The following is a 134,392-nucleotide window of genomic DNA, read 5'->3' as shown; positions in this document are numbered from 1 at the left end:
CCCGGGTGGGGGTGGAGGCAGTTCATGAACCCCCTACCAGGTGTGAAAGTGCTTTAAAGAGCGGGAGGGGAAGTCCCCAGGTTGAGTAGGACCCTGTGTGGTGTTGCAGGGGCCAAGGACATGCTGACTGCAGAGGCCGAGCTGTCAGGCCTGCCGGAGGCCGGGTTCTGCCCGCACAGCCTCCTCTCAGCCAACTTCTCCCAGCAAGGGAGAGGAAGGTGAGTGTAGGAAGCCCGCCTGAGGGAACCAGGGATGTGTCACCAAGGGCTGCTGAGCAAGACACAGGTCCCAGTTTTGTTCAGGAAATTCAGGGACTTCCCCAACAGCTGGGAACCCCAGCCCCAAATGGTCCCAAACTACCCTCAGCAGATAAAGGGATTCTTTCTGCCGCAGGCAAGAGCGCCAGGTAGAAGGTTTGTGAACCTACGGGACCTTTCTTCTCTGAGGAGCGTAGGTACTTTTCTGAGTAAATAGGGCTGTCCCTTAGGGGGCTTTTCCAGTCACCCTTGGCCACCGCTGGGTCCCAGGTGACAGGACTATCTACTACATACCGCCTGCCTTCGACTCGATCCCTGAACTTTGGTTCAGCTTTGGTTTAGGTGTCTCCTAAAGGTCCCTGTGTTGGACGCTCAGTGTGGCAGTGTGAAAGCTAACCAACCCTTTCGGAGGCAGGGCCTCCTGGGAGATCCTTAAGCTATTGGGGGCATGCCTCAGAGGGATCCTGGGACCCCAGTCTCCCTCTGGCTTCCTGTTCCCAGATGTGATGTCTCATCATTGTCATCTGCCATGAAGTGACACAGTCCAGGCTAGAGCCCCCACCAGACCCTGCACTGTTCTGTTTGGGTTTTCAGTCCCCAAAGCTACAAGCTAAATAAATCTCTTTTCTTTGTAAAGTTGGCCTGCCTCGGATATTTCATTATAGGACTAAACAGCAAACTAGGCTGTCCCCTCCCCCAGAGCTCCTGCTCACTCAAGGCCCAGAATGTTACCTGGATCTTATTGACTCAGCCCTGGCCCCTCAGAGGCTGGTGGTGAGAAGCACCTGCTGAAGGCCAGGGACAAGCTGTCAGCAGTCACCCCTTGAAGTTGGGGGCAAACATTCAGGGTTCCCAGTTGCCCACCAATGTACATCCCATTGATGTGGGTGGTCAATGTGCCGGTTGATGAGCAGAGTCCCCATCAACATACACCCAGCAGCAGGACTCCCAGGGACCAAGAAGCAGGCAAACCGTGCTGAGCCTGGTTGGAAACTAAGCACAGGGCACAGCCTTCCAGAACTGGGAGGAGGGCAGACTCCAGGCCCTTGGACCTGAACTTGGCTGCTCTCCACAGTAACACTGTTATTCATTGAGCACGTGCTGAGTATTGGGTCCTTGGTCAAATTTAGTCCTGGTACCAAGATTTCAAGTCAGTAGTGCTTGAAGAAACTGAGGCTCAGAGTCATTGAGTAACTTGTCTGAGGTTACACAGCTTGAGAGCGGCAGAGTCAGGACTCGGTTCCCACCTTTTAGAAGCCTTGGCTTCCCTGCTTCTCTCTTGGGACCTTCAGGCTCTTGCTTTCCAGGAAAAAGCCCTGGTCCAGGAGTCCTGGTGTGGCCATGTGGCAGGAGGCAAGTCATTTCTGCTCTCCGAGTGCATTATTTATCCACTGCCACGTTCCTCAAAATTTAGTGGCTTAAAACAAGGATAAGCCAGGCGTGATGGGGCACTTCCCAGCAACGGAGGAGGCTGAGGAAGGAGGCTCGAAAGTTGGAGCCAACCTGGACAGCGTAGGGAGACTCTGTCTCAAAATGAAAAATGAAAAGGGCGAGGGCACCTCGGAGAGGGAGTCCCGGAGTCCAATCCCCAGTTCCAACAAAGGAACGCACCAGGGTCAGCCTTCCGTGGCTCGCTTTCTGCGGGCCAGAGATCAGGACTTCCAGGAGGTTCTGGCTCAGGTCAGGGAGGTTGGTAGACCGTGGTCATCTGAAGCCTCATGGGGCTGGAGGACTTGCATCCAGAGGAGCCACCCCAGGGCTGAGTCTTCCTGCCCGCTGGAGCAGCCGGCTCCCCCAGAGCAAGCGACCCAAGCGCGCGAGACAGAAGCCACAGTGTCTGTTACGACCTGGCTTGGTCACAAATGTGGTCACACAAGCCGGCTGTGCCCAGTGACGGAGGGGGCGACACACCCTCGTGAATGCCAGGAGGCGGGGACCCCCGGAGCCTGTTCCCTCCTCTCCAGAAGTGGCGGAACTACCAGGCAGCCCTCCGACACTTGCAAAGGGCTCTCAGCAAAATGGCGGACGTGGTGAGCTTTCTGAAATGCAAGTGAAGAAGTATGAAGGCCCTGCTTCCCTTCGCCCCACTCCCCAGGTCCCCAGGCCCCGGCGATGGCCCCAGACCTCACGCTTCTGGGCCACAGCTGAGATGCTCATGGCCTGGGATTCCCCTTGCCTCCCTAGCATGGCCTCCCCACTTCCAGGCAAGGGGTGACTCCTGCAGGGCATCGGGCACTGGGGCAGGCCCATAGGAGGGCATCGTGGAGGCCAGGGCCTTCCCATCCCCTTGGGGTTGTCGAGTGAGTGGCCACGTGCTACCCCTCAGCTCGAGCCAGCCTGCTGTACAAGGTGGCAGTGTGGACACTGAAGCCAGGTTTGAGTTTCGCCTCAGCTCCAGCTTGACAGGTGGCGACTCCAAATGTGAGAAGACCAGAGGAGGAGTCAGGAGTCCAGAGCGGAACCCAGGTCAGCATCTAGCTCCATGACTTCCCCCTTCTGGGCCTCTGTACCCTCATCAGGACTCGGGCTAGGAATCAATGAAATCAAGGTCCCTTTATCGTGAGACCCTGGGAGAGTGAGGGACATAGGCCTGGGTCCTTGTCTGGGCCTGGGGGCTTCTGCCGGGCACTTTCAGCTCTGTTCCTAGACCCAAACAGTCCTGGTCAAATTCCAACTCTACCACTTATTAGCTGTGTGAGGCTCACCCTCTGAGCCTCAAAGTCTTCATTCCTAATATGAGAACACTGCTATCTACTGCCAGGGTCGTTCTGAGGATGAAACAGTTTAATTCGAATAGCATGATGGCTGGGGGTGGGGAGACTTTCCATCTGAACCCCAAGGGGCGTCATCCCCCAAGCCCTTTCCCCAGGACAGCCAGCCTTGGGGCTCAGGCAGCTATCTAATTCTAAGCTTCAGCACTGTGAACCCTTATGAGCTCCTGAGGCCAGTAACTGGGCTTTGTAATTTCCAATATTTCTTCCACCTCCAAGAAGGATAGAGGAGGAAGCTGAGACCAGAGAGGGAAAGAGAGGTGACCAACGCCCATAGCATGGCCACCATGACCCCCCTTAAGCTGAGACCGCATCAAGGAATCCCGGCTCCCCCAGACCTCCCTGCTCAGCAGGCCGTTGTGAATGGACATGAGTTATTTATACTCAGGAAACCAAGCTTGGTCCGGTATTAGTCATGGACTCAGGCACCAAGTGCAAGAAGGAAACAGAACCAACTGACTTTAGCAGAGCTTGATTGGAGGTGCAAGAGAGGAGAGGATTCCCAGGGGTATATCCTGTGTCCCCAGAGGGGGCGGTGCATGTAGCTCAGTGACAGAGCAGGTGCTTCACATGCAAGAGACCCTGCGTTCGATCCCCGCACCCCACACACAAGTGCAGAATGAATGAATCAGAGGTGCTTTTGCAAGGCGCCCGGAACAACAGCCTGCAGAGAGATTGCTTTTTAACACTCCATGGGGAGATGGGTGCTCAGACATGCAACTTACCCAACACCCAGTTAGTAAGTTCTAGAGCCACAATTCAAACCCAGGTCCATGGCTGCCCAGCCATCTGTAGGATGGGGGCTGCCCTTGCTGCAACTTTGGACCCCCAGATGCTGTTCTTGTGTAGGTTGAGGGGTGGCCCCCGCTCCTGGGTTGCCATGGAAGCTGCGCTCTGCTCTCCAGAGCCCTCTGATATAAAGGAATTTGCTGTAAAGGGATTGGCCTGTGTTTGCTGTTATCCACCCTCCCTCCCCAGGAGGGCCAAGTCTCTGACAATCCACAGAGGGGGCTCCAAGGACCAGCCCTGGAGGATTTGAGAGAACCAAAGGCACCCCTGCCCTCAAATCATGACCGACAACTCAGAAATCTCCAGAGGCCAGTGCCCCAGGTTTTCAAGGAGGTCGAATACATAGAAGCCTGAGGGAGGATGGATTGATCGGTCCTCTGCCAGACGCTTAGCCTTGAAGTGCTACCACTGCTGGCAGAAATTCTTGGGGCCAAGGAGCTGAAGGGCTCAGTTAAATATGAATCACTTCAGGGGAGCCACTTACTAAGGCAGTGGGGGCTTCACCGCCCGCAGGGCTGATTCCTCAGAAGAGCTTTGGTGGTGAACAGGCCAGAAGACTGGATGGTCAGGTGCGGTGGCTGCTCAGTCGCCCGTCCACGGCTGTCAACAAAGTGCTGATTCAGACCTGAGCTTGCCATGCCCGCCAAGAAGGCCTCCAGGAGGGGCCCTGACCTTGGTCCCACTCTGTCCCTGGAGACACCAAGCTCTTCCCTGTCACAGGAACTTTGCCCTTGCTGATCCCTCTCCCTGAAACCTTGTCCCCTTAGCTCTTCAGAAGCCCTCCAAGAACCCTCTCCCAGTGATGGAAAGGCCATTATCTGGTTGTGCTGATGGATATGGACATATGACCAAAATCGTAAAAGCGTGTACACTAAAAAGGTCAAGGGCACTGTAGACCAGTTCTAAGCCAAAGGAGCTAAAAAAAGGATCGTACAAATGCCGCCTCCTCTCGTCCCCAGAGACCCTTCCTGACCACCACTCCGTCTTCAAGGGACCCACCACCATCTGAAATGATTTGCCTGTAACCCATCTCTGCCCACGAGGACAGGGGCTCCTGGGGACGGGGTTTGCACCCGTCTCCTCCACTGACACATCAGGACTTGGTTCAAAGGGCATTTTGTGGAAGACCGATCCACCCAGGACGGGACCCTGGCAGGCCTGAGGGAGGTCAGGCTGCTTGGGCCCCCTCCAGGGTGCTGAGCCCAGGCCGTTTCCGAAAACGAAACCCGGAACCAAGCCCCACGGCCCTCCGGTGGGTGCCATATCCGTGCTGTCGCCACCGGCCAGAGGTAGGTCACACTCCTGGCCAGGAAGGACCCTGCCCATCCATGTGTGGGGTTCATTCAGAAAATCCCTCTGGGATTTCCCTGGTCAGTCCCTCTGAGCTGCTGGGTGAGGGTCAGCCCCACCCCCAGGACCCAGTCCCTCCGAATGGGAGGCCCAAGGCCACAAGGCCTGGTCTCTGGCCTGAGGCTCCCGAGTATGAAATCCCAGGAAACTGAGGCATGGCCCCCCTTCAGGCCTCGGCCAGATCTGAGACGCCGGGGATGCTGCTGGCCACTGGGACCCCGGTCTGGGCTGAGGAAACCCCAACAGTTGTCATCAGTGACCCATGGACTCATTATCACTTAGCAGTTTCTAGTTTGCACCAGAAGGTGGCCTGGAATGTGGGAGCTGGGGTGGGGGTGGGGGCTCCACCCAACAACCCCTCCCCACAACTGGCTCTGACCCCCATCAAGCAGGCGGTTAGTGCAGGGACTGCCACAAGCCCTGGGCCACCACAGCTGTCTTGTGCTTCTTTGCTGCTGCAGATCTTCTGCTGAGCATGTGCCAGGTCCTGGGATCCACCCCAGCACAAAAAGGACCAAGTACTCCATCAGAGGGTCAGGGAAGTTCTCCCCGAGAAAGTGGAGCAAAGACACCATGGAGGCACAAGAGCCAGGCAGACAGAACGTGGAGACCAAGGGCACAGCCAGTGTGACAGCCCAGAGAGGGACAGCCCCAGAGAGGACCGGAGCACTGGCCGCACTGAGAGAGGGAGGGAGCCTCAGGAGGCGGCGAGGGAGAAGATGCAGGCCCTGCGGACCGAATGGAGAGCAGCTGGTCCGCTGCGGGGTTTCCAGGGATCCGCTGGCCACTGCATTAGACTAGGTGGCCCAGGGAAGAGGGGCAGGATGGCAGCAGGGACAGCAGCTGGGCGGCTGGTGCTGCATCCGGGTCAGAGAGGAGGAAGCCGGACTGGGGGAGCGGTGGAGAGGCGAGGAGGGCAGACGCTGGGCGTGGTCGGGGGACTGGATGGAGAGAAGCAGGCCGTGAGCGTGGGCCTGGGAGCTGGAGGAGAGCGTTGCCCTGCGTAAGGTGCCGCGTGAGAAAAGGCAGCCTGCCAAAGTGGTGGGCCGGGTGGTCAGGGAGGGCTTCTCTAAGGAGGAGGCATCCAAACCAAGACCCCAAGCAGGGAGCGCCCTGGGGAGAAAGGACAAGAGCAGGCAGAGCGGGCTGCTGGGAAGACCTCGATGAGGGCAGCTGGGGGGACTTCCAGCAGCCCCAGGGGCCCCTAGCGTGCAGAAAGCAAGGGGAGAGAAGCTCCAGAGGGGCCAGCGGTGGGCAGGACCGGACCAGGCTGCTTACTCAGCACCGAGGAGGAAGGAGGCTCGGCCTTCGAGCAGCCCAATCAGACCGAGAAAAGGAGATGGGTAAGCAGTAGCGGCAGATGAGTCATCTCACGCCCCGACTCTGACTCTGCCTGCAGCCTGCCCAGCCTGCGCTCTTCCCAGGAGGGGCCCCGATCTCAGAATGACCAGGTCAGCCCCCAGGGCCCCTCACCGGGAGTGAGCCGAGCTCAGGCTGCAAAGACCAGGCAGGAGCTCCTCCCTGCAGCAGCAGCCGGGTGCCTGCCCCAGGGCTCAGATTAAGTAAGCAGCACTGAAAATCTTTTTCATGTGATTAATAATGATTAATAATGCTTCAAGGGCTGGGGTTGTGGCTCGGTGGTGGAGCACTTGTCTAGCATGTGTGAGGCATTGGGTTCGATTCTCAGCACCACATACAATAAAGGTTTATCAACAACTAAATATATATATAAAATAACGCTTAAAAAAAAAAAAAAAAAAAAGCTTGCACTACTGAAATGTAATTAGAGGTCTTCAGGGGTTGTTTTTCCAAGAAGGCATCGGAAAAGGCAGACTGAAGGCGCTCCCATCACGCCTCTGCCACAGCCACAGCTGAGGGACTTGGAGCAAGCCTGCTGGGGCTCGGTTTCCTCAGTCGTCAAATGCGGATGACAAGTGCACCCACTTCAGAGGGTTCTGTGCAGATGAAAGGGGCCCATGGGAAGCCTCCAGCGCCCGCCGCCCTACCACTACAAAGACAGGATCTATCCCGAACACGCGGCCACAAAGTCAGGGTCCAGGCAGAAGCACGGAGGAGGCAGCTGTTGTCCCGCAGGACCGCAGGTGTCCTGGGTCATGGATGCTGGAGTGTGGAATCGCATTGAACTTGCCTCTGGCTCACAGGGTTCCTGCAGTTTCAGGACCTCCTGCCAGAAAGGGCTCCTCCGTGAGGCAGGGAATTTGCCTAATTTCTCCAGTGCTTTATTTTCCTGGCTTGGCACCATAAATATTTGCTGAATCAGTGATAGAGTTATCCTGAGATGACGATGGTGATGGTAGCAAGATGCTCAAGCGGTGAGCTTGGCTTCCACAGACTCCGTGGCCAGGGAGTCCTGCCCCGGCCCATCTAAACATTCACTGCCCGCAGCGCTGTGGGCAGCGTGAGCTTTACGGTACGCTGGTCATCGGGCGCTGGGAGCCCGTACGACGGTGTGGAGCCTGCAGCTCAGGAGACCTCACAATCTCACAGGGAACTTCTGGCAAATCTATTCTATCTTTGCCCTGAGAAAACATTTTCTTTACTGCCTTGGAGTAACCATCCCCTGACAGAGAAGAGACCTTTCTGTGCTAAGAGCTACATACATCTGTTCCCTGACCCGGTGGGAGAGACTGTCTCTAGTTTTTAAAGTTAGTTGCTGGGCTAACGATAATTCTGACTGCCATTTATTGAGCAACTATGATTCGACTATGCACATGTGGCCATTGCAATACAGATCGAGCATTCCTAATCTGAATTATTTTTTAAAAATTTTTAGTTTTTGGCAGAACTGGGGATTGAACCCGGGGATGCGACTGTACCCCTGAACTATATCCCTGGCACTTTTTACTTTTTGTTTCCAGGCAGGATCTGGCTAAGTTATCCAGCCTGGTCTTGAACTTGCGATCTTCCTGCTTCAGCCTCCTGAGTATCTGGGATTGCAGGTGTGTTCCACTCTGCCAGGCCCTAATCTGAAAATTCAAAATCCCAAGTCCTACAAAATCTAGAACTTTTCCAGTGTCCAGTTAATGCCACAAGTGGAGAATCCCACACTTAACATCCAGTGACAGGTTGCAGTCACAAAATAGGCACACTAAAAATACATATAGATTTCCTTCAAGCTGTGTGTATAAGGTATAGATGAAACATACATGAATTTGGGGCTTCGATTTGAGTCTCATTCCCAAGATGTCTCAGTGTGTATATGCAAATATTCCAAAATCTGAAAAACTCTGAAATCTGAAACCAGAGGTCTCAAGAAAAGGGAAATTCAAACTATCATAGCCTTGTGTCAGCTGGTTAATGCTGTGTAACAAAAGACCACTCTGGAGACTGGAAGTCCCAGATCAAGGTGTGGGCAGGTGTGGTTTCTCCTGAGACCTCTCTCTAGTTTGGGGACAGCCACCTTCTTACCTGTCCACACACGGCCTTGCTGGTGTGCTGTCCTCTTAGAAGGACACCAGACCTATTGGATGAGGGCCTACCCTGAGGACTTCTTTCCACCTGTTACCTTTTCCAAGGCCCTCTCTCTAAATACAGTCTCACTGGGATCAGGGCACCAACGGACAAGTTTGGGGGACACTGTCAGCCTCTAACAGACCTTTCCACATGAGCTCACTCTTACCGCACATATTCCGTGAGGTGGACATTATAAAAGCCATCTTCTTTCACACTTGAATTTATTTTAAAAGAAATCTGTGAGTACAGTTATGGCTCTCGCCGGCCCCGCTCCAAGCCATTTTGTTAATAAGAAAATGAGTTGAGAGGTGGCTTGTCCAAAGTCACCAAAGTAGCTGGGAGTGAGTGTATGTCAGTGGGACAGCCTGGCACGCAACAAGAGAGAGGAGCAACAAGAGAGAGGAACACCGATTTCAGCTACTTCGTGAACAGCAGGGTTCCTGGGGCCCATCCCCCACCCCGGATAACCAGGCGGGGAAGTCGTGGGCCTGGGTCTGGAAGGTGTCCTGTGGGTAGGGGGAGCTGCTCCAGCCCAGGCTTTCTGGAACTAACTGATCCTGCAGGGCCAAGCCACCCTCTTCACACCAGGCCGCCCAGCACCTCAGTGAATCTCGCTGCCAGAGGCCGAGCTCAGTCCGGAGGACCCAGGCGGCAGCTGCGGGAAGCAGGTGTAAAGTCAGCTGGGAGACCCCCAAACCCGCCAGCAGGGAGGGTGACACATCTGGGGTGCCCAGCTCAGGAAGCTCTCTGATCAGCTGGCGACCCCACGCACCTGCAGGGGTTCCCAGCTCCTGCGTCAGAATTGCTCCCCAGGGCTGAGGGTTGAATGACACACGGTGTCTGTCCCCGCCCCTCCCTGTGACCTCACTCCTCATCTGCAAGCCTCCTTCCTCCCTGAGGGGGCGGGACGTGAGCAGGGAAGTCCTGGGCCTCTCCCGGCCTCCTGGGCAGGTGGCAGCCTGGGAGGCTCGGGGTTTGAGCCAGCGCCACCAGCACTGTGGAAACCCCGAGAGAGATCGAGAGAAAAAAGTCCTTCGCAGTCAGAACGAAAAGTGAGACTGAGAGAAACTGAGAGAGACTGAGAGAGGAGGCCGCAGCTGAGGGGCCAGCAGCTTCTGTGAAAGGAAGGGGGCCAGGGGTGTCGGTGACTAAGTGCTGGGGCCACAGTGACAGCGACGCCCCGCAGGCGGCACGTGTGTGTGTGTGTGTGTGTGTGTGTGTGTGTGTGTGTGTGTGTGTGTGTGTTTGCATGTGAGAGGGCTCAGCACCTGTGTCCATGCCAGTGGCCTGCAGGGCAAGGTCCAGACGGGTTCTCCCTCACTCCAAGCCCGGCTTGGAACTGCCCCCAAGGAAGGCAAGAGCCCACCCCCAAGCCAGCCCGGGAGGAAAGAAATACCAGGGAAGATGTCACTGGCCGGCACCGGGCATAGCTTAGAGGTATGGACTCTGGAGTTCGTGGTAGTCTGAGTCCAAATTCCAGTGTGGTCATTTGCTGGCTGTGTGGCCGTAAGCCAATCACCTAACCTCCTGCTTCCATCTCCCCATCCATAAAACGGCGATAATACTCTTAACTGTAGGGTAGTTTTTGTAACCAAAAGGTCCCACAATGCCAGTTCAATAACGAAGACACGGTTTTGAGAAAAAGGAAAAAGAAGTTTTATTGCTTTGCTAGCAAAGGAGAAACACAGGGGTCTCCTGTCCCAGAGGCTGTGATTCTGCCCCCAGGAGATGAAGCCAGGATTGGGGACAGGCAGTTAGTGTAGAAATAGGGAATCAGGTCAGATCAAGGAAATGGAGGCCATAAAGCCATCTGCCTCTGGAAGTTGGAGCTGCCCCTGGGAGAATGGAATGTCAAGGATCTCGGGAGCCCATTGATGACCAAATTTACCTGCCTTTATCAAGGACTGCAAGCAAGGGGCTGCTAATTGGTGCCCCCTGGGCCCTTATCTGCCTGAATCACCCTGGCCCTCCCCCTGCCCACGGCTTCTCAATGCAAAACCAGGCCTGTCACGCAGGCAGGAAGGAGAGAGATAAGGGGGAAAGAATGGGAGAATAAAACCCATAAAAAGGACAAGATTTGCTCATCCCATGATTCCGCCTTTGGGTCCCCTTCTTCCACCTGGGCTAAGTCTGCTCTTACTTTTCTTTAATAAAGCTGCATTATACTTCAACACCTGAGGAAGCAGGACCACATTCCCGGTGTGCCTGCCAGGGTGTCCCAGCCGCCCTGAGGGCCCGCGGGCATGTTAACGTTCACTTGTTAATTTGGGAGATTCTCTCTTCCCGGATCCCCTGGCCCGGAGGAAAACTCAGGGTCCCCTTAGTCCCCACCCCAGGTTAGGAGCAGGAGAGGGAGCAGAGGAACAGGAAGACAGGTCCGTTAAGAACAAGCCTCAGAGCTGCGTTCAAAGGGTGCGGAGGCCCACGGTCACACTGTGAGGACTCAGGAAGGCAGCGCCCTGGGAATGCAGCCCCTCCCAAAGGCTGCAGCCTCCGTTTGGCCCTCCCCCTGCCGTCTGCTGCTCACCTTTTTTGCTGTGACACTGGCAACTGCTGGGCCTAGTCACGTAGGCAGGAAGGAGAGATAAGGGGGCAGAGAACAGAGCGAAGGAGACCCTGATACCGCCGTTGACCCGTGAGGAGTCCTGCTCCCTCTAATGTTGAAGTCTGAACACTAGAGAAGCAGCCAAGGCAAGCAGATTAAGCAGGTTTTACTTAATGGTGATCATACAGACTTCTCCTGGGAGGGAGCGCACCCTACATCTTTTATAGGTTAAGGACTCTTTTGTGAAAAGTGAGAAGGGATGGGCAGGGGGAGGGCCAGAGTGCTTCAGCCAGGCAAGGGTCCGGGGGCATTCATTAGCAGCTCCCTGCCTGCAGTCCCTGACGAGCACCGGTAACCCATGGGCTCCGGAGATCCTTGACATTCCATTCTCCCAGGGCAGCTCCAACTTCCAGAGGCAGATGGCTTCATGGCTTCATTTCCTCAATTGGACCTGATGATCCCCTATTTCTACACTAACTGCCTGTCACCAATTCTGGCTTCAACCCAGGGTGCGCTCACTTGTGGGGACTCTAGAACATTCGCCACGGCCCCTCCTCCCTCCCTTTACCTTTAAATCAACCGGCTTGCGGCACCACTGTTTCCTCTGAGGGTCTGTGTGTGGCTTCCTGGTGGCTGCATCCCCTGTCCTCCCCGGGCGTCCCTCTGCTCAGTGCAGGTCCACTGCAGGCCCCCTTTCTTCAAGGACACCGGCCACGCTGCATCCCGAACTCAGCAGCACTCTGCGGCATGGGTCGGGAGGCCCCGTGTGAGGTCAGCGGCCCCTGCCCCGAGGTTCTGCCCTCCCACAGCCATTGGCCACGGGCCGCTGAGAAGCCGACTAGGGTCTGAGCAGGAGCTGGACAGCCATCAGCAGCTGCCGCCCACAGACATGGTGCCTACAGCGGCTGAATCCCATCCACTAGCAGCTTTGGGTGCCCGGAGTCCAAGGTCAAGGATCAGCCCCAGGCTCAGGTGCTTCGGACTCCTGGGGAGCTGGGCAGGTAAGGGTGCCAGTCCTGCTGCCTCCGCACATGCCTCCAGGTGTCTGTGCGCCTGCTCCTTTCCTGGGTCCTGGGAGGACACCACTGTTGGACTCGGGGCCTCCCTAACACAGGACGGCCTCTTCCTCCATGTCCACCTCAACGGCACCCACAAGATCCTTATTCCAAATGACGTCACATTCGGAGTTTCCCCGTGGACTCATGGTGGGGCCACCACTGAGCCCTCTTCACAGCCGGGGGCATGGAGCCCTGAGAGCTGGGCCCTTCAGGAGGCCACCCAGCAGAACTCGGAGACCCTTGAGCCCACCCGGCTGGTCGGGAGGCATGGGAGGGTGAGGCCAGTGAGGCCTGAGCTGGGGATGACACAGGACGCAGGGCAAGTGCTCTTAGGGCCTCGGCTCTCAGCTCTCGGCCCATCTGAGGAACCACCGGGTGCCAGCCTTGCCTCTCTCACCTGGCCTGCATGTCCCCAGCCTGGCTCCACTCATCTCCATTGTCATCGGCCAAAAGACCCCAGGGGTGCTCAGGAGCCTGAGGCAGGAGGAGGGTAAGTTCCAGGCCAGCCTGGGCAACTTAGTGAAGCCCTGTTTCAAGATAAAATGAACTTTGCTGGGGGTGCAGCTCAGTGGAGAGAACCCCTGGATCCAACCCCAGTGCAAAAACAAAACGAAAACCAAGATTCCAACCAGGTGCGGTGACGCACGCCTGTGACCCCAGCAGCTCAGGAGGCTGAGACAGGAGGATCCTGAGTTCAAAGCCAGGCTCAGCAAAAGGGTGGTGCTAAGCAACTCAGTGAGACCTTGTCTCTAAGTAAAATACAAAACAGGGCTAGGGATGTGGCTCAGGGGTTGAGTGTCCCTGTGTTCAATCCCTGGTGCCCCCAAGAAACAAAAAACAAACAAACAAAAAAACACAAGGTCTCAGGGTCAGGTATGAGTCCAGAGGAGATGGAGTGTACCGATGGCCAGACGGGGGGCAGGACTTGCCCTGGAGGAGAGGGCTTGTCCCCACATCCTGCTGTTCTACACTAAGCCACATGCCCGTCCTCTGTCCCAAGAGTTTCCAAACAAGGATTCCGGAAAGGACCTGAGTGGTCCCCAGACCTCACCCCCTGCCCACCCGCCCCTGGCCAGCCCTCCCTGGCACACAGTCCCAAGGGAGCCAGCTCCCACACAGACTCTGCGGCACAGCCCTCTCTTGGTTGTTTAATGGATATGTGACCTGGATCTTCCCCTCTCCCCTCAGTCCTTACTGTGTGCCAGTCCTGGCAGGGTGGACCGCCCCCAAAACGGGACACCCCAATCTTACAACATGCGCATGGGCCCTGTTTCAAAGAATACCTCACATTTATTAGGCACGTACCATGTGCCAGACACTGCGTTAGGCACTTTACCTACACCCCTGTCAGGTGGCCTGAGGTAGTGTGACAACCCCACTCTACAGAGGAGGAAACCATGCTCAGAGAGGCCCCCTGACTTGCCCAAGGGTGGGCGCGGGTGTTGGCCCACAGGCCAGAGCTCTGCCCCACACAGTGGGCGCTGGCACCGCGAGGCTTCCTCTCAGACAGGGGCTTCCCCAGGAGGGGTGGAGGCGGCCGTGGCCAGGAGTTGGTCAGAATTTGTTGGAAATGGGAAGGAGCGACAGCCAGGTCTCCGAGGCTGGGGTTCTCTGCCTTGCTTGCATGCACATCTAGGCCTGGAGATTCTCAAAGTCCCCCTCACTCCTGCCCCAGGCTGAGCCTCCTGGGGCCCCGTCCTGGCGGGCCAACACTGGCCTCTTGGCCTGGGGCAGTGTGGTTCTAGCTGTGGGGTCCTGGGAGGCAGAGCGGTTTCCATTGAGCCTCAGGCTGTGGGGGTTTGGACTTAGGAAGAAAAGCCTGCGTCCTCAGCCGCAGGGAGCAGGTCTCAGAACACCTGTGGTCAGAGGCTCGGGGGCTGCGGCGGAGGGCTGTCCCCAGTCCACCCAAGCCGTCAGCAGACACCGTCACTGAGGACCCAACCTCACACGCCACCTCACACAGAAGCCTGGGCTTCCCCTCGTGGCTCCCCGCACACCTCAGTGTCCACCCCCAGCCTCAGGTGATGGCCGAGGGGAAGGCCCAGTCACCATAGCCTCCTGCTCAGCCCAGCCGAGCCAGGAGGAAGGCTGCAGGCCGATCGCTGCCCTGTCCGTTTCCTAGCCCTCGCCTTCCCGGGACGGCGTGGACGGGAGTGAGTTCAGGGTGTCCCTCTGCTCCGGATGCCGGCCCAGGACAGGTGGACTGGGGAGAGTCGATGGCACCCTCCACACGCTCACACCAACACGAGGTCCCGGCTTAGGATGGCCGCGCCTTGCAGTGCGCAGCTAGACGGCAGTGCGAAAGCCGCTGGCCTGCGGGGGAGACGGCACTTTGAATGTGAACTTGGGTCTTCGCTCAGGCTGGCCTGTGCCACCCTATCCTGTGTCCTGGTCCTGGGCAGGGCAGCGAGGTTGGTGCCTGTCAGCCGTGACCCTGAAGGCCTGCGCGGCCAAGCTGGAGGGCACGCCCCAGGCTGCCGCATCCACTACTGAACAAATGCCAGATGCGGTTCTGGACTTGGCCCTGACATGACGCTGAGAGGCCATAGGCTTGGTCCCCGCCCTCAGGGACCTCAGAGTGAGCAGAGCAGAAGGGGCTGCAGAACTGGGGGGTCAGGGCAGGCCTCTGGGGAGCGGACAGGGAAGCCGAGGCCTGAGTAGGGGTTTGGGGGTCTGGAAAGCTTTGGGCAGAGGCATGAGGACGACAAAAGGGTCTGAGGATGAGGCGAGGTTCAGAGGTGGGTGCCCGCTGGCCCAGCTGGAACAGCCGGGATGTGAACTTGGTCCCCTGTGCCAGGGAGGGAGACAGTGGGGGGGAGAGGAGCACAGAAGAGCCTCACCTGGGAAGGGCGTGGGAGGGGCAGGACGGACAGGGAAGTGGCGCTCGCCACCATCGCCCGCAGTTTCCCTTTCCTGGTCGTTTTGGTCTGTCTCATCCCCTGGCACCGGAGCTCCCGGCCCGGCAGGCTGCTGTCCATGCTGGTGTGGCCTGTCTGCCGAGTCAGGCATGGTGCCCAACACGTAGATGGCAAAGGGATGAACGAGTGAATGAGCGGGAGAGAGGCAGAGGTGTCACCGTGCCAGGACCGCACTAGGCAGCACGCGCTGCATCCACGCGTCACCAACGTCTCTGCCTTTCACACATTGTCTCCAGCGTGGCCAGGGTACGAGAGGCTGAGCCGGGCCTCCCCTGCCCAGCAGGTCCATGTGTCCATCCTGTGGTCCACGCAATGCAGGACCTGAGTCTTTGTTCTTGTTTCTAAGTGGCTAGCGCCAGGCGTCAGTGATGGAAGAAGGAAAAGGTCTCTTTTTTTCCTTTAATGCTACACACTTAGAGGGACAAGAGGGGACAAACAACAAAAAAGAACAGGGGGAAGTACAGTAAGGCTCCCCATGCAGCTCGTGTCCAGAGAAAGGAAGGCCCCTGCCGGTCACCATGGAGGCCCATGAGAGGAGGCCGGGAAATGGCCAGATCCTGAAACATTCTGGCCACCCCTCGAGAAGCAGGTAATGAAAATGTTTCCAAGAAGAACAAAGATGGCGGCCCTACTCCTGTGGAGCCTCAGGTCTCAGGGGAGAGAGATGCCGAGTGCTCTGCCACCTACTGCTCTCAAAGGGCCCCAAGAGTGAAGGAGGTCCCTGGTGTAAGTCCGAGGCCTGCGGAGGCCAGGGAGACCTCTTGGAAGGAGAGACACCCCGCTGATGTGGATGGAGCCAAAGCGAGGGCAGAGTGTCCTGGTTATCCTCGAGCTACAGGAAGGGAGTTAGACAGGCCTTGCAAGCACGCGGGAGGGCAGCAGGGGACAGTCACCAAGGCAGAACAGAGTGTCGGGGCAAACTGGAAGGCACAAGTCTCTGTTAAGGGGCCTCTCTGCCTGTGACCTTCATTCTGGGAACCCCTTAGGCTTGAAGAATTCTGTGCCCTCAACCAAAGCATTCCTAAGAAGTGACTGGACCCAGATGCAGTGGTGCATGCCTGCAATTCCAGCAACTAGGGAGGCTGAGGCAGGAGGACCGCAAGTTTGAGGCCAACCTCAGCAACTCAGTGAGGTTAAAAAATTAACAAAAGGGCTGAAGATGTAGTAGCAGTGGGAGCGTGCCCCTGGGTTCAATCTCCAGTATCAAACAAACAAAACCTCTGGTTTGGGGGGCAGAGGGTTGAACCAGATGCAAGTGGGGCTCAGGGCCTTCTCCAGAGCTTCCCCAGGAGCTCCCGGCAGAACAGCAACACTGATTGGGTTACAGCCAAGGCCATGTTAAGGCTCTTGTCTCCCACCCCAGCCCATCGCTTCAGAGGGCCCCCAAAAGGCCACCACTAGGTGAGGGGACCTTGAAGGCCTGGGATAAGCAGAGCACTGAGGTCAGACATAGACTGGAATCCGCAGGCTTCAGTCGATGGTGTCTGAGGGGGACACGCTGCGTTCTCCTGGTGGCAACAAGGTAACTGTCTGGGGCCCCAGGTTTCTTGCCCCTGGGGCTGACTGGAAGTGAGTGGGCTGGGAGCCTTCTAAATTTTCAAAATAATTGTTTTTCCACAAAAACCACTTGCCTGATGATTAAATGGATCCACTGAAACACTCCAGCCCGGACTTTCATGGAAAGAAACCCTGCCTGGCCGTGGCTGCTGCTATTTGGAGTCTCTGTGATTCACGGCCGAACCTGTAACCTGATCTCAGAGGCTTTGTACATTTTGAGATTTTTGACAGAAAGACTTCTAAACAGAAAGACTTCTAGACCCGTTTCTCCCTTTGGCCAGAGAATTTCCAACTCCCCAGCTGGGTGTGGTGGCCCCCACCTGTAAACAGTAGTGACTTGGGAGGCTGAGATAAGAGGATTGCAAATTCAAGGCCAACCTCAGCAACTTAATGAGATCCAGTCTTAAAATAAAAATTTTTAAAAAGGGGGTAAAGCGTTGGGGATGTAGCTATATTCCCACTTTACTTTTAAATTTTGAGACTGGGTCTCTCTACATTGCCCAGGTTGGCCTTGAACTTGGATCCTCCTGCCTCAGCCTCTGGAGTGGTTGGGTTTACAGACACGGCACAAGTTCTTTGACTTAATTACATGTGGAACACCGAAAACACAAACCCAACTTAAAAATGGACGAAGGACTTGGATATTTCTCCAAAGATATACAACTGGCCAAATGAGCACATGTAAAAATGCCCAGCATCACTTATCGCTGGGGAAACGCAAGTCAAAATCACAGTGAACCTGCTTCACACCCACGAGGACGCCATCAGAAAGCACAGAGAGCAGGTGGTGGCAAGGATGCAGAAACCGTGTGCCTGTGCACAGCTGGCGGGCAAGCAGAAGCATTCAGTGTCCCTCCAAAAATAAGAAATAGCGAGCCTGTGACCCGGCAATTCTGCTTCTGCGTGTAGACCCGAAGAACTGAAAGCAGGGTCCCCAGGACACTCGGCACACCCACATCCCCAGCAGCACGACTCCTTATAGCCACAGGATGGAAGCAGCCCACGCCTCCATCAACAGGTGAAGCAAAACACCGCACAGCCGCGTCACTCAGAGAGAAGAGGCCGGGGACGGAGGCCTGGGGTTCGACTGAAGGAAAACCCAAAACAAAACCATCACGTCACTTAAGAGCTCAGGTAAGGACAGTACTGCAGGAATGCCCAGAGCTCCCTCACTGTCCTGATACCTGCCCTCAGGCGGGACCCAGGACTGCTTCTGGCCAATGAACCACAAGTAAAAAAGACCCCGTCTCCGCTGGGCTAAAGCTACTGGTGATGTGTCCCATGGCAGTCTCTGCTGGCCTGAGCCCCGTGTGACCTGTGCTGGACAGGCCCAGAGCAAGACTGCGAGGGCAGACCTCGTTTCTCCTGAGCCACTCAGACGTGGGGCACTGACTTGCCAGTGCAGCACAGCCTGGCTTACTCTAATACCCGGCTGTAAACCAAGGGGAAAATGGGAAAAGGGTTTTCACAGCTCCACAAGCAGAAGCACAGGACGGCACAGCCCAGTGCCACCCTGAGCTGAGGAGCCTGGAGTAAGAGCGTGTCTTCACCAGGCTTTGGTGACCCATTTCTATCCCACAAAATCAGGAATTTCATATTGTTCAACTTAATATATACAAGATGGGAAAAAGAATGGGCGCTCCCCACCCCACCCCCAGTACTGGGGTGGACCTAAGGATGAGCTACCACTGAGCTGCATCCCTAGCCCAGAGTCTCGCTAAGCTGCCGAGGCTGGCCTTGAACTCGTGATCCTCCTGCCTTGCCTCCTGAGTCATTGGGCTTACAGGTCTGTGTCACTGTGCCTGGTAGAGTCCTGCTTTTTTAAACATGGTGGGCACATCTGGATTCTCTGCCTACCCCCAGTTTCCCCACCTGTCCCTGCAAGGGCTCTGGACCACCAACACCTTCCAGGACTGGGTTAGAATGAGCATGCGGGAGCCACCTGGCAAAGGGCCCAAGGGACCCCATTTTGACAGAGTTTCAGTGGTTTCAGGGACCACTCACCCAACACACCCAGCCTCCACTGAGGTCCTTGCAGAGGTGGCTTTTTAACACTGACCTTGACCCCCACCCTGCCTGGTGGGCAACCTTGGGCATCAGGACAGATGGCACACGTGGATCAGAGCTGCAGCGAGCACTAAGCTTTATTTGCAAACTTGGAGAGAATCCCCTCACCTCCACCTGGTAGACCCTCCCCTCTGGACTCCAAGAAGGAAAGAGGCCTGGGCCCACCAGCTGCCCAAGCATGGCCTGAGCTGCTGAAGCCGACCTGGCAGGCCTTCTGCCCCCTGGGCACCACCTGCCGGGAGAGGCCAGAGGTGCTGGTGCAAGCGCCCTCCTCCTCCGGGTGGCCAGTCCTCAGGGCTTCTGCCGCAGGGCACGGGGCCAGGCGACCTGGGGTTCTAACCAGACAGGAGTAGGGGGTGGGACCCGCACTGGCAAGGCCTGGAGGGTGAACAGGAAAGTGTCAGGGGCAACCTGGGGGGCAGGTCGTCCCCACGACCAGCCTCAGGTCCTCCTGCATCTTAGAGGCAGGGTCGCCTTTCTGGGTAAAGTGGGGCAGGCGATGAGGAGTGGTGGAGTCGGAGAATGACCCTGTCAGGGCTGGGGGACAGGCCCGGGCACTCCCCAACCCTGCCCCCGGCCCGGCCTGGTCCAAGGCATCAGTCCCTCCCAGGACACCCCCGGCTCGGCCACAACCTGGACCATACCAGGTGGGAAGAGCTGGACGCTGACGGCTCCTGCTGCCGGGCCTCGGTGACTGAGGACCATAGGTCAAGACTCTTGGGAGCTGAACTCTTCTCGGACTTTGGAGGAAGGATGTCCCAGCCCAGCAGACAGTGCTGTGGACAGCAAAGGGTTAGAAGAGCGCAGCCTGGAGTCCCATCAGGTGGAACAGCCTCCAGCGGTCACGGCCCCCACAGGCAGGTGCGGTGTCTCACCCACTAAAGACCCTGGGATGCCCCTTTCCCATCCCTGCAGATTCAGCCATCAGGACCCTGAGGGCCGGGTGGGGAGGGCAGAGGGCATCTCATCCGAGCTCTGCCCTGAGCACCCAGCACCCGACCCTGGCACGTACGGCTTCACACACCCCAACTGCTCCCCTCACTCCAACACCGGAGGGTGGTCCCCCCCACCCCCCGCTGCAGAAGTCAACTGGCTCCCACCCCCACCCCTCCCCCACGCCTGCTGCCCCTCTGTATTGGGGGTGAATGGGTTGCCCGAGATGCCTGTCCTGGCTGGAAACAGGAAAGGGCAGGCTGAGGAAGCGCTCCGGAAGCCCAAGACCCAGGCTCACACCCAGCTCTTCCACCAAGGTGCCTGCCTTGCTGCCTCGGCCCCCGCAGGTGGAGGACCACACCACGCACAGGGCACACGAGAGCCCAGGAACAGGTCCGTTCATGTGGTGCAGGGCACAGGCAGACAGCCCTCCTGGAAGCCGGGGGTGACCGGGCACCCTCCTCCCCGGGGCACTGAGCACGGCGATGGAAGACGCCCTCACCCCCCAAGACTCGGTGCTCGCCCTCAAGGCCAGCCCTGCTCAGGCCTAGGTCCACGTGGCCCCATGTTCCCAGCAGCCCCCGGCGGCTCACCCGGGGCAGAGCGAGTGTGTCCGAAGCATCGAAGCTCTTCCGCCGGTGGACTTGGTACTGGTGTGGGGGGTCCAGGATGGACAGCGGGATGCTCACCCTGTTTGGAGGTGCAGTGAGGCCTGGCTGGCAGCAGGGCCTCAGCCCCTTCCTCGCTCCCCTCAAACCGGCAGAGGTCAGGCTCTGCTCCCTGGCAGCTGAGGCCCTGGGGCTCCAAGTGCAATGGCCACTCACCTGACCTGAGTGGGCTCTGCCAGGGTGTCAGGGCCCCGCTGGTCCCGTGGTGTCCCGCACAGGCGGCAGGGGACGCCAGGATCCAAGGGCACCAGAAACAGGCGCCGGTTGACCCGGTAACAGTACACACCTGTGAGGCCAGCAGAAGCCGCGGCCTCCGTGAGCCAGGGACTGTAGATGCCAGGGGCCCTGACGCCCCCCACCACACGGGCCGCCCACCCTCTGGAAAGAAGTTCTGGGCCCTCTCCCACCTGGTGCCCATGACTGCAGGGTGTGGTGGCCCCTCCCCGCGAGCCGGCAGGGCCTGGCCTGGCTGTGGGAGGGTGTCACGTGGGGCAGGCCTGGCCCCTCACCCTAGCAGGGCGGGGCCGGGGCCAGGAAAGGGCACTCACATTCGTGGTCCTCCTCCACGTCGCCGCTGTCACGCAGGCCTGGGGACTGGGGTCTGTGGGGGTGAGGGGTGAGCAGCCGCCCAGGGCAGTCCCAGCCCGCCCGCTGCCCTCACCCGCCCCTGCTCACTCGGGGGCGCTGTGAACGCACTCCTCCCTGTTGGCTTCCCGGAACTCCCGCAGCGTGGAGAAGAAGGCCTCGGGCTTGCTGGTGACTCGAGAGCTGCTGTCCAGAGACTCTGGTGTGGGCAGAGCACCAGGAGCTGCTGGGCAGCCCTGGCACCCACCACCGCCTTTCCTGCTGCGCCCCACACAGGCCAGGAGTCACCCACTGACCACTGCCTTTCCCGCTGCGCACCACACAGGCCAGGAGTCACCTACTGTGACTGTGCTCTGCTTCCGCTCTGTCTACCTACAGCATGGTGCCCTCGCCACGGGCCAGACACAGCTCTGTGCTGGCGAAAGCGCAGGACGCAGACAAAGTCCTGCCCTCGGAGGCCCAGGACAAACTAGTCACCAAAGAAATTGGTGAGGCAAACTGAATGGTGGCACCTGCCAGGAAGCAAGCGAGTGGGGTCAGGCCGCCAGGCATGGCAAGGCCTGGCAAGGCAGCAGTGCCGGGGAGGCCTCGGGGACGAGAGGGCACTTACGAAGACAGGGACATCAAGGAGGCACGGAGGCAGACAAACACAGGTGCAAAGGCTCCTGAGGGGCGGCCAGGGGACGAGGGACTGAGAGGGAGTGCGGGGGAGGTTGGGAGGGGTCAGGAAGCCCACAGTCCGCTGGCCACATGTCTACAGGCTACCCGCCCTGGCTGCCCCAAGGGGAGAGGAGGCCGGGGCGCCGGGTGGGAGGCTCGGGCAGCAGTCCAGGTGGAGGAGCTGGGCTCCAGGAACGCGTCGCAGGAAGCACGGGAGAATGTGCTCCTGAGCTGGCGAGCAACACGGCAAACAGGAGAAAACACGGTGGTGAACCACGAAGCTGTGGCCTGACCTGGGGATCCGAAGCTGCCATCGACGGAGACAGGGCAGGCTCAGGAGGGCAGGCAGGGAGGAATCGGGACCCCGAATTCAGATGTGAGGTAACAGGAGCCACTTAGTTGCTGTGGTTTGGATTTGATTTGCGTGTCCCTAAAGGCACACATGCTGGAAGGCCGGTGCCCAGTGTGGCAGTGCTGAGGTGGGGCTAGTGTGGCAGCCACGGGGAGTTCTGCCCTCGGAGGGGACTGATGTGTTTCCCACAGGACCCTGGTGAGTTCCCGTGACAGCAAGCTGTTAGAAGAGCAAGGCTGGCCCCTCCTTTCCTCTTGCTTCCTATCTGGCCCTCCCGCCTGTGCCCACCATGATGTGGTCTGCCAGGCTGTGAAGCAGCCCTGAGGCCCACTCCAGGCCAACTAGATGCGGGAGTCATGCTCGTGAACCTCCAGGACCGTGAGCTAATTAAAAATCTTATCACAAAGTACCTTATTATTATTATTATTGGTACCAGGGATTGACCCGGGGCTCTTAACCACTGAGCCACATCCCTAGCCCTTTTTTATTTTTTATTTTAAGTCAGGATCTCACTAGTTTGCTTACAGTCTAAGTTGCTGAGGCTGGCTTCGAACCTGTGAAGCTTTAAAGTATTTCAAAGCATCCAGTCATAGCATACCCAGTATTGTCATAGCAACAGAAAACACGCAGCACAGCAATGGAGATAAGACGGCCCAGTGTACAAGTCTGGGATTCAGAGGACAGATATGGGCTAGAGATGAAGAAGAGTGAGCAGGGGGAACATTGAAAGGCACAGCACTGCCAGGCACGGTGGTACACGCTAGTCATCCCAGCGGCTCGGGAGGCTGAGGCAGGAGGATTGCGAGTTCAGAGCCAGCCTCAGCACAAAGCAAGGCACTAAGCAACTCAGTGAGACCCGGTCTCTAAATATAATACAAAATAAGGCTGGGGAGGTGGCTCAGTGTTCCTAGGTTCCATCCCGGCTACCCAAAAAAGAGAAACAAGAAGAAAAACATGGTACTGGGAAGAGGTGGATCATAGAGGAGGAAGAAAGACGGGGATGGAGTCAGAAGGAGCCCTCAGATGCTGGCGTTTGGAGACTGGAACAGGTAAGAGGACCCAGCAGAGAAGGCTGGGAAGGAGCAGCCAGGAAGACAGGGGTGGGGTGGGATGGGGGTGTATGGCCAGAGTCAAGGAGAAAGAGTTTCAGGGAGGACGGAAGGAGGGAGTGTTGGTGGAACGTCAGGAGGTAAAGCTCAGTGTGAGAAAAGGTGATGGAGACAGGCAGACAGAGGACTTGGGAGGATGAGGTGGGAGGAGCGAGGCCGGCCTTGGCCACTTAGAGTTTAAAAAATGAAAATAGGATGCAGAGACTCCTCGTGAAGACACAGTAATGTGGGGGACAACGATGCAGTGACACAGTGCTGCATGAGCCCACCTCTGCAGTGGTGGAATTCAGAGACAGACAAGAGAAGGCAGTTACCAGGGGCTGGGGTGAGGGTGGGATGGGGAGTCAGTGTTCCTGGGCAGAGGGTTTCAGTTTACAAGATGAAAAAGTTCTGGGCACGGATGGTGGTAAAGGAGGTGCAGCAATGTTGGCGTCCTTAATGCTCCTGAACTGCACACTTAGATGTCACATTTACTGTAACATTCAACAATGAGGCAGAAAAGGCCAGGGGGAGGACTGGAGCTCAAACAAAGATCCAGGCAGAGCTGTGCAGGGGCCGGGCATGCAGTACATGCTCAAAAACAAGCAGCTCTGGCTCTGTTCACTCAGCAGGTGCACCACCTCTGTGCAGAGGTCAAGAACAGACAAGCCAGGACCCCACTGCCTGCTTCCAGGCAAGGTGTGTGCATGGGGCAGGCCTTACCTACAATCCAGTCATAGCCCAGGTATGGCCAGAGGCGCCAGCTGCTCTCAGGTATGGCAGGCTCCTGGCAGAAGGTCACTCTGGACTGAGGAGGGAGGCCACAGGGGCAAGGGTTAGCCTAGTGGGCCTGGCCCAAAGAGGCCCCACCGTGGGGGAAGACAGGGGATGTGTCTTGACTTCACCCTGCTTGGGCCCTGGGGCTCAGGGGAGAGCTCAAGAGCCTGAAGATAAGTTTGGCCCACTTTATGCATGGCTCTGAAGACGTCTGGGCTCCGAGCCTCAGTCTCCCCATCTACATAACGGGCTTATCATATTCTTCCTAAAGTGCTGTCTGAAACACTAGCAAGCACTTGGGCAGCACAGGTACAACTCGAGGTACCTTCTGAAAGCCTTCTGCTGAAGGATACTGCCCATAGCGCATTTGTCAGATAGAGAAACCAAGGCTCAAGGAAGTCTCATTGGCAGATGCCCAGCTCTCGTGTTACCTTGGACTGCTTGCTTTGTTCAGCCGGGATGGATCCTGGGGCCGGATCATGCAGCCCTGCTGAAGGTGCTGGCTTCTTGGAGTCTATGGAGGTCAGTGAGGGTGCTGAGTGGGACCTGGGTTGGCCCGAGGGCTCCAGGTGTTGGCACTTGACAGGTGGTTGAGACACTGCCCTTGAGCTGACCCTGTCAAGCCAGGCCACATCACAGGGGTCATCTCCATGAGCCTCCAGTGGGTCCCACATGTGGCGTCTGTCCTGTGAGCCAGAGGCTTGTGAAGAGACTGAGGAAGTTTTGGGGGACAATGGCATCTCTGGGTCGTAGCTGCCTCTGGAGTTCCGGCCTGACTGGAAAAGTTCATCCAGGTCACACAAGCCCAGTACCTTACCTCCCAAGGCCTCCCTCAGCTTTGCATTGAACAAAAAGACACTGGAGGCCTGGGTACTATCCTGAGGGTGAGGCAGCTCCTTCCTTGTCCCCTGGGAGATCCTGAGGAAAGCACCCACCTCTGAGGCTGCCTTGGCCACTGACCGCTGGACGGCATATTGCCCGACTTGTAGCTGCCTCAGGAGCTTCAGGCTGAGCAGCCGAAGCTGCAGGAGGTCCTCAGTCTCCGTCATTCCGGATGTATCCTCCAGCACCCCAGAATGTCAGGGTCACAAGAGGTCCTTTCTTCCCACCTGAAGTCAAGACAGCATGTCACAGGGCTGAGGAAAGTGCCTCGGTGCCAGAAGCCTGGATTCAACACCACTGGGATTCTCTTGAACTAGGCAGCCTCAGGCAAGTCATTTAACCTGGGTCTTCTTTTCTCATCGGACTAACATGGTATCTACCTTACTAGGTTGTTATCAGGCCAAAGGAGACGAATTCCCCTTGAACAGCCCTAAGAAATTAGACTAGTTTAATCTGCAGAAAGTAACTAATGTCAAGTCTGCAAACGTAAAGCTTTATAACTTGTGAATCCAACAAAAAAAATCAAGCTTCTGAAGGCACTTTTTTCTTTCCTGCCTTCCGTCTCCCCTCTATCTTTTCTTTCTTTCTTTCACTGTTTTGGTATGTGTGTTAGGCATTGAACCCAGGGCCTGGAGCATGCTAAGCGTGTGCTCTGCCACTAAACTACACCCACAACCTATTCCCTTTCTTTTGACATATAAAGAAACCAAAGTTCAGAGTTTTAGCGACATGCCTTAACTCACACAGCTAGTAAGGGGCAAATCCAGGACTGCAACTGAATCGGGATCCAGGCCCTGGTCAAGAAAGCCCTTCCCTGGCAGTGCGGGGAGGGGCCTGAGAAACCACCTCCTCCTCAGGCCCTCGGCCCGCAACCCCAGTGTCCCCGGCTCAGGGACACACTTGCCTGTCAGGGATTTCTGCAGGCTGCCTGTTTCCCACTTCTCTCAAACTCGGGCCCCGCCTTCACCTGGCCAGCGACGCTGGGCCTGCAGTGCGAGGGCCTGTTTTCGCACGGGGTTGAAGGGCCAGCGCTGCCCTCCTCCCGCAGCGGCGCAGGTGAGACCGGAAGGCGACGTTCAAATCTGACACGGGGACAGCAAAGCGTCAGTGGCAGAGCGGGGGACGCCCACGCGGGACCCCCAGGAACTGGAGTGAGCCCCGTCCTCTTCCATCGCGGGCCCCTGGTTCACTGCGCGGGCGCACGCGCTCCGGGCACCCCCTGCCCAACCCCGTCTGCCTCCGCCGCACTCACCGTCCAGAAGACCTAGACCCACAGCCCCCGAGTTCCGCCAGGTCTCGCTCTGCGCGTCCCCGGAGGGGGCGGGGCCTCCGCCGGTCGTCCTGATTGGCCAGAGGCGGGGCGGGGCCGAAATGCTCGCGAGCGTTTACTTCGCGTCCCACAGCGGCAGTTTCAATTTCGGGGCGGAGCTAATAGAGACTCATAGCCGATTGGTTAACTTCTGAGGCCGGGCCTCCGAGGTCAACTTCAGGAATAAGGCGGAGCCCCAGGGAACGGGCTCTGATTGGTCGGCGTGAGACCGGGTTACGCCCCATCGGCGGAGCCTAGAAGTTTGAGCCTCTGAAGCTCCGGAAGGCCGCAGTGTGCGGCTGCAGCGAGATGGGCGGGGCGGGCCAGGCGGCCCCGGGCAACCGTTCTTTCTTTCACTCACCGGAGCCTACTTTGTGCCTGCAGGCACTATACTAGAAGGGAGGCAGGAAGGAATTAAGAGGGGAAGGAGGTAGTGGGTAAAATAAGAACATAGACATCTAGAATCCGGTGTAAGATAAATTTATATAATTTGTATAAGTAAACTTATTTTGAGCACCTACTGTGTGCCAGGTATTTGGGCCCGTCTTTTCTATATGCCTTAAATATGCATGGAAGTATTTTCCCGTTTTCCAAAAAAAAAAAAAAAAAAAAAAGCCTCATGAGACTGAGATGAAGTGACTTACCGGAACATGTTTAAATCAACATAATTCACCATATTAACCGCGGGGAGGGAGGGTGTAGGAAAGGAAAACCATCTCAAAAGATGCAGAAAAAAGCAAAACAAAAACAAAAAACACCCACTCAGCACTGTCCCTTTTTCTTAGTTAGAAATAGGAGGTGCCACAATCTTTTACCTAGACATATTTTAGTATTGACCAAATCCAACATTCACTTCTGAGTTTTCAAAATTTTGCAGTGCTGAGATCAAGAAACCAGGACATTCACACAGTAAGCAAGCAAACAAGTCTCCCACTAAGCTATACTCCCAACCCCCATTTCTGATTTTTTAGAAAACTTCCAACCAACTGGAAATGGAAGGGAACTTTCTGATAAAAGGTATCTATGAAACACCTAGTTAACAGCATACTTTATAACAAAAGATTGGGTGCTTTCTCAAGATCAGATGTCTGCTCTCAACACTTCAACATTATACTACGATCTTAGTGCAATAAGGAAAGAAAAAGAAAAGAATAGACATCTAGGCAGGAGGATTGCAAGTTCAAGGCTAGCCTCAGCAATTTAGCAAGTCTCCAAGCAACTTAGAGAGACCCAGTCTGAAAAAAAATTAAAAGGGCTGGGGATGTATCTCAATGGTAAAGCGCTCCTGGGCTCAATCTCCAGGACCACCCCCCCCCCCCAAAAAAAAGAAAGAAAAGAAAAAAGAAAAAGGCACCTAGATTGGAAAGAAAACTATTTTTATCCACATACAATATAATTGAAAATCCCAGAGGATCTACAAAAATGTCACTGGATTTGTTAATTAGTTTTAGAAGGTTGCAAGATACAAGATCAATATACAGAAATAAACCGCATTTTGTATGTTATAAACAAACCATTAGAAGTTGATTTTTAAAACACCATTTAAACCAGGCACAGTGGCACACACTTGTAATCCCAGAAACTTGGGCAGCTGAGGCAGGAAGATCATAAGCTCAAGGCCAGCCTGGACAACTTAGTGAGGCCCTAATCAATTTAGCAAGACATTGTCTCCAAATAAAAAGGACTGGAGATGTGACTTGGTGTTCACACCCAAGTACCCCTGGGTTCAAACCATGGTACCAAAAAAAGAAAAGAAAAGAAAAGAGAAAGCCAGACACCAAAACCCAGGTGCTTTATGATCTCCATTGTTGGAAATGTCCTGAAAAGCAAGTCTATACACAAAGAGATGGTGGTTTGCAGGGTCCAGGATGGGAACCGGGAAGTTACCATCATTATGCAGAAGGGCATAAATGATGTTTCTGGGATGACAGGCAGGTTTTAAAATTGGATTGTAGCAACAGCTGCACAACTTTTGTCTACTTATTAAAATGGTGGAGCTGTACACTTAACAATTTATATGGTATGCAAATTATACCTCAATAAAGCTGGGGTTTTGTTTTTGTTTTGTTAGTTTTGTTACTAGAGATTGAACCCAGAGTCTCTTTACCACTGAGCTACATCCTTTTTTATTTCTTATTTGAGACAGCATCTCACTAAGTTGCTGAGGCTGGCCTTTAACTTGCAATCCTCCTGCCTCAACCTTCAAAGTCACTAGGGTTTCAGGCATGAGCCACCTGCCTGGCACTGTTCTTTTCTTTTTGTTTTAAAAGTTAAAACAGTCATTCTACTCCTAGGCATTTATCCAAGGGGGAAAGATTGTCTATACAAAGTCTTGCATAGGAATGTTCATAGTACTGCCGGAGAGAAGGGCTTTTCCACTATGTCATTCCCTGGAAAATTTAAGAGGCAGGTTGGCAGGGAAATTTATTCAAAGCGAGCTTTGTGGAAGATAGAGAACTTTTCTCCTCTCTCCATCTTCAGGGCACTCAGGGGTAGGAAAGCTTTTACAGATGAGATCCGTGGCACAAGACAGGAAATATCCATAGGCAGATTTAGTTAGCTAGGGAACCTATGGATCTCAGCTTCCTATGGCTCTGTCCTCTGAAGGAGGAAGGTTTTATTCTCACACTGAGGAAGTTCTGAAGTTAAAACAATTTGGAGCTCTAATTTCAAAAGGGGCTCTGATTGATTGATTTGGTATTGAGGATTGAATCCACGGGTGCTTAACTACTGAGCCACATCCCCAGCCCTTTTTATTTTTTATTTTGAGACAGGTTCTCTCTATGTTGCTTGGGGCCTGGCTAAATTGCTGAGGCAGTTCTTGAATCGGGATTACAGGCGTGTGCCACCAAACCTGCTCAGAAGGGCTTTGTTTTATATCCCGCAAGAAATAAGTTATCAGGAAGTTGCCCTTAATTTTAGAGGGAGTCTATTTCAACAGCAGCTTCGTCGTGAATCCCAATATCCATCAAGTAGTGTCTCAGAAGGTATCCGGAACCCCCTCTCTTCCACCTCCATCCCAATTGCCCTGGTCCAGGACACCATCTCGCTCTGCCTGGCTGGCTGCCTGCATCTGTCCTCTCTGCTGTCCACCTCTTCCCAGCGGTCCAGGACTCCACCAAGATGTGAGTTAGAGCTGGGTGCAGTGGCGCACGCCTGTAATCTCAGCAATTCAGGAGGCCAAGGCAGGAGGATTCCAAGTTCCAGGCCAGCCTCAGCAACTTGGCAAGACCCTGTCTCAAAAACAAAAGGGGGTGTAGCTCAGTGGTACAGCGCTTGCCAAACAGGCTCAAGGCCCTGGGTTTGAACCCCAGTACCACAAGCGAAACAAAACAAAAATCCCTAAGTGGGCTCACAACACTCAGCTCCAACACTGCGGCAGCAAATGCCTCACTCAGAAGAAAACGAAGACCCAAACCTGCCCAACTCCCTTCTGTGCCTTGTCTCCCACTCCTCTCCTGCCTCATTGGGCCCAGGCTCCCGCCTCTGGTCTCCGCCTGCTCAGTTCCTCTGCGGGAAGGCCCTGCCCAGATACGCGACCTCATTCCCCACTGTCCGTGGCTCCAGTGCCCGAGCGCACAGTAGGCTCATTCTGCCGAACTCACAGCCTCCTCATTTGTACGGGAAGGGAGAGCATCGGCTTTGATAGCGTGATGGCAAAAACCAAACCTGGTTGTAATATGAAATTCTAAAAGCGTGTGGTGAGACACCAGTGCCTGGGGAGAGGTGAGTTCTCCCTTCTGTCGCCTTTCTTCAGGAAGCCTGATTAACCCTGGTCCCCACCTTCTGGATTGAGTGACTGTCTCTAGGAGTCTGCCTACTCCCTTGTGAAACGTGAACACCGCTTGGCAAGGCTGGTAAGGCTGGAGATTTAACGAGCTGTGAAAAGAGCTGTTTCCTACCTGTTTCTGCAAGCATGCTTTATGGTAGAGATGTGCACAGGCCTTCAGTCACATAGATAGGATTTTTTTTTTTCTTGGTACCGGGGATTGAACGCAGGGGCATTTAACCACTGAGCACATCCCCAGTCCTTTAATAATTTTTTTTTTTTTTTTTTTAATTGAGACAGGATCTTGCTGAGTTGCTTAGGGCCTCACTAAGTTGGTGAGGCTGCCTTTGAACTCGTGATCCTCCTGCCTCAGTCTCCCGAACAACTGGGTTTACAGGCGTGCGACACCGCTCCCGGCAGGAAATTTTTTAAAAGAGAGAGAAAAAAAAAAAAAAACAATAATAGGACGAGTCTAAAATGACACCAAATAACCTATAAATGTGAGAAACTGTGGATCAGGGCTCAGAATTTAGAATTTGTGCTCTGGGCCTGCCTGCATAAAATAGTTTGAGGTTATCCTCTTAAGTGCTACTTGCTGCAACTGGTCTGTCCCCCAAACCCCAATAGCGTGTGTGGGGGGTAAGCTGCAGACATATGCTAAGCTCTTGGTCGGGAGCTGGCTCTTCTTATCTGAGTCCAACTCACCATAGACAGGAAGCCATGCCCCAGAGGGGCCTCAGCAGTTGGAACAGAGTCCTATATTCCTGGTCACATAGTACATGTGATTAAATGGGGATGCTGTCACCAGGAGACTAATATTCCCAGCCTCTCGATTCCCCAGAACTTCTAATGTACAGATGAGGTAGCCTGAGAAACCACAGGAATGAGTCCCGCCTTGACTGGGAATGTCTGATATTTACATGACCCAACGAGGAGCAGACTATTTTTTTTTTTTTTTTGTACTGAGGATTGAACCGAAGGTCACTCTATCACTGAGCTACTGAGCTACATCCCCAGACTTTCTATTTTTTTATTTTGAGACAGGGTCTTGCTAAGTCACTGAGGCTGGTCTTCAATTTGCAATCCTTCCATGAGAACAGCCTTTATCTATCTATCTATCTATCTATCTATCTATCTATCTATCTATCTATCTATCATCTATCTGTCATCTATCTATCTTGTGGTACTGGGTATCAAACCTAGGATCTCACATATGCTAGGCAAGCACTGTACTACTGAGTTACACCCCAACCAGAACAGCCTGTTCCAAACTGACTGGCATCCAGGAGTAGCTGAGAGCAACTGCGTTGGAAATAGCATCCTGTTAATGACAGAAACTAGTCTTGTATTGCAGGACAAGGATGATGATTAATTCCAAATATTTCCTTTCACCTATGCATGTGTAAATACTGGATCATGATATATTTACAATCGTGGGTCAAAGTAAAAAGTAAGTTTGAAAGCCCCTGAGCTTTGGGAAAATTTAGCTCAAATGCAGGCTCCCTCATCCCCCCTCTGCACCCCCTGCCCCCATGCTGGGATTTAAGCCGGTCCTCACTGCTCCAAGCCCGATCACAACGGAGCTGAGTGTGCTAAATAAGGAATATGAAGGACATGGAGAATAAGCATTTCCCCTGTCTGCAGCTGTTCCTTCACCCATCTCCCTCCCTGTGTGCAGGGAACCTTTGTGATAAATTGGAGCTGTTGTCATTTAGAAGCCCAGGGCTCAGCCAGAGGGAAGGCAGGCGGGGGAACACGTCACCTGACCCCACCTGACTGAATCCTAATTGACTGGTCCCAGGAACTCCCTCACCTGCCCCACCCCCAGTGAGCCCGCCAAAAGTAACTCCTCTGGTGACCTGGTTCTGCTATGGCCCTATACAAGCCAGACCCTCATGGTAGCCTGCCACCACCCACCCCCAAAGATGTGTCCCTCCAATGACTGACTGCTTGATTCCGTGCTTAATAAGAGGCATTGCTGACCCATCTGCGGTCTGTCCCCGTTGAGGTCGTTTTTGCTTTCACGGTACACGCGGAGTCCCGCAGGTTTCCAGGAACATTTGTGTGCCCCCCCTCCCCCCCTCCCCCCCTCCCCCCCAGCCAGAGGGATGATAAACGTGCACTGAGCCAGGATCACTCAGCTGTTCTCTGGAGCTCAGGTCTGCGCCAGGCACATGCCTAGATGCTTGGTAGATATCAATAAGCGAACCAGACCAAATCTCAGCTCCTTGCAGAGTGTGTTCTGGAGGCAGGGACAATAAAGCAAATGCTACTTCCTGCTAGGTGACAACTGTACAACTGTGGTTGGGACACTTGGAGCAGGGGGGGCGCAGATCCGCCATGGGACGTCTGGGTCGACCTCACCACAGGACAGTGTGGCAGACTGGGAGGTGGAGGTGTAAAGACAGAAAGAGCCCGCACCTGTGTAAACAAAAGCCTCTTCCCAAACTGCCTTCGACCCCTCATAAAAGCCGCGGCCTGTGTAAATACGAAGCTCTTCCCTAATTGCCCTCAACCCCTCATTACAGCTGCAAAGAATCTTCACCTCTTATCTGTAAAGGCCAGGTGGCTGACCTTGCCAGCATAAGAGCAAACTTAAAAGATAATGCTAACCCTCCTCTCGGAGACCCAGAACTTAAAATAACATTGTATACAAATTTATGTTAACCAATTAAAAAGAACACTGTAAAACTGTTTGCCTTTCATTATAAATAGGCCTGTTGAACAAAGGCTCGGGGCCTCTTAGCGTCACTGGTAACCGAGTGCGTGGAGGACCAGGCTCGAGCTTGCTAGTAAATGACTCTTCGTTGCTTGCATTGATCGTGGTCTCTGGTGGTCTTTGTGGGGTCTTGAGCCGCTGGGCATAACATATGGGGGCTTGCTCGGGATACCCCAGTCCCACCCAGACACCTGATCATAGAGTCATAAGCGACATCATTGGCCGGTGAGTAAGGCATTGCGTATTTCTGTCTGGATTGCCTGTAGGTTCTGGTTCTGGGCTGGCAATGTCCTGGCGGATGCGCTATAGGACTCCAGCAGGGTCTCGGGAGATGCATCTGGGCGACTCTGTCGCATCTGGGCTTTTGTTTTTGTCGACAAAATACCAACTAGCCAATTTTGATCTAGCGCGCTATATATCTGTCTGTTTGTGCATTTGTGTAATGTCCTGTATGGTCTTTACTCTTGCCTCCTATTAAATTCTTCGGTGTGTTAGTCCACTACTGTTCTGTTTCTCATTTTTAAACTTCTCATCTCCAATCTGGAGGAAGACGGGTCTATAAATCTCCTGACAGAGAGGAGAAATACTAACCAATGGCCAAATTTATTTCATCCTTTTGGAATTATACAGGAAACAGGTTTTCAACCGGATAGACAACCAGCGGAGGCTCTCTGCTGTAACGACATCTCCAACCCACGTCGGCGTTGTCTGGTCCAATTTCTTTTTTATCTAACCTTTACATTTCTCCTCCTCTCCATAGTGGGATATCTAGTTGCTGTAGAAATGGGCCAAACTCAGAGTACCCCTTTGGCCATAGTAGTCAGCCACTTTGGGGAGGCTCAAGCCAGAGCACGTAATTTGTCAGTTGAAATCAATAAAAAAAATTTGTAACCTTTTGCAGGTCGGATTGGCCCACCTTCCAAGTGGGATGGCCCCCAGAGGGAACCTTCAACCTTCCAACCATCCGAAAGGTCAAAGAGAAAATCTTCCAATCAGGGAAAATTGGCCACCCAGATCAAATTCCATATATTCTAACTTGGGGAAGCTCAGTAGACAGTGACCCTCCAACCTGGCTTTCTCCCTTCCGCCACGGCCCTGCCCCACAACTGAAATGCTTGCCCTAAAGAAGTTAGGCTCGTCAGAAAAGCCCACAGCTCCTCACCCCATTCTCCCGGAGGAAGATTCAGACCACCTTTTCTCTAACCCCCCTCCGTATATGCAAGCCCCTATTCCTCCTCAGGACCCAGGACAGGAGGCTGCAGAAGAAAGAGAAGCTGCCGCAGCCGGAAATAAGAAGAAAGACCTGGCTCGGGAGGGCCGGCAAGGAGAACGCGAGGCCAAGTTCAGCGGGCAGCCTGCCCCTCCCAACCAGAAGCTCCAGATTCTACGATCGCTCTGCCGCTCCGAGAAACTGGGCCGCCAGACGACGCTGGCAATCCCCGGCTTCAATGTTGGCCCTTCTCTACGAGCGATTTATATAATTGAAAAAATCAAAATGCTAAGTTTTCTGACAATCCTAAAGACTTGATTTCCCTTTTAGATAGCGTCATGTTTACTCACCAGCCTACATGGGATGACTGTCAGTAGTTACTCCGGATCCTGTTTACGACCGGGGAGCGTGAAAGAATCCAGATGGAGGCCAGAAAGTTGGTCCCAGGGGACGACGGACAGCCCACTGTAAACCCTGACTTAATTAATGCTTCTTTCCCCTTGTCCAGGCCGCCACAAGATGAATGGGACTACAATACGGCTGAAGGTAGGGAGAGGCTCCGGGTTTATCGCCAGACTCTAATGGGGGGTCTCGGGGTGCAGCTCGTAAGCCCACCAATTTGGCCAAGGTATACTCAGTAATGCAAGAAAGGCAGGAATCACCCTCAGCTTATTTAGAAAGATGAATGGAGGCATTTAGACAGTACACTCCTATGGATCCAGAGTCACCCGAGAATCAGGCAGCAGTAGTGATGAGTTTTGTTGACCAGGCTGCACCAGATATAAGGCGGCGTAAGTTACAGAGAATAGAGGACTTAGAAGGGAGAAGTATTCAAGACTTAATGAGAATAGCCCAGCGGGTATTCAACAACAGAGATGCACCAGAAGAAAAACAGCTTAGGGCTACTAGGGAAATGACTAAAGCAGTAGCAGTAGCAGTGCAGGGTGGGAGGACAGAGAAAGAAAGAAACAGACTCCCAAGCAATCGGCCACCACCTGGGGACTCCAGGGCACATGAGCTGGGTCAGAATCAGTGCGCCTACTGTAAGGAGGAAGGTCATTGGGCTAGAGAATGCCCTAAAAAAAGAAACCATAGATCTAGAGATGGTAAAGGAACGACTAGGAGACCATCGGTCCTGGTCACCCGAGATGAAATGCACGATTAGGGGCAACGGGGTTCGGAACCCCTCCCCGAACCTAGGGTAACTCTGAAAGTGGAGGGGACTCCAGTGCAATTTTTGGTAGAAACAGGAGCTCAATATTCAGCTTTGACTGACCCTCAAGGAAAGATTTCAACAAGCACCTCATGGGTGCAAGGAGCTACAGGGATTAAAAAGTGCCCCTGGACGACCAAAAGAACAGTAGACGTGGGAACGGGAAAAGTGTCCCACTCATTCTTAGTCATACCCGACAGCACCTATCCCTTGCTGGGAAGAGATTTATTAACCAAAATCGGGGCCCAAATTCATTTTCATCCCGAAGGCGCCCAGGTAACAGATGGACAAGGAAAGTTGTTACCTATGCTAACTCTTACTTTGGAGGATGAGTATCGGCTACACCAGCAGCCGCAATCCCCTGATAAAAACATTAAAGACTGGGTACAGCGGTTCCCAGACGCTTGGGCAGAGACTGGAGGAATTGGGCTAGCTAAACATCGGCCTGCCCTCTATATAGAGACAAAACCAGGAGCTAACCCCGTTAGGGTTAAACAATACCCCATGACCAGGGAGGCACGGACAGGAATAACCCCCCACCATCAGGCGACTGCTGAACCAAGGGATACTACGACCTTGCCGGTCGGCATGGAACACCCCCCTGCTTCCAATACGGAAGCCCAACTCAAACGAGTACCGCCCAGTACAGGACCTAAGAGAGGTAAACAAAAGGGTGGCGGACATACACCCTACTGTGCCTAATCCGTATACACGTCTGAGTGCGCTTCCTCCTTACAGACAATGGTATACGGTGCTGGATTTAAAAGATGCCTTTTTCAGCTTGTCTCTAGCTCCAAAAAGCCAAGAGCTATTTGCCTTTGAATGGACAACTCACCTGGACAAGATTGCCGCAGGGATTCAAAAATTCTCCCACCTTGTTTGATGAAGCTCTACATGAGGACTTGGGTGAGTTTAGGAAAAATCATCCCAACCTAACCTTGTTACAATATGTAGATGATCTCCTTGTAGCCGCTGAAAACTGGGATGAATGTATCCGTGGAACAGAAAATCTAACTCCAGACACTGGGCAACCTGGGATATCGGGCGTCAGCAAAGAAGGCCCAAATCTGCAGACCGGAGGTAACGTACTTGGGCTATCTCTTAAAGGGAGGAAAACGATGGTTAACTCAAGCCCGAAAAGAGACTGTTCTAAGAATCCCAAAGCCCCAGTCCCCACGCCAAGTAAGGGAATTCCTTGGGTCGGCTGGCTTCTGTCGACTATGGATTCCAGGGTTTGCAGAATTAGCCAAACCACTGTACGAGGCCACAAAAGACAAGCAGCCCTTTAATTGGACAATAGAAGCAGATACAGCATTTCAATAAATCAAGAATGCCCTCTTGTCAGCCCCGGCCCTGGGACTTCCCGATGTCGTTAAACCGTTCTTTCTCTATATAGATGAAAGTAAAGGGATAGCAAAAGGAGTCTTGACTCAATACCTAGGCCCCTGGAGGAGACCAGTAGCACACCTGTCAAAGAAACTGGACCCGGTGGCTGCAGGCTGGCCCCCACGCCTATGAATGATTGCTGCCACAGCCGTAATGGTAAAAGATGCTGATAAATCGACTATGGGACAAGAATTACATGTGATCGCTCCACATGCTATTGAGGGAATCCTGAGACAACCTCCAGATCGATGGCTCAGTAATGCTCGGCTCACACGTTATCAGAGCCTATTGCTTAACCCTCCCAGGATTATTTTTCAGGCACCCTCAGCTCTCAATCCTGCTACGCTGCTGCCTGACCCTGACCTGGACACACCCGTACATGACTGCTCAGAAGTCCTAGCCCAGGTTCATGGGCTTAGAGAAGACCTGCAAGATCATCCGCTGCTCGATGCAGATGCAGTGTGGTTCACGGATGGGAGCAGCTTTTTACATCAGGGTCAAAGGTATGCGGGCGCAGCAGTAGTAACTGAGACAGAGGTGATCTGGGCTGAGCCCCTACCAATAGGCACCTCTGCCCAGAAGGCAGAATTAATAGCCATGCCTAAGGCTCTCACGATGGGAGAAGGCAAAAAATTGACTGTATACACGGGCAGCCGTTATGCCTTTGCAACTGCCCATATTCATGGGGCTATTTATAGGGAAAGGGGAATGCTAACAGCAGAAGGGAAATCTATTAAAAACAAGGAAGAAATTGTGTCCCTGATAGATGCCCTTTGGTTACCCAAGAAATTGGCTATCATACACTGCCCTGGGCATCAAAAACCAACTGATCTAGTATCTAGGGGCAATTGTTTAGCGGATAAGAAGGCATGAGAGATAGCCCTTCAGAGAGACTTGATTACGGTTGCTCAACTCCCAGACTCTGGCCCACGAACCCTTCCAAAAGACCCAACATACACGGAAGAGGACTTACCATGGATTCGCCAGCAGCCACAAGCCCAATGCTTAGACGGATGGTGGAAAGACTCTGAAAGCCGGATAATACTTCCAGAACTGTTGGGACAGAAAGTGTTGTGCAGGCTCCATCAGACCACCCACATGGGGACAAGAAAATTACAGGACTTGATGCAGCAAGCAGGAATTAGAATTAAAGGTGTGCAGAATAAGATAGAACAGATTGTCAAAAGTTGCAGGGTTTGTAAGTTGACAAATGCAGGATATAGTAAGTGGGAATCAGGAAATAGATTAAGGGGAGATAGGCCAGGGGCATATTGGGAAGTTGATTTCACTGAAGTAAAACCTGGAAAATATGGGTATAAATATCTATTAGTCTTTGTAGATACTTTTTCAGGATGGGTCGAAGCCTTTCCCACCAAGCGAGAAACGGCGCAAATAGTGGCTAAAATGATTTTAGAAGACCTCCTGCCAAGGTATGGATTTCCTGTAATGATAGGGTCGGACAATGGGCCAGCATTTACTTCCCAGGTAAGTCAGGGGCTGGCTACAGTACTTGGGGCAAATTGGAAACTACATGGTGCTTATCGACCCCAAAGCTCAGGACAGGTAGAGAGAATGAACAGAACTTTAAAAGAGACATTAACTAAATTAACCATGGAGACTGGCGGTAACTGGGTAGCTCTCCTTCCCTATGCCCTGTATCGGGTGCGTAATTCTCCCTACAAGATGGGACACCCCTTATGAAATCATGTTTGGGACCCCACCTCCAATACTCCCTGATCTGACTGAGCGTCTCCTAAAAGAAAAAAATGTAGATGACTTTGAACTTTTATTTTCCCTCCAGGTCCTGCAGAGGGCCCACAGAGAAGTTTGGCCAAAGCTCAGAGGCCTGTACGAGTCAGGCCCGCCTCCTGTTCCTCACAACTTCCACCCGGGGGACTGGGTCCTAGTGAAGCGACACCGACAGAGTTACCTGGAGCCTCGCTGGAAGGGCCCCTACACGGTCATTTCGACTACACCCACCGCTCTCAAAGTCGACTCCTGGATTCATCACACCCATGTCAAGCCGTCTGAACCCCTTGCCGACATTGTGCTTCCTGCCCTAGACGACTCTACGTGGAGAGTGGACAGGTCCAAAGACAGCCCGCTAAAGATCAAGCTTTGCCGTCACTGACTGTGACTATGTTCTTACTTTTGCTTTGTTATTTTGCCCTGGCCACAACTGCAGCTGTGGCTCCAGTTTTTGGAGCCACCAACCTCAGCCCACATCAGCCTTATGAAATCACCTGGGAAGTAACCAACCCGGCGGCAAGAGTTCCCAGCCTGACTGTGACTGAATACCACCCTTTATGGACATGGTGGCCTGAACTGCAAGTAGACCTTTGCACTTTAGCAAATGGGGCTTTTTCTGTGGGAACAGGCACTATTAGTGTTAATGAAGAATTACACCTAAGTAAACGGGCCCTTTCAGATACAGTAAGTGGGAGAACAAGGAAATTTAACTGTGTTTATACTCGTGGGAGGGAGGAACTCCAGCGTCTCCCCTTCTATGTGTGTCCTGGTTATTCTCACCAGAAACAATGTGGAGGGGAAGAATCGTATTTCTGTGCTAAATGGGGATGTGAAACCACAGGGCAGGCTTATTGGATAAAAGCCTCTTGTGATTTAATTGAAGTCAAGCGAGGTGAAAAAGCCTCATGTAGCAGTAATTGTAACCCCCTCTTAATCACCTTCACTGATAAGGGGAGGCGGGACAAACAATGGACAAGAACCCGGTCATGGGGGTTACGCCTCTATGCTGAGGGACCTGATTTAGGGGTTGTGTTCACTGTTCGGATGATTATAAAGCCGTTTACCCAGCCATTAGGGCATAACCAAATTTTACGCCCTCCAGCCCAAAGAATTCCGGTCATCCCCCCTACCCGAGGTCCAAAAATTGTTAAATCAGTTACTAGCTTCCCAAATACCCCACAACCAACCACCCACTCCTTAAGTGCCCCCTACTTAAGGACTACACAACCCCATAAACAGTCGATTGTAGATCCAATTCAAACAGAAGTTCATCCCCTTCTGAGTCTTTTGTCTTGGTCCTTCCTGGTGCTCAATGCCACCCACCCTAATTTGACCCAGTCCTGCTGGCTCTGCTATGACACTGTTCCCCCATATTATGAGGGAGTAGCAGTACAAGCGCATGTTACTATCTCCACCAGGCTCCAGGACTGCCGTTGGCGATCCAAACAGTCCCTAACCCTAGAGCAAGTGTCCGGGCAAGGGCTCTGTTTAGGAACAGTGCCCCATGCCAGTCGGTCCCTCTGTCACTCGACATGGGGAATCCAACCTGAGGCAGAAAACTCTTTTATAATACCCCACAATGATACGTGGTGGGCTTGCTCCTCTGGACTCACCCCCTGTGTCCACTGGAGTGTGTTAAAACGGTCAAAGGATTACTGTGTTCTAGTCAAATTGGTTCCACGGCTAATTTACCATGAGCACCAGAGTTTTTTGACTATGATTGAACAAGGATGGGGCACGAAACAGAGCCCCATTCGACAAAAACGGGAGCCTATTACTTCTCTAACTCTCAGTCTGCTGCTCCGGGCTAGCCTGGGAGGGTTAGAAACTGGAGTCGCATCCTTAGTCACTCAGAGCCAACACTATTCTAATCTAAGAGCAGCAATAGATGCGGACATAGAGCGTTTAGAAGATTCAATCTCTCATTTAGAGCAATCTTTAACTTCCCTAGCCGAAGTGGTCTTACAGAATAGAAGAGGTTTAGACTTAATATTTTTACAACAAGGAGGCTTATGTGTTGCCCTAGGGGAAGAATGTTGTTTTTATGTAGATCACTCTGGGACAATCAAGGATAATATGGCCAAAGTCAGAGAAGGACTCACAAACAGAAAGAAAGAACGAGAAGCTCGTCAGAGCTGGTTTGAATCCTGGTTCAATTTTTCCCCTTGGTTAACTACTCTGGTGTCCGCTATAGTGGGACCCCTAATATTGTTGCTACTAGCTGTAACTATAGGACCTTGTATAATCAATAGGTTAAATGCTTTTGTTAAAGATAGAATAAATACGGTACAATTAATGGTGCTAAGGGCCCAATATCAGCCCGGAAAGCAGTAAGGGTTAAAACTAAAGAGACCCAAGATTGGCTCTCTAAATGTTCTTGGAAAGGGGGGAATATAAAGATAGAAAGAGCCCGCACCTGTGTAAACAAAAGCCTCTTCCCAAACTGCCCTCAACCCCTCATAAAAGCTGCAAAGAATCTTCACCTCTTATCTGTAAAGGCCAGGTGGCTGACCTTGCCTGCACAAGAGCAAACTTAAAAGATAATGCTAACCCTCCTCTCGGAGACCCAGAACTTAAAATAACATTGTATACAAATTTATGTTAACCAATTAAAAAGAACACTGTAAAACTGTTTGCCTTTCATTATAAAAAGGCCTGTTGAACAAAGGCTGGGGCCTCTTAGCATCACTGGTAACCTGAGTGCGTGGAGAACCAGGCTCAGAGCTTGCTAATAAATAACTCTTTGTTGCTTGCATTGATCGTGGTCTCTGGTGGTCTTTGTGGGGTCTTGAGCCCCTGGGCATAACAGAGGGGTGGGTCCAGCTGGGGCCATATCAGGAGGGACAGGCAGATGGTCAGAGACAAGGGCAGAGGCCTTCTGAAGGGAATATGCTTTGCCATAGCAAGGACAACATGTGTGGCCAACACAGAGGGGCAAGCATGTGGAGGACTGGTTTGGAGGGCCACTGCAGGGACATGGGCCTTGACCCCTGGTGAAACCCAAAGCCACAGCAGTGTTTTGAGCAGAAAGCAGGAGCTGAGCTCTAGATACAAGTCACTCTGGGGTTGCCCTGTGGGAGTCACTAAAGGCGGAGGCAGGTGGGGAAGGTCAGGGCCTCCACAGATTTACAGACAGATTAGATACAGCACTTGTGAGGGTGAACTCAAGGATGATACCCCAAGTTCGTGGCCTGGAAGAAGGGGCATTTGAGTCAAGGAATGCATGGGGGGTGGGGGGGCAGGGAAGCCCACCAGTCACACCCTCATCCACTCCTGAGGGCCCAGGAAGGGAGGAAGGAAAGGTCATACCCAAATTCTCAGAAGTCAAAGTACGGTGGGCCAATCTGAGTCATCTACTTTTTAAATGAAAAATGGTTTGGAGTTATAGAGAAATCTGTGAAGAAATCATTCTAGACTTCCTGGCCCGTAGAGGCCAGTTTCGCCACTTGTTCTCCTGAGCACACCGGCTGCCTTCCAAGAGTGCATGGAACTCCCCCCGAAACCAAGGTTGCTTCAGAGACTCTGCAGTACCAGGAATCTTCAGCACAGCCAGCTCCAGGCAGAGGACTCATGCAGGGTTCCAGCTGGGTTTTATTTTAGTTTCCAATATTATCAGCAATGATACAGGAGTGATTCAGGCAAATACATCACCTTAAATACATCAGAGAGAACTCGCTGTGTTGAGCTCACCTTGCGCTCCAGCAAAGGAACACAGAACAGAACAAGTTAGCAGCATTGAGTTAAAGTGCATCTGCCACACTTCCTTTAGAAACGACCCCCCTCGGTGGTGTGAATCTTACTTTTTGTATAGGCTCAAAATTTCATTTATCCCCCAGGGGCTACACTGAAAAAAAGTTTTTTTCTATTTTTTTTCCCTTCAAAAAAGAACACAAAATTCATTGGGCTTGTGTGACACTGATTCTTCCTGACTCCCTCCCTGACCCTGTGGGTCCAGGTCTGGCAAAACACTCAGAACCCTGTTCCTGCTGCTGACATTGGCCTGAGTTCATCATTTTGTCCCTTAAAGTGACCAAGGGACAAGCAAGCACATGGAGAGAATGTCACCAGTGTGGACACCCACCAGCTCCTTTCTCCATATGGGCAATGGCTGGATGGACCAGCAGGACAAGGCTTCCCTTGCGGAGTCCCTGCCATGGGCTTCCCATTGCTGGTTTGTTTGGGATGCTCTCTGACCTGCTCTTGCATTAACATCTTGGTGACAGGAACCTTCCCCACTCTGACCAGTAATAATCCCCAAACTCAAGAGCAGGAAACACTTCTCAAAGTGTGAGGCCAGTGTCAGGGAAGCTCCAGGGGTCGGGAGAGTGGAGGAAGGGTGCTGGGTCTCCCACGCCGTCTTGTGGTCAATTGCAGAGTTGCAGGCGCAGAAAACGGCCAGAGGGTGGCTTGGGGCAAGGCGGGGATGCAACCAAGCTAGTGGGGTGGGACTCTCAGGCTCAGGAGCCTCTCAGAGCAAAGTCAAGGGAGGCCCCTGTTCCGCACCAACTACATTCTCCAGCCTCCGGGCAGGGCCTCTTCTTCTCAGTTGCCACCAAGGCCCCACTTCCCATCTTCCTTTAACACCTGGACCAAACCAGCTCCCACCAGTAATAAATAAAACTGTGCAGGCCAAGGACCAAAACCAGAGCAAGGAACACCATGGCAAGAGGCAAGGCAAGCCCCCATCCCCACAGCGACGGCCGCCTGCTCTGTCAGCATCTCCGGCTTCAGACCCCTCCACACACCCTCTCCTCAGCTCCTCCCACTCCCCCACTGGCTCTGCAGCACTGTCCCAAGGCTGCCAAGCCCGGCCACCACCACACATCTGAAAGGCTCTGCAAGCAGGTGGAGCATGGAAGCTGAATGACCAGGTGACACAAGCCCCAAGTCCTTCTGGGACACCTGGCCTTCCTGGAGCGTTTCCAATGCTTCTGGGAAGGAAACCCGGCCACTCCCAATGCGGCCTCTCTGCAGGTACGCTGGGGTGCGAGGAGGGCAGGTGCGTGTGCTGGAGGAAGGTGGGGTGTTTGCCTGATACCCCTGAAGGCTTCAGTCATTCTGCAGGACTGACATCCAAGACCTCATCAAGCAAATGGTTTCATCGAGTGACCCTGATGAAGCAGCGAAGGCCTGCGTGACTCCCTACCACGTGGTCTGGTCGTCACTGAAATCTCCGTAGGGTCAGGAGCCAGGGGACCTTCCTGCGACGGCAGGTCAGGGAGGGGACATAACTAGTGCTGAAGGGCTCAAAACGGTACGAGACAGTGGACGCTTTCATTCTCTCAGGTGGCCAGGGTCTGGAGCCGACGTGCCTGGGAGCCCGCCGGGCGCCGAGGGTGGTGAGAGCGCCTTCCCCACGAGGGCCCCCCTCCAGCCGCCCACTATCTGCTGGGCTGCAGGTACTGGTGCGTGAACATGTTGAGCTCGCTGTCCAACCAGCCCGCTTTATTCCTGCAAAGACACAGTTCCCTTGTAGCAGTGACAGCCGTGGGCAGGTAAGCGTGACACCGGTTGTGTGCACTAACGAGTGACAGGCACCCTCGCTTCATCCTCCAGTAGCCCTATGAGCCCCATTTGACAGATGAGGACAGGAGGCCCAGAGAGGGAAAACCACTTGCCAGGCCACCCAGCAATGGCACCAAGTCGGGCTTCCCTGCCTCTCAGGCCCTGCGTTCATTGTGCCAGGCCCAGGGTGAGTCCCTGAGCTGCGGAAGTCAGCAGCCGACAAGCGAGGGGTGGGGTGCTCTCCACGGCCCTCTGCAGTCTCAACCCTGACCCTGGCTGAAGAGCAGCAGACCACCCCCACCTCTGCCCCCAGGAGCCGATGTTCTGCGGTGGTGGATAGGCAGGCGCACCAAGGCGCACCTACGCAGCAAGGGAAAGTCCGCCATTGGTGAGGGGGCCGGAGCTGAAACCCTGAGGCACCTCCCCTTTGGCCCTGCCACCCTGCAGGCCTCTGCCTTCAAGGGTGGGGGCAGGAAGTACAGGGTCCCCTGTGCTGATGTTATCGGGCTGCGCAGGCCCAGGCCTGGGGCAGGGCACGCTCCTACTCAGCTGTGGCTGCCACGACCCCGTGCTCCCACCCACAGATGAAAGCAAGGAGCATAGGGAAGCGACTGAGTGCGGGGCCGGAGCCTGGACCCCTGCTTCCTCTGAGGACGCTCTTTCCAGAAAGCTGCTAACAGAAGCTCTGCTTTCAGTGGAGCCCCTGGAGGTCTGGGCTCCAATCCTGCCCCTGTGGGCGAACGCAGTACCATGCCTGCTTCCTGACTTGACCGCACATGGGTAGCAGGTCTAGCACATGCAAGGAGACTCAGCACCCAGCACGGAGGTGGCCACCACCACCCTCGCCTGGGCTCCGCCTCAGCTGACCATTTCCTGTGGGATCCCAGACAAGGACTAACCTCTACGGGCAGTTTCCTGCTTAGAAAATGGAGCTACCAACACGTGCCCGCGGGACAGTAGAGGCCGCATGGAGCAGCAGCTGCAAGTGTGAGGGCTGCAATCGCATGGCTGCCTCCAGCTCCCTTCCTGGGAGGTCACCATGCCCCACCCGACTCGGTGCCTCGAGGGCAGTGACACTTGAGTTTGGCACCCAGCAGTGCCTAGCAGACATCTGAGCCCTGGGAAGTCTGTGTCCGACCCAGTGCCGGTGCTCAGCTGCGCCCCAGGGCCCGCCTCACCTCAGCAATTTTGCTTTGCTCTGAAGTGAGTCGAGAACCTCGATTTTCTTGTTCATGGCAGCGATTTCCTGCTCCAGGTTCTCCCGGGTGATATCCACTTGCTGGCACAAATGAGCAAAGGTCCCAGACAGTTCCCTGAGGGAGAAAGGTTGGATCACTGGGCACGCAGCTGTTGGGGCAGGACCCCAAGTGGGTGGCTGCTGGGCCTCCCACCCTCTGCTGAAACTGTGACTAACCCTAGCACCAACCCGCCTGGCATTGCTGTGCTGTGAGAAGCAGCAGCAAAGAGCAGCACGCCATAGCATGGGCAAGATCGCCAGGACTTGGAGCCTGGCTCTGCTGCTCATTGGCCAAGTGGCAGGGAATGAGGGACCATTCCTAAGTGTTTCCTGATTTTGAAAAAAGAGATGCCAATAATTTTATCGACCTCAAAGATTAGAGAAGTAAACAAAAAGTTAGGTGCAAAATGATTGGCAAAGCATCTGCCCCAGCCACCCCAGGTGCCACCAGGAGCAGGCTGCCATCTGGGTGCTCAAAGCTACAGCCAGTTGCTCAGGACAACCTTGGAAAACTCTTCCTCTCCCAGGTTCTTCCTCCCATGGGGAACCAGAGGCCTATGTCCAAGAGCCCTCTCCCCACCCAGTCTTGGAGCTGGCACTGCGTGGCGGAAGGCCAGGGTCTACGACACTAAACCCAATGGGAGGGAGACTGGGCTGATCACCCAGAGGGACCGTCCCCAGGGCCAGTGGGTCCACTTACTGCTGGACTTGGTGGCTGCAGTTGGAGCCTGTGTAGCTGATGATGAGCTGCAGCTTCTCACTGGCGTACTCGACAAACTGGCGCTTGAAGGCACGCTCCTTGGCCTTGGTGGTCCACGTCAGGCGCTCGTAGACGTAGAGGAGGCCATACAGCCCAAAGGAGAGGGCAATCAGCCTCCAGCCTACCGCCTTCCACACCTGCAGGGGCACAGGGTCACCCAGGGCAGAGCCCTTCACCCCAGCCCTGTCCTCTTGGGCTTGGACTCCCAGGACTGCCTCAAGAACCCTAGTCAGAGACCCTTTGTGTCCCCACTAGGAAGCCCCCTTTCCATGGCTACTTTGACCCCACTGAGGCTAAGAGGGCAGGGATTCTCTCCAGTTGGGAGGGAAACAGTGAGGGCCATGTGATAAGACTCACACAGGTGGGACCAGAGGCCAGGTACTGGCAGGTGGAGCTTTTTTTTTTGGTACCAGGGATTGAACCCAGGGGCACTTAACCACTGAGCCACATCCTCAGCCCTTTTTAATATTTTATTTAGAGAGAGAGTCTCACTGAGTTGCTTTAGGATCTTGCTAAATTGCTGAGGCTGGCTTTGAACTTGTGATCCTCCTCCCTCAGCCTCTGGAGCTGCTGCACCGCAGCTTGATGTGTTCTTAACATCTCAATTAACATCTCACGGTGATGACACTGTCCACAGCACCCTCAGCAGATGGCTTCCTTGGGTCTGATGAGCAATGGCTTGGCTGAAGGCAGAGAGGCTATAGCCAAGGAGCCCGGGGCTCAGCTGGACATTGAGGCTCCCGCAGCCCACTGTCCCAGCTGCGCGAACCCAAGCCAGTTCCTTTACACCAGTTTCCTCCTTCACAAGAGGCCTGTGGGCTGTGACCACTTAGCAGGTTTTCTGGGTGAACAAGATGCTGCAGAAGGGATACACAACTGTCGGGTGTCAACTTCTCGGCTCATGACTCTCCTGCTACCCACGTCACCGTCTGAGAAAGGAACCAGAGCACCTGCCCCCTTCAGTCCCAGGGTAGGGCTTTGCTCTGTCCCGCCTGTCCTACATGTTGGGAAAGCAGTTTCTGGCAGTGTTCATGACAGGCACCCTCTGCCACCACTGTCGAATGTCCAGGAGAGAGAGGACCTGCCACACCTCAAAAAAACCTCAGGAGTAAATGATTCCAGCAACAATGTGTCTTCATTCAGGACGTGGAGAAGCCCCCAGGGCTCAGGAGGCAGGCCTGTTACTTTGGAGTGGAAAAGCAGGAGCCATGAAACCAGGAGGTGGAGAGCAGGGTTCCAGGCCCAGGTGGTCTCTTTCCACTGAAGCCCTTCCAAGCTTCCCACCTATAAATGAGGAACTCTTCTTTTCAAGCCCACTTCTCTAGAACCCAGGTTTTCAATGCCTCAGTCACTCCCTACCCACTGTGGGATCCAGGTCTTGCACTGGGAAGAACATGGCCTTGTTCAGATGAAACACGGTTCAAATCCTAGCTGTGTCTTAAGCCTCTGCAGACGTTCCTCATCTGGGAGGTGGGAATGCTGCTATCTAACATCCTATCACTGAGTGAGGCATAAGGAGGTCAATAAACCTTCTGTGAAAGGGCTCAGGCCACGCAGCTCCCACAGAAAGCACTCAGCTCACTCCGAAGTGGGGACCAGTGTAGCGGCCACCTCCAGCACCAACCCCTCCGGCCCCGCCCTCAGGCCCCCCATCCCGTCCCGTCCTGAGCAGGACTTGTCACTGACCACTCCTCCAACCACGAGAATGCCCATGGAGGTCCTGGACGTCAGTGAGGCCAGGCCCGTGACCATGGAGACCATGAGTTCCTCCTGGGTGAGCGAGCCCTGTGGCAGGGGGGGCATGCTGGGGTTGGCAGGCGTCAGAGGGACTGGACGCTGAACCTGAGGAAAGAGACGACGAAGGCTCAGGAGAATGTGACAAGTCTCGCATTCAAGAAGCCCTCAGTGACCCTCAAGGCTAGAGGAGCTGGGACAGGGACACAGAGAAGTTCTGCAAATTCCAACAGGCAAAAAGAGGGGAAATGAGCGCTGCACCTGGCAGAAGAGGATTCATGCTTCCTCCTGGCCCTGTAAAGGCCAGCGCCGGGAGGCCCAGGACGTGAGCAGGAGGCATGCTGGCCCCCGGCAGCAGTTTGCAAAGCAAAGGGATGGGCTTTAAAATCTCCATTTTACAAGGGTGCTGCAGATGAGTATGTGAAAAGTCACCTCCGCTGAACAGTAAAACATACTTGTTTTAATGTGAACTTTAAAAATCATCTTAGCATTTAAATTTAGAACAAGGCCGGGTCAGTGTGTGGCAAGTGTTGACTGTGGTGTCCCAAGTGGTGACACACACTGCCACAGCTGTCAGCCTGGGGACCCCAGTTACAGAGTGGTGCGTGGGCCCGGTGGCGGGGCCAGCAGACCTCCATGGCAGCTGGGGGTGGACCTCTGCTTGCCTGGTCACTGTAGCCCGTCAGGGCCCGGCGGCTGCTCTTGGGGCCCAGGAACCTATTCACCAGCATGGTCCAGCCCAGAGAAAAATGGAACTCGATGTCCTCCTGGAAGTCAGCACACAGCTTGTCGCAGTTCAAGTCGTAGCTGAGGGAGAAGCACTGGCGAGGGACCAGCATGTCCATCTGACTCCGCACAGACACCGGGAGGAGGGGCTTCAAGCCATCTGTCAGGGACGAGTGGGAGAAAGCACATGGGCTCAGACTGCCACCAGTGCCCTGCCCCAGGGACCACGCCACACCAGGTTAGGCCGCTCAGCAGTCCTGCCCAGGACTCGTCCACACCCAGGATGAGTCAGCCTGTGGGAACACCTCACGATGACAAACCGGCCATCTCAATCCTTGTGTGGCTGGAGGCGCCAAACCTGCGACACTCGTGCCTCGTGTGGATCACAGGAGGGGCCAAATTTTTGCCTATGATGGTCCCACAGGGCAACTCAGGGCTGCTCCCCAGTCTGGGTACAGAATGAATTCACAGTGCCCACCAAGAATCTGAAGGTACCAAGTGGAACCGTCATCCAAGGGGACAGGAAGGGAAGGTCATTATTCCTCTATGCTGGCCTCTGAATCTGACCTCTGGGAGCCCCAGGACCCCAGGGCCAGCTCCTCCGCGGCACTAACCTATCATGTCCTGCTGCATGGCCTGCAGGGCGCTGGTGATGGCTGTGGAGCAGCGGTCGGACATGTTGCGGCCCAGCCCCTCCTCTATGTGGCGATGCAGCTCCTGCAACCGGAGATGGGGTTAAGGGAAGACACGTCCCCAGAGAACAGAGACCCCGGGGCCCGTCATCCCAGGCTCACCAGGAGACCAAGGAAGAGGAGGCAGCCTGGCTCTTGAGACCCTGGCTTCCTTCCACCTCCGCTGCAGACCGGCGGAGCCGAACTGCCATGCTGCCATCTGCATGGCGATCACCCCTCAGCCGAAAAGCAGCAAGGGGGGCACTGCTGCTGCGTGACTCACATTCTTGTAGACCTTGAGGACCACTGGAGACGGGTGGAAATCCATCTGGTACTCGTCCACCAGCACAGAGAGGCGCCGGATCTCCTCGGCCATCGCAGTCGACACCTACAGCAGAGGAAGCTTGCTGCTAAGCCCCAAGGAGCAACGAGGGACCCTCTGCCCGAGTCTCGCCACCAGTAGCCTCTCAGCTCCTCTATGATCTGAGAAATGGACCAAACGCCCCCAGTCATGGGAGAGGCCCAGAGGGGTCACAGAGTAGACAATGGAACCCCAGAGAAGCTCCATACCCTTAGCTTCCTCCTGGAAAGCTGAGACACCCCCAGGATGACCAGATGAAAACTGATGACTTGTCCATGGTCAAGCACCCTGGACTCCGCTCTCCAAATCTCCCCTGAGTAGGTCCTCCTCGCGTCTCACCTGCCTTTCAACCTCCTCGGTAATCTGCTTGATGCGAAGTTTATAGTCCTGGGCCAAGAGCTCCAGCTGCTTGTCAATGAACCTCAGCCGGTCTTGTCGCTCCTCTCGCATTTCCAGGCAGTAAACGCTGTGAGCAGAGCACCAGTAAGAAGGCCGCGGTGCCACCGAGGCAGGAGTGAGGGCGCCTGGGAGGCAGCGCGGACACTGCCACCCCACCCAGGCCAGCCTCACACACACACAGAGGCAAGAGCTTCCTTCCCAGCAGGAGGAGCCAGCCGCGTGCTCCCTGGTCTTGCATTGTTAGAAGAGAGGGCAACAGAGAGGGGCGGGACTAAAGGGGTTCTGGAAACGGTGCTGCCAATTAGCGTGGGCCTCATTAATCATCAGGGAAATGAAATTAAAAAGAGGTACTGCAGGCTACCAGATGCCTGGGGAGAGGGGCCAGGTCTGGAGCTGCGGCTGGAGCTGCGGAACTGGGAGTTGCCACAGGCAGTGCTGGGGGATGCTGGGGGACACGAGGGGAAGGCGCTGCTTTGGAGCCAAACTGAGCAAAAGCGAAAGTGCACTCTCCCTAAGGCAGAGCAGCAGTGTCTCTAGGAATCAGTCCTAGAAAGGCTTAGGAAAGTGCAAGCAGGTGCACCAGCACGCCGGTGGGGTCTGCAACATATGAGGAAAACGGAGCCTGAACTCAGCCCAGGAACGGGGTGCATCCACACGGACCATCCATGGCAACCAGTATCCAGAACTCCCATGGGACCAGCAAGGACACAGGGAAGCAAGGCCTAGTGCAAGGAGCTGCATGCAGCAAATGCACAGGGGCCTGAGCACGCACAGCAGGCCTCCACCATGGAGCCACGCCCCAGGCTGAGTCACTGAGGCTGGCCTGGACCTCCTGCCTTGGTCTCCTGAGCTGCTGGCTTGTAGGGTGAGCCACCATGCCAAGCTGAAAAGCAGCTTCTAAATAGGTGGTGGGACCATACACGTTCCTAACTGTGGTGCCTCTGAGGAGTGCAAAGGGTCAGTCAGAGGGTACGTATGTAACACCTTTTTCTGTTTTATTTTAACTTAATGCAAAGCAAACAATGTTAACTCTGTGGCAAAAGCAAAATGTTTTCATGTTATTCTCTGTAATTTTGTTTTTTTGAGAAATTTGAGACACAGAAAAGTTTTTCAAAAATGGATTCAGGGGCTGGGGAGATAGCTCAGTTGGTAGAGTGCTTGCCTTGCAAATGCAAGGCCCTGGGTTTGATCCCCAGCACTGCAAAAAAAAAAAAAATAATAATAATAACAAAAATGGATTCAGGCCAGGTGCAACTTAAGAAGGCTGTACACAACCTACTGAGACCCTGACTCAAAATAAAAAATAAAAAGGGCTAGGGGTGTGGCTTGGTGGTTAAGCACCCTTGGGCTCAATCCCAGGTACAAAAAACCATTTTTGTTCAGGTACCGAGAACAGCAACAGTACCAGGCAGGACACCAGCTGAGGCCTCGACCACAGGGGACAGCTCTGCACAGGCCAGGAGAGGCCACTGGGCACTCAGGGGCCCTCCTCGCCAGGCTCAAAGGGGTCTGGTGGGAACCCAGACCAGCCTGCCACCACGGCCAGTGCTACCCCGCCTTCCTCAGCACCCCGCTCCCTGCCACCAGGGCCAGTGCAACCCCGCCTTCCTCGGCACCCCGCTCCCTGCCGGCTTGGGGCTCTCACCGCTGCTCCTGAGCCGCGATGTGCAGGGAGTCCATGATGAAGCGAACCGCCTCTGCAATCTGCTTGGCCCGGACTGTGTGCTGCTCAAATTTGGTCTTCACTGCAGACTGGGAGATGCACTCCTGGGACAGACAGAGCCTTGAGGGAGGTGGGGGCCGCCTGGGCCACAGCACCAGGGAGACACCCGTGAGAGCTCGGGAGAATCAGCAGAGACCAGGGTCAGAGGACTCACCTCAAATCTCCTCTCAAAATTCTGAAACTCAAACATCCGCACTTGAAAGCCTTCTGCAAGAGCGCCCCCTAGGAGAATCGCGCTGCATTACTGAGGAACCGGGTTGACTGCAGAGAAGGGGGAAGCCCGGGAGCCACACCCAGCACCTCGGGCCTGGGTGGGGGCACTGGCTGGACAGCAGGTCCTCTCCCACAGGCTCTGTTCACCATCCCGACCCCAGAGTGACTGCCGCAGACTGAGCTGCAGCAAGATCCAACACCTCGCCCCTCAGGGCGCAGACCCGTGCTCCTGCCCTTACCTCCTTCTGGCATGCCCTGGGCTTTCTGGATCCTGGCGTTGAGCACCTCCTTGGCAGACACAAAGAAGATGCGGTCCCCGGCCTGGGTTCGATCCACCACGCCCAGCTCGTCCACCAGGAAGCTGGTGCAGCGCTCCATGTGCTGCCGCCGCACCTGGACCCCAAGCAGAGGTGCGTGTGACCACGGTGGCTGCAGGTGAGCCCCTCCGGATGGCGCCCACAGCCCCCACTGCCTTTTGTTTTTTAAAGGGTGATATGTTTTGATTACACTCAAAGGGTACAAATGCACACAGAGTGAAGTCACCCGCTACCACGCTTCCCAGAACCAGCATCATGGTGGGAGTATCTAGGGGTACGGCCTAACGTGGACCTTCATGTGTACAAGCAAAATGCTTGGGCCCCAAACCGCCCCTTGTCAGACTTATCTAGGGTCACACTTATCTAGAGTCACACTTTGGTGCCCCAGAAGAGGGGAATGAGGGGGTCAAGAAAACCAAACCTGGGCCTATATCTGACAAGCTGTCTTCCTAGGGCCTCACTTACACCATGGGTGGGCACCACCGGAAGAGCCCTCCCAGCTCTGCTGTCCGAGGGCTCTAGTGATAGAACTTCAAAAGCAAGGCTGGGGACGGGGCTCAGGGGTAGAGCACTTGCTGAGCAAGTACAGGGCTCTGGGTTCCATCCCCAGCATGCAAAGTATGGCCTCTCGTAGACACGCACCAGGCACTTTGAACAGGTATCATCTCAGTGTTGACTACGCCCGTCCCACAGGTGGAGGCTGGCTTACCAGAGGGTTGAGGAATTTGACCAAGTCAAAGTCACACTGCCCCGCATCAGCCAAAATTTGGGCACCCACCTGCTGACTGCAGGGTCAATAAAGTAAATCCAATATCACCAACCTATTGCCCTTTCTTCTCTCATTTCACACGCACAGAGTTGTGGTTGCAAGAACCCATTATTCTCTCCTTTTTTAAAGCTTCTCTTTTGGATGTCTTCTTAAGGTTGAGCCTGTTCTACGTTTACTGTTTTGTTTATGAACCAAAATGAGCAAAATGGCCCAGAGGATGCATGGGTGGGGATGCTCTTTGGACCTGGGAAAGGCACTCACTAAGGGGAGCAGGGAGAGTGAGCGGGACACGGAAGGAAGCCGTCGGCACCACCGGAAGGCAGCACAGGAGCCGGCACGGTGACGCACACTGCAACCCCAGCCGCTCAGGAGGCCGAGGCAGGAGGACTGTGGCTTCACAGCCAGCCTCAGCAACTTAGCAAGGCCCTAAGCAACTCAGTGAGACCCTGTCTCTAAATTAAATGCAAAAAAGGGCTGGGATGTGGCTCAGTGGTTAAGAGCCCTGGGTTCAAGCCCCAGTACCCAAAAAAAAAAAGACACCACAGGGAACACCTGGGCAATGTTTGGGGATGAATTAATTCGGGGAAGCCATTATATCTGGTGCACCAGGCGGCCCAGGTACACAGAGCTCCGTAGGGTGCCACTCCCTGAGCAGCCAAGAGGCACCAACCTCCTCCATGTACTCGGGCTCCGAGGCGGAGGCATCCCAGCGGTTATTCAGGATGAAGATGTTGGGGCGGGAGAGACGCTCGCTCACTTTGTGGAAGAACTGCTTCTCCTAGACAAAGGGGTAAGACTCAGGGTGAGAAGCAGGGCCAAGCCAATACCCTACCGGCCCCCTGCCCAGCCAAGACTGGGTTACCGTCTGCATCAGGGTGGACTCCGAGTTGGCCACCAACACAAACACATCAGCATCCAGGCAAAATTTGTCAATCCAGCTGTCCAGCTCTGTGGTGACGTCAATCCCAGGGCTAAAGGAGACAGAGTAAACCAACATGGTCAGAGCACAGGCCCTGGTCTTCCTGCTGTGAACAGACCTGGGACTGGAAGGCAGCCTCCAGGGAGGAGAAAGCCACCACGGAGGGAAGGAAGCAGGCCTGGCCCTTCCTGGGAGATGTCTACTTCCCACCCCATGTCCTTCCAGAGTGCCTAGCCAGGTTTTTTAGCACATGCATCTACCACACTTATAAAAATGTAATGACTTATGATTTTACTTGGGATGTATAGTAAGTTCTATATCTTCCAGGTAAATGCAGTGACACTATCTCCTGGTAGGGTTTTGGAACCTGTTTACAGCAGGGGCAAAAGCTTTGAGGAATGAAGCACACCGACTCTGCCATGCATGCCCTCCCACACCACACACCCCAGCCCTGGGCTGGACTGAGGGCTTTCCCCACTTCTGAGCATGCCACCCATCTGCTGAACAGCCCATCAGGGCCATCTTCAGGATGCTAATACCAGTGGGTACTGAGAGTCCAACTCTAGAGGAAAGCCAGAGGCAGGAGGACTGGCTGAGCCACCTGTAAGGCAGCAGTGCTTGAGCAGAGCAAAGACTGCTGGGGATTTGGGCCTGGATCATCCAAAAATGGAAAGCAGATGCTTCCAGGCTCCTTTCTCTTACCTGTCCATGAGCACGAGGTCGTCCTTCAGAAGTGGACACTTGGAGTTGGGCCACATCACACTCACCAGGCTGCCAGCATGCAGCTGCTCATCCTGATGGAGGGCGTGGGCCAGCTGGTTCACAGTCTGATGGTGGAAGAGGAGAGAAAGAAAGATCAGGCCACCCAGCCCAACCTGTGCCAGTGAGCACGGCACAGCAGCTTGGGATGACTGCCCAGCTGGCTGCTCCTTTTCTTTCATTTCACATACAAAGTTGAAAGCTGGGCGCTGTCAATAAGAATTGCTTCTTTCTCTCTCTCTAGCCTCTTTCCTGAATGTCAGCCTCCGTGCAGATTAATTCTTTATGAATCACAGCAGGTGCCTGGCCCCAAGCTAGAATGCAGCTGCCGCTCAGAAAAATCAAAGCATGACAACCCTGAGTTGGTGTGGGAATCCCAGAGCTATGCAGGAAGCACGCCCTGGAGCGCTCCAGGGAGGAGCGGCCCGACTCCCCTCCTTCCCAGTGCAGAGCCCTAGCCCTAGCAAGGACCAGAAAAGCGTGGTTGCTGCTTGGCGCTCTCTCCACCTTCCCGCCCTCCCGAACGCATGCTCTCCTGTGCTCGGAAACAGGGCTTTTCATCTTCACCACAGGGAGGCACGGCTCTCTGCTGGGAGGTAGGGTCAGCCTGGCACATGGACGGGCTAGTTGAGCCAGCCTTGCCTCAACGGCACACCCCAGCTAAAAGCCACCAGCACCCACCTTGACGCTCCTCTTCTCCTCTGAGCCCTCCGTGAGCAGGAAGGCCTCGTGGCCATCTGTGCCCTCCACCCTCAGGAAGCAGTTGGTGGTATGACCAATCCCAGAGGGCAGAACTTTGTCCCAGAGCATGGCATTGATCACGGTGCTCTTCCCATTACTCGTCCTAGGAGGAAATGAAGGTTGTAGGTGAAGTTAAGAGAAGCCACAGGTTTGCCTTTCACACGCAGTTGCTGGGCTGGAGGTCTGAAGACATGTTCTCTGCAATGCCACCAGTGCCCAGACAGTGCCAAGAGAGGCAGAGAGGCACACCCAGTGTTTGCTAAAATGGGCAGGGGCCCCTTGGCCAGAGCCTGTGACATGTCCCCCGGTTCATCACTTCAGACGTGCAAGGGGCTTGTGCAATGTGCCGCCACCTGGCGAGCAAACCTTCCCCTTGGATAATAATCCAGCTGCTCTCAGGGAGCAGCTCAGCAGTCCTGATGGAGCCGCCCCTCTCCCAGCCGATACCACGGCCTCTGCCCCAGAAGCGTCCTCCTTGGTCTAAATGAACTCAGCCAAGACCCCTGTTGCCCCCACACACTCGCTTTCCTCGCAGGCCTGTGTGGCTGCTCTTTTCTCACTTGTTTGCAGCAGAGGCTTCCCAGCCACAACACCCCTCTCGAGCCATATGCGTCTTCCTGCACCACATGGGCCTTGCTGCATGCAGCGAGACAGGCACCGCTACTGGCAAGGGGAGGGCCACTCCTTCCAGGGGAGGGAGAACTGACAGGTGGCGGGGGGCACACGCTATTCCCTCGGCTACATCATGTGCCCGGCATCCAGCCTGCCTAGGGAGCTTTCCACTGTGTTGGACTTTAATTGTTTTTTAAAGTGTCTACTAGACCTCACAGTGTAATAATAAGGCTAAAAATAAAACTCTCAGAAGGAGAAAAGCTTCGTGACATTGAATTTGGCAATTATTGTTAGGCTATAACATCAAAAATACAGATAAATATATAAACAGACAAATCAGACTACATTGAAATAAAAAGCTTCTGTGCCTCAAAGCATACAATCAATGGTGAAGGCTAAGCCACGGAATGGGAGGAAATATTTTATCAACAGAGTTTTCTTCAAAGCTCCTACAACTCACCAGCAACAAAAAGGCTAAGAACTGGAATAGAATTTCTCCAAAGAAAATACACAAATGGCCAGTAAGCACATGAAGATGCTCAAACCACCCCTCACCAGAGAAATGCAAGTCACACCCACGACGGAGGGTGTGACGAGAAGGCCCTGGGTTCAATCCCCAGCCAGACCCACAATGGGACGAGGGCATAATGGTATGCCTGCAGTCCCAGCCTGAGGCAGGAGGATGGCTAGAGCCCAGGAGTTCAAGACTAGCCTGAGCAACACAGCGAGCCCCACCTCAAACAAAGCAAAACCCACCATGGGCTAGTCTTCACGCATAGTCACCGAAAATCAGAAAATAGCTGGGCGGGCAGGGTGAGGTAGAAGGGTTTGTGTGTACGTGAGTGCACGCTCATTCCAGCTACTTTAGAGGCTGAGGTAGGAGGATCACAAGGTTCAAGGCCAATCTGAGCAACTTAGTGAAATCATGTCTCCAAATAAAAACTTAACAGAGTCTATGATGTAGCTCAGTGGTGAGCACCTCTGGGTTCTGTCTTCAGCTGTGGGCGGGGGCTGTTGGCAAGCGTTAGAGAAACCAAGTCCTGTGCTCTGCCTGCTGACAGAAACGTGCCGAGGCACAGGCACTACGGAAAACAGAATAGTGGTTCTCCAGAACATGAAGAACACAGCTGCCCCACACAAAAAGCTGCATTTTATGTTACATATATTTTACAAATAAAAATAAGGAGAGCTGGGTTTAGTAGCACATGCCTATGATCCCAGCAACTCAGGAGGCTGAAGCAAGAGGATCACAAGTTCAAGGCTAGCCTCAGCAATTCAGCAAGACTCTGTCTCAAAATAAAAAATACAGTCAGGTATGGTGGCACACACTTATTCTCAGCAGCTCGGGAGGCTGAGGTAGGAGGATCGTGAGTTCAAAGCCAGCCTCGGCAACTTAGCAATGCCCTGCCTCTAAATAAAATATAAAAAGAGCCGGGGATGTGGCTTAGTGGTTAAGTACCCCGGGTTCAATCCCCAGTACCAAAAATAAATAAATAAAGATAAGAAGAGTGACGAGGGCTATAGGGATGTCGCCCGTGACAGAGGGCTCGCCTCGCGTGCACGAGGCCTGGGTTCCATCCCCAGTACTGGGGAAAGAGAGAGGGTAAGGAGCTCAGGCCTGCCCTCCGCTCCCTGTCTCTGCGCACTCTGGCTGTGAGATTGCTCAGAGGGCCGCCCGCCCGCCCTCCCTCTCACCTCCTCTTCCCATCCAGGAAGCTGTGAAGGCTCCCAAGACTCACCTGCCAAAAAAAGCCACTTTCATGTGCCGCCGGGCCAGCACCTCACTGATGCCCCTCACTTTGGATAGATAGCCTTTGACGTCCAGAACCTGCTCTTCCGTCGTAACCGGGTCCAGCTCTGCATTCCTGTAGGTGTCTGGAGCAGGATGAGAATGGGTCACTGATGGTCAGAGGAGCTCCGTGACCACAGACTGGACGGGCCAGAGAGCAGCTGTGCTCGCCAGGACCTGGATGGAGTCTGCCTCCTGGCGCCCTACTGTGGCTCTGTGGGTGGCAGCTGAACACAGACAGGAGCAAGGCTGCCCAGGTTCCCGTGCCAGTCCCCCCTGCTTTCTAGCTCTGTGGCCCCAGGCAAATGAGACTTCCTGGGTCTCTACATCCTCACAGTAAAATGGAGATAACAGCAGATCCTGCTTCGGAAGACTACTGTGAGGACAAGTAGATTAAACTGTGAAGCCAAGAGGGCGCCCGTGAGCGCGTGAGCGCCAGCTGCTCCTTGGCTCCCAAATTTCTTCCCTCGCGCCAGGAACTGTTTCAAGCACTGGGCGAACGTGGCCTCATTCATCCTCCTTCCTTACATGCAGAGTGGGCATTTGAACCTGGTCCTGGTGTCTAAGCTCTTCACCACTCTGTGTCACTACACAAGGTCCCTCCTGAGGGTCCTGCTGGCCTCCCCAGCCTGGTCTCTTGCCACCCTCCTGCCTCTCATCCCACCTCGCCATCTCCTCAAACACCAGCCTCCTCACCCCTCTGGGCTTTGCTGGCCCAGCCCAAACCCCCTTCTGCACTCTGACGAGCAGATGCCTTGGGGCATCCTGGCTTGTTCCTGCTGGGCCTCAGGTGCAGCTTAGAGGGCACAGCCCTGCAAAGCTTACCTGGGCACACTCTCCAGCTTGTGTGGGTCCCGTCTGTACCCGCAGCACCCTGGCTTCTCTCCCCTTCACACCAACCTCTCTGTAGTGCAGCTGGCTGGCTCACCTCTCTGCTCATCTACCAAGAAGGCTGACCTATCCGACTGCGCCCAGCACATGCTGGTTGAGCCAGGGGTATCTGAATTGCTGGACTGCTTCTCCCAGCACCCTTGGCAGGCACGTGGCTAGCAGATTATCCCAGAAGGCAACAACTGAGCAAGCCCCTGCCTGGTCCCATCCAGCACGTGCACAAGGGAGGCGCCTCAGACGGCTGGAGAGGAGATGGCATTTGGCCCCTTAGCACACTCCCACACACCACCACGCTGACAGGCTCCCGACCCCTCTCAAAGCATCCACAGCATGACAAGTGGCATGTCAGAGGATGCAGTGAGTTTGCGCTGCAACTAGTGCCATGAAAGGAAGTGACCAAGTCAACAAGCCCCACCCCATTCACCAGTGACCCCCAGCCCAGACCCATCAAGATTCTTCCCTCAGATGGACACATAAGCAGGGCCTTCACAGTGCCCCTCGGAAGAAGTCGGTTGTCGAGCACGTGGCTACGCTGAAGAGCAACAGCCAGCAGGCATGAGCTCCTGCTAACGCCCTTTCGGCCCCCCCCCCGCCCCCAGCAAGCTGATCCGATCGCTCCAGCTCCTTCCCTTCTGTGCGACCAATAGGCTAGTGTCACAAAAAGGAAAATTGAAGTGCTCCTCACATCAACAGCTCCCTGAAGCACATGTGTGCCCCAAAATGGACTGAGTGAGTGACTCGGGGCCTCACGGAGGTCAGTCTGGGCTCTGGAAGGGCAGCAGCTTCGACAGCCCTACCTCCACAGGGCCAGGCACACCAGAACTGCTGCTAACGAAAAGGCGGTGAGCTGCAGTCATTTCATCCGCGAATCATACACCTTTAAGCCAGGCGCAGTGGTGCATACCTATGATCCCAGGGACTACGGAGGCTGAGGCAGGAGGATCGAAAGTTTAAAGCCAGCCTCAGCGGTTAAGAGCCCCTGGATTCAGTCCTCAGGTTAAAAAAAAAAAAAAACCCTCTATACCTAGAGTTTAATTCATCAAATATTTAGGGAACACATTCTTTTGCATCAATCTCAAAGGGCAGGGCACAGACAAGCTAATGGAACTGGACGCAGTTCCTTTTTCTAGTGGGAGCCTCACATAGCAGCTTGGCATGTAAGATGACGAGAAGCCACGTGACCTGGCTGAAGGCAGGTAGAGAGGAGGTGGCCGGCCTGAGCCAGGGTTGAGCCCCGTGGACCTCCAGACTCCTTGGTTTCTGAAAGTGCCCAGTCTCACCTGAGTTTGTCATTCTCAAATGAGGAAGCCAAGGGCAGCTGAGACTCAGCTACTAGGTTTTCAGACCTTCCCTGGACCTGCAACCATGGTGCCCTTCTGGAGACGGAGCCTGAAACACTAGTGGCCAGAGCTGGCGTCAGACCGAATGGGGCTCCACGCCTTCTCTGCTCACAGAGCAGGAACTAGAGGCAGGGCTCAAATTAGTAACTAGTAGAAAAGGCATAGGTAACAGGAGCTCCCTATCCATAGTCCTGTCACCAGACTAAAAATATGAGAGTGCACACTATCTGGGATAACCACACCCAGCAGTGCTTGGCATTACAGCAGCCAGAACTGGCCAGGCAGAACACATGAGCGGGCCACAAGCCGGCTCAGTCACTCTCAAGGTATGGGACAACTCTCAACCCTCAGTCGACCTGCATTTTAGAGAAGGTAAATGAAACAAAACATGCAGAATTCTTAAACCAATTCTTACATGATAGTTTCCATGTCTTCCTGGAGCCCAGTTCCCCAGGATTCCAAGAGTAGAGCATGGCTGTGGGTGAGACCCTCCTGGGCGTGAGTTCCTCAAAAGCAGTGCTGCACCTCCCCACTCCCAAATCCTGCTAAGAATCAATAGACCAAAGGGAGCCTGATGAGCAGGTGACCGTATTACCTTCAAGGAAGGTGGCGCTCTCCTGGATGTAGGCCCCGAGCTGCTCAAAGATGCCATTGATCTTCTTCTTGGCAGTGACAAAGTGCTTGAGTGGGGACGCATTCACCTCAGCCATATGTCTCTTATCCTTCTTGACTGTCACGATGGAGTTGCATCGAGAGAAAAGCAGGGACATTGCGCTGCAAGACAGGACAATGTGGGTGAGCCCAGAACAGCCACTGGGACATTCTGCTGTGGGCATGGCATGGGGTGAGAGGAGAGCCAGGACCACTTCTGAGTTTCGCCAAGAATACGGGGCAACCAGCATGTGCTCAAGAGACAGCAAGACGAGAAGCAGCACGTGGAGAGAAGGAAAGGAGCTCTCATGACACAGGCCAGTCTCTGTCCTGCTGCACGGGCATTCAGACATCTGGAAGCCATGGTTCTGAGTCCAGCCCACCACTGGCAATTCCTGGCCTGCTGAGCCGTGGACAAGCAGCTCAGAGAGCGATGGGGCGGACCCGAGCAACACACAGAAGCCCTCCCCCAAGTCCAGAAATCTGACTGATATCCTATCCACTGAACGCCTAAGAAAAGGTGACAGCAAAGTGGCGCTCAAGGTCAGTGACATCCACTCCCCACCACCCCCACCCCCACCCCCCTGCCACTCTGCTGTCGGTGAGCCCAATGGCCCTAATCCCTAACAGGATTTGTGTTTGCTGGAGGGATGGAAAGAAGAGTGATCCTAAAGTAAGAGAGACATACTTCTAAAACTTATTTTAAAAAACATCTGTTGGTCTCCTTTAGTGTAAAAGATGTCTGTAGAACATTTGGAAGCTAAAGAAGAAAACACAGAATGACCCTTCTGTGACAAGCACTGTTAACAGCTGGGGAGGTACCAGCCTGTTTCTGCTCTCACTCAGTCACATGCATCCTCATAGATGCCTTTTCTCCCTACATAGCAATGACATATTAGGGGCTGTGAGACTTGACCCTGAAGACCTAGAGGTCTTGAGCTAAGGTCAAGAGGCAGATCTCCCAGAGAAGGTAGCTCCTACGTATGGCTGGGAACCCTGCCCCCCAAAGTGGAGCCTGCCAGTCTTCCTGAGGGTCCTCACACAGACAAAGGCACTTCCCCAGCAGAGCCCACCCCCTGGGGTCAGAGGGACAAGAGGCAGTGTGCCTGGCACCAGCACTCCCTTCCCGGCCCCCCTCACGGCAGCCCAGCCGGACTTGAGTTTCTAGCTGGGAAATGAGAAAGCTGCTCAGTGGTGGCACATACAAGAAATTTCCAAGTAGTGCCAAAGGGTGCCGAACCAGGTGCAGAGCAGCAGAAGGAACATCCAGAAAAAGCACCCAAAGATGCATGCCAAAACTGGCTCTGAAAAACTGACCATTCCAGTCTGTAATTCTAGCAGCTTTGGAAGCTGAAACAGGATTGCAAGTTCAAGGCCAGCCTCAGCAACTCAGTGAGGCCCTAGGCAACTTAGTGAGACTCTGTCTCAAAATAAAAAATAAAAGGACTGGGGATGTGGCTCAGTTAAACTCCTAGTATCTCCCACCCCCCAAAAAGAACAAACCATTCCAAAGGTAGGCAAGACACAGAGACAACAGGAAGACAGGAGCCCACATGTGTTGCTCAAATCTACGATTCCTGTGCAGTGTCACAGATTCCTTAGGAGGAAGGGGAAGGAAGTTACCCCACTACCGTTTCCCACTTTTTCCTCCATGACGCCATGGTACAACAGTTTTCTTCTTCCTTTTTTTGGAAGGGATTGAACCCAGAGGTGCTCAACCACTGAGCCACATCCCCAGTCCTTTTTATGTTTTGAGACAGGGCCTCGCTAAGTTGCTGAGGCTGGCTTTGAACTTCTGATCCTCCTGCTTCAGCCTCCCGAGCTGCTGGGATCACAGGCATGTGCCTCTGCACCTGGCCTGGTTTTTTCTTTATTAAGAAAGACAGTGGAGCCCTGAGAAAGGAAACAGGAAACAAAGTGACTCTCTAGGTCCTTCAAATGGAAAAGGAGAGTATACTGAAATCAGGGGGTGTGGGGAGGCAAAGGGGAGCGAAGCCAGCCAGGGAGAAAAGAGAACAGGGTATGATGTAGGGATAGGGCATGATGTAGGGGTGCAGGTGACACACTTTGAAATCAGGAAACAGTTGGGTCAAATCTTGTTGGTACCCTCTCTGGGCCATAAAAGCAATTTATTTCATCTTGGATTTTGTTTTTAAGTATTTTTTTTAAAGTTGTAGATGGACACAATACCTTTATTTATTTATTTACTCATTTACTTATTTATTTAATGTGGTGCTGAGGATCGAACCCAGTGCCTCACATACTAGGCATGTGCTCAACCACTGAGCGACAACCCCAGTCCGCAACCCTGGATTCGTCATGTATACAAGACACCAACCACATCAATCCTAAGAAGACTAAGGACAGTGATGTGAGCTCGTGGTAGCACACAATGAGAGAGCTCAAAGGGACTCACTTTGGTTTAAAGCAAAAACAATAATAAACTCTACCAGCAAGATACAAGGCTCTCCCCACAAACACCCAGCCATCAGGGAAGACAACCCTCCACCCCACCACCACCACCACCACCACAGATATCAATCAAACAGGTCAGCTGGGGGAGGTCAGCTCCACCAGCCTCAGAAGTGACTGGCTTGCAGGAAGTCAGTTCCCTGATCACAGCTGGGCTTTTAGAAGCAGGTGCTTTTAAGTCCTGGTCATGGTCTGCAAGCCCAGAGGCTATGAAACCAAAAGCATTAGTGCTCAGTAAGTGCAAGATTCAAGGGAACGCACAGGAGTCAAAGCTTAGTGGTTCAAGGTTAAAGGTCTGCTGGAGTTCAGCTGTCCTAGAGGCGGCCCTCATTCACCTGCAGCAGCATGCCCCAAACCCTCCTGAAATCTGCCGACTCCTCCAAGCCATCTCGTTTCTCAAGCCCTCCTAATTCCCAAGCCAAGATTCTGCACTTAGTCCTGCTTTCTGTTTGGAATCCTCTTTTTTCACCCATGCAGCATACTCTTATGTCCTACTAGACCCAACTCAAGTCTTACCGCCTCCACAGAGAACGCACACCCTTACCTGACTTTTGCTTTTTAATCACACCCTGTGTCCCCAGCTAGGCCCAGAGCTTCTAGAGAGCCAGTCTTTCATAGAGCAGTGACCTCTTTCCACTTCTACCTTTCTCCTGCACCACTTCCAGATAAAGGGTGAGTAAGTGAATACCCCTGGGGGATATCGCCTTAAACCTGCCATTCCTGGATATACCAATCCACTTTTTTCCTACAAAAGCAGTTTTTAGCTAACTCTTTGGAGTTCCATGAGTCAATATAGTTGAACAAGCCTTTCAGATTCTGAAATTTAATCCTTCCAAAAAGCAAGCTAGACATACATATAGGCACAAGAGGACCAAAGTTGCAAACTACAGGCACAAAAGCCAAGACAGAGACCCCACTGCCTCAGGACTTTGTGTGCGGGCTCTCTATCCTCCCAGGGCAGTGACAGCAGCTGGGTTCCGGTTCCTCCTCTGGAAAGCCCTGATAGTCCTTACTCCACCACAGGGCTTGCTGCAGGCATATGGACCTGTCCCTAAGCTGAGCCAGAGGGTTCGATTCCAGTGTCAGTTACACACTCCAAGTTTTTGTGACAGATTATGGTTTCAGACGGCTTACAGCAGTGTTTCCCAAGGTGTGATCCACAGAACTCTAGTCATATCCAATGCTCCATGTAAAAAGATTCCATGCTAGAATCCATCTGTAAAACACCACTCGCCACTGCCCCTCTCCACTGGCAAACATGAACACAGTAAAGGCCTTGGGAAGGAAGGCTAGTTTGAAAGCAATTTAAGTATATTTGGTCAACACTGCACAAATTTTTGTGATAAAGAAACTCTTCTGTGCTAACAGCCTTCAAAATTCTGAGGATCACACTTTAGGGAAAGGTTGATTTATCCTGGTAGTCCAATTCCACCCCACAAAAGTGCTAGGGGAACAAGAGATATTAACTTAAGACTGGAAACAAACCAAATTCTGAATGGGAACTGCTATTAGCACTTCAAGGTGATCAGAAGCTTTGCTCTACCTAGGCTATTAGTTGAGGATATTAGGTGTTTGGGGTATAAGCGAGGCAGTAGCAAAATTCATGGCAAGGTGTGTTTGGATCCCAAGCACAGTCCCTGAATCCACACCACCTCCTTACCCAGTTTTATGTACAGCAACTCCTAGCAGGGAAAATAAAATGGATCCACGGATCGTCTGCTGGCACAACTGGAACAGAGGAGAAGCTGAGAAATTGAAACAAAAGAGTATACAGGGTAAAGGGGGCAGAGCAGACTCTTAGAAGAGCTGTGATAAGGAGCCAACCTCTGCTGCGCAGAGACCGGGAGGAGAAGAGTCAGCACAGTAGAGAAGAACCAACAAGGGAGAGAGACTATCCTTCAGGGAGCCCAGGAGATCCCAGCTACTTTCTGAAATGTGAACCTTTAAACAGGCCCTCTCAGCAACTAGTGAAATCCTCCATGAAGTAAAAAGGAGATACAATATTTTTTGTTCAATACAGGTTGAAAAGCACCAGATCTACACAAACAGGACCCCATCCAAGAAACTTGCCACAGGAGGGCCAGGGCTGGCACAGCAGGCCCCGTTTCTACTCAACCCAGATCCAGGGCACCAGAAGTCACAGGCACCACTTACTTTTTGGATGGTAAGAGACTTTCACAAGGTGGGCATCATGGACATGGCTGGAGTCAAAAAAAACGAAAAGAATTTGGGTTCTCCTCTGTGCTGTCTCAGGTCGAGGTTGGCTATTGATTGTGTTGACTCCACCTGTCCTGACTTATTGGAAAGGAAAAGGCAGATGTCAACAGGTGAGAAAAAAAAAAATAAAAAAGAAAACAACTGGTGTGCAAAGCATGCCTAATCAGGTTTTAAAGCCAAACAAACTCATCACTGAGGGCAGCTTACTCATCGAGGTACTGAGGAGTTGGGCTGTCATGTGAGCTAATGGCCCGGGGAAAACACAACACGGGTGTAGGGCCAACCCTGGTGTGCACAAACATGTGTTCAACCTCGTGCACCAGGGAGGTCCCATGCGGGGTCCGGTAAGGCACCTCCAGAGGGGGGAGGGGAGGGAGCAGAACCAGGGAAAGACTGGGCTTGAGCACAAACTGCCAACTGGAGACGCGGGGCAGGGTGGTGCGGAAGAGAAGAGGAACTGATTGCGGGTCAGGGGGTCCCAGCTGCTGTCCGAGGCGGTCGTGGGAAGCTCAAAACGCGCCCCAGTGGGGGAGGGCAGGGCGGGCTGCCCCGGCACTGAACCGGGGCATCTCTCAGGCGCGGAGCAAAAGAGGACCAGACGAAAACGGAAAGGACGGGGTGGCGTGCGGCCAGGGCCTGGGAAGGCGGGGCGACGGGAGCGCCAGGGGACCCCACGCCCCAGCCCCGGGTCCTGCGCCCCACCGGCTCCTCGCAGGGCCGTGGAGGGCCGGCGGCGAAGCCGCAGCGTGGGGACGCCCGTCTGGCCGGATCCTGACCCCAGGGGGCCCCAGCGTCCCGCCGGCCCAGGCCGGGCTGCTCTGGACTCTCCGGGCCGGGGCCGGCGGGTCCCACCACCCCGGCGCGCTCGCCCTCTCACCTTCACCTTCCCGGCCTCGCGGCGGCCATCACACCCACGACGTCACCAGCAAGCGCCACCCAGGGAGAGGCGGAGGGGGATGCGCGCGTCACCAGCCGCCGCGGGCTTGCCGCTCGGCCTGGATGAACCGGTGGAGTCCGAGCTCCTCCAGCTGGGTCCTAACTACTTTTTTTGGCTCAGGGGACCCACAGCTCTGCGCGTCGAGAGGCGTCTCGGCGCGCTGTTTCACCGCCCTGGAGTCCCCGGCCGATGACGCACAGCCGCGGGACTCCCGAGGCATCACGGGAGTTGTAGTTCCGCCGGGCCTCTTCCAGGACCGGGAGGGCGGGGCGGGGTGGGGCGGGGCCTCGAGCTGTCAAGAGCCAAAACAACAAGAGTGCGGATTAGATGTTCCCGCTCCTTCGTTCTTTGCCCCAGAGCCTGACCCCAAGGCTTCTGCCAGCTCTGGAAATCTGACTTGCATTTTGTAATTGTACAGAAGGGCTCTCCAGAGGAGCAGTCCGTTAGGGTGAAGTGACTCATCCAGGGAGCCAGACGCACACTGGGGCCTGCCGCCCTTCAGTTGCCTTTGGGGAAGTCAGAACAACAGCAGCATCCACGAACCAGACTGGAACTGAGTGAGCGCCAATCACCGAACTGAATGCCCAGAAGGCATCCTTTTATTTAATCCTCACGACAGACCCAGGAGCCTCAGAGGGTGATTACCCAAGCTCAATGTCAGTCACTGGGCCCCTCATTGTGTGCCAGGCACTAGGATACCACAGGAAACAGCCTCAGCAGTGGGGCTCCAAGCCTAGGTTATGTAATATCAACCCCAGACACCGCGGCGATTGAACACCTGGAATGCAGCAGGTGAAAAATGAGTCGTGTCCCCAAGAGACAGTATGAAAAAGAATGTAAACTATCTCGATACTTTTGTAGTGATGATGACATGTAGAAATGATATTTTGTGTAAACTGGGTTAAATGCACCTGTTTCTTTTACTGTTATAAATGGGGCTAGGGCTGAGTTTAGTGGGACACACCTCTAATCCCAGCAACTCAGGAGGCTGAGACAGAAGGATCATATGTTCAAGGCCAGCTTCAGTAATCTGGCAAGAACCTCAACTTAGTGAGACCCTGTCTCAAACTAAAAAAAAAAAAAAAAAAAAAAAAAAAAAAAAAACAAAAAACCAGGATGTAACCCTGGGTTCAATCCCTAATACAGAAAAAGAAAAATAGGGACTTGGGCTGTAGCTCAGTGGCAGAGTGCTTGTCTAGCACATGTGAGGCACTGGGTTTGATCCTTAACACCACATATAGATAAACAAATACAATAAAGGCACACTGTCCATCTACGAATACCAAAAAAAAAAAAAAAAAACGTGGCTAGGAGTTCAGGGTGGGACACAGTGGCAGACAACTTGCTTAACAAGTGTGAGGCCCTGGGTTCTGTCCCCAGCATGGCAAAATAATATGTGCAGCCTGGCGCACACCTGTAATCCCAGGGGCTCAGGAAGCTGAGGCAGGAGGATTGCGAGTTCGGAGGCAGCTTCGGCAACTTAGTGAGGCCCTAAGCAACCTAGCTAGACTCTGTTTCTAAATAAAATATTAAAAGGGCTGGGGATGTGGCTCAGTTGTTGAGTGGCCCTGGGTTCAATCCCCAGTAGCAAAAAAAAAAAAAAAAAAAAAAAAAAAATATATATATATATATATGTGTGTGTGTGTATACATATTATATTTTTATATAATATATATATATATATGACTTCTAGAAAGGCTGGGGATGTACCTAAGTGGTAGTGTGTTTGTCTAGTATGTGCAAAGCCCTGGGTTTGATCTCCAATACTGAAAAAAAAAATAATTAAAGTGTGGCTACTAGAAAATTTAGAATTAGATGAGTCTTCTCTTTGGGGCCCCCCTTGTATTTCTGCTAAACCCCAGTGCCCTAGCCAGGGTAGAATCTCTTCACAAATGGCCTCAAGAGGTAAATCAGTGCTCTGGTGACTAACCTGCTAGTCAGCCTCCTGGGAGGTGGATCAGAGGAAGCTGTCCGCCCCTCACTGCCCTGGAGGCAGCCTCTTGCCTGGTGACTCTGTGGGGTCACGCCCAGCCCCGACGTGGGGTGTGGCCAGATCTCCCTCTCGGATGTGGCTTGGGAGGAACCTCCATTACCAGCTGCTGCTTCTGTCACTGTTTCCTCCTGCATGGCCTCTGGCCTCCCTGAAGGATTCCTGAAGGACAGGAACCTCTATTTCCTCTCCCTTTGGCAGAATTTTGTCCAAGTCAGGTGGAGGCCTGAGGATGTGTCCTGTCATTTCCTCCTTTTCTCTAAACCTCTCTGCAAGGGTTGGCCCAGACCCTAGTCCCTTTCTGGACAGCGGCAGGAATCTGAGTCCACTCTGCTCAGCCCCTGGGGGTTCTCTGAAACAACCCCGAACTCTGGAGCCCTGGCTTCAACCCGCTCTGACAAGGCCCTGGGGCTGCTGACGGTGTCACCGGGAAGCATGCGGGGCGGCTGGTGCATGCGGCAGAAGGCCTCGCCCTCCTGCCTTCCCTATTTCTATTCTGGCTGACTTTTTTAGAATTGACAGGAATTGCATTTATAATCAGAAAAAGGTAAAATTATAGTTAAAATCAACCCTGGCCAGGTGCCATGGCACACACCTGTGATCTCAGCAGTTTGGGAGGCTAAGGCAGGAAGATCATGAGTTCAAAGCCAGCCTCAGCAACTGAGCGAAGCCCTGTCTCTGAAAAAAAAATAAAAAAGAGCTGGGGATGTGGTTCAGTGGTTAAGCGTCCCTGGGTTCAATCCCTGGTTCCAAACAAACCCTGGTCTGAGGATATAGTTCAGTGGCAGAGCATGTAGCTAATGTGTGCGAGGCCATGGCTTTAATTGCTGGCATCCCCCAAAACAAACAAACGAACAAACAAAAACCCCAACCTTGGGGCTGGGGAGATAGCTCAGTTGGTGGAGTGCTCGCCTCGCAAGCACAAGGCCCTGGGTTCAATCCCCAGCACCACAAAAAACAAAAACAAACAAACAAACAGAAAAACCCAACCTTAATACACACACACAACTGTATGCACAGGGGGCTGGGGTGGGAGAGAATAAGATTGGTGCTCTTTGGCCAGGTGTGGTGGCACACACCTTAATTCCAGAATTCCAAATTCCAGGCTAGCCTCAGCAACTGAGACCATGTCTCAATAAATAAAAGGAGCCAGGAATGGTCATGCACACCTGTAATCCGGACAACTCCGGAGGCTGAGGCAGGAAGACCACAAGTTCAGGCTAGCCTCAGCAAATCAGCAAGACCATGTCTCAAAAAATAAATGAATAAAAATAAAAGCGCTGAGGATATACTTTGGTGGTAGAATGCCCCTAGATTCAATTCTCAGTACCCCCTTCCCCCAAAATTATGCTGTTTGGATTTATCATGTACCAATTTTAAAAACTAAAAAAACTTAAAAATTGTTAAAAAGCATACACACAACCCTCAAATGACTCCAGCCGCCTCCCAGGTAAAGCCCAAACTCTCCGTAGCCTGGTGCTTTGGTTTGAATGTGCCTCCAAATGTTCACGGGTTGCAAACTTAATCCTGAAAGTTTAATGTTAATGGTATTTGGAGGTGGGGCCCTTGATAATCAGGAGTAGGTGAGGTCATAAGGGTGGGGCCGCTATGATGGCATTAGTGGCCTACAGTTCCTGGGGGCCTTCACCCTATGATGACCTCCCCAACTGGGTTATGATGTCGCAAGAAGGCCCTCACCACATGCAGGTGCTATGATCTTAGGCTTCCCGGTTTCCTGAAATGTGAGCTCATGAAACCTCTATTCTTTATAATCACCTAATCTCTGATATCCTGTTATAGTAACAGAAAACAGACAAAGACACCTGGGGAACAGGCCTTTGTAATCTGACCTGCCCACCAACCAACCTGCATTCTCCAGGCTGTGAGGGTCTCTGCCTGATAGAGCACTGCTCCCTGTTTAAGGTCCAGTCTAAGAGCCATTGGGCTTCCTCAGCCTCTTGATACTGACATTTTGGAATGGATGAGTCTGTGTTTTTGGTGGTGGTGTTGGGGCTGCCCTGTGCACTGTAGAATGCTTAGAAGCACCCTAGGCTCTATCTGCTAGATGCCAGAGGCACCCCCTCTGCAATTGTGACAATCAAAAAAGGCTTTGGCCTTGGCCAGATGTCCCCTACGAGGCAAAATAACCCTTAGTTGAGAGCATCGGGGTATACTAGTTGACTGTCTCTCTGGCTCCTGTCCCATTTTTTCTCAGAGCCACTGTGACATTTATTATCAAACTGTATTTGGTTCTTTCTGCCCCTGTTGCCCACCAGTACCTTGGGGACAAGTGTTTCAACTGGTAAAATAATTGAAATCCCTCCTTGTCCCTACCACTGACTTACTGTGTGACCTTGGGCCAATTACCTGGCTTCTCTGAGTCAGTTTCCCCATCTACAAAAAGGAAACTGCCCCTACCCAAGCAGGCTGCGTGCTGAGCACCTGACACCCAGCCACAGCAAGGCGTGAACAGATGCAGCTCCTGGTGCTCATGTGTTCCCTCAAGTATAATCAGAAGATGCCCGGGTGGGGCACCAGATCTCCACTTCTCCCGAGTTCACGCTTGTAGGAAGGGTAGTCAGCAGAGGCTCCAGAAAGGAGATGACATCTGACACAGGTCCTGACAGATGAAGAAGGGGCACCAGAGAGCCAGCGCCCGGCTCATCAAAAGGGATCCTGGAGTTTATAAATGCCAAGGAAGTCATAGGGCCCCGGGTTTGGGAACGAACCAGGGCTCCAAACCCCACCCCACCCACCTCAACACCTGCACGCTTGCCCACACCAAGGGCCTCCCATCCAGTGGTCTGAACAACCTTTTAATAGAACTGTCCTATTTCTGATGGTCCCTCTCTCCAGAGGCAGTGGGACATGAGGGGCCCAGTGCAGAGTGGACATGTCACTTCCCTCCCCCGAAGGTCAAGTAGAGGATCCGGCTGTGGCACAGATGTCTCTTCTGTTCCCTGAGAGATTTTCTGAGTTGCTCTCTCCAGGGGACAAAGCTTGGCTCTCAAGACAGGAGCCGGGAGGAAGGGGCTTCCCAGGTCCCAGGCCGAGGGGAGGAGCCTGCATCTGTTCCGGTCTCTGGGTCACCCCAAAGCTTTCAGTAGAACCCGTGAAGCAGCAGCTCCACCTGAGGAGCCCTGGGGTGCGGCTTCTCCGGCCGGTCGGAGTCTGTACGCAGCACGGGTGGCCCTGTTCTGCTCAAGTCCTGCCCTGGGGAAGAACTGGAGGACGAGGAGCTGGGTTTTTCTGGGCGGATGAGTCACAAAACAGGAAAGTGAGCAGTGTCTCCCGGGGCTGGGACTGCCACAGAAAGCCCCGCCCCATGGGCTGCTTTGTCTCTGGCTTGCCATCAAGATCTCTTGATCTCTCGGACTGGCGACCAGCAGTTCCAGGAGCAAGAGGGAGTCAAGAGCCTGGAGGCTGAAGCAGGTTCCCGACCTGAGGCCCCAGGGGCTGCTGGGGAGTGGTTGTCAGCAGAGGATCTTCTGAGAGCGCCAGGTTTGGCCGGCTAGGGATCCACGAAGGAGACGGCGATGTAGCGGGTGCCCTTCGTGGTGGGGAGCCCCTCGTGGTAGTGCGTGAGCCGCCCGGGGTGCATGAGGGTCCAGCCTTTCCGTGGGGCTCGGATGGAGCAGTTATAGCGCAGGAAGCGACAGCCCCCTCCCTGGGAGAGAGAACCGTCAGTGCCGGGGACAGAAGCTGGGCCCTCCTCCCCACCCGCTACCCCGTCCCTTCTCCTGTCTGTCCACCACTGCTCAGTGGCCCTTAGCACAGCCAGTCTGGGGTGCCCTGTGGAGTGACAGACACCAGCTGCCTAGGGAAGGCACAGGGCTCAGACTAGGAGATTGAGGGCTCTGGCCTCGGAGTCAGGCCGCAAATGTCACCTCCCCCCTTTACAAACTCTGATTAATGGGAACCTCAGAGTCCCCTCTAAAGCAGGAATGAGGCTGCCCTGGCTTGCAAGAAGTAAATGAGATGGCAGGAGAAGAGCCCAGGACCGACTCGTCCAGGGCTGTCCTGGGCACCCCTGGCCTCTACCCAGTGGACGCTGGAGCACCCTTACAGTTGTGACTACCCAAAAAGTCTCCAGGCACTGCCAACGGCTCCTGGGGGGCAAAAACTGCTCCTGGCTGAGAACCCCCAGCTTAGGGAATGCCTAGTATAGTTTAAGGTCTCAAAAAATTCAAATTGTTTTTACAGTGCCCACCCCTGGGCCAAAAATACCCCCAAAAAACGAAGCCCTCAAAAACAGTAGCTTAAGGAGAGAATGGAGGTGTGGCTGGCCAGCTCCCTAACTGACCACATGCAGAGGTCGCCCCCACTTGCCCCAGCTCTTCCTGCACCCCACACCTCGACTGACGCCATCCCCCCGGCTCCTGAGGCAGCCCTCTTCCTTCCCACGGCAGAACCCGGGCCCCTATCATTGGTGAGGCCCTTCCTTGAGTGATTATCATGGGCGCACACTCGGACACGAGGAAACAGAGAGGCCAAGAAACGAGCCCAATGCCACAGAGCTGTCTGGGGCAGGAACAGAGCAGTCTAGCGCCAGGCCTCCTGGCATTCAGGCTGTCACCTCTAAAGTCTCCTCCCTCCTGCCAAATTGTGCCTCCAACCCACCTCTTCCAGGCACCGCTTCCCTCTGGCTCTTTGACAGGGCTCACCCTGCACGCGGCTCACCAGCCAGCCCTCTCCCTGCCTCTGGCCTGGCCCTGCTCACCTCGTAGTCCTCCCCGACCCGGTTGAGGGCAATGTTGACGGTGAAGGTGGAGGCGTCATGGTGTGGCATCAGCGAGGGCTGCTCATCCGGCTTGTAGCGGACGACAAAAGCCAGGTCGAACTGGGCCTGTGCCAGAGCAGAGGGACAAGAGAGCAAGTGTCAGTCAAGAGAAGCTGCCAAGGGCCGGAGGGCAGGGGTACACAGCAGGGCCCCACCCATCTGCTGGAATGTCGGCCCAGAGCCACATCCTCCTGTGCCTAGAAGCACCTGGCACGGAAGAGCCTCAAGAAAAACATAGGGAAAGAGGGAGGGAGCAAGGTGGGGGGAGGAAAGGAAAGCAAGAAGGAAAAAGGAGGGAAGGGACAGGAATGAACCTGATCCTCACAACGCTTTTCAGGCACCACAGGGAGGAGGAAGCAACTGAGTGAGTGACAGAGAGAGAGCCAGAGATGCGGTGAACAGACAGGAGTGCTGGCGCTAGAGAGAAAGCTGGGGAAGTGGGCGCACCAGCAGGCCAGTCGGCAGGTCGGTTGGGGGGTTTGGCGGTGGGCTGGTGTAGGAGCCAGAGTTCAAGGACAGAGGAAGAATTCCAAAGGGGTAGGGTCTGAGGCGAGCGCAGTGTCCTCCTGGGACCTGGTCGCCTTCTGAGGCTCCACCCCCACATCCCTGTGGTGGGGAGACCCCACTCCTTCAGATGACCAAACACCCAAGCCTCTTCAGGTAGCTGGGGCTGCCTTCTCCCCAACTTGCCCTGGGGCCCCGCCTTCCCAGGCACTCCACCTGCCCATGTCTGGCTCCGCCCAGACACCCCACCCACCCCATCTGGCCCCACCCCTCCCCTGTCTGGCCCTGCCCCTCCCAGACACTCCACCCAACCTATGTCTGGCCCCGCCCAGACACCCTACCTACCCCCATCTGGCTCCACCCCTCCCAGCCACTCTACCCCGCCCATGTCTGGCCCCGCCCAGACACCGTACCCACCCCATCTGGCTCCACCCCTCCCAGGCTTTGCCCCGCCCATGTCTGACCCCGCCCCTCCCAGCCACTCTACCCCGCCCATGTCTGGCCCCGCCCAGACACCGTACCCACCCCATCTGGCCCCACCCCTCCCAGGTACTCCAACCTATCTGGCTCCACCCCTCCCAGACTTTCCACCCTGTCCTCATCTGGCTTCACCCCTCCCCTGTCTGGCCCCGCCCCTCCCAGCCACTCTACCCCGCCCATGTCTGGCCCCACGCAGACACCCCACCCACCCCATCTGGCCCCGCCTCTCCCAGGCACTTGACTTGGCCTATGTTTGGCTGCATTTGGGGGCTCACCCGGGTGTAGTAGCCGGGGTAGAGCTTTTCCGTCATGGGGGCGATGTACTCCACCAGGAACTTGTGCCACTCCCGCTCAAAGTTGATCTGGTTCATGTGGATGTCGATGGTTGGCACATTTTCATAGCCGCCCTGGATGCGGTTGTCCTGAAAGTGACCCAGGAGATTGTGGCCAACAGAATTCTAAGACGGTCCCTCAGACCCCCCATGCCCTGGCATGTAGAGTCTGATCCCCTCCCCCTGGCCTGAGCACAGGATAGAGCTTCATTACATTATGTGGCAAAAATGGAGGGGTTTGCTGATGTAATTAAGGCCTTAAATCAGTTGACTTGGGATTAATCAAAAGGGAGTCTGGGTGGACCAGATCCGATAGGGAGGGTCTTGGAGAGAGACTATGTTTCCCACTGGTCTCAAAAAAGTCAGATGCCTCCAGCTGCAGGGACATGAACCTGCCAACAACCACGTGGACTTGAATAGGACACTGAGCCTCAGAAAAGACACCAACCCCATCTGACCCTCAATTGCAGCTTTGAAAGACTCTGAGCTGAGGACCCAGCTAAGCCAGATCCCTGGCCCACAGAAACCAGGAGTTAATAAATGGGTGCTTTTTAAAGTCACTAAGCTTATGGTCATTAGTCACACAGCATAGAAAACTAGTTCCATGGGCTAGTTAGCTCAGGCACTGGGGTCCAAGGACTGGCTCTGTCACTTGCGCACAAGGAACCCCAGAATGCATGAGCTGGAGCTCCCAGAGACCTGCCCAGCCACCAAAGCACATGGATTAGGCAGGTAACCAGAACCACAGGACAGTCCAGCTGCTGGGTCAAAGGTAGCCCAACCTGTGAGGCACCCTGGCTCAGGGCCTGTTTTGTCTTTAAAAGCAGTGCTTCATGGGATTCCTGCTTCAGAGAACCTAGCTTCTGGTGTCCAGGTTCATGTCTGATCACCACATCTGATGCCCTTCACTGCCCATTCCTTCCCTCTGCCATGCACAAGTCGGGCAGAAAGCCAAGCCATTCTAACAGTAAGCCAGGAATTGAAAACCTAGCAACGGTACAGTTAAGGCAGCTCAAAGTCACACAGCGGTAATGGCTGCTTGGGGACCAACCCTCCACCTCCAGTCTCCCAATCCCTTTATTTCCAACTGTCTTGCAGGCACCCCAGCCAGCGCCCCCATGAGAAGATCCCAGAGTCACTGGCTACCTAGCCAGAAGAGCCCAGAAAGCAGTGTAGGTGGAGGGGCGCCCCCTGCAGGCCGGCCCAGACGTCTGGAGCCCTACCTTGTTATCGCCCATCGACCACTGGCCAAAGTGCTCCATCTCTTCCACCAGCTCGTCACAGGCTGCCTCAGTGAAGATGGGGAACCAGTAGACATCGGGGCAGGGCTGGGGAGAGCAAAGACCCGGTCTCAGGGGTCCACAGGGCTACCCCTGCATCTCCCCTGTGATGCAGAGCCTGCTGCAGGGCCCTAGTGAGCTCCATGTCCACTACACGGAGAGCCCTCTGGGACCCCTGAGTGACCCTGAGGAGCAGTGGCTCTCGACACTGCACAGAAAGGTGGAAGCAGAGCTCAGCGATGGGCCTACCCAGCCAGGCTTGCAGAGTGACCAGCCCCAGGATCACGAAAGGCATGTGCACACCCAGGGAGCGGAGGTCAAGGGCCCTGGGGGAGGGGACAGGGAAGAAAGGACAGATGCAGCCACTCCTCACTCCCAGCAACAGGGGCCACAGCAGAGACCCCATTCAGAGATGCTTCCCTCTTCATGCCTCAGCCAGGGAAGAGGCCTAAGGGCCTTGAGGCCCCCGCAGGCTCACCCGGAAATGCCAGCAGAGGGGGCCATCCCCCCACCCATTCCTCTTGCCAGCAGCAGGCCGGGGCTCTGACTCTGGCAGCTCACCGTCTCCACCAGCTTCCCCGCCAGGGCCTTGGTGTAGTTCTCGTGGATGTACTTCTCCTTCCAGTCCTGCAGGGTGGGAAGCATGCTGGGCACTCGGGTCTGGACGGAGCCCGGGGGCTCAGTCCACAGGATGCTCCACGAAGGGCACTTCCCACAGGCTCCTCCATAGGTGAGTGGGTACGTGCATGCTCAGGGCAGGTGGCCTGTGCCCGCTGGGCGTGTGCATGTGTTGCCCACGTGTGCCCACAGGAGATGGTGTTCGTGCATGTATGTAGGTGTCCGTCTGTGTATGTATGTATGTGCAAAATGCCCGTGTCAGCTATAAGCTCCCAACATCTAGGAAGATTGTCACAGCTGTCTGCTTGGATCATTATGACCCCCTCGGGGGCAAGACAGGCTGAGACAGCATACCTACCCACTCTACAGCTAAGACAAGCCAACCCAATCGAGGACCTAAAGGTGAGAGGCTCAACCAAGTCACACTTGACAGATCTGGGCCTCAAACACAGGCCTCTGAAGTCTGGTCCCTCCTCCACTAGATGGTGCCGTCTCTGAGGAGCCCTCCTTATCTGGATCCTGCCCTTACTAGCCCCCAGGGCAGGGGGAGGCTGGTAGCCTACAGGCCACAGGGTCATGGGAGTCCCTTCTGTTCCCAGCCCTGCCACCCAGTCCAGGACTCACCTCAGGGTTGCTGAACACCTCCCAGAGATCATTGTGGAGGTGGGTGGTCTGGTAGCTGTCCAGAGAAAGCAGGTGGCCAAAGGTGTGTCGGTTGGTCAGGAACATGAACACCTCCTGGGGACAGCAGGCCTGATTGAAGACACCCTGGCCCACCCCTTCCCCGGCATGCCACCAGATTCCAGGTCACAAGACTAGGGATGGGTAAGTGCACACTGCCCCCAGGTCCCCAGCACCTGGCCCAGGCCCACCATCAGGTGGGCAATCAAGGAAGGCCTCCTGTGGGACTAAATGGGATGAAACAGGAACATAAAAGAAAAGGACTATGTTCTTTTATTTTGGCACTGGGACCCAGGCCCTCATGCATGTGAGGCAAGCGCTCTACCAAGCACTGTGTTCTGATCCTAAACTTTTGCTCACAGGAAAAAACCTCCCCGTATTGTCCTATTAAACCAACCAACAAACAAAAGTCAGTGAGCCAGGTGTGGTGGCCACACTGTAATCCCAGCACCTCAGGGGGGCTGAGGCAGGAGGATCCAAGTTCAAGGTCAGTCTAAACAATTCAGAGAGACCCTCAGCAACTTAGCAAGACCCTGTTTCAAAATTTAAAAAAATATTTTTTTTAAAGGACTGAAGAGGTGTGGCGTGGTGGCGCACACCTGTGATCCCCGTGGCTCCGGAGGCTGAGACAGGAGGATCGAGAGTTCAAAACCAGCCTCAGCAACAGTGAGGCATGAAGCAAATCTGTGAGACTCTGGCTCTAAATAAAATACAAAAATAGGGCTGGGATGTGGCTCAGTGGTTGAATGCCCCTGAGTTCAAACCCCAGTACCCCAAAATAAATAGATAGACAGATAGATAAATAAGACTGGAGACATAGTTCAGTGGTAAAGTGCCTCTGGGTTTGAACACCAATAATCACAAGAAAAAACAAAAAATCACAGGGGCTGAGAATGTAGCTCGTGGTAGGGTATTGGCCTAACATGCATGAGACCTGGGTCCATCTCCATCATCTCCCCAGAAAAATCACAAAGAAATATGGAGGGGGGCTGGGAAGCAGAAACCGAGTGTGGGGTCTCCTGCATACCTTACCTGGACTACATTTAGGCAGAAAGTTAAGTTTCCTTTAGCCTTCATCAAAAATATAAATAATATAAACAGTGTGAAAACTGAGTTCACCAAAATGGTCTCTGCAGACCCTTAAGGACCACCCTCAGGTCCAGTGCCCCATGTACCTACACCAGGCCCTGGTGGCCTCTGAGGGACCCTGCTGGACTCTCAGGTACTTCCCATCCTACAGTGCAAGGGAGCCCACAGAGCAGGTCAGAGCTGGAGGCCAGCTCTCCCTGTCCACAGACCCCTGTGGCCGCCCAGCCTCACAGACCTGCTGCCGGATGTTGGCACAGAAGGCCATGTCTGGGTCCAGTTTGCTGTGGTGGAACAGGTCCGTGTGCTGTAGCTCAGCCCGTAGGGCGCTGCCCTTGATCAGGTAGATGTTGGAGATGTAGGGCACATTCCAGACACCGCTGAGGCAGACAGGAGGACAGAGGGTGTCACAGGCTGGTCTGTGTTTGGCTGCAGTTTTCCTTGCTTGAGGGTCAACAGAAATTTGAGGGCAACCAGGACAGGAATGCCAGGGAGGGAGGTCCTGCAAGCCCAGGAGCTGGAGGGAGGAAGGGGCACTCACACACGTCGCCCCTGCACGATGTCCACGTAGTCCTCAGAGCGGGCATAGTAGCCGTCTGCACTCAGTGCCCCCCAGAAGTTGGACCACAGCCTCCCATGGCGGGTCATGAGAGGGGCAATGACATTCCTGAGAAAACAGGCACCTCAGTGGTAGAGGGGGCAGAGCAGACAGAGATGGGGAGGGGGCCACCTGCTCACGGGGCACCTAATGGGGCGGGGGCTCTGTCTGGAAGGTCATTTGGCTCATCGGGTCCCTCCCCGCCACAGGACAGACATTCTCTACCAGCCCATAGAGTTGCCAGGTCGGGGTCCCATAGCCTGGGTCACAGGCAAGGCCCAGAGGAAAGCCATGGGGCTTCCACCCTGCCTGGACTTCTCCTGAGCATGGTCCAGGGCACGGCCAGAGCGCCCACCCCAGCCTCACTTGTTCTGCTCGATCAGCAGCCTCAAGCTGTCGGGCTCCGTCAAGGCCACGTCTGCGTCCACACTGAAGTAGTAGGTGCAGGCACGGTCCTGCCGGCACAAGTCTCTGTGGGAAAGAGAGGACCCAGGGTCAACCAGGCTGGTCCTGGAGCCACCCAGCAGCTGCCCACATCCGTGACCATGATTTGTCCTTACAGTGTACCAGCGGAGGGGCCACAGAGAGGTCAGCCAGCCCTGGGGCATGACCCGCTGCCTCAAAAGTCCAACCAAGTGGGAGCTCCCACCCTGCGCTCTCACCCTCACAAGACAAAGGCCTAGAACTTGACAACCGGCATCAAGTGCCCTGAAAACCAGGCACAAGGGACAGCGCAGGCCAGCAGACAGGTCCCCGCACCACCAGGGGCAGGGCAGAGACGTGGAAGCCTTAAAAATGGGGGCAGGGGTGTCCTCAGTGGTAGAGAGCTTGCCTAGCATGAGCGAGCCCCGGTTTCCATCCCCAATGCTGCAAATGAATAAATGAATTAGAAAGTGTGTCCTTTCCGTCCGTCTGATCCGTGGCTCTGCAAACTACGGTCCCTGGTCCAACTCTTCCCACTGGTTTTGTACCATTTAGGAGTGAAAAAAAAAAATGATTTTCTGTTTTCCAATAATGGGGGCAGAAAAAAGAACATAAGATTACATGGAAGTCAAATTTCAGTGTCCCTAAATAAAACACTGTCACACTCATTCATTATGGGACATCTGTGGCTGCCTCTGTGCTGCAAGGGCCGAGCCTGGCAGTTGCGACTGATGAGCCCACAAAGCTGACCTGTGAATCTATTTCCTCTCCGGTCCTTTGGAGGAGGCTGGCCAAAATGATCTAGAATGTCCCATTCTTCCATGATCAACACAAATTACTTGTACCTCTGTTTGGTCGTTTTAATAGTAAAGGGAAAAAAAATCAGGAGTCGTTTTTCTTATTGTCAGCTGTTGTCTTTTTCTTTTTTTCTTTTTTTTGCAGTGCTGGGGATTGAACCCAGGGCCTCGTGCTTGCAAGGCAAGCACTCTACCCATTGAGCTATCTCCCCAGCCCTGTTGTCTTTTTCTGATCCTCCAGCTCTTCCTCTTCCCCTAATGACAAATGACAGTGTGTCTGCCGCCTGCCCCAGAGCCCCGGGGTTGGCAGGAGGGAGACCATTTCCCTGTTTGACAGACGGGAACCCTGAGGCCTGGGGAAGGCCGAACCACGCTGAACTCCTGACGCCCAGCCTGCTCCCGACAGCCCGGCCCATCTGCCTGCCACCCATCAGCGCAGAGAACCATGCTGGGGACTCACGCGCCCGTGTTCCTGGCATCGGCGTTCGCCAGCCGCACCTCGGGGCCCACCAGCTTCACGGACTGGTACTCGCCACCATGCTCTGCCAGGAACCGCTCCACCTGGGCCTTGTGGTGTTGCTCCTGGGGCAGGAGGTAGGGTGAGGAGGACTCAGGCTCCACCCCAGGGACCACAGCACCTGTCACTGCCGGGCTGTCCCCCTTCACCTCCGGCACACGCCTGTTACCTGCATTCCTGTCTCCAGCCCTCTGCCCAGGCCAGGCCCTCTGCCCGAACTGCCCTTCCTGCTATCCTCAAGCATCCTCCCTGACCAGGCCAGGCCTGCAGGCCTCTTCAGAGCCCCTGACGTCGGAAGAGCATCCCACCTGACCCTGGGCCCACGCCCAGAGTCACTGTCCACACGGGCCTGGGGTGCAGCTCGGGAAACGCCGTTACAAATTGTGCCTGTGATGGGGCCTGGGCTGTAGCTCAGTGGCAGAGTGCTTGCCTAGCATGTATGAGGACTGGTTTTGACCTTAGCACCACATAAAAATAAATAAACAAAATAAGGGCATTCTGTCCATCTACAACTACAATAAAAAAAAAAGTTAATGTATATAAAGGATTATGAACTTTAAAAAAAACCCCAAATTGTACCAGGTGATCCTTGACTACTACGTGACCAAGGAGAGCACAAACCAGGGCCCCTGGCATAGGGGGGTTTGGAAAAGCAGGGTCTTTAGACTCGAATTCAAGGTTCAGAACAACCTTGGCTCTGTAGGATGAGTGTGGGACCCTGGACAAATCCCTTTGCCTGCTCCACTTCAGCTTCCTCTTGGACAGAAGGGCAGGCGCATCCCTCCCCAGGTCACTGAGTCAGACGCAGCACACAGTAGGTCTCAAGACCACCTGTGACAGTTCTTTTCTACACAGCCACAGTTCACCAGTAGACTACTTGCTCTCCAGGGAGGCTGAGAGCCTCACAAGGCAGGGTCAACACCCCTTCAGCTCCTGGGGGTGCAGGAAACAGGTGACAAGGCAGGGAGCTGAGCTGTGTGCTCGGGGCAGGGTACACACTGTAGGGCTGAGAGGACATCCAAAGGGTGGCTGCAGCTGGCTGAGAAGACTCTGGAAGACAGAGCCTGGCAGAACACAGGTCTGGGAGGGTACTGGCGTCACAGTTGGAAAGAGCAAGGCTGAGAGGCAGACTTTCTCTGGCTGGAAGGAGAGGCCAGGGAGTCGGCTGGGGAGCTGAACCAGGTGGGTCCCCAGCAGCAGCCTCAGGCCCTCCCCGGTTCCCCAGAAGGAGCATAAGGAGTAAAATCCAACTGGACTGTCACCAGATAAAATCAGAAAGCATTAATTGGGGCAGGATGGGCAGGGATGGAATCAAAAACGACAACAGTTAAGAGACCTACTGCATTGTGCTTTGCACACTGTAGGTACATTTTTATGCACTTCAGAGGTAAACTTCTTAAACCCCAGCAGCTATTCTATGTGGTTGGTACCACTATTAACCCTACTTTTTAGATGAGAAAACAGAAGCCCAGAGAGGTCAAGGAACGTGTCCAAGATCACACAGTCAATAAAAGCAGTGTTACTGGGATTCACGCTCAGCCGTCTGACTCGAATTAACCTAGTGATCTGGGGACACTGCCCACATCTACTTCCTTTTGGCTCAGATAAGCATGGTTCAGTCAGATCCCCAAGGGCTCAGGCCAGCTCATGAGGCTATTTCCTTGCCCCAAGCCACACGAAGACCCTCAGGGTGCCTGCTACTCACGTGGTTGTGAATGAAGAGCCGCATCCGTTTCCGTGGGTAGTGGAGCCGCAGGAGCCGCTGGAAGAACAGGGACAGGAACGGCGTGGGCTGCTCAATGAACACCCCGACCAGGACCGTGGGCAGAGCGTCATCCTACGTGGGGGAGAGGTGGCTCAGAGTCCAGCAACTTCCAGTCACTGCTGGCCACCAAGCGCCCAGCATGGGTGGAACCAGATGAGGGGTAACCCCTTCACCTCCCACCAGAGCCAACAGTCTATTCCAGAATCACCGCCCTCCTCCTCCATCTTGGGGGACCGAGCCCTGCATGTTCCTGGGCTCAGGGCTGGCCCCAGCCTCACCCCAATGCCCTTGAGGCTGCGAAGGCCCTCGTCACACACGATGCAGCCCGTCTCGAAGGTCCAGAACCGGGGGATATAGTTGCCCAGGTAGTTCAGTTGCAGCTGTAGAGGGGACATGAGGTTGAAGAGGAGTCCCCAGCCTCCCTCACCTGCGGTCACTGAGTCCCTCCCTAGTCCCTGGTGAGTCCTCTCCTGCCCTGCACAGGCCCTGGAGAGAATGTTCCATCCCCCAGGAGCAGAGCGGCTGGGAGGTGGTCCAGAGGCGAACCTGGCTCCCGGGCTCCAGGGGAGCAGAGCCCGGGGCAGTCAGGACACCTCCGTCCTCTTACACGCTCCCCTTCCTCCCGGTCCTGCAGTTCAGCTGCAGATGGCCGAGGACACAGGAAAATGTTGGGAGCCACGGGCAGGTTCCTCAGGAGCTACATAGGTCCACCCTGTCCCCGAACACAGTGCACCCCAGGCCCCTGCCTAGCACCCTAAATGTGGGGACCATCTGTCCTCTTTGTAACTGACCATGACTTAGCCTCTGGTGAGATGGTCAGCAAATGTCCACCGAGGGAGTAACGGACTCTGACCCCAGCTAATGCTGGGACAGCGCTGGCGGCACTGCCGAGGCCCAGATGGGGACAGCGGACTCCTAAGCGAGCACAGCAGGGATGAACGCAGATGCAGAGACAGGTGGCCTCCTCCTGCCCGGGGCCCCTCCCTACCTTGGTGGGCCCATTGCCGTGGATCAGGACCGGGAGCGTGTCATAGGCCAGGTTCCGCGCTCTCACGTGGCCCATTTCAAACTTGAGCACCACCTCATCTGGGGGGCAGAAAGCCAAGTGCCAACTAGGGTCAGACCCCCAGGCCAAGCCTGGGGGCCATCAGGTGACGTCCCATCACCCTTTGAGCCTCAGTTTCCCCATCTGTAACATGGGGCGATCCCTGCCTCGTGGGCGAGTGGGAGGGTCCTGTGTCCAGCAAGCACTCGGCTGCCCTCGGGCCCCTGGGGTGAGCACAGATACCACGAGCCCACACCTGCGATTTCTTAATGGAACCAGAAGCAGGAAACCAGCACACCCCCGCTCCAGGCTCACACCGGGAGCCCTGGGCAGGGAGAGCCCCGCAGGGTCCCCAGACCTGTGCCCTGACCCTGGCTGACCGTCACCACACACAAGAAAACGGGTGAAGCTGTAGACAGTGTAGAACGCTTGGAGGTCTAGTCTTCTCAGTGGCCTGAGAGGGTCTGCGGAGGGAGGCCTTGCAGGGTGGGGAACCAGGAGGGCAGCCCTCCAGGCAAGCTCCTGCAAGATCCAGGGGAGTGACCTGGCCCCACTTCTTAACCTAGGTCTGGGAGCCAGGAACCACGGGCAGCAGGGCAGCAGTTCTGCCTTCCTCTCTTTCTGTATGGAGGGTCGAACCCAGGGTTGCTCCTCCACTGAGCCACACCCTCAGCCCTTTTTATTTTTTGTGTTGAGACAGGGTCTAAGTGGCCCAGGTTGGCTTTGAACTTGGGATCCTCCTGCCTCAGCCTCTCTGAGTCGCTGAGATCACATGTGTGTGCCACTGTATCCAACTATGTTTCTGGGAGAGGGGCCAGAGCCGCCGTCAGATCCTCAGAGGGACCTCACGTGATCACAAATTAGGGATCTGGGTCACTTCCCGTTTTTAAAGACAGGAAGCTGTGTGTGTGTGTGTGTGTGTGTGTGTGTGTGTGTGTGTGTGGAAAGGCACACTGGAGATCACCCAGCAAGACCTGTGACAAAGCCAAGCAGTGGCATCACCAGCCACGGACATGAGCCCTGGCCCTGGGTGTTTGCCACTTCAAGTGCTGTCCGCCATTTCCCTTCCAGCTTGGTCCCCCACCCCAGCCTAGGAATCCTAGGAGGTGGGAGGGCAGGGAAGGAGAGGGGGCCCTCCTAGAAGAAGGCCCAGAATCTCTGTGCCACCACCCAGCTCTGCCATGTGTCCCCTTTCTCTACCTCCCAAGAGAGGCACGGCTCTGCCCCAGGACAGCCAGATGGTCTCTGGGACCTGGACATCCCTGCAGGCAACCAGCGAGGCTTAGGCCCTGCCGGGGAGCCTTGTTCCTGCCTCTCAGGAAGCACCTCCTCACTCTGGCTCCCGCCGACCCCACGGGCGCTCACCCAAGGCTCCGTCCAGGTTCTGGAAGATTCGGCAGCGGTGGTCTAGGGTGATATTGATCTGCTCCTGTGGGAAGGAGAGCAACCAGGCTGCAGCAGCCAGAGGCCCTGGCTGAGGCCGGGGCCTGAGCGCACCCAGGCGGGGAGCCTGTGCCCGTGCTTGCTCTGCCTTGGCACGTCACGGCAGCCCCGAAGCCAGCCAGCAGCCGAGCCCTGGGGTCTACGGTCTCGGGGCTCCATTCACAGAGAATCAGGAAATCACAGAACTGGGAGGAACAGAGGAAGGGGCTGGTCCAACCACAACGATGACAGCCTGGGTAATGACCAACTCTTGCTTGGCTCCTCACCGACGCAGATCACTAGCCTACGTGTCCTCTACGGACATATTAATTTTATCCTCACAGCATCCCTATGGGAAAGTACTCTTGCTTCATTTTCATTTTATAGTCAAGAGCCTAACCACTCAGAAGCTTCTGGCTTCTAAGCCAAGGGCCTCCCCCATCCCCGCAGCTTTCCCACCTCCCACTCTTTATCTACATGCTCTGCCTCCTCCCAGCAGTCCTCTCGGATTAAGGGAGGGTAGCTAGTTAATGTCACTGGCTGATGAGTTTCCAACATCAATGGTACCCACTAAGCTGCACCTGCTCAGTGCTGAGCACCCACAGGTGCTGAATGGATGGACTGGACCAGGAGTCTAGGGAGAATGGATCTTGGCCTTCCAGCCTCCAGAACCATGAGCAATGGATGCCTGTTGCTTAGACGCCCCTTGGTCTATGGTCGTCCGTTGCAGCAGCCCACTGACTAGGACACCGACCCAGCGGCCCCGGCTCAGGGGGACTGTGAGCAGTGCAGCCTGGCCAGCGGGATCCTGGCCAGGAGTCCCCAGCCTCCTCTCTTTGGCCGCTGCCGCCTCTTACCCTCTTCTCTGGGTCCAAGAAGATCTTGGTGTAAAAGAGCTGCTCACTGTCACTGTCCTGGCCCTCCCACTCGGCCACCAGTTTCCTGAGGCTAGGAGCATAACCGATGAAGCCTGGGGAGTGTGGGGGGACAGAGACACTTAGCTTCTGGCTTCTAAGCCAAGGGCCTCCCCCATCCCCGCAGCTTTCCCACCTCCCACTCTTTACCTACATGCTCTGCCTCCTCCCAGCAGTCCTCTCGGATTAAGGGAGGGTAGCTAGTTAATGTCACTGGCTGATGAGTTCCCAGCATCAATGGTACCCACTAAGCTGCACCTGCTCAGTGCTGAGCACCCACAGGTGCTGAATGGATGGACTGGAGCAGGAGTCCTGGGAGAGTGGAGCTGGTGGGGTCCAGGTTTGGAGCCCCTTGTATATCATGATCTGGTAGAGATGGCCCAGAGAAGGGCAGAGGCTGGGCCAACATCACACAGTGCTCGGGTAGCTGAGTCCTGGCAAGTGGGGAAAGCCCCCACAGGCTCCCTGGCTAGGGTGTGGACTTCGAGAGGTGAAGCGAAGACAAGCGGCACACCTTGGCCCCTGAGCCAGGCCAGGTCGCCTGGACTGTGCTAACCCTCTGGGCCAACAAGACAAGTGGCTGTCAAGGCAGACCTGCTGCTCACAGAGGCCTGCGGGCTTTGTCTGCAGCCGGAAGTCACTGAGTGCCAGCACGGACATGCATCCTTTTAAAGGCCTCGGGGCTGCTGGGTGGAGAGCAGACTGGAAGCGGGAGAGGCGGAGGGCGGAGCAATCGGAAGCTAACTACAGAGGGCCAAAGGTCAGGGTGAGGATGGGGTCTGCAGGGTGGTGAGCGTGAAGCCATGAGATCAGGCTCGAGGGATCTGGAAGATCTGAGAGGTCTTGCAGAAACGTGAGAGACACGACGTGAAATGGGCAGGAGGCGGGGAATTGGGAGAAATCCCCAGACTGCAGGCTTTGCCCACGCAGCTGAGAGGCTGTTTGATGATGTGACCCTTTGCAGGGGGAGCAGGTCTGTGGCTAAAACTCTTCATGCTGCTCTGCGTTCATGACCTGTGATGTCACCCAAGGGCCCCTCAGGAAGGCAGGCTTGGGGGATCCCTCTGCCAGCCTCATGCTCACGCAGGTCTCTCACCTCCAGAGCCCAGGAACCTCTTGCCGTCGGAGACCACCGGATACTTGGCCTCCAGCCTGCGGTCCGGGTAGATGAGCTCTTCAGCCGAGAAGACCACCTGGCTCCGGGCTTGCCAGAACTTTTTGAGGAGTTCCCGGGGCCCAGAGGCAAACACCACATCGTAGCTATGGCCAGAGCAGGGAAAAGACAGAGGTGAGCTGGGGTCCAGGGAGGGCACCAGCAGGAGGGCACAGGGACCGAGGAGCCCCACATATCTCCTTCCTCCCCTGCCAGCCCTGGGCCGTGGTCTGCCCACGGTCTCCAGCCCTGCCGGCCACTTCTCCGTCCCAACTCCAGGCAGAGAGATGATCCCCGTAACCCACGGCCTTGTCACGCTCAAAGCACAAGGAGCAGGTCACCCCTCCCACCTTCTCACCAGGATTGGGAATGGGCTACACCAGACGGTCTTATCCTGGGGTCCACGGATCCCCTAAAGCCACAGAGTCTTGGCTAGGGTGAGTCTCCTCATCCCGACAGGCAGGAAGGGCCTCATTTTAGAACCTTCTCTCTTGCCCTCTGGTGAGGGGCCCAGTCAGGAAGCTCCGGGCCACCTACCTATCTATGAAGAGAATGACCAGGTCCTCCTTGTCGGCGTGCTTCTCCAGAGCTTTCTTCAGCAGCCGGACCTTCTGCCCGCCACCAGCCGGCGCCCCCCTCTCCACACTCCAGTCCTCTCCCAGCCCCAGGGCCTGCAGAGAGAGGCCCCTCAGCCTCAGCTTTTGGCAAATAAATATTTTCCCAGCCAAATTCCCACCCCCAACTGGGCGGTGAACATCTCGACCCCTGTTTGCAGGAGACCTCTGGCCCTGCCCTGTGGGAAGAGCATTCTACCTGTATGCCAGGCTGACCTGGCTCCCAGGGGTCATGTGACCATGCCTGGCCAATCAGAGGGTCCCATTCCTCCTGCCCTTCCATGGCCAGGTTTGAGCATGTGACCCAAGCCTGGCCTACCAGCCTTCCCTGGGACTATTCTGTTGACATTAAGGAAAGGCTGTCTGGCTCTGATGAGGTTGAGAAGCTGGGGCACACCGGTCTGTGGCTGCTGGTCAACGGGCCACCATGTAGAGAGAGCATGTTTGCTAATGAAAACAAGCAGAACCTAGAGACAGAAGGACAGGGCCCCCTGCTCCAAACCCTGGATCCAGCGAGGCCTGAAGCAAACCTTTGCTTCAATGCTCATGCACGTGAGTTAATGCGCTTCCTTTCTGGTTTCAGGCTGAGCTGCGTAGGCAATGACATCAGGGTTCTTGTCCACCATTCCATCCCTAGTGTCTAACACTGGGGACACAGAGAAGCAACCGCAGGGCTAAGCCCCACAGACAGCAGATGGGGAACACCACGCCTGTGACCCCCCGACTGGACGTGTTTCCTCAGAACTGTGTTCATAGGGAAGGTCTCTACATGATGATCCCAAAACTCCCAGGGGAATTTGTGGAAATGCTGATTGCCAGGCCCTGCCCATTACCCAGGCCCACTCAGGCGAGTCTCCCATGAATTTCTCCAATCTGTCTTCTGTCCTAGCTGGTTTTTGTCCCTCAGCTTCTGGAAGCCTCCTTGTGGCCCCAAGTCTGTCTCAGAGGCTCTGCAGTGTGGGGTTCTCCCACCACCCCTCGCTGTCTCTGCTGTGCCCAGGAAGCCCCTCACCTGGATCTTGTAGTTGAAGAACTGGGCTGAGCGCTTGAAGCGGCGGAAGCCCTCGGTCTCTCTCGTGGCCACGGTAAGGACGAGGAGGTTGTCTGTGGGCAGAGGACGGGAATGGGAAGTTAGAAGCAGAGGACAGGGAGCAGGGGGGTCACAGTGACTCATCAAATCCTGGCAGCACGTGTCTTCATGGCAACCCAAGGCCCGCGTCGGAGGGGGTGCACCCACGCTTACTCCACGGGTTCATGACAGAGCGGGCACATGACCCGGGTCTCCCAATTTCCTCCCAGGCCTCCTGTTAGCTGGTAACTACCAATGTGTCAAGCAGTGTCCACAGGAGAGGTGCTAGTACCCCGCCGCAAAGAGCTGAGCCTCTGGCTTTAGGGGGCTCAGGCCTCGCGTGCTGGCGGAGGACTGTTCTGACCACGAGAAGGTCTCTCCAGCGGCAGCTGGATGTTAGCCCAGGGCTGGCAAACCCAAGGTCCAGGGGCCACGGCTCCCACGCCCACGCGCAGCACAGACATTGCTAGCTACCCAACAGTCCTTCTCCCTGCGCCCTGGATTCTCCAGCATCACTTCAGGCTGAGCCGGCCAGAGTGGAAACTGCTTGAAATCCCTGTCAATCGGGTCCTGACGTGGCCACAGCAGCAGCTACTACCTTTAACAAGGGACCTCGCCCGGGCTCTGCAGTGTGGCTTTGCTTCTGCAACAGAACTGTCTGGAAACAGCTCTCTGGGCAGCAGGCCTTGGAGCCCCAGGGAAGCCCCTCTCTGACACTGTGAGGCCGTGTTCTCCAAGAAGGGGGGTCTGGAGCCGGCCTGTTGCTCAGACTTGTGGCTCTGCCCCTACCAGCTATGAGATCATAGGCAAGTCCCTGTCCTCCCTGAGACTCAGCTTTCCCCTTATAAAGTAGAAATAATCTACTACCAGCCTCCCAGGGACGCTGGACTAGTTAAATAAGACCAGGCACGTGAGATTCTTTAGGGGACACACGGCACACACCAAGAGCCATCGCCAGCGCTGACCAGAGAGGCGAACGACTTGCCTGGCACTCCAGGCCCTCCCAGGCCAGGTGGCGTGCTCATCGGTCACCTGCACCGGCTCTCCTCCAGCCAGGGGTCTTGCCACTGGGCTCCACCCCGTCCCACCTGCCTCCCTCTGTGTCCCCTTCCTCCAGGACCAATAACGGTGACACCCCCTTCCCTCCACTGCCTCTGTGAAGGCCTCCATTCCTCCATTCGTCACCATTCCTCTGGGGATCTTCGCTCCCTCAGCTTCTCGCTCTTCTGGGTAAAGATGAACCAAGCAGCCAGGCCAGCCCCAGGCAGGTAAGGCCCTCCCTCCACCCCAGCCAGGAGGAGCCTGGGCGCAAAGAACAAAGGGGGCCATCTGGCCAGAGCTGGTGGAAGCTGAGCAGTTCTGCAGGCTGCTGGCCCCAGAGCAGGGGGCACCCAGAGGGATGGGCAGGCGCCGGCTAGGGTGGGCCAGGGGAGAAGGGGGCTTCTCACACTTGGGGAAGGGCTCCCCTGGACTCCTGCCAGGATGACTGTCTCCCCCAGGTGAGGAGAACGCGTAGCCAGCAGCTCTGAGGCCCTCTTGCCAAAATGGGGTTGCTGGGGGACAGGAAGAGTGTCACATTTCACAGATGGAAAAAGCCAGCTTGTGAGATTCTGGACTCTGGGGAAGGAAGCGGGCTGCAGGGGTGGAAAGGGGAGCGGCGGGTCTCCGGCTCCCATCTCCAGTTCTGCTTCCAAAGGACAGGGACTTAAAGGCTCACCCTCCTCTACACGCCACATGCCGCCCTCAGCACTGTATACGCACCAAACCTGCTCTAAAGTTAGGAAACAGCTTGGAGGCGTCTACCTGCCCCAGGGAGCCAGGATGTGGTGGCACCAGGGCTGGGACACAGAGGCCAGACCCAGGGTCCCCTCTTAACCTAACTGCATGCACTGCTCAGGCCTGGCATGGTGGCCAGAGGGCCCATCTCTCCCTCTAAGGAAACTGTCCAGCTGGGTCATGGCCAGGTCCCCGCCATGCCAGACTCTCCTCACATGCCCACCGTCCTCCTCCCCAGCCTGTCTCTTTCTCGCTCCTGCCTGCTGCCAGGTGCCCACCCTGGGGCCCTGAGAAGTCCTGGGCTCCCTGGGCTGTGGCAGCGCCTGCTTCCCCAGGCGAAGGTCCCATGAGGTCAAGCGGCTCAGCAGCTCTCTGCATACCAGCATGGCAAGGGAGGCTGTGCTAGCCAATGGCCCGAGGCCTGAAGTGGGCCCAGGACCCTGGGGTTTTCCTTAATTTCCCAGGTGACTTCTGTGTCAGTCACATTTGGGATCTATCAGGCCAGGCCAATACCAGTCCTCTGTCCCTGGGCTCCAATGCAAGAGGTGAGGAGGTGGCTCCCAGCAAGAGAAAGCAAGGCAAGGCTTCTCCCAAGGGACCCTGGCATCAACCCCAACACCCCCAGGAAAAAGAGCGCCCCCATGACCCTGCCTGCACCCCATTCCCTTGCCTGTCTGCAGCAGCACTTTCCTAAGGAGACCCCCAGTCCACCACCTCCAGGAAGCCCTCTTTAGTCTATCCCCTTACCTAGCCTCTCGGCTGCCAGTGGGCGACAGGCCTGCTGCTCTTCCCTTTGCAGGACCAGAGCCACATCTTTCTTTCCTTGGCCTCCCTCTTCCCCGCCCTGGCTGGACGGCCACCAAGGCGAGGTGCGCTCCCTGTCTGGCTGCGAGGAGCAACCCTGGAGACGATTCTAAAGAGCTACATGGCTGACCCCCGGGAGAGGCCACCTGCTACTGCAGTCCTTATCGCATCAGCGCCCCCTGCCTGCAGCAGAGATGAGGAAACCGAGGCACAGAGAGGCTAAATACCTGCCCAAGGCCACAGACCTTGGAGTGAGATGGGAGCAAGCTGGCTCTGCTCTCAACCTCGTCAGGATGCCAGAGACTCCCCGCTACAGACTGAATCCAGCATTTCCAAGGCTTCTCTCCGGCCTCCCAAGGGGGGCACACACTCCCGGTCTGCAGGAAGGCCTGCTTCCAATCCCTGGTCAAGCTGGCCAGAGCTCTGGACAGCGCGCAGGCTGTCAACGTGGAGATTCGGCTTGGACTTGGAGACACCAAGACCCGCCCACCTGCTTTCTGTCAGCTCAGCCACTGGCCTTGAGCTCAAGCCAGGGGCCACGTTGGGCCTGGCACCCACAGAACTCAGCCCCCCCAACTGCTGGCCAGAGCCCAGCAATGATTTCCCCAGATGGACGAACCGGTGATGCAGCAGAGATAAATGAGATGCAGAGCGGGGCGGGAAAGACAGACCGCTGGGCAAGGAACTCGGCCGCTCTGGGTCCCGCCCGCCTCACCCTACTCAACGGTCTGGGAATAACACGGAGAGAGCACTTTTCTGCAGGGACTCCCCTGAGGGTGCCTGGAGCCAGTCTGTCAAGTGCTGGGCACATGGTAGCACCTGGGTTCCTGTCTGAGGAAGGAGTCTCCCCTGAGAAAGGGAGCTGGGCAGGGGGGCCGGGGGGGGGCATGCTGAGAGCTGAGGAGGTCCTGGAAGAACAGGGTCTCTGGGGTTCAAGAAGACTGAGACCCCAGCTCCAATTTAGCTGGCCCATCCTCCCTGCAGCTCCGGCCCAGGCAAGGGAACGAGTGGTCAGTGCGTCCTCCATAGGTCAGGACACACCCAGGCTGTTCTGGGGGGCGGGGGGCAGGAATGAACAGAGCTCCTCCCAGCCTCACCCCTAGCCCCTCCCCAGGCCTTGAACTGGGCCTGGTATAAACAAGGTCCTGCAGGAGGGCAGGATGGGGATCCCTGTGCCTGGGGCCCTCCGGGCTCTGGCTGCCCACACATTTCTGCTGCCTCCGGTCACTCAGCACCCGACCCCATCCAGCTGGCTGCCTGACTCTTGGCACTCTTCCAACCCCGTCTGGGGAACAGCAAGACCTGGGACCCCACCCAAGCCCAGCTGACCTCCCCAGGGGCTCTGACCTTGTCAGGTGTCCTTCCCTCCCTGTGGCCAAACCAAGGTCTGCAGGGACAGGTGTGGGCCCACAGAGGGCAGGAGATGGGCCACGGGGCACTGGACTCACTCTCTCGGGCCTCCGGCGTCTGCCTGGCGTGGCTGCTCTGTTGAGCCTTTTTCCATCTCCCCCAGTACCGGGCAAGGTCTCCTCCCTCAGACACGAGGCTCCCCGGGAGCAGACTGGGCTCTACTGAGGAGCTCTGCGTGCCCTCTAATTGGAAGCCCCTTCAAAAGTGAAAAGTGCCCATGTGTCCCTCCCTCACTCCCATGTGCCCATGTGTCAAGTCATGGGTGTTCAGATGAAAGGTTAGACACGCTGCTGAGGGCACTCCACACCCCAGGCCGACAGCAAGTCCCCTCGCCACCTCAGGTCCCACTGTGTCCTGGAGGGGCATGTGGCCCAGCCCTGCACCTGCCCTAATCAACACTCCCCATCCCAGCCACCCGCCAAGGCGAGGAAGCAGCAGCCTCCCTGGGGGCTGCTGGCTGTGCCCTCCCTGGCTCTGGACCCTGCAGGGAAAAGGACATCCCACTCTGTTCTATGGTCCAGCTGGCAGAAGGTCTGGGGGAGCAGGCAGGCTCCCCTCAAGCAGCATTTCCAGGCAGAAGCCTTGCAACCAGAGGTGGGGACCAGCAGGAAGGAGCTGCGTACTGAGTCCCAGACACTGAGTGACTCCACCTGAGGCCAGGTGTTGAACCTCACAGGGCCTCCATCTCCCCATCTGTAAGCGGGCATCTCCTCGCCTATCACAAGAGTCTAACGGGCCTGCGTAGCTCAGAGGGAGCCCGTCATCTCGCGGGGTGAGGCCCTGGGTTCCACCCCTGGCGCTGCCAACAATCAAGCCTAAACCGAGCAAGGGAAGCAGAGCGGAGCCACCTCCTGCCTGGCGAGGGGTGTCTGCTGCCGGCTAGGCAACCCAGCCCTTCAGCTCGGCAGCCTTTGTGCTGGCCGCCCTGTATCTGCACTGCCCTCCTCCTGTCACCGCTGCCGTGGGGGCACCTGAAGTCCTGCCATCAGCTTGGTCCGTCTCTGACTCTGGGCTTCAGCGTGGGCAGCTGCAGTTCTCTCCTGGGATGGTCTGGGTGCAGGAGACCCCCAGCAGAAGCAGGGAGAAGTGAGGCCCAGGAAGGAGCCTGTCCTAGGGCTCCTGTGCCTGGCCAGCGAGTGGCCCTGGGCGGGCACAGGCCCTCCGCACATAGCAGCAGCCCGACCCTGTGCTCAGGGCCTGTCTCAGGGAACTTCTCTGACCTGTGTCACTGCCCTGGTGGGGTTCTCCAGGAAACCTGGCCGCCCTTGGCCCAGGACAGGAAAGGCCATTTGCGGAGGGCCTTGAATGAGCCAGGCATTGAGCTGAGTTCTCACGCACCGGCCTCGTCCCCTGGAATCCTTCAAGAGCGCTCGGAGTGAGATATTATCACCCTGTTTGGCAGCTAGGACACTGAGCCTTGTGGAGGTGCCAGTGGCTCCACCCCTGGGAGGTGTGTGGCCCTGGGGACAACCTACCACAAAGAAGGTGTCTGAAAAACAGGGTTTCCAACCCTCCCCGGGTCCCAGGGTCCTAGAACCAGGTTCCTTCTGCTATCCCAACACCCCCCACGCTGAGGATGCTCCCAGGTCCTCCAGAAGGGTGAACAGGGTGCCAAGGAGGCTGTGGCCAGTGGCTTTGCTTGGCTCGGATGGGCTCTTCAGGGCTCTCCTGGAAGTGGACAGCACCAGGGAGGGCCGAGGAAGACAGAAGCCCCCTCTCGGAATAGTGGGGCACACCTGGAAGTCCGATCTGCCTTGGAGAAGTAGAAGGAGCAGGGGACTCAGAACAGTCACCCTATGGCTGGCAACCTGTCTGGGCCTCAATTTCCTCACATGCCAACCAGAGGAAGACCAGGCTGGCAGGAGGCTGCACAGAGCACAGAGAAGGGGGTGGTTAAAATGCTCCACAAACGTGAGCCACATCTGTACCTTCTGGGACACCATCTCCAAGGCCTAGTGGCTCCGGGCTGGGCCCTAGAAACAGACATACCTGGGGGTGACTCCTGCTGTCCAAGGCCCACACTTATCTGCTCTTGGCCAAGTGAACGAACTGTGTAGCCTCAGTTTGCCAAGCTAGGAAATGGGGATAATAGAAGGAAACATGGTCCCAGCGCGGCGATCAAGCTTCGCGGGTGTCTGGTCGAGGTGAGTCCATAAATAGTAGCCAAGTGGTTATTACTACCAACGCTATTACTATTGGCCAGGCTCGGTGCTGAATGGGACGTGGGCTGTCACCCTGTCCTGCCCGCTGCACGAAGATAGGAACCTCAGCCCCAAGAGGGGAAGTGATTTGTCCAAGTCACCAGCCCGCAAGTGGACAAGTCGCCGGAACCCAGCCCGGGCTCCAGGCCTCGGGTCCACACCGGTCCTTTCGGGGCAGCGGGGACGCTCGGCCCGCGCCCGCCCCGCCCCGCCCCGGCCGCGCCCTCACCCTCCGGCTTCGCGTCGCCCTCCGCGGGGACCAGGAGCAGCCAGCCCAGCGGGGCCAGGAGCAGCAGGGGCCGCATGGCGGGGTCCGAGGACGGTCTGCCTGCCGGGCCGGCGGCGCTCGCAGGACTGGAAACTTCGCGATGGGGCCGCCGGCTGCTGCCACGCACTGGGCCCGCCCCGGGGGCGGCGCCGCGCTCCGCCCGCCCCGCAGGGCTGTGCCGCCGAGGTGCCGCGCCGGGCCTCCCCCGGCTGGGGCGGCTCCTGCGCGGGTCCCGGCAGCTCCGGGGTCCTTCCGCCGGCCTCGCTGCTCCAGCGCTCTCACCACCTCCTGGAGGCGGGGGAGACCGGCCACAGTATCCAGCCCCGGCAGCCTCCGCTCGCTCACCTGGAATATAAGCGGAGCTTCTGATGGCATCTGTGCGTCGGGCTCACGGGGTTGGGGGATGGCCTGGAGCGCACTTAAAGCGACCCTAGGGACAAACCCCGAGAAAGTCAGCTCTTGGGATTTCATTAGTTCTTCCCCAAACCCAAGGGGAGAGGATCTGAGCCTGGGGGGCTCAGGGATGTGGAGGGAAGCGTGGGGCCCTGGCTGTGGCCCTGCAGGACGCTGGAAATGCAGAAACCCCACTCCCACCCCCAAAAGGAATCACTTAACCTGGCTCTGTGTCCCTGAGAGGCAAACTTCTGAGCCAAGGAAAATCTTGCTTTGGAGGTTAAGCAGCTGATGAGTGAACGAACCAACGAATGAATGAACTGAAAGGCCCAACAAACAACTCAAGGGTTGTTGATCCAGTGCAAGGGCTCCTGATCCCGGTGTCAACTAGGGGCATCAGCCTCTGGGGGAAGTCCTCCTGTCCTTGGAAGAGACCTCAGAAGGGACCCAGAAGTCTCCTCTGGCAAATTAGACTTTGGCAGGGAGGGCAGAGAGGAATGTGGTGGAGGTCCATGACGTCATAGGCCATGCGTGGGTGCTGCTGTGCCTGCGAGGACACTCTACTCACAGGACACTGTGATGTGGTCCCACTCAGTAAAGACACGTTCTTATGCATGGAGCTACTCATAGAGACCCTGCTGGGCCAAAATTACAGTCCAATGTTGCAGGGATTATTTCCAGGTCATAGGATTCTTTAAAACAAGCTCGTGTGTGTGTGTGTGTGTGTGTGTGTGTGTGATCCATATATCATTTCTAGGTAATTTGCTTGTGTGTGTGTGTGTGTGTGTGTGTGTGTGGTGCTGGGGATTGAACCCAGGGCCCTGTGCATGCGAGGCAAGCACTCTAAGCTGTATCTCCAGCCCCTTCTAGGTAATTTTTGTTTTCTTATTTCTATTTTTAAAATTTTACAACAAATACGTAGTATTTGTGCAATGGAAACAAAAGGAACACGTATTATTTTTAGGAGACCGTAGGATTACGGGGAATCTTGAAGAGCCTCTCACGGCGCAGATTTGCTCATTGTACAGATGGCAGAAGTGAAACTCAGAGTTGACCCTGCAGCAAGCTCAAGATCGCGAGGCAAGTCAAGGGAAGAGATGAGAGCAGAATGAAGGGCCTCTGCTGCACAGCTGGGACCCAGGGCTGGGAGTTTCTGCAGCTGGGGACAGTACTTGGTGCCAGAATCCACCGGATGTTTTGAATTCAGGAGGTTGCAGACTGAGATTCCAAACCCTCAAAGGAGGAAATGCAAGGAAGAGCGGGGACAGGACAAGCCAGCCTGTGCTGATTGGTTCCATTTTCGAAGCTCTCTGTCTGGTCAGGCTCACAACAGCCTGCAGTTTGGGCAGTATTGTTCCCATTTGCAAAATGAGGAAACTGGGGCTCAGAGAATCGAAGCACTCAGCTGATCCGGGACCACAGTAGCATTGGAACCCCGCTCCAACCGCCTGTTCTCTAGAGTTCAATGATGCTGATGGGCTGTGGACAGCAAAAAATTCTTTGGCAGTGGTATGTGGCCCAAATCCCCAGGATCATCATAAATCAGGAGGGGGAATTATTCTTGGAGGCTGCTGGCCTCCAAGGAGAAAGGATTCACTCTGGCAAAACCTGCCCTCCACTACTTTTGGTATCTGTTTCCTGTTTCCTTGAGCAAATTGAACGTGGTCCAAGCCTCATCCAGGAGGCCTGTCTCTTTAACCAGTGGTGGCCGCCACCCAGATGTTACTCCCTGTACGTGCAACACGTGCTGTGGATAGTTAAAGGCACAGGACTCAGCTTTACAGGGAAGGTGCAGAGATAGCCAGGCCACAGGACAGCGGCCCAGGGTCACAAGGCTTTGCTGGGGTTTAGCCTTTTCTTTTATTCATTTTCTTTGTTGGCCTGAGAAAGAGCCTTAGCTCGGAGGGACAGACATACTCTGTGCTGCCAAATGGACAGTCACCTCCCCCTGGCATTTAACCCCAATAACAACAATATTAATAACAACAACAATAATAGTTTTCAAACTGTTCCCTTAAGTTAAAAAAAAAACAAAACATGAAAGTATATGTCATATGCTACAATTTCTATGTAAAGAAAAAACATATGGATATATCTACAAGCAAATAGAAAATTCTCCAAGGAATCTGGAAGAATATCCAATGAATGGGTGACAGTGGCCGCACGGGAGGAAGGAACTGATTGACTTTTGTACTTCTTGAATTTTGCACTTCTTGAATTTCGCATCATGGACAGGAGTTGGTGTTGTCTAGTCAAAATAAGCTAAACAGTAAACAATCCATTTAAACCAGACAATGTGCCAATTGTACCATGAACTAGTCCAGCTGAAGTCTCAGAGTAACCCAACTCTGCCTTATGATCCCCATTTTATGGATGGAAACACAGAGGCCCAGGAAGGTTAGTCAACTTGCTAGCAAGGGGCAGGGCCAAAATTCCACACCCAAGCCTGATGCCCAGCCCTTACTCTAGCCCCCTAGCTGGTGGCTATGCAAGTCACTGTTGGCTGTGAGCGTCACTCCTACCTGCCTTAGGCTTTTGGAGAGTTGGGGTAAGGAGTCCAGAGCACAGTGATGGGCCTTTCCTCTGACCTGGGGACTGGCTTCCAGGAATTGCGCCCTGAGAAGTGGGCCAAGATAGGTGTCTGTTACACCAGCATTTGTAGCAAAAATACTTGTACAGGTTTCCACACCCGAATACTTCCCGTGTGTCTGTGTGTCTCACACCACGCTTGCTTTCCCTGCATGAACTTGTCCACCCTCAGAACCACTAGCCTAAAGGCACTGATCATCCCCGTCACACTGAAGGGATGAGGCCCGTCTGGTCTGGTCTTTCACAAAGGGAGGAGGGTGAGAGGGATGGATCTATTGCTTTCTGTAACAGTAGGTCATGGATTCCCATGCATCCGTGGGGATATCCCGTGGGACGTGTGAACTCCCAATAGGATTTAAAAATTTTTTTCCCTCTTGAGATGGGGTCTGGCTGTGTTGTCTGGGCTGGCCTCAAATCTCCTGGGCTCAGCCTCCCCAGTAGGTGGGACTGCAGGTGCACAGCACGGCTCCCGCCCTGATAATATTTAATTTTTTAGATTTTACACATATGTAGAATCAGACAGACAGGCACCTTCCAGCCGGGAGCTGGCCCTCCATCTGAGCAGACATTTCTGTATCTACTCACAGCCCAGAGAAAGCCACCTCAAGTGACCCTTCCATTCCAACTGTGAAAGCTCTGTCTGGCTTTGGAATGTCCACAAACCAAAGTGGAAACAATCGCCCATTGTCCACCTGGTGCTCGTGTTGAACTCCCTTCCCAAATTGCAATGTGAAATTTCCTTTTTGCATTGACAATTCACAATTTAAAGGCATTTTAGAAATACGAGATTTTAGTGTCTTATATCATTTAATGAGTTAAAACTCAAGGTTGACATCAAGAGAAACACTTGGTGTTGTACAGACACTGACAGTCCTGGATCGGATTTGTGCCCCCATCTGGTGTACATACAGCCAGACAGACCAGGAAGAGTTGTCAACAAAATATTTCCCAGGAAGTCCTTTCAAATGGTTACTTTTTCATTTTTTGTACTTTGCCGAATGATTCTTTTTTCTTTCTTTTTTTTTTTTTTTTTCTTTTTCTTTTTTTGCAGTGAGGATCATCAGTTTCACAGAAACAATGTACTTGTTTAAATCTGGGGGCTGGGGAACCCATCAGTAGCAAACGAGGCCCAACACGTGTTGCGTTTGGCCGTCTCCCGGATTTTTTTTAGCAAGTGAACGGGACGCCTGCAGGCCCGCGGAGACACGCCTCCTCCTCCGCGCCCCACCCCTTTTCCATCTGTCGCAAAAGAGTCTGCGGTGCTTTACGGCCGGCGTCGTTTGACGGCGGGAGGTAACCGAGGAGGAGGAAGCGGCGGCGGCGGCGGCTGCCTGGGCGGCTGCGGCGGGCGTCGAGGTGGGCGCCGCGGTCCGGGCCGGGGAGTGAGGCTGGGCCGGCCGGGCCGGTGGGCTGGGCGGCGGGCCCGGCGGCCTCCCCCGCGCCGTCGCCCGCGCCTGGGGGCCCGATGTGGCTGCAGCAGCGGCTCAAGGGGCTGCCGGGACTGCTGTCGAGCAGCTGGGCCCGCCGCCTCCTCTGCCTGCTCGGCCTCCTGCTGCTGCTCCTGTGGTTCGCGGGCTCCGGGGCGCGGCGGGCGGCGGGCGGCCTGCATCTGCCGCCCTGGGCCCGCGGCGAGCCGGGCGCCGCCGAGTCCTCTGCCTGCCTGGAGGCGGCCACCCGTGCCTGGCGCGGCCTGCTGGAGCGCGGGGAGGCCGTGCCGCTGGGCCCTGGAGTGCCGGCCCTGGTGGCCAACGGCTTCCTAGCCCTGGACGTGACCGCCAACCGGCTGTGGGTGACTCCTGGCGAGCGGGAGCCCGCCGTGGCACCGGACTTCGTGCCCTTCGTGCAGCTGCGCCCGCTGAACGTGCTGGCCGAAGCTGGAGAGGCGGTGCTGCTGCCGCGGGAGGGGCTGCTGCGCCGGGTGCGCTGCCTGCAGCTCGGAAGCCCAGGCTCTGGCCCTGCAGCCGCCGGCCCCGGGCCCGCCTCGGCCTCCGGCCTTGCCGCGGGGTCCGGCCGCGACTGTGTGCTGCTGCAGGAGGACTTTCTGGCGCACCGGGGCCGACCCCACGTCTATCTGCAGCGCATCCAACTCAACAACCCGACGGAGCGCGTGGCCGCGCTGCAGACTGTGGGGCCCACTGCGGGCCCGGTCCCTAAAGCCTTCACCAGCACCCTGGAGAAGATCGGAGATCATCAGTTCCTCCTCTACTCCGGCCGGTCCACACCAGTGCCCACCGGGCGGGTGCACCTGGTGGTGGTGGCTGCCAAAAAACTAGTGAACCGGCTCCAGGTGGCTCCCAAGACGCAGCTGGATGAGACGGTGCTCTGGGTGGTGTATGTCTCAGGCCCCATCAACCCCCAGGTGCTCAAAAGCAAAGCAGCTAAGGAGCTGAAGACGCTCCAGGACTTGGCCCGGAGGGAGATGTTGGAGCTCTTGGAGGTGCCGGCAGTCGAGCTGCTTCATGACCACCAGCGCCTCTGGGCACAGCTGTTCAGCCCAGGTGAGGCCTGGCAAGGGCTTGGTGCATCAGGGTGCCCGCAGTCCACCCTGGATATGTCTCTCCAAGGTCTGCGGAGGGGACACTGAAGGTTAAAACTTAGACCCGGCATTTGATGGGAGGGTCTCTACTTAACCTCATAGTCGCTGTGTGACCCTGGATTAATGGTCTACCTAACTCAGGGTGAGATTGCCGTGAACACTGAGTGTGAAGGTCGGGTACTGTATTTGTTCTCATAATGAGTCCTGATTTGAGTAGGTGGAGTTTATAGGGTCTGTTCATAAAGGGTGAACCAGCAGGAGAATCCCAGACCCTCTCCACAGGTATCGTGGTCTGTCTGGGACAGGCCTGGGCTTGGCCTGGCGCTGTGGCTGTGTCTGTTTACAAGGAGGTTGGAGACTGGAAGGTTCACGCCAAGTGGAAACTCTCTCCCCCACTGACTGTTAAGAAAATCCTATTTGGATGAGAGAGGGATTTTAGTCTCCAGGGTTCCGGTTGTCTGAACTTGTGTGGTTGATCGCTCAGAGAATTTTCGTTCATTGAACAAACATTTATTGAACCTTCTGCCAGGGCTGTTCTTTGCGTGGGGGAAACAGGCGAGCAGAACAGAGCTCTTGGGTGCTTCAGTCTGGTTGGTTGGAAGACACACATTAAGAAAGTGAGATCTAAGTAAGACGTCTTTTGGGATAAAAAGCACTGTAGGGAGGACTGCAAATAAGATGGGCGGCACTGTGGCATGGGGGCCCCAGCTTAGCTGTCATCTGGGGAGCCTGAGGAGGGGACACAGCTGAGCTCTGAGTGGCAAGAAGCAGCCGGTCATGTGAGTGAGGAGGGTGTCCAGGCTGGAGGCTGCCCTGTGGAGGAGCAGGTGCCGGAAAGCGCCTGCTTGGTGAACTCTGTTCTCAGAGGGATGGGGAGGGCGGCTCTGAAGGGCCCTGGCTGCCTGTGCAGAGTGTAGACTGCAGGGGCACCTGTGGACGTGGGAGAGCAGGTAAGCGGGGAAGGTAGCTGGGATCAGGACTGTGACCATGGGGACAGAGAACCAGGCAGGTGCGGATAGTGTATCGAGGGGGCAGCTGGGACCTGGATGATGACTCCTGAACTTGGGGACTTGAGCATCTGCTTGGAGACAGTTTGGGGAAGGCTTGGTTTGGGGCCAAAAGAGTTCAAACCATGTCAGGTGCAAATGCCTGTCAGGTAGCCAAGTGGAAAGGGCAGAAGAGTGGTGGAGTCTGGAATTTGTTCAAGTTTGGGAGACATCTGTATGATATCCAGCATGTGTCTGTGTGACACCCAAATCCAATTTGACACCAGATGACACCAATTTGGGGGATGTCATTTAAAGCTACAGGACTCAGACAGGTGTGGTGATACACATCTGGAATCTGGAATCCCACAGTGAAGCAGGAGGATTGCCTGGGCATTTTAGCAAGACCCAAATAAAAAACAGCTGGGGAAGTAGCTCAGTGGTAGAGCACTTGCCTGCGTGTGCAAGGCCCTGGGCTCCGTCTCCAGTATCACACGCGCAGAGACTAAGTAAAGCTACCAGCCTGGAGAGAGCGGGATGGGAGAAGAGGCCAGGACCAGCGGGCTCAGATGACTGCCTGCCACAGGGGGTTCCGGTCATGGGGTTGGTGCCATGTGCTGTGAGGATATAGTCCTCAGCTCTGGTGGGAGGCCCCACTGCCCTTGGACATGACTTTAGGTTTCAGGCCCTCGTGCTCCAATGGCCACGTAGGGCAGGCGGGTGGATTTCTCCTGGACTCTGGATCTGGGACACCATATCCGTTGTCTTCATCCCTGGGGCCCCAGGCTTCCCTCCGCTGTCCTGACCTCTGCCATCGCTGTGCCCTGGCCACGCCTTCCTCCTTAACCCGCAGCCTTCGTGGTCTTTCAGGGGTGGAGATGAAGAAGATCACGGATGCCCACACCCCATCAGGCCTGACCGTCAACCTGACGCTGTACTACATGCTCTCTTGCTCGCCGGCGCCTCTGCTCAGCCCGTCCCTGAGCCACAGGGAGCGAGACCAGATGGAAGCCACCCTCAACTACGAAGACCACTGCTTCAGTGGCCACGCCACCATGCACGCCGAGAACCTGTGGCCGGCCCGGCTGGCCTCTGTGCAGCAGATCCTGCAGCTCTCCGACCTGTGGAAGCTGACCCTCCAGAAGCGGGGCTGCAAGGGGCTGGTGAAGGTGGGCGCCCCGGGCATCCTGCAGGGCATGGTGCTCAGCTTCGGGGGGCTGCAGTTCACGGAGAACCACCTGCAGTTCCAGGCCGACCCCGACGTGCTGCACAACAGCTACGCGCTGCGCGGCATCCGCTACAAGAATGACCACATCGACCTGGCCGTGCTGGCTGACGCCGAGGGCAAGCCCTACCTGCACGTGTCCGTGGAGTCCCGCGGCCAGCCCGTCAAGATCTACGCCTGCGAGGCGGGCTGCCTGGACGACCCCGTGGAGCTGACCGCGGCGCGCGGGGGGCCACACCTTCTCGGTCATGGTGACGCAGCCCATCACGCCGCTGCTGTACATCTCCACCGACCTCACGCACCTGCAGGACCTGCGGCACACGCTGCACCTCAAGGCCATCCTGGCGCACGACGAGCACATGGCCCAGCAGGACCCCGGCCTGCCCTTCCTCTTCTGGTTCAGCGTGGCCTCCCTCATCACCCTCTTCCACCTCTTCCTCTTCAAGCTCATCTACAACGAGTACTGCGGGCCTGGCGCCAAGCCCCTCTTCAGGAGCAAGGTAGGACGCTGGCCCTAGAGTGCGCTTGGCGCCATGTCCAGGAGGGGCTGGCGGGCAGGATGGGTGTCCTCCGCTGGTGCCACGGCTCTCACCACCAGACAGGAGCACGTGTGTCGAGAGGCCATCAGGAGTGACCTCCCCGAGGAGGCCTGGGGAAGGCCGTGGAATCCCAGGGGAGCGGAGGAGGCCCCTGGCTTCTGTGGCAGCCGCGGCCCCGCCAACCTAGGCATTTAAAAATAACAGACCCTTAGCAAAGCAAAACGCTGACCCCAGGTGGACATGGAGCCCTCTCTGAACTGCTGGTGCCCCTGTCCCCACCCCAGGGCCCGCCCATCACCTGAGAGGTCAGTGCCTCTGTGTGGGCCTGTCGGCAGGACCCTCTGGTCAGCACAGGACAGGGTGCGCCCCTCCTGTCTCCTGAAACGTCTTTGCCCCAGAAAGCTGGGATTTTGACCTGAATGGCACTGTCAGCTGGGGTAACCTTGGTGTCTCTTGGTGGGTGAGGCCGCCTCCTCTGCCTGCGGCCACCTCCATGCTTTCTCCCATCAGGGCTTCGAGAGAACAGCCAGAGGGACCGGGGTCAGCAGCCAGGGAAGGAAGTGTCCAGAGGGACTGAGCTCTCCCTGCTGCCCTCCTCCCACATCCCTGCACCCCTGCCCGCTCCTCCCCAGCTCCCCCTGACTCCATTCACCTGCTCCTCTGCCCTCTCCCCCCTCCCCTCCTTCCCCTCCCCTCTCCTCCTTTCTCTCCCCTCCCTTCCACCCACCTGCTCCTCCCCTCCCCTCCCCTTCCCCTCCCCCTCCTCTCCCCCTCCCTCCCCCCTCCCTCTCCCCTCCTCTCCCCTGTCTCCCCTCCTCTCCCCTCCTCTCCCTCCTCTCCCTCTCCCCCTTCCCCTCTCCCCTCCTCTCCCCTCTGCGCCCTTCCTCCCCTTCCCTCCCTTTGCACCCTTGCCCACTAGTCCCCAGCTTCTCCTCCTCATGGGTAGAGAGCCCAAGACCCATGCAGGTGACATGCCCGTCATGCCCGAGGAGGAGCTTTGTGGCTACCGCTTCCTGTTTCCACCCAGGGCTGGACTGGCCCAGGAAGCAGTGCCTGACTGCAGGGGAGGTGGAGGCAGGTCCAAGTTCTTGTGCTGGAAGAACCTGTAGATCAAAAGCCACGTGCCACAGACACCCAGAGCCACCGCTTGGTCACTGGTGGGAAAGGGCCACACCGGCACTGTGGGATCTGCAGCCTCTGTCCAGCAGGCTGCTGCTTAGCACTCCTGACCACTGGCTTCTCTGTATTTAGCTCCTCAAACAGTCTGGACGTGGGCCAAGCTGCCTCGGTGGGGACCTGACCTTGTCCTCCCTAGTGCTCCAACTGGGCGGCGCCGGAGCAGAGGAACCCCAGGGGTCACAGGCCACTGAGCCGTGGTGACTAGCCTGGTCAAGAGCTGCCTGCAGGCTGGGTCTGAGCCTGGTGGGGGTCACCAGGGTCACCTCGTGCCTGCCACCCTGGGTGCTCTAGCTGGCCACGGGTGGCAGTGGACAGTAATTCCTTGTTTTGTAAATTGAACAGGAAGACCCCAGTGTCTGAGGGAACTGCGAGTCCTGCTTTCTGCCACCGTTTGCACAAGACGCCATCTGCTGCTACAGACAAGGGATCCTTCGGAAGCACCTACCCTTTGTGCCTTGTGGGGGACAGTGACGCAGAAGCGCTTGTGGGCACCAGCTCGCGTTGGAAGGAACGAGTGTCCCGGGTGGGGGGGCAGTGGACCTGTAAGCCTTCCACTCAATAAAGTGAACCTGGTGGAGCGTACTTGAACTTGAACTCACTCCTTCCACACCCCCTTCTCTTTCCCAGGAAATAGATCCTCTTTTGAAAAGACTTGTTTAGGAAAATGGTGTTCTTCCTGATTTCATGTGTTCTTTCTTGAATGAACTTCTAATTTATTTTGGTTGCGATCTGCTGGATGGTTTGCATCCGTGGTAGGCGGTGAGCGGTGCCCCTTCCTCTGGAGGCCCGTGCAGCCCCGGGGCTGGGGCTGGGCCCCTGGCGGCTGCCCTGCCCGCTGGAGAGCACAGGTGCCACCTGTCCTTGGGCTGCACCCCGCCTCCCTGTCACAAGCCTGTGGGGACCTGTGGTTTTGTACTTTTGGGCTTCGGGGGAGGTGTTTAACTTTCTAGCAATTGGTGATTGTTTGGTTTTGAAATACCAAAGCTTTTTTGTTGTTTTTAAATAAATCTCTTTGAAACTTCCACGACTGGTCTGTGTGTGTCCCAGCCCTGGTCCAGCCCTGGTCCAGCCCTGGTCCAGCCCTGGTCCGCTCCTCTCCCCCGCGCCCCACTGGACTGCTGGGTGGCCTGAAGCAGGACGCTTGCCTCACCAAGCCCTGCAGGCCAAGGAGGCAGCCCAGGCTGTGCTGCTGGCCACCTTTCAGCTGCAGGATGTTGGGACGCCTTCAGCCCTGCCTGTCCCGAGAGCCCAGGTGCTCCGGCCTGGGTTTTTCTAGCCACAGGACAGCAGCAGCAAAGGGCCACTGCTGGTTCACAGAAGCGAAGGTCGGGGCCCTCGCCTCTGCGAGGAGGAAGCCGCCATCCCTGGGACCCAGAGGGGACCAGCCAGACCTGGCAGTCCACCCGGTTTCCCAGACTGTGCGGTAGCAGCGTGACCCCACAGGAAGCAGAGGTGCCTCGCCCGGTGGGTGGTGAGGGAGAAAGGGAGAACCCCGCTCTGCTGCTGGCGGCCTGGGCTTCCGGAGGCTCAGTGCTCAGCCCTCTGGCTCCTGTGGCTGGTGCGGAGCTCAGCAGGCATCTCCCAGGTGTGGCTGTGGCCGCTTGCCTGACTCGGTGGGAACGGGGCAGAGCTGGGTGTCCTGGTGTGATGTGCCTGCCAGTTGCCCGACGGAGCTGGAAGCTGCTAGACCAGGAGCGGCCACGCTTGGTGACTGACTGCTGTACCGAGCGGGGTGTGGACGCGAACCTGGGTGCCCAGTGCCCGAGGGATGCCTCCTAAGGAGCTGAGGTCGGTAGTCACAGCTCGCATCTGGGCCCCCGGCCCCACTCAGACGAGGCAACCAGGCCTGGCCAGGATACCCTATCCCAGGCCACGCAGCCCAGCCCAAGGTGCTCCTGTCCCCACCCAGCTCCCGCCCTGCTGCGTTCCTGGGTGGCTTCTGCAGGGCGGCTCTGTGCCAAGCATTCGGCAGAGCGGAGGGACTGCTGGCTGCTGACCTGAGTGGGCCAGCTCTCCCGCAGGCTCGTGGGCCAGAGCAAGACCCTCCACAGACCCCACCATGCTGGCACCTTGGCTGCAGACGCCCAGTGAGGGACACGTGAGGGACACGTTTCTGTGGTTCCTAAGGCACCCAGCCTGTTCTGGAAGCCAGAAATGACAAAGCGCATTCCTCCAGCCGAGGTGACGAGTCAAGCATAGAGGCACCCAGGTGAAGAAGAAGTCTCGGGCTTTTCCAGCTCAAGGGTCGGCCGCTTCAAGGGACCCGGGGGACCCTGGGGAGCGTCGGTGAGATTTCCGTCACTGTTACAAAATACCTGAGGAAATCCGCTGGAAAGGAGGAAGGCTTGTTTTGGTCCCTGGTTGGCTGGTGCTAGTGCTCTCGGGCCAGGTGAGGTGGCACAGCGTGGCAAGAGTTCCTGGTGGAGCAGATGCTCACCTCGTGTGGCTGGGAAGAGAGGAGGGGCCCCTTCAAGGCCACCCCCGCAGTGACCTCGCTCTGGAAGTTTCTACCACCTCCCTCCCAACAGTGCCGCAGGCTGGTGACCCAGCCTCCACACAGGCCTCTGGGACACGGGGTCTAAACCACGGCAAACGCAGGCCCCTGTGTCCCCGAGGCGAGGGTCTGTGGCTTGCCTTAGCTTTTCCTCACTTTGGCCCTGGCCCTCAGGAACCAGCTCCTCAGCAGCAGTGGCCCGGCTTGGCCAGTCTGATCAGGGTCTGGCAACCAGGCAGCTACCCCACCTGCCCTCCCTCTAGAAAGGCAGCCCAAGGCGAAGGAGGCCCGCGGTGGAGCAGCAGCCTCGCCCTGCAGGAGCGACCTCGGCTGGGCACTCCTGCTCCTGGGCGTCGCTCCCCGGACTTCGGCCAGTGGATGCCTCACGTGACTCGTGTATTTCAGCAAATGTCCACTGAGACTCTTCAGGCAGGCCCTCGGGGAGGCCACGCCCGAGGAGCAGCTGCCGTGTGCCTGGTGCTCTGCCAGCTTAAGTTCCGTGAAGGCAATGGCGCTATCTGTGCTTGTCATCAGGGGCGACAGGAGTCTGCTGGTGGAATCCGCTTTTCTATATCATGCCATTAACCCTTATGTTTCTATCCAGACTTTGGGCCACCGCAAGTGACAGGGAAATTCCTGATGACTGGCTTAAGCAGAATGGGAAGTGTTGGTCCACATGTCAGTGTAGTCCTGTGGGAGCTTCAGGAGTGGTTTGATCCAGGACTCAAGTGACTTCAGTGGGAGCGATTCTTAGCCCTGCTCCCTGTTAGGTCAGCTTCATCTTCAGTCTGGCTACCCTGTCCCTTGTGGTAACAGAAATGGCCTGATGGCCTCTAAGCATCAACTCCAAAGGAGTCCAAGTCCTAGCACCCCTACCCAAAGCAACGAGGCCCACCTCTGATTGGACAGTTCAACCTCCAGCCGATCACTGTGGCCATTACATATGTAAATTAGGTCAGAGCAAGAGGACACCCCAGCACTGGGATGACAGTCACAGGAGAAAGGCGTTTCCCAAAGGGAAGTGTGGACGCTGGTGAGGATGGAGGGGAGATGGGGGCTCAGGGCAGAGCGCGGCCTCCACGTGCCAGGCAAGCCGAGCTTCCTTCCCCTCCGGACGAGGAGAGCGAGGGTCTGAGGTGACCTCACTCGCCCAAGACCCACCGCCCGAGGAGTCAGGATGTGCTCCCAGGTGTGTCCAGCTCCAGAGCCAGGCGTTCCCACTGCTGGCCCCGTCGTGGGGACCCATTTCGAACGGCGTCCCGTCCCTTGTGTCCTGAGCAGCTCCGGTTCTGCCGGGCGGGGGCGACACCCCATTCACCCAGGGCTGTCTGCGCAGGGCGGGCCCCAGAGCCTCGGAGAGACAGTCGGTGGGACACTGGCAGACGGTGCCCCTTGCCAGCTCCTGACCCTGAGGTGGAAGCTCGGCCCTGGGCATGGCTGGTCACTCGCTGGACTGGAATGTGGACGGGGCAGGCACGCGTCCACGGGGAGAGGAGCAGAGCCGGGCTGAGGGAGCAGGTGGCTGGCACCTAGCCCTGCAGGACCCGGGTGACACTCCAGCTGGAACAGGAGGGAGGTGGGAGCTTCACGGCTGTTCCCAGCCGAGAGCAGCACTGCCTGCCTGCAGCTCGGCCCTGCCCAGAGAGCCCGGCTGCCCACACCTCTGGCCTCAGGGCAGGGAGCTCTGGACTCATCTGGAATGACAACTGAGGGACTACCCCCTTCTCCTCTGAGCAGGGTCAGTCGAGGGTTCAGCCTCCTCCTAAACCAGAGGCTGATTTGAGCCTGGCGTGGTGGCATGTGCCTGAAATCCCAGTGACTCAGGAGGCTGAGGCAGGAGGATCACAAGTTTGAGGCCAGCCTCTACTTAGCAACAACTTAGCAAGGCCCTCAGCTACCCAGTGAGAATCTGTCTCAAAATGAAAAAATCAAAATGTCTTGGGAGGTGGCTCAGGAGTAGAACACCCCAGGGTAAGTCCCCAGTACCAACCAAGCAACCACCCCCAAAAACAAAGAGGAGTTTACCTCCCGGTTCCAGAAAGCAGAGCCAGCGAAGAAGGGAGGTGGCAGGGCGGTCAGAAGGAAGCCCGGGTGGGCCTTGGCGGGTCCCTGCCCAGTGGGGGCCTGGGAACGGTGGCGGTGGCTTCTCTAGGAACAGGACTGGCAGGTCCCTAAGCGGCACCCGGGAGGTGGCCCTGAGCGCCGGCTGGGCGGGGAGGGGTCCCGAGGCCCCTTCCCGCTGTTGGCATCCGGGTGACCTCAGTCGGGTGAGCCCAGCATTCACGCCCCTCGGTCCCACCTGTAAAATGGGCCTAATGACACCTCAGCTGCACAGGGTGGCTGGGCCTCCCCCTGATGACCGCGTGCGAAGGCCGCTCCCAGCAGACTCGGGCTCCTACCCACCGCAGGGACCTCGCCACCCACGCACGGCAAAGGCCGCAGACCCAGGACAGAAAGCCCTGTCTGTGGAAGCCGCGGCCTCAGAGGAGGCCCCGCCTCTCCTGCCTTTCTCTGATCCGAGGTTGGAATCTGAGGCTGGAATCCGAGGCCAGCGCCCACTGCTGAGCGGTGCCCCCACCTTCACTTGGCCCCGGCGGCAGGGGCCCAATAGTTTTGCTTTTTCCGATGCTGGGGATCAACCCAGGGGCTTTACTACTGAGCCACGTCCCAGCCTTATTTTTTTAAATATCCTTTTTAGTTTCCACGGGACCCTTTGCTTATTTATTTATATGTGTGCTAAGCACAACCCCAGTCCCAGCATTCAGTTTTCACTGTGACCAAGGTCTTGCTAAGTTGTCCAGACTGGCCTCGATCTCGCCATTCTCCCGCCTCAGCCTCCAGCCTCAGCCTCCCGTGTCGCTGGGATCACAGCTGTGCCCCACTGCATCGGGTCACTGTCACAGACAGGAATCACAGACATGTTCTTGACACATCCCAGTTGTCAGGAGTATCTTTAAATGTGGCTCATGCTCATCGCGACCTTGATATGACGGTAGTCATCAGAATAAGTGTCACTAAAGGAGCACGTGTGTCACCATGCCACAGATTTGTTTTTAAAATATATTCAAGCCAGACGTGGTGGTGCATATCTGTCATCCCAGCAACTCCGGAGGCTGAGGCAGGAGGATCACAAGTTCAGGGCCAGCCTCAGCAACTTAGTGAGACCCTGTCTCCAAAAAAAAAAAAAAAAAAATATATATATATATATCTATATTTAAATTCATATTATTTATATATTATATATATTATTATTTACATATATCATATATATTAAGGACTAGGAATGTAGCTCAGTGGTAAATTGCCCCTGGGCTAAATCCCTACTACATAAATAAATAAAAATGGAATAAAAACGTATTCAGAAGCGCTCAGCGAGGGACCCTGATGGGCACGCATGAGCAGGTCCACAGGTACGTGAACCTCGACTCACCCAACACCCAGGACCACCGAGGCTGAGACCTCTGCTCACTTCGCGCTGCCCACTTCTCCCCAAATCGTTTTGAGGTAAATCCAAGAAAACACCCCTTCCGTGTAGATATTTCTGTTCATTCCTCTAGAACAGAAGGGTGCAGACAACCAACCCTAATAACTGACACACATGCCAAGAAATCAAGGGTGATTCCTCCATATCGTCAAATATCCAGACACAGTTTACAGATGCAGCCGTCTCATAAATGTGACCTGTGTGAGAAACAGTGAGTTTGGACAGGCTCCGGGCGGGTGCGGCCCACTGGTGTGGCCCATGGCCTGACCCTCGGCACCGCACGGGCCGCGAAGCCTGAGTCTCCACCTACATTCACCAGTCTTCACAGTAATGAACGGGTTCTCCAGCATCTTATGCTCGAGATCAGTTAGGTTTTTATTTTTATTTTTGTTTTCAGGATTTTTATGAACTCAATGATTTAAACATACTTGTTGGGAACTCAAGGATTTAAATATATCTGATATGTTTTGAACGCTTGCATTTATTAATCTCAATGGTCAGACGATACCACCTTTGCCCCGCAGGTGCCCCTTCAAGATTGCATACGTCCCAGCTCATGCCAACCATCTCCCCAAGCAGCCGGGCTTCCTTCAAATGGGGCAGTGGTATTTGGAGGCCAAAATTTGGGTGTTCCTTATACTGGGTTGTTTTTATTTAAGTTGTTTTGCAAGAGATTGAACCGAGTACCTTGCACATGCTGGGCAGGTGCTCTACCACTAAGCTATATCCCCATTCCGTACACTGGGTTATTTTATTTTTAAATTTTTTTATGATTGATTGCTTTGGCGCCTTCTTGTCAAGTTCTCTAAATATACATATATAGTTGTAGATGGGCACAATACCTTTATTTTATTTATTTTTTTCATGTGGTGCTGAGAATCGAACCCATGCCTCAGCATGCTAGGCAAGCGCTCTACCACTGAGCCCCAGCCTCAGCCCCATGCTGGGTTAGTTTTAAAGAAATGCTTTCATAACTATTTCAGTATAACTGGTCATTTTGTAACCTGGTGTGCTTTATTAATTTAAAAAGGTCCCTGTGCCATAGAAGTCCCTAGCACAAGCAAGGTATAACCTTTAATACTCCGGGGTATTAAAGGTCTCAAGAGCAAACGAAAGCAGTGGCCACCAGCAGGTAGTCATGATTGGACACTGTAATCTCCAACCTTTCAGTAGCTGGACTGGGCCACCCTTCTCTGTTAGAATAGGGTTCGGGACCAATGCAGCAGGACTGGACTATGGTAAGGGCCTCTGGACCCTCCAGCCTGGGCTTACTGCACCAGAGAGGAGTCGGTTCAGGGCCAGTACAGACCTAGTACCCAGGCACTGGCCTCTCTACTTAGGAAGGGGAGAACTGGCCACAGGGACCCACCTGGAGGAGAAATGGAGCTCACACAGGAAAGTCGGAGGTGATTCCCTCTGGCCTTTACTGGGACAGACAGTGCTAGTTTCCCCAATCCCAGTATTCAGCCTCTGCCCCCTAGAACCTAGCATCCCTGGCTGGCTTTCTGGCTGCCTAGAGGAAAGACTACACTCCCCAGCACCCCACGGAGCTGGGTGAGGCAATGGGACTAAGTTCTGGCCAAAGAAATTGGTCAGAAAGGGGCTCGGGTTGTAACTCAGTGGCAGAGCCCTTGCCGAGCGCATGGGAGGCACTGGGTGCCACCTTCTGCAGCACATGAAAATACAGGTATAGTGTCACTCTACAACTAAAAAAAAGACATTGGTTAGAAAGTTCATTAAATTAAACCCATTATAGCCACATCAAATGCCTTTCTCAAGTTTCTTACCCACAACGGAGGGCCTCCTTCTAGTTTGAGGGCAAGTCGTCCCACCCCGCCCGCAAAACACAGTGCTCACAGAAAAAGCAGCCGACTGCAGTTCTGAAGAAGAGGCCGCTAAGCTTCACAGCAAGGGCAACACCGAGAGCCACCGTCAGGAAGGCTGCTGGCTTTGTCACGCTCCTAGGGAACACGCTGCGCCTGCTCCGAAGCAGCGCAAGTGGGTCCAGCGACCACCAACTACCGGCGCCTGCCTAGGTGAACACTAAGGACTTAGGAAGCGGAAGTCCTCCCGACGAAACGCACTTTAACTACTTTTTAACCACCGTTATTAGCCCTGCAAGAGCAAGGCCTCAAAAAATTGGTTTAAGACTCAGAGTTGTTCCTCTCCACGGAAATCTTTAGTAAAAGGCGAAAGATTTATACGATCTGAAGAGAAACCAGAGTATACTCAGCTCTCCCCGCAAACAGTCCTCGGGTTACTACTATGCCTAGTTCCCTAAGGGTGACTCCGCGGTCACAGGAGCTAGTGATACTACTTTTTCTACACAAATAACGAAGCATAAGTGTACTTTTCGAGAAAATATGGTTCATGGCAAAAGGAAAATCTAGCGAATTTAAAGTAGGGGAAAAAAAAAAAAATTACTCGGTGTGCAATGCATTGTGGGTATGCAAATGAGCTCTGTCGTCAGATGGCGGTTACCGGAAATACCTTAAATGGTTGATGCCTTTTTGCGCTAGGCTAGGACTCCACCAGGGGGCGGGAGGGAGTCCAGACAGACCCGTCTGTGGATCGCAGCCTCGTGCAACTAGGAAAGCCTGGCTTTGCCTCTGTTTTTGTTTTTTGGGGATCCTGGGGGTTGAACCCAATGGGGCTTCTACCACTGAGCCACCTTTGTATTTTTTATTTTGGGACGGGGGTCTCGCTAAGTTACTGAGGCTTTTGATTTTGTTTTATAACTGGCACTCTGCACTCTAAATAAATAATTTCTTTTGAACTTAAGAAACAGAGAGAGAGAGAGAGAGAGAGAGAGAGAGAGAGAGAGAGAGAGAGAGAGAGGTGGGTGGGGGATGGGGGGAGGGAAAGCCTGAGTCCAGCAGTGGCACACACCTGTAATCCCAGCGACTCAGGAGACTGAGGCAGGAGGATCAGAGTTGGAGGCCAGCCTCAGAAACTTAGCGAGAGTGGGTTCTCTCAGAGAGGAGAGGGCCAGCATGCCTCTCCTGCCCTCCAGTTTTATTGGGGTCCCAAGGAAGTTTCCAGAGTGTCTCACCCGAGTCCACCTCTTGACTTTTGACTTGAAGCAAAGCAACATCAGACTTTCAAGTCCCTGCTGCTGTGACCACTCTGGGTCACTTTGGCCCACGCTTACTGATTTCATGGTTGGGGGAATTGCCGTTGTCCCCCTGAGTTCTGGGATCTGGTCCGTGAAGGGTCACTGAAGTTCCCTGCTTGGGGAACTTGCTTGGTTGTTCTCATTTTTGGCGCCTGGGTTTCTCCTGCAGGTACCAGTTTGCTGAGGAATGTGAGGCACCTGTGGACTTGGGCCAGGCAGGGCCGCAGGCAGATGCTTGTTAAAGGTGGAGGCGTCTGGGGTGGGTCTGCACGGTGGCCCCACGTTCCCTCCGCTCCCATCTGTCTGTCCCCTCTCAACACGATCAGTGTTTGAAAGCAGGGGTTCTCTGCAGGTGGTCCGTGGACCTGCAGAGTCACCTGGGCACCCGTTGGGAGCCCGGCAGGTGGGCCCACCCTCGGGTTCACTGTCTCTTCAGGTGACTGGGATGCAGGCAGGGCTGAGAACCACGAGCCCTGGCTGAAGGGTGGCGGGCAGGAAGCCTGGGGGACAAACTAGGAAGCTGAGCAGTTCGGCCTGGGAAAAACACCCCCGCCCGGCAGGGAGGCCCGGAAGGCAGCAGGTGAGGCGGGAGGGAGGCCTGGGACGCTCCGGGGTGGCCTACAGCAGGGTGGCTGTTGGGTCCTCTGGGAGTCACAGTGGGGTCACCTGCAGGGAGCTGAGGAGGCGGCCGGGGAGGCTGGCTGGCCGGCGGGGCAGAGGGGCCACGTTCTCCTGGGGTGTTAGGAGTGTCGGGCGGGAGGAGGGCAGAGGCCTGGGAGAAGATGGGTGGGTTGGCGGGACGACCCCAGCTCCAGGGTAACAGAGGGAGGGGGACAGGGCCCTCCACCCCGTGGTCGTCCTCCCTGGAAAGACCCGAGGGAGGACCCAGCTGGCTGGACACGCACCTCCACGCTCTGGGTGGCTCCATTTCTCACCAAGACGCTGCTTCTAAGCCTCCCTACCCTGCACCCTGCACCCTGCGCTCCAGCTCTGCGTCCCTGACCCCAGGGGCTCCGCTGGGGCAGCAGAAGCTCCCACCACACGTCCACCAGCTGCCCGGACACCTGACCCCGAGGTGATGGCATGAGGAGGTGGAGTCTTGGGTGGGCTTGAGGAGGTGAGTTGGTCCCCCTGCTGCACGTGAGGACACAGAGAAGTCCGCGGAACAGGCGCCCGCCAGCCGCCTCGTGCCTTGTCTGCGACTTCCAGCCTCCAGAGCCCCGAAAAGTCCGCTGTGGTTTATAAATCGTCCAGTCTAGGGGATTCTGTTATAGCATCAGGAGAGGACAAAGCCTCCTCCCTATTGTCTGCTCCCACTGGGCTTGACAAATAGACTGCTTTCCCGTCCTGATTGGGGGTCGGGGGTCTCCTTATGGACTATGAAACTCAGCCACAACACAGTATTTCTATTTTGGAAAAAAAAGTTGACAGAGCTGGGTGCAGTGGCCCATACCTGCAGTCTGGGCTGCTTGGGAGGCTGAGGCAGGAGGATGGCAAGCTGGAGGCCAGCCTCAGTAACTTAATGAAGCCCTAAGCAACTTAGCAAGACCCCGCCTCAAAATAAAAGATCAATAGGACTGGGGATGTAACTCGGCGGTAAAGCCCCCTGGGTTCAATCTCCAGTGCCCAAAAAATAAGAATAATAAAGTAAGTAAATAAATAAAAAGAAACGCCGCCACTCCACACGCCCACGGAGAATCGGAAAGGGACCTGGCGGTGGGAGCGGGAAACGGTGTGGCCACTGTGGAAAACGGGTGGGTGGTTCTCGGGAAGTGAAGCCGCGTGGTGGCAGGACCAGCCTCGCCATGCCTAGGTGTGTGCCTGAGAGACCGGGACTCAGGGACGCACGCGGACGCTGGCAGGTCCACAGCAGCCTCACTCACCTCAGCCAAGAGGCGCAGACTCCCCGGTGGCCACTGCCTGCTGGGCCCGCGGTACCGGGGGGGACAGCGTTCCGCCTGGAAGAGGAGGGATGTTCCGGCTCGGGCTCCTGTGTGGAGGCCCGGGAGGCCGCTCCGGGGAGGCCCAGCTGGAAGGGGCGTCTGTGGCCTGGTTTCTCCGTCACTGGCTGCCAGGATGCGCACACTTAGGGACAGGTCAGCCAGAGCTTGTCAGGGGCCGGGTGGGGAGGGGGCGACTTCTGACGGGGGCTGGATACCCTTGGGGAGGAGGCAGTGGCCGTGGTCGTGGACACTGGGAAGCTTTCCTGCCGCTCTGGGGACCAGACCCAGGGGCTCACGCCGGCCAGGCAGGCCGTGCACCACAAGCCATCCTCACCACGTGGATGTTCTCCATTATCCTGCAACGCGTTTTATATGCAGCGTCAGCCATACTTACAGCAGTTACTTTTGTCCACACAGTGGTTTGTTTGGTATTTGAAACCTAATTCCAGGGCCTCCATCTTCCTTGCTGTATAATTTTTCAGTTCACCACCATGGGACAAGGTTCTGCCTTGGATGAAACTTAGGAATCAGCTTGCGGGTGGTCTTTCCTTTCCCTCCCTTGTGATGCTTGGGTCATGCTGGCTCCTGACTCCAGGGGCCGCGTGCCTGGTATCTGACGTGGACCCAGCTCAGTTCTGGCCTTTCCGGATTTAAAAAAAAAAAAAAAAAATTCAGTATTGGGGCTTGAACCCAGGGGTGCTCTACCACTGAGCCACATCCTGGCCTTTTTGTTTTTATTTTGAGACAGGGTTTTGCCAAGTTGCTGAAGCCGGCCTCAGACTTGCAGTCCTCCTGCCTCAGCCTCCCCAGTCGCTGGGATAGAGCCTGGCTCTTTCCAGACTTTTACCTGCGAGAGAAACGACGTCCTGTCTTCTGTAAGCCTCACAATCCCAGTTTATACCCTGGCCTAGGGTTGTTCCCAGGTTGTATTATGGGGAAGAACCGGCCTCACTGAAGGAGGTCAGGCCCAGCTCTGTAGATGGTTGCGGGTACCTCTTCGGCCACCTCCTAGGTGGGGAGCACCGGCCTCCGGGTGGGAAACGGCGGGGGAGACTCCCCTGCCCTCAGGTGCTTCGTGGGGGCTGGTGGGCTCACGTTCCCCTGCTTTCTGAAGACTCGCTTTATTTCTTCATAGGAAAAATGGGGTGAGGACGGCCCTTCCCCAAGAGCTCGCTGTGAGAGTCTGTGAGGTGAGGCTCCCTCCAGGTGTGAGACCAGGGACAGCGAGAGGCTCTCAATCACACGGGACCCAAAGTGACATCACACCACAACACAGGCAGAGAGGTCGCCGTGGTTGACTGCAGAATGTCCCCTGTCGCCGTGTGATAAAGGCTTGATTCCCGATGTGTGGCTATTGGGCAGTGGTGGATCTTTAAGAGGAAGCAGCTGGTGGAGGTTTTAGGTCATTGGGGGTGTGCCATTGAAGGGGACAGCGGGACCCCCACTCCAAACCTGGCTGGAGGTGAATGGTTTTTTCTTCCATGTTGGGTAGCCTCACTGCTGGCCCAAAGCAACAGGGCCAACCAAACCAGGACTGGAATCTTCAAAACTATGAGGCAAAGCAAAAGCAAACCTTTCCTCTTTACGAGTTTATTTCTCTCAGGTATTTGTTATAGTAAGGAAAAGCTGACTAATGCAGCAACATATTGCCTCCCCTTCTTTTTTTAAAAAAACAACTTTATTTAGATATAATTAACATACAAAAATACACAATTTGATGACTTTTGAAATATGTATACACCTGTGAAAACATCACTGCAGTCAAGGTGATGAGGACAACCATCCTGCCAAAAGGTCCCCCGGGCCACTTGTAATCTTTCTCTCCTTCCCTTCCTGATATATCTTCAGGAAACCATTGATCTGCTTTCTGAATTGATTTCACATTCTACAGAATTTTAATAAATGGGTCATATAGTTGATACTCTTTTTTCCTCATTATTCCAAGATTCACCATGTTGTGTTTATAACAGTTCATTCTTTTTAATTACTGAATAGTATTCCACCACATGGATAGACCACAGTTCACTTACCTGTTCACTTGATCATAGATTGTTCCCAGCTTTTGACTATTACAAGTAATTTTTTTTAAGTTAAAGGCAACTTTATTACAGTAAATTTCCAAACTTCAAACATATTCATTACTGCATTTAGATCTACTATACAATACATTATATTACAAGGCAGAAAGCACTCCTGGTCAGATTTTTAGCTTCCATATATTGCCCAAAACATTGCTTCCTAAGGACAGCAGTAAAACACAGTAGTTTACACCACTAAGTAAAATATTTCTCTGATAGCTCAGAATCACTCACATTGCTATTTGTTTTGTTATTTCCTCTGATTAAAAAATGAAGCAAATCTACCTTTCTATATTTTAATAGTTAATACCTAGATATTTCTATACCATAAAAACATCCACCAACTTAGATATATTTTCTTGGTAGAAAACAGGATTTTGAATCTAACTAAACCAAAAGAACACTGTATTTCCCCATTGTAAACAGGGGTAGAATCCTCTTCTTTCCATGCTTAGGAGCCAAATCTTGGCTTTCTCTTCCTTATACAACCACACTGAAGAATACCTGTTTTAAAAGACACCTTAATCTACACTGGACTCTTATCTAACAAAGTCCTCTGTGTTTAATCTTGTCTTCTCATATTTGTGTACTTAGAATAATTTACAACCAACTTTGACCATTCCATAATAATGAACTTAAACATAATCTCAGGAAAAGTAATCACATTTTAAAGGAAGTATTTTCCAAATTAGACAAGGATCCATTATTTATTCATATGCCTCTGCTTCAACCAACCAAACAAACCCAATTTAGGACAAGTTACTACCATAGTAACAATGGAAATAGATGGAAATCCTCTGATTAGCTCTAGTGTCTTCATTCTTTTTCTTTGCTCTTACATTTGTGAGCTACCAAATAGCACAAAACATGTTTATCTTCCTTATTTCCATGACAACAGAAAATTATTACAAGTAATTTTAAATTATTATTAAATAAAGAATTTATATGGCTGTATTTTTCTTCCTCCTCCTTGTCGCTGGCTCTTTGCGGTACCAAATCCGCGGATATTTGTTACCGCCCGCAGCAACAATTGCGCGGGTATTTGTCGGAGGTGGACTGGAAACTGAGCTACTTCTATCTTTCTCTTTAGTGCGCTGCTTTCTTACTTGTTTGTTCATAGAGGATAGAGGAAATGAGGCTTACTTGCTTTGAGAGGAGAGAGAGAGAGACTTTGCTTAAGAGAGACTTTGAGAGAAGGACAGGCTTTGCTTAGAGCTTAGAGGAAGAGAGACTTGCTACGCCTCACTTAAGTTCTGCCGCTTCTTACTGGTGCGTCCTGCATCCTGTGAACTAAGGGTGTGTCTACCTAAGGGTGATGCGTCTCAGTTCTCCACGCTGCGATCTGCCTTCCGCCGCTTTCTGCTAGCTGCTGTTCTGCTTTCTACTAGCTGCTGCTCCGCTGTCTTTTCTTTCTGCTTGCCACTTCTTCTGCTAGCTGCTGTGTTCTGCTGTCTCGCTCCGCCTACGCTTATATCACCTCCAGGAGGCGGAGAGCAGGGCCACGCCTCTTACGCAAAGATTAGCAAGACGCTAGATGTCCGAGCAGGCACAATTAGGAGTGCTTGAGAATGCATGCACATACATTGTGTGCGTGGACGATAAATCACCTGAGTGTGCTTATGTCAATTAACCTCCTCGCTGCCGATGTGATCAGGCGCCATCCTGGCTCCGTCAACATGGCACAGCCCCCAACACCTCTCTCCTGATACCTCTTCCTCCCTCTCCTTCTTTGTTGTGCTGGGGGTAGAACCCAGGACCTTGTGCATGCTACGTAAGTACTCTACCACTCAGCTACATCCTAAGCGCTGATCTCATTATTTATTTATTTATTGGCACTAGGGATTGAACCCAGCGGCTCTTTCCACTGAGCCACATTGCCAGCCCTCTTCTTTCTTATTTTAGACAGGTTCTCACTGAGTTGCTTAGGGCCTTACTGAGTTGCTGAGGCTGGCTTTGAACTTGCAACCCTCCTGCCTCAGTCTCCTGAGCTGCCGGGACTACAGGATATGTCACCATGCCTGGCTTAGATAACAGTTTTAACAGACATTAAGTTAAAGTCTCCCCTGAACCATATACAAAAATCAAACTCCAAGGGGTCTGAGAGTTAAAGCTATAAATTCCATGCCTATATAAGTGCACACAAATGCATATAATCAGGTGAAGCTCTGATCTTGAGAGAACATCCCAAAAGAAATGTCAGTGTTCTGCCAGGTGAGGTGGCGCACCCCTGTAATCCCGGGAGGCTGAGGCAGGATGATCTCGAGTTCAAGGTCAGCCTCAGCAACTCAGTAAGGCCCTAAGCAACTCGGTCTCTAAATAAAATATAAAAAGAGCTGGGGATGTGGCTCAGTAGTTAAGCACCCCTGGGTTCAATTCCCAGTACCAAAAAACAAACAACAAGCAAACAAACAAAAAGTAGTGGACAAAGAATAAACAAAATGTGGTGTATCTGTGTTAATGGAGCATTATTCAGCCTCAAAGGGAAGGAAATTCTGCAAAACATTATAATATGAATGAACCTTGAAGATATTGCACTAAGTGAAAAAAGCTGTCTGATTTCACTTATGTAAGGTACTTGGAGTAGTTGAAATCACAGAGACAAAGTGAGCCCCAGGAGCCAGGAAAGGGAGCTGAGAGCTGTTGTTGAACAGGATAGTGGCTGAGTGTACAAGGTTTCAGGTGGAGATAGGTGGGTTGATGGTTGCACAACCTTATGAGTGTGTTTCACATCACCTGTCTTAGTCTGAGTCTGTTGCTGTAACAAAATACCTAAGGCTGAGAAATTTATAAACAGATGTTTATTTGGCTCCCTGTTCTGGAGGCTGGCAAGTTCAAGAGCGTGGCACCAGAATCTTCTTTGCACCTGGTGAGGACCTTCTTGCTGCATCCTAACATGGCAGAGGGCATCCCAAGATGAGGCACAACAAGCCTGTTGGCTCAGGTCTCTTTCTCTTACTGTAAAGCCACTAATGCTACGCAGGGGGCCCATCCTCTTGACTTCAGCCAATCCTGAACCTCCCAAAGGACCCACCTCCAAATATGTTAGCATATGAATTTGGGATTAAGCCTCCAACAGGTGAACTTTGCGGAGGTCTGCTCAAACCATGGCCCTATAGAACTGTATGCTTAATGGTTAAGATGGTAAATTTTATGTTATATGTATTTTATCACAATAAAATTTTGAGAAAAAGTAATGTAAATATATTTGACATTTAAAAATTCTATATGTTAAAAATAAAGCAAAAAAGGTACCATCAAAGGTAGCTCAGTGGTAGAGTACTTGCCTAGCGTGCATGAGGCCCTGGGTTTAATCCCCGCACCACATCCACATACAAAAACAGACACTTAACCAGGACAAAAGTGGCAATTCACCAATAATAATTGCACCATGTCAAAAGTGTCTACAAATCAGTATGCATTGAACTATACATTGGACTACAAATAATTGATTAATAGGAACAATTTTCAGAAGAAATAGACATGTCTAAAGAATGGGAAAACGTGTTTTGTCTTACTAGTAGTCTGAGGATTGCAGTCTAAGCAACTCTGAAATGCTGCATTTCATCTATGGGATTAGTAAATGCTTTTAAAATTGTAATAACCAAAGAGGGTCCTGCAGCAGACACTGTGGGTGGAAATAAAAACCGGAACAGTCTGACTAGAGTGGGACTTGGCCATATGCATCAGAAAGCCTTAAAGTGTTTTGGGGGTCCTTCTACTTCAAGCCCACAGCTTCACACCTGGGAATATATCCTCAGGAATTAGAAACGCAGAAAAATTCATGTGCAAAGGAGTGCACTTTTTTGGGAATGGGTACCAGGGATTGAACACAGGGCACTCAGCCACTGAGCCACATCCCAGCCCTATTTTGTATTTTATGTAGAGACAGGGTCTCGCTCAGTTGCTTAGCATCTTGCTTTTGCTGAGGCTGTTTTTTTTTTTTTAAATTTATTTTTATTGCAAACAAATGGGATACATGTTGTTTCTGTTTGTACATGGAGTAACAGCATGCCATTTGTGTAATCATACATTTACATAGGGTAATGATGTTTGATTCATTCTGTTATTATTTCCTTCCCCCGGACCCCTCTTTTCCCTCTATACAGTCCCTCCTTCCTCCATTCTTGCCCCCCCAACCCCCATTATGTGTCATATTCCGCTTATCAACAAGATCATTCGTCCTTTGGTTTTTTGAGATTGGCTTATCTCACTTAGCATGATATTCTCCAATTTCATCCATTTGCCTGCAAATGCCATAACTTTATTATTCTTTATAGCTGAGTAATATTCCATTGTATGTATGTGTGTGTATGTATATATATATATACCACAGTTTCTTTATCCATTCATCAGTTGAAGGACACCTAGGTTGGTTCCACAGCCTGGCTATTGTGAATTGAGCAGCTATGAACATTGATGTGGCTGTATCTCTGTAGTATGCTGATTTTAGGTCCTTTGGGTATAGGCCGAGGAGTGGGATAGCTGGGTCAAATGGTGGGTCCATTCCAAGTTTTCTAAGGAATCTCCACACTGCTTTCCAGAGTGGCTGCACTAATTTGCAGCCCCACCAGCAATGTATGAGTGTACCTTTTCCCCCACATCCTCTCCAACACCTATTGTTGCTTGTATTCTTGATAATCGCCATTCTAATTGGGGTGAGATGGAATCTTAGTGTAGTTTTGATTTGCATTTCTCTTATTACTAAAGATGGTGAACATTTTTTCATATGTTTGTTGATTGCTTGTACATCTTCTTCTGTGAAGCATCTGTTCATATCCTTAGCACATTTGTTGATTGGGTTATTTGTATTCTTTGTGTAGAGTTTTTTGAGTTCTTTATATATTTCGGAAATTAGTGCTCTATCTGAAGTATGAGTGACAAAGATATTCTCCCACTCTGTAGGCTCTCTCTTCGCATTGCTGATAGTTTCCTTTGCTGAGAGAAAGCTATTTAGTTTAAATCTGTCCCAGTTATTGATTCTTGCTTTTATTTCTTGTGCTGTGGGAGTCCTGTTAAGGAAGTCTGATCCTAAGCCAACAAGTTGAAGATTTGGACCTACTTTTTCTTCTATAAGATGCAGGGTCTCTGGTCTGATTTCAAGGTCCTTGATCCATTGTGAGTTGAGTTTTGTGCAGGGTGAGAGATAGGGGTTTAGGTTCATTCTGTTGCATATGGATTTCCAGTTTTCCCAGCACCATTTGTTGAAGAGGCTATCTTTTCTCCATTGCATATTTTTTGCATCTTTGTCTAGTAAGAGAAAATTGTATTTATTTGGGTTTGTGTCCATGTCCTCTATTCTGTACCATTGATCTACTTGTCTATTTTGGTGCCAATACCATGCCGTTTTTGTTACTATTGCTTTGTAGTATAGTTGAAGTTTGGTATTGCGATACTCCCTGTTTCATTCTTCCTGCTAAGGATTGCTTTAGCTATTCTGGGTTTCTTATTCTTCCAGATGAATTTCATAATTGCTTGCTCTATTTCTGTAAGGTACATCATTGGGATTTTAATTGGAATTGCATTGAATCTGTATGGCATTTTGGTAGTATGGCCATTTTGACAATATTAATTCTGCCTATCCAAGAACATGGGAGATCTTTCCATCTTCTAAGGTCTTCCTCAATTTCTTTCTTCAATGTTTTGTAGTTTTCATTGTGGAGATCTTTTACCTCTTTGGTTAGATTGATTCCCAAGTATTTTATTTATTTATTTTTTTGAGGTTATTGCAAATGGAGTTGTATTCCTCATTTCCCTCTCAGATGTTTCGTCACTTGCATATAAAAATGCTTTAGATTTATGCGTGTTGATTTTACAGCCTGCTATTTTGCTCAATTCATTGATGAGATCTAGAAGTTTTCTGGAGGAGTTTTTTGGATCCTCTAAATATAGAATCATGTCATCAGCAAATAGTGACAGCTTAAGTTCCTCTTTCCCTAACCATATCCCTTTAATTTCTTTGGTCTGCCTAATTGCTCTGGCTAGAGTTTCGAGGACAATGTTGAATAGAAGTGGTGAAAGAGGACATCCCTGTCTTGTTCCCGTTTTTAAAGGGAATGGTTTCAGTTTTTCTCCATTAAGAATGATGTTGGCCATGGGCTTTGCATAAATAGCCTTTACAATGTTCAGGTATGTTCCTACTATCCCTATTTTTTTCTAGTGTTTTGAGCATGAAGGGGTGTTGTATTTTGTTGAATGCTTTTTCTGCGTCAATTGAAATAACCATATAATTCTTATCCTTAAGTCTATTGACATGATGGATTACGTTTATTGATTTATGGATGTTAAACCATCCTTGCATTCCAGGGATGAACCCCACTTGATTGTGGTGCATGATTTTCTTAATATGTTTTTGGATACGGTTTGCCAATATTTTGTTAAGGATCTTTGCATCTATATTCATCAAGGATATTGGTCTAAAATTTTCTTTCCTTGATGTGTCTTTGCCTGGTTTGGGTATGAGGGTGATATTAGCTTCATAGAATGAGTTTGGTAGGGTATCCTCCTTTTCTATTTCCTGGAATACTTTGAGAAGTACTGGAATGAGATCTTCTTTGAAGGTCTTGTAGAACTCAGCTGAGAATCCGTCTGGTCCTGGACTTTTCTTGGATGGTAGATTTTTAATGGCTTCTTCTATTTCATCACTTGATAGTGATCTGTTTAAATTGTGTATCTCCTCCTGGTTCAGTTTGGGAGGAGCGTATGTCTCTAGAAATTTGTCAATGTCTTTGGTAGTTTCTATTTTGTTGGAATACAGATTTTCAAAGTAGCTTCTCATTATGTTATGTATCTCAGTGGTGTCTGTCGTGATATTTCCTTTTTCATCACGAATTTTAGTAATTTGAGTTTTCTCTCTCCTTCTCTTTGTTAGTGTGGCTAAGGGTTTGTCTATTTTGTTTACTTTTTCAAAGAACCAACTTTTTGTTTTGTCAATTTTTAAATTGTTTCTTTTGTTTCAATTTCATTGATTTCAGCTCTGATTTTAATTATTTCCTGTCTTCTACTACTTTTGCTATTATTCTGTTCTTCTTTTTCTAGGGATTTGAGTTGTAATGTTAGGTCATTTAGTTGTTGACTTTTCATTCTTTTCTGGAATGCGCTCCATGCAATGAATTTTCCTCTTAGTACCACTTTCATAGTGTCCCAGAGATTTTAATATGTTGTATCGTCATTCTCATTGACCTCTAAGAATTTTTTTATCTCCTCCCTCATCTTTTCTGTTATTCATGTCTCATTCAATAGCATATTATTTAGTCTCTAGGTGTTGGAGTAATTTCTGTATTTTATTTTGTCATTGATTTCTACTCTCAGTCCATTATGATCTGATAGAACACAAGGCAGTATCTCTATCTTTTTGCATTTCCTAAGGGCTGCTTTGTGGCATAACATGTGGTCTATTTTCGAGAAGTTTCCATGTGCTGCTGAGAAGAAAGTGAATCCACTCATTGATGGATGGAATATTCTATATATGTCTATTAAGTCCAGGTTATTGATTGTGTTATTGAATTCTATGGTTTCTTTGTTTGGTTTTTGTTTGGAAGATCTATCTAGTGGTGACAGCAGTGTGTTAAAGTCACCCAGAATTATTGTGTTGTGGTCTATGTGATTCCTGAAATTGAGAAGGATTTGTTTGATGTACAGGGATGCACCATTGTTTGGGGCATAGATATTTACTATCATTATGTCTTCCTGATTTATGGTTCCCTTAAGCAGTATGAAATGTCCTTCTTTATCCCTTCTGACTAACTTTGGCTTGAAGTCCACTTTATCTGATGTAAGAATGGAAGCCCCCGCTTTTGTACTGAGTCCGTGTGCGTAGTAGGTTTTTTCCCGTCCTTTCACTTTTAGTCTGTGGATGTCTTTTTCTATGAGAAGAATCTCTTGCAGGCAGCACATTGTTGGGTCTTTCTTTTTAATCCATTCTTCCAGTCTATGTCTTTTGATTAATGAGTTTAGGCCATTAACATTCAGGGTTATTATTGAGATATGATTTGTATTCCCAGTCATTTGGGCTTATTTTTGGTTTTTAAGTTGGCTTGGTTTCTCCTTTGAGTGGTTTTTCTCTAAGGTAGTTCCTGCTTTTGCTGACCTACATTTTTGTGTTTCATTTCCTCCTCTTGGAATATTTTGTTGAGAACATTCTGTAGCACAGTCTTTCTATTTGTAAATTCTTTTAACTTTTGTTTATTATGGAAAGATTTTATTTTGTCTTCAAATCTGAAGGTTAGTTTTGCTAGGTATAGGATTCTTGGTTGGCAACCATGTTCTTTCAGAGCTTGAAATACGTTGTTCCAGGCCCTTCTAGCTTTTAGAGTCTGGGTTGAGAACTCGGCTGCTATCTGTATTGGTTTCCCCCCATGTGTAATCTGATGCTTTTCTCTCACAGCCTTCAAAATCCTATCTTTATTTTGAATGTTAGACATTTTCATTATAATGTGCCTTGGTGTGGATCTGTTGTGATTTTGTGCGTTTAGTGTTCTGTAAGTCTCTTGTATTTGATTTTCCATTTCATTCTTCAGGTTTGGGAAATTTGCTGATATTATTTCATAGAATAGGTTGTTCATTCCTTTGGTTTGTATCTCTGTGCCTTCCTCAATCCCAATAATTCTTAAATTTGGTCTTTTCATGATATCTCATAGTTCTTGGAGATTCTGTTCATGATTTCTTACCATCTTCTCTGTTTGGTCAGCTTTGTTTTCAAGATTAAATATTTTGTCTTCATTGTCTGAGGTTCTGTCTTCCAAGTGGTCTAGTCTTTTGGTGATGCTTTCCACTGAGTTTTTTATTTGGTTTATTGTTTCATTTCAACGATTTCCATTTTTTTTTTTTTGAGAATCTCTATCTCTTTGTTGAAATGATTTTTTGTTTCCTGCATTTGCTCTTTCAGTTTATTGGTATTATCATTCATTGCCTGCATTTGCTCTCTTATCTCATCCTTGGCTTCACAAATCATCTTAATCATGTATAATCTGAAGTCCTTTTATGACATTTCTTCTAACATACTGTCATTGGATTCTATTACTATAGAATCTAGATTTGTTTGGATCATTTTCTTCCCTTGTTTTTTCATGTTGTTCATGTATCTTCCCCTCTAGCAGTGCAGATCTGGGGTATTGCAGTTTCCCCCTATTGGCTTATAGTGGCCCTATAGGTTTCCAAAACCCTTTCTTTAAGGGGAGATCAATATTAGCAGTGCCAATTCAGACACTATGCAATCCTAGACCAAATAGCCCCTACAAGGACAATAACAATCTTGTCACAATAAACAGATTGAGTTCAAATATTATCTTCAGTAAAACAAACAGATTTGCAATAAGGTCTGCAGTTTCTAATGGAGGACAAAGAGGATGCAGGGGGATGTAGAATGTGAATGTTAATGGGATAAGAAAAGAATATACAGAAGTTCTAGATAATAGGAAGGGTGAGAGTGTAATCAAAAGAAATTGGATGTTAGCATGCAAAAAAGGGAGAAAGAGATTCTGAGGGAACAGGTAAACAAAAGGAAAAGAGAGCAAGAAAAGTAAAGAAATAAAAACTTAAAAATGTTTAATAAGGAGAAAAAAGAAAATTTACAGTATAACATTCATATAGTCATGAAACCTCCCAGAGTTCAGTAGCCTGATGTATGAGAGGTACCCAACAATGAGCTTCAAGTCTCCAACAGGCATCTTAGGATGGGATTTGCCCTACCTAAAGATGGGAGCTATGGCTTCCAGGATTATCCAAGATGGCCCTCTGGCTTCCAAATGTGTTGGCAAATGGGGACCTGCAGCTCAGGGTGTGGATGTGGTCAGCTGGAGGTCCTGGAGGCAGGGTGCGGTTGGTCAGGCAGGGGTCCTGGAGGTCGGGTGTGTTTGGTGTGGTTGTGGGATCCTGGAGGGTGGGTGCAGTCTGTCTGGGGTCCCCGTGATAGGGCACAGTCAGTTGGTCTGGGGGTCCTGGCGGCATGGAGCAGTCAGCCAATGTGAGGGCCCCAGAGGCAGGGCGTGATTGGTCTGGCTGAGGGCTCCTAGAGACGGGGCTCAGTCAGTATGGCCAGCGGTCCTCTGGGGCCTGGCTGTTGTCTCAAAATGGCAGCAGCCACGTGTAATCAAACCTGCAGGTATTGTAACAGTGAACTTCCAGGCAACAGCAGGCAGCTGGTGCTCCACTGGTGGTCGGAGATCAGTTTGCTGACTGTTGTCGGATGATCGGGAGATGAACCTCGTGCATTGGGTGATGGACAGGTGTAAGACAGGCGATGGACAGGCAAGAGCCAGGCAAATGGTGGATGATAGGCGCCTGACAGTGAGCAATTTTGTTTATGCAGTACTGGAGGGTTGATCTCTGGTAGGTCATTCTTAGGCGAGACCAATCTAAGGCGTCTGGTCTGGAGCAATTGATATGCTCTGTCCTGAGGCTGGTTTTGAACACAAGATCCTCCTGCCTCAGCCTCCCCAGCACCTGGGATGACAGACCTGTGCACCATGCCCAGCCAAAGGAATACACTTTTTAAAAATGAAAGAAAAAAATATGAAGAAAAGAAAAGAACTCATTTGAACCTTCGACAGAGGGCAATGGTGGTAGCTCAACCACATGGAATATTTTGAAGCCTTTAAAATTTTTTTCTCCAATGACACATGAATTTGTTCACAACTCATTAGGTTAAAAAGCAAAAAATAAATGAGTAAAAGGAGAAAGACATGAAAGTATAAAGATGCTTAAATAAGAGGATGAAAAGGTTTTCCGTGCACGTGAAAGACTTGAAAGCAAACATCAAAATATCAACAATCACAAACACATTTATTCCCAGTAAGAGGCAAGTTACTTCTGTAATAATAAGAAAAAAAGAACCGTCAGATTGAGAGGGGAGGAAAGAAAGGACTGAGGTACTCAAACACAGGGGCACGGGGCGGAGGAGTGTGGTCAACTTAGAGGGGACAGTAAGGGCCCCGGATGCATCGGTGACATCAAAGCACCTTGGGAGCTGTGCATTTGAAGGTATTTAGGAGGGAGGCAGCCTCACAGTGGGCTCCCCGCCTGTTCCCCCAGTCTCCCTTCCTTTCCCTGGCTCTTCCACTCTGTGTTCCCTCCTGGCTTTCTGCGGTCCACCTCACCCCCTCAATGCCCAGCCCCGTTGCTGGTGACTGGTTAAGTTGGGGGAGGGGCAGAGTCCTCCGGGATACAGGCGGAGGAGGGGACTTCTGGCGCCCTGCCGAGGGTCAGTCTCCTAAACAGAGATGGGGTGCCCAGTCGAGGGGCAGAGAGCATCTATCAGAGCAGGGGTGCTCGTGCTGACCAAGGGGCTGGACCGCGAGACCATTTTACGCTTGGGAAGGCAGGATCTGGTCACCCAGCCCGAGACTGAAGGAGCGGGTGGGCGCTCTGCGCGGGGCTGAGCTCTGGAAACCGACCGTGCGGGGGCGTCGCAGAGGCCCCGGAGCCCGGAGCCGAGGCCTGGCCGAGACCCACGCGGCGCCCCGTTCAGCACCGCGGACAGCTGACCTCGCATTCAGGGCTTCCTCCCAGCTGTGGGCGGCTGGGTGGCGGGGGCTCCTGGGGGCTCCCTCGGTGGCCCCACCGCGTGGCCCGCCTGGGCCGGTGCGGCAGCGGTGCCAGCCCAGCGGCCGAGAGCGCCCGGCTCCTCCCGCCGTTGCCCTCCAGGCCCAGCCCGGCGCAGGGGGATCCCGGGAGTGTCGTCCCTCGTCCTCCCGAGGGTCCGCGCCCTGGGACCCTGTGCCAGGGGAAGAGTCCCGGAAGTCTGGCTCGGCCCGACGGCAGGGTCCAGGCAGAGCAGAGCCCAGGCCTGGATGCCTAGGGGGACCAGCGACCGAGAGGGGTCCGCGGTCACCCCTCCCTGCTGGGCTCCTCCTAGACAGAGTCGAGGGCTCCCCGGCCCCAGAGGACACTGCAGGGGACGGGCAGAGGGGTAGCAGGTCGCAGGGCACCCTCCTGGGAAATCGGGCCAGCGCAGGGGAGGGACCGTGTCCCTCAGGCCCAGACGCACTATCCTTCCCGGAGGTGGACCCTGTCCCAAGTGCAGCCCGGATAAACCCACACTCCTCGAAGCTTCCGTTGCCCCACAGCGTTCGGGGGCCAGAATCTGGACCCGGGAGCCCAGACCTCACCGTTGCCCTTGCCACGCAAAGAATAATAATAATAAATTATTATTTATTTATATTATATATTAATTGTTATAATTACGACATTAATTATTATTATATATTATAATTATATATTAGCAATTTATATTATTATAAATACTTAATATTTATTAGTAGTAGTACTGGGATTTGAACCCAGAGGTGCTTTTCCGCTCACCACATCCCCAGCCCTCTATAAATTGTTTATTTTGGGACAGCGTCTCAGTTGCTTAGGGCCTCGCTGAATTGCTGAGGCTGGCCTAGAACTTCTGATCATCCGGCCTCAGCCTCCCGAACTGCTGGGATGGCAGGCGTGCGCCACCGCGCCCCTAAGTGCTGATAATTAGATGTAGCTCCTCTATCAGCCACGGAGTTCAAGTCTTGGGCCCTGCGAGGCCGTTCTGGGCGCTCGGGGAGGGACACCGGGGCCGGGTGGGGGTGCGTGCTCCTCCCTGCTCCTTCGGTTCCTCCTAGCGCTGCCCCTTCCCAGCGCAGCCGCAGCTCAGGCGAGCGGGCGTCCTGGAGGGCTAGGCTGCCTTCTCGGTCCCGGGTGGGCGACCTCATTGCCACCCGCAGGCTAACTCCAGCCGCCACCCCAGTTACTGCATCATCCACGTGGATAAGCGGGTGAAGAAAGCCTCAACGGGCGGGGGTCGTTTCGCCTCGGCTTGGGAGTGCACGAGGGACTCTGCAAGAGATTTGCTTTGGGGTTTAGTGAGGATTCGTCGGTATTTCTCAGAATGTCCAGCGGAGCCAAAGACCAGGCCCGATGAGATCACAGTGGTCACCTCCAGGCGGCGCTGTCCAGCCGCTCCTGCTCCTCCGGCTCTGGGTAGTCCGTGGAGTCGTGGTGGAACCCCGTGCAACCCCCACTTCTGCCAATGCCCTGGGGCCGGAAACCACCGCGGACCCACCAGGACGGAACAGGCTTGGTTTACTTCTTGTGGCAGAAAGGGAGAGAGTACCGGGTGGGAGAAACGGTGGATGTTTCCAGAGGAAGCTGCTAGAGAGGGCTTGGAGACACCGGTTTGGAAGACCTGGTGGAGGGTCCACCGGGGAGCGGCTGGGGGTGGAGCGGGTGCTGTCTGGAAGCAGGGCCCATGCAGTCTTCGGTACCTTCAGATTTTACATATAGGGAGGGTAACTAAACCAAGGCTAGGGCTCTAATTGGTTAAAAAAAAAAAAAAAAATAGCAGTCACTCATTAGCCCGGAGGGCGGGGTTTGGCAGTCTGTGGCTTGGAGACTTGTTGGCTCCGTGTTCAGGCATGACTTGGGAGTTGTCTTCATCCATCACAGTCACAGATGTTGATGCTCCGTGTGATGTTGGTGAACACCAAGGCCCAGCATTGAGTGCCAGCCAGCTCTGAGCAGCACCTAGTCCTTCCTGACCAGACCGGACAGCTCCCAGGTGTCCTGGCTGCGGTCATTCTTTTTTCTTTTCCCTCCCTCCCTCCCATTGTCTTTTTCCCTCTCTCCCTCTCTCTCTCACTTCTTTCACAATTCCTGGGATCAAACCCAGGGCCTGGAGCAGGCTAAGCAAGGCCTCTACCATTGGGCTGCATGCACCCACAGCCTCAGTTACAATCCTTTTTTTCATAGATTTTTATATAATCAACCCCGATTGGCAAAGCCTCTGTCCCTGCAAAGCGCAGCCAGGGTCTCTGAGAAAGCTTCTTGGGCCATACAGAAGAGAGGGCCCGTCAGGATTCAGGAGAGATCATTGACTGCACACAAAACATGTTTTCCAGAAAAATCTCTCCAAGACTCTTGGGTTACTGTGGCCCTGGATCCTCCTGCCTCTGTTCCCATGTATGGTGGGGATCTCTGAGAGTTTGCTAGATCTTGTTCGTTGACTCTATCAATACTTCCTGAATATCTGCTCTATTCTGCCCCTGAGGTAGCTCGAGGTCTCTGCCCTCAGGGAATGGTCATGAACTTTCTTCCCAGCAGAGGATGGGTGGGCACGTGAGTAGTCTGCTGGGCTTTCTTTCCTGTTTCAGGGTGAAGGGAAGATGAAGATATCCTGGTTTCTTGAGAACAAGCCCTGCAGGCCCTGGAAGGACAGCCTGGTGAGCCATTGGAGGCCAGCCTAGGCCTAGACTCAAGCCCCTCAGGGCCACCCAGTCCATGATTAGCAAGTAAGGTGGAGTGGCAGGGGACACCCAGGAGGAGAGAGGGCTGAAAGCAGCTGCCACCCTGAAAGGGGCAGAGTGAGGAGGAGAGGAAGCTCCCCTTGACCTTAGAAAGTATGCCAATGTCAATCCCAGACACACCTTGACCCTGGGCCATGGGGAAGAACGGTGGCATGATCTATAGGTATTATGATTCTATCAAAAAGGCTTGGATTTCAAAGAACAGAAACTCAGTTCCCTCTGGCTTAAGGAGAGAAGAGGATATATTGATCTGTGCTCTTGAAAAGTGTAGGGCAGTTTCAGGCATAGCTGAATCTAGGGGCTCACAAACTGATATTGAGAGTTTGTGTCTCTCCATCTCTTGAATATACTTTCACTTGCCAGGGCTTCCTGGGCCTGTGGCTTTCCACCTTAGCCCAGTGGAAGCAAGGAAAGATCCCTCTCTATGGTGTGGGCCTGGGTCATGCACTCAAACCGTAGAGTCAGGAGTCGGGGGTTTGAGGGGTGGATTTTCTGGAAGGAAAGTGGAGTGTAATTATCAGGAATGGATGGTGCGTGATGTTATCGCAAAAAGATAGGGTGGGAAGCAGACTTCACGGATCAGCTCAGCTGTTTATTCAGGAACGAAGTTTCACGGGGATGCGGGGATGCAATGACACCGGCGGACCCACTTTCCTGGTGGAAAATGATCCACTGAACAAAGAAAGGGACTGGGTTTATATAGGTCATTGGGAGAGGTGGTCCAGTGAGCAGATCAGTTTTCTTGGCCACTCAGAAGTTTGGGGTCTGTTCTATCAATCAGTGAAAGTGTCAGTTTGAGGGCTTAGGAACTTAGCCTCGTGGGTCGAGGGTCTGCAGACATCGTCTGGAGAGGATCTATCTTTGAAGGGGATTAATGCCCTCCAGGGACTGTCACTTTAGGGGTGATAAAACACCTCCTCCCTGTCTGCAGTTGGCATCTGCACACCCCTAGTCCTGGGAGATGAAGGCCCTAAGTGCGTGACCTCCTTTTTCACTCCCTTTTCCCAGACCACATTATCTGGGGGATTTTTCATTTTCCATGACGTGGTGGCTGTGACTGGTGAGAAACGGAAAGACTTGGACTTGAGGTCTTCGTTCCCTGCCATTCCAGTTCCACTCTGAGATTGCTCTACTAGCAAGTCCCGGGCACCGTGCCCTCAGGGCTGACCCCTCCACGTGAGCTTGCTGGCACCCTCCTGCCAGGTGAGCGATGTCAGCACTGCACATGTGATTCTTTCCTGCGGCACCTCTGACTTTCACGTGCCAGAGACCAAGTTCGTCACTCATGGGGTCATAATTTCCTCCCAGGGTTGGCTCACCTGGGCCCTGGACAGTAGCCGCGGGACCTGTCAGAGAGCCCTGTGATCCTGACAGAAAGGTTCTATGTTGTTTTAGTTGATCAAACAAAAGATTCAATGAACGTCTGCCAAATGGAAGTGCGTTCTTCTTGGCAGTCGCCTAGCGTCCATCAAGTTCACACTATGTTTACCTCAACAAAACATTTTATCTATGTATGTATGTATCCATCTATCGATTTATTTATTTTTGGTAATTTTTGGTCCTGGGGATTGAACCCAGGGGCTTTACCACTGAGCTACGCCTCCAGTCCTTTTATTTTAAAACAGGCTCTTGCTAAGTTGCTTACCGCCTCACTAAGTTGCTTAGTTGTTGAGTCAACATGCAATCCTCCTGCCTCAGCATCCAGAGCTGCTGGGATTGCAGGCGAGCACCACCACGCCTGGCTCACGCTTGATACTTTTTATAGGAAAAAATAAATCTGTTGCAAAAACCCTGTGACCCAGACACCAGTCAGAATTGATACTGGCTGTTACTCTGCCTGTGCCAACTGGAGAACCAGGAGGCCCGGATCAGTGCGGGTACAAAGCCCGTATCAGAGATGAGGAAACTGAGGCTCAGACAGGTTTAAGGAACTCGTTCAAGGTTGCGTGCAGTGGCGTACCCCTGTAATCTCAGTGACTCGGAAGGCTGGGGCAGGAGGATCACAAGTTCAAAGCCAGCCTTACAAGGCCCTAAATAACTTAGCAAGGCCCTAAGCAACTCAGTGAGACCCAGTTTCTAAATTAAAAATAGAAAGGGCTGGGGACGGGATGTGGCTCAGTGGTAAAGTGCCTCTGATTCAATCCCTGTTACCAAAAAAAAAAAAAAAAGGCACTTGTCCAAGGTCACACTGCTGATCTGTAACAACCAGGTGCATGGTTTGTTTCTTCCCTGAAGGTTCGTGTGTTGTAGGCCTGGCCCTTGGTGCTACTAGAGGTGGTGGGACTTGCGAGGGGGCTAGCGGGAGGAAGTTGGGTCACCGGGTTGTGCTCTTGAAGGAGGTGTTGAGACCCCAGCTCCTCCTCTTTCTGCTTCCTGGCTGCCGCAAGAGCAGCTCTCTGCCCCCGCCAGCCCCTGCCAGGGTGTGCTGCCTCACCACAGACCCAGGCGGTGGCAGCAGTCTGTCATGGACTGAAACCATGGGCCCAAACAAAGCTTTTCTCCTTTTCATTTTTTTTTTTTTTTGGTGGTACTGGGGATCGAACTCAGGGCCTTGTGCTTGCAAGGTAAGCACTCTACCAGCTGAGCTATCTCCCCAGCCCCCTTTTCTCCTTTTAAGTTGGTTATCTCAGCACTTTGTCACAGTGACGGAAAGGTGACTAACACACACTAGGACAGACACTCTCTGACTCCAGAGATGGCTCCCTCAACCAGCCCGGGATGCCTACTTTGTCTTAAGCAGCAGAAGGTGATCCACAGGATCAGGTCCTGGGGACCAGGGACATTGATGCTTCTCTCTGGGTCTGAACTGCCCTCCTTGCTCCCTCCAGGTCACAGGAGACCTTGTGTGTAGTGCCCTGGGCCTGTGGCTTGGCACATAGGACTCACGTGATCTGAGTTAGGGTGGAGAACTGCCCCATCACCCTTCGGCTCCCCAGAACTGAACTGCCTGCTTCTCCCAGGTTTCTGAGTCCCCCCAGGCCCCCCCATAGTGGGAGGTACTTGGGTGACCAGCCAGCTCTGGGAGAAGAAAGGTAGGGGAGGCTGGGGCTGGGGCTGGGGCTCAGTGGTAGAGCTCTTGCCTAGCACGTGTGAGGCACTGGGTTCGATTCTCAGTACTGCATAAGTAAATAAGTAAAGATTCATCAACAACTAATAAAAATATTTTAAAAACAGATAGGAGAGGCTGAAGGTCACAGTGGCC

At 54.0% G+C, this 134,392-nt stretch overlaps 4 protein-coding genes across 8 annotated transcripts; 1 reads left to right on the top strand and 3 right to left on the bottom strand.

Moving 5' to 3' along the window:
* Positions 1-18,914: 18,914 nt before the first annotated feature.
* On the bottom strand, positions 18,915-26,066 carry MIIP (migration and invasion inhibitory protein). Of its 3 annotated transcripts, XM_079143165.1 has the most exons (11): positions 25,984-26,066; positions 25,697-25,813; positions 24,785-24,955; positions 24,281-24,625; positions 23,796-23,880; positions 21,063-21,171; positions 20,936-20,988; positions 20,544-20,673; positions 20,313-20,409; positions 19,431-19,562; positions 18,915-19,164 (listed from the first exon to the last, which is right to left on the bottom strand). In XM_079143165.1, exons 3-11 carry the CDS (start codon positions 24,896-24,898, stop codon positions 19,078-19,080), a joined length of 1,152 nt encoding a protein of 383 aa, XP_078999291.1. In that variant the 5' UTR covers positions 24,899-24,955; positions 25,697-25,813; positions 25,984-26,066; the 3' UTR covers positions 18,915-19,077. The 3 variants fall into 3 exon arrangements, with proteins under 3 accessions (XP_078999291.1, XP_078999292.1, XP_078999293.1); XM_079143166.1 differs by lacking the exons at positions 20,313-20,409; positions 25,984-26,066 and having other exon boundaries at positions 25,697-25,943; XM_079143167.1 differs by lacking the exons at positions 25,697-25,813; positions 25,984-26,066 and having other exon boundaries at positions 24,281-24,621; positions 24,785-24,925.
* A 15,593-nt stretch (positions 26,067-41,659) lies between these two features.
* MFN2 (mitofusin 2) lies at positions 41,660-65,950 on the bottom strand. 3 transcript variants are annotated; one of them, XM_079143055.1, is made up of 20 exons: positions 65,770-65,948; positions 64,830-64,970; positions 64,336-64,420; positions 60,148-60,326; positions 57,272-57,407; positions 54,861-55,023; positions 54,123-54,247; positions 53,364-53,472; positions 53,172-53,279; positions 51,655-51,808; positions 51,357-51,424; positions 51,125-51,246; positions 49,420-49,546; positions 49,003-49,107; positions 48,663-48,765; positions 47,988-48,208; positions 47,275-47,430; positions 45,529-45,725; positions 44,770-44,904; positions 41,660-43,537 (listed from the first exon to the last, which is right to left on the bottom strand). In XM_079143055.1, the coding sequence occupies exons 4-20, from the start codon at positions 60,320-60,322 to the stop codon at positions 43,468-43,470; spliced, it is 2,274 nt and encodes a 757-aa protein (XP_078999181.1). In that variant the 5' UTR covers positions 60,323-60,326; positions 64,336-64,420; positions 64,830-64,970; positions 65,770-65,948; the 3' UTR covers positions 41,660-43,467. The 3 variants fall into 3 exon arrangements, with proteins under 3 accessions (XP_078999181.1, XP_078999179.1, XP_078999180.1); XM_079143053.1 differs by lacking the exons at positions 41,660-43,537; positions 44,770-44,904; positions 45,529-45,725; positions 47,275-47,430 and having other exon boundaries at positions 47,805-48,208; positions 64,336-64,403; positions 65,770-65,950; XM_079143054.1 differs by lacking the exons at positions 41,660-43,537; positions 44,770-44,904; positions 45,529-45,725; positions 47,275-47,430; positions 64,336-64,420 and having other exon boundaries at positions 47,805-48,208; positions 65,770-65,949.
* Positions 65,951-70,609: 4,659 nt separating this feature from the next.
* PLOD1 (procollagen-lysine,2-oxoglutarate 5-dioxygenase 1) lies at positions 70,610-94,483 on the bottom strand. Its single transcript, XM_079143014.1, has 19 exons — positions 94,318-94,483; positions 87,841-87,932; positions 86,752-86,885; positions 86,158-86,321; positions 85,005-85,117; positions 84,091-84,154; positions 82,669-82,766; positions 81,959-82,060; positions 81,621-81,752; positions 79,859-79,980; positions 78,545-78,649; positions 78,122-78,247; positions 77,819-77,960; positions 76,438-76,551; positions 75,757-75,822; positions 75,139-75,243; positions 73,859-74,005; positions 72,540-72,665; positions 70,610-71,486 (listed from the first exon to the last, which is right to left on the bottom strand). Exons 1-19 carry the CDS (start codon positions 94,391-94,393, stop codon positions 71,331-71,333), a joined length of 2,184 nt encoding a protein of 727 aa, XP_078999140.1. The 5' UTR covers positions 94,394-94,483; the 3' UTR covers positions 70,610-71,330.
* A 4,137-nt stretch (positions 94,484-98,620) lies between these two features.
* On the top strand, positions 98,621-104,391 carry KIAA2013. The gene is given in 4 exon segments (XM_079103486.1): positions 98,621-99,836; positions 101,731-102,308; positions 102,310-102,585; positions 104,146-104,391. Coding segments are annotated over 4 exon segments (1,905 nt in total). The 5' UTR covers positions 98,621-98,803; the 3' UTR covers positions 104,164-104,391.
* Positions 104,392-134,392: the final 30,001 nt, after the last annotated feature.

This window comes from Sciurus vulgaris (assembly GCF_902686455.1).
Source record: "Sciurus vulgaris genome assembly, chromosome: 1".
NCBI classification, from domain to species: domain Eukaryota; kingdom Metazoa; phylum Chordata; class Mammalia; order Rodentia; family Sciuridae; genus Sciurus; species Sciurus vulgaris.
The sequence above is the reverse complement of the archived record's forward strand: the minus strand, read 5'-3'. Positions and strand labels throughout refer to the sequence as shown.

Excerpts from the sequence above, each read along its gene's own strand:
- MFN2 (XM_079143055.1), bottom strand. The coding sequence starts at position 60,322 with ATGTCCCTGCTTTTCTCTCGATGCAACTCCATCGTGACAGTCAAGAAG. Across the intron at positions 51,247-51,356 it reads ATTTTGAGAGGAGATTTGAG|GAGTGCATCTCCCAGTCTGC; the intron begins GTGAGTCCTCTG and ends TGTCTGTCCCAG. Across the intron at positions 43,538-44,769 it reads AGCAAAGCAAAATTGCTGAG|GAATAAAGCGGGCTGGTTGG; the intron begins GTGAGGCGGGCC and ends GTGTCTTTGCAG.
- PLOD1 (XM_079143014.1), bottom strand. The coding sequence starts at position 94,393 with ATGCGGCCCCTGCTGCTCCTGGCCCCGCTGGGCTGGCTGCTCCTGGTC. Across the intron at positions 86,886-87,840 it reads TCTTCAACTACAAGATCCAG|GCCCTGGGGCTGGGAGAGGA; the intron begins GTGAGGGGCTTC and ends CTCTCTCTGCAG. Across the intron at positions 71,487-72,539 it reads GGGTCGGGGAGGACTACGAG|GGAGGGGGCTGTCGCTTCCT; the intron begins GTGAGCAGGGCC and ends TCTCTCTCCCAG.
- MIIP (XM_079143165.1), bottom strand. The coding sequence starts at position 24,898 with ATGACGGAGACTGAGGACCTCCTGCAGCTTCGGCTGCTCAGCCTGAAG. Across the intron at positions 21,172-23,795 it reads GGGCTATGACTGGATTGTAG|AGTCTCTGGACAGCAGCTCT; the intron begins GTAAGGCCTGCC and ends TGCCCACACCAG. Across the intron at positions 20,989-21,062 it reads TGCGTTCACAGCGCCCCCGA|ACCCCAGTCCCCAGGCCTGC; the intron begins GTGAGCAGGGGC and ends TCACCCCCACAG.